Source organism: Chelonoidis abingdonii, chromosome 3 (genome assembly GCF_003597395.2).
Source record: "Chelonoidis abingdonii isolate Lonesome George chromosome 3, CheloAbing_2.0, whole genome shotgun sequence".
Lineage (NCBI taxonomy): Eukaryota > Metazoa > Chordata > Testudines > Testudinidae > Chelonoidis > Chelonoidis abingdonii.
Genome location: NC_133771.1, coordinates 48,463,133 through 48,607,311, shown reverse-complemented (window position 1 = coordinate 48,607,311; position 144,179 = coordinate 48,463,133). Strand labels below are relative to the sequence as shown.

The 144,179-nt window shown below is 41.1% G+C and overlaps 3 protein-coding genes across 5 annotated transcripts in view; 1 reads left to right on the top strand and 2 right to left on the bottom strand.

Moving 5' to 3' along the window:
* Positions 1-2,402, top strand: part of HMGCLL1 (3-hydroxy-3-methylglutaryl-CoA lyase like 1) — a 95,814-nt gene extending 93,412 nt beyond the window's left edge. For all 3 annotated transcript variants that reach the window (XM_032771110.1, XM_032771111.1, XM_032771109.1), the window contains one exon: positions 1,631-2,402. In XM_032771110.1, coding sequence (XP_032627001.1) covers positions 1,631-1,732 — 102 coding nt within the window. In that variant the 3' untranslated portion in view covers positions 1,733-2,402. The remainder of the gene's footprint in view (positions 1-1,630) is intronic.
* A 6,157-nt stretch (positions 2,403-8,559) lies between these two features.
* Positions 8,560-45,205, bottom strand: GFRAL (GDNF family receptor alpha like). The gene is made up of 10 exons (XM_075063731.1): positions 45,184-45,205; positions 39,450-39,584; positions 36,143-36,295; positions 33,033-33,446; positions 31,506-31,562; positions 29,564-29,894; positions 26,371-26,621; positions 19,789-19,884; positions 11,717-11,798; positions 8,560-10,679 (listed from the first exon to the last, which is right to left on the bottom strand). Exons 1-10 carry the CDS (start codon positions 45,203-45,205, stop codon positions 10,607-10,609), a joined length of 1,614 nt encoding a protein of 537 aa, XP_074919832.1. The 3' UTR covers positions 8,560-10,606.
* Positions 45,206-61,451: 16,246 nt separating this feature from the next.
* On the bottom strand, positions 61,452-122,299 carry HCRTR2 (hypocretin receptor 2). Its single transcript, XM_032771119.2, has 9 exons — positions 122,198-122,299; positions 117,616-117,913; positions 85,592-85,770; positions 83,821-84,064; positions 77,824-77,939; positions 71,114-71,334; positions 69,268-69,389; positions 64,565-64,765; positions 61,452-62,283 (listed from the first exon to the last, which is right to left on the bottom strand). The coding sequence occupies exons 2-9, from the start codon at positions 117,839-117,841 to the stop codon at positions 62,090-62,092; spliced, it is 1,503 nt and encodes a 500-aa protein (XP_032627010.1). The 5' UTR covers positions 117,842-117,913; positions 122,198-122,299; the 3' UTR covers positions 61,452-62,089.
* Between the last annotated feature and the right edge of the window lie 21,880 nt (positions 122,300-144,179).

Below are 144,179 nucleotides of genomic sequence, written 5' to 3'. Positions count from 1 at the left end.
GTTGTAAGAGTTTGGCTTCTGGGTGGAGATGTTTCAGTTCTTGAAGGATCAGGCTCTATGTCACTGCCCAAAGTCACACTGAGAGATCATGGAAAAGCAGCAGACTGGCTGGTACTTCATTGCTCTCAAGGTATACAGTCATCTAGTTTAGACATGTGGCCAGTCCCACAATGCTCCTGCACACATGGTGTGGTCAGCAAGCATACATATATGCATTCTTCTGTATCTGCCCTGAGCTATATTGTCCTAGCTCAGAGATCCAACACGCATCATCACTGTCCTTTCTCTCCTCTCTGACCCTCACACTCCTTTATGTGACGCATGAGAGACGCATGAGAGTAAGGTCAGAGTTTTGCCCTCTGTGTGTAAACCATCTCTCATGAAGTATTATTGTTCATGAATGTCTTACAATATAAATGTAAAATAGAAGACCATTTCAACAGCGCAGGCACTAGCCTAGATACCTCAATGCAAAATGTGTGTGTTGTTTTATTTAACACATCTAAACATGTGTTCTTGTCATCACCTACTGTACTATTAAATATTCATTACAGTGTTGTGAATTTGGTATGTTGTTGGTCTCCACAGCAACCTGCCTACCAAGTCTATCTATGATGGCATGTTTCTTATTTCTATCACCTCTAACAAAGACAGATGGTGCAGGGCTGATTGAAACTTTATTCCAGTTAAAAATGGCTTTTTGATTAAATGGAAATTTCTGAGAAAATTTCATTTTTGTTGAAAATTTTCACTCATTGACTATTTAAGACAAAGGATAATGCAAAGGATGCAAGTAAATAGGCCAAAACAGGATGTGCTGGTTTAAGGGACTGGTAATGAGGCAGGAAACATTTTACTTCTAGGTCAGTGATTCTACCCTAACTTGATAGTAACCAAAAATCACCAGTTTTTTATGGGCTCTCACTTTTTGTTTGGTTTGGGGTATTTTTGTTTGTTTGTTGGGGGTTTTCTTTAGCCTGTGTAAAATGAGTTGCTTATACAAGAAAGAATGTGTCTTAGCAAGGAGAGATTAGTCAGTAGTGATAGTAATATAAATTGTAATTTTCTATAGAAGGGACAATCTCCAGGGAAGCGTTGATAGTTATTATATATGTGTTAGAAAGTATACGTTATGTTATGGAATCCCACTTTCTCTAAGTCCATGCCATTTTCCAAATCTGTCAATGGGATACTTTTCTTACAAATTTGATGCTTCAAAGACAGAGACATGTTTATATGAATTATTCAGCAATTATTCAGCAACTTCATTGTATTACTAGAATCCCTCGCTATTCTCCATTTTTTTTTTTATTACAGGGAATTTTTTGCAAAGAAGAATTTTTCAAAATGGGAAAAATAATTTAAGTGTGACTATTGTAGTAAGCATTAGGAGGCAAAGCGTCACCTATTGTAAGTTGGCATAGCTCTACTGACCTCAGTTTATTTACTCCAACTAAAGATCTAACCTTTTTTCTTCAAAATAAAAGATTGGATTGCAATGAAGAATGAAATGGGTTTCTTCTAGAAATTACAGCCCTGGAAAGCAGATCACCAGTGACATAAGCATTATCAATATACATATTTTAATACTATAAATTAAATTAACTTCTTTTCTCCCCCCATGTTTTAGGGAGTGAATCTTTACAAGGTGATGGAAGCTGGTAACTTCATCTGCACGGCTTTGAACAAGAAAACAAATTCTAAAGTTGCACAAGCTTCCTTCAATGTTTGAACTGTAAATTAAGATGTTCTTTCTGCAATATACATTGTCAAAGAGTATTTACATAAAAAAAATCAATTGCAAAACCTTTTCAATCAAGAAAAAAAGAAAGCATGCTATAGCTGTTCTTTATGGAAAGAGTGTGCGTTAGAATAATACATTTTGCCAAATGTTATTCTGGGGAAATAATACAGCATTGCAAATAATAAATATAATGTCTATCAATACAAATTCATGTACCTGATACTTTTAAAAGTAAGCAAATCAGCAACTTACTGTCTATTTAAATGGCCTTTTAGCTTGCTTTAGAAAAAAATCATTACAGAGTTCCACAAAAAGTGAATACATTGGTAATTCTTAATCAAGTTGACTTTTGGTACAGTACAAATATTTGAAGTAGTTTATGAGATCCCATTGTGCGTGGCCTGGCTATTGTGTGTTTTATTTCTCTGAATCTCCACTTTTCATTTGCCAAGTCAATTATGTTATGAATGTGGAGCCTAATCTAAATTTACTGTAAGTAGTTTCTAGCAATAGCACTTTTGTATTTTTACAATGGTTAACATCTGTTTATGAATGACTTTATCTTGTTCCAAGAGTTTGTGATGAATAGCAGCCTGCCATATCCCCCAAATCTAGTGCAACTCTCTTATGTTACATACATTAAATTCACTGTAATTGCTTTTTTCATCAGCTGTTTTAAAAACCTAATTAATTATATCAAACAATGAAAAGAACACAGGATATAGTGTAGCACTCTGGAAGTGATTAGATTTTTGTGCAAAAGCCTCATGCACCAGTTGACATTTTATTTTATGATCCCCAGATTATCATTCTCACTCATTATCACAGAACCTGTCTTTCTGGGGATGTTGACACTCATGACTGACTAGCTTACACAGAGTGAGCCATCCACAACCTCCCTCTAAGCTCTTGTGAATTTGTTACTGTACCTGTAAATGTCTGAGTGCAACAAAATGCCAGTGAACTGCACCATCATCAGTAAATCAGCAGTGGACAATTTAAAATAACAGCCTCGTTGTTTCTGTAACCTGTTCAAATCATCCATGAAACTACTGTCATCTTCTTGCCTGAAACATCAGTTCTTTTACTGTCTGTCTACACAGCCTTCTTCAGTCTTTCATTATGTAATCTGCTCTTGATCTGAATTTGTTAGAAAGCAAGCTCTTAATGCAAAACCCAAAAACCCAGGCTCTGATTTTTTTCCCCATTGATATATACTCAGCTGTTCTTGGAAACATGAAAATTTGGAGACGGATGAGATTTTAAAAAAGTGAAAGATTTACATGAAAAGAAAGAAGAAGGTGGGCTCACAGTTGTTTTCAGCCCAACTCTGTCAGACTATAGCACGCTTACATTTGCCATTATTGCATGTTCTGGGATTGTGCCATGGTCTGAACCAACTTGATTATGAGACATCCAGGTTGTTGGCAGATGTCACATGTGGTTGAAGTTTGGTGGCTACTACTAGCCAAATTATTTTGCCCAGGAATGCAGGGGTTGGAGACAGGATAGTTATTGGAGAGGTCTTCATTGGAAAGGTCTTTCTGGCAAGTGTTGGCTTCCTGAGGACTGGGTGAACTATTGCTTTTTTCCAGGAGTGTGGTAGCTGTGCTTCTCTGAAGCAGGCATAGATTATTTCCATTAGTAGTTCACATAGTTCTTCACTATCTTTTACCAGCCTGGAGTCTCCTGGATCCATTTCACAGACTGTGGCTTTAATATTTTTCAGGGCTACCCTGCTTTGGCATCAGATACAGTTCAGTCTTTAGAGGTGGCTGGAAATTGGCCTTGAGTTGGCACATTTATGTGTCAGTTTAAAATCTACCAGACATCATTGAAAATAAGATTCAGGAAAGAGCTGTAATTTGAGTACTCAGTCCAAGGGAGCAAAACCACCACCACCACCCCACACCACCTCCCAACACATGGGCTCATGAACAGGTCTGGGGGTGGTTGTGATCATCTTTCCTTACTTTATTGCTAGATGGGAGAGGTTGATAACATTTGCTCACCATTGAAATATGGGATCATGGAATGCAGCTTGACAATCACTGAGGTAGAATTACTACCAGGGCCGGCTCCAGGACTTTTGCCACCCCAAGTGGCACCGGGGGGGAGCCTGCTTCATTCTTTGGCGGCGGGTCCTTCCCTCCACTGAATTCCCGCCAAAGAGCCAAATGTGCCACCCCTCTTCATTGGCTACCCCAGGCACCTGCTTGCTGTGCTGGTGCCTGGAACTGGCCCTGATTACTACTGTTTTGCTCCATGCTATAGAAATGAACCACTTCTATGGCAAAGGGATAGTTTATGTATAAGATATGACTGTTTTCTCAGAGGGTTATTTTAAGGGAAGAAAGCGTGGCCTAGTGATCAGATCTGTGGTCTGGGAGCTAGGATTCTGGTCCCAGCTGGGTCACTGTGTGACTTATCAGGTTGCTCAACCCTAGTGCTGTGAGGTTTTCATTAAAAAAAGTATCCAACCTGAGAACTGTCCCAGCAACATTTCCCATGCTTGACTTGTTAATTATTTTTATTTATGCATTTATTTATACTACATTTACTAAATGGAAACATTTTGTCTTCCAATCTCCTGTTTCCTGTTTCACTTAACATCTGCCATCATGATCCTAATGGCCTAGCAGGAGGGCATGATTAAAACCAATGTTAATGTAGCCCTTTGGATCATCCTCCAGAGACATGGTATATTTGCTGAAGAACTGTCACATGGTTGTACCGGTTAACTGCACCTACTGTTTTGCAGTGGATGGCATTAATCTTAAAGGTGAAATAAAACATATCTAAATGTTTGTTGAAACAGATATGCTGACGTATTACAACATGCTAGATTCAGCAACTCCAGTTAACTAAGTCACACGTAAGGCGTTAGTAAATATCAGCTGTCACTCCGTCACATACTCTAATGTTTACTCTGGTAAGATGTAATCCATTCTGAGTGCATTTGCTTGTGATTACCTTTATTATCAGTTGTTCCAATCTGCTTTAATGGAAAATGATAGGCAACTGATGAATCTCTTCTAAGTTACCATGGAAACGTATTTCTTCCCTCCATTAACTATGAGATCTTTGATAACTCAGAATATTCCTCTGTAAAGAAATATTCATGTTATGGTAATCAAAGTTGATTCAGAGTACAACTCTCAGATCATTTAAAATTTTCCTTTCAATTTTTATTTTTGAGCTTCTCTATATATCACAAATGCAGAACAAACAAACGTTTTTATATGAGCTAAAATCACCCAAATTACCATCTGAGCCTGTACCCAGTGTCATCAATGGTAAAACAATTGTACATTTCAGTGGGTGCCTGAACCCATCCTAATACTTTATACTATACACTGAGGTGGAAAATATGTTCTAGATCACATATGTAACCTTAGTGTTTTTTGTAATTATTCCAAAAACTGCATGATGAACAGCTGCACATAAGGATAGTAAGGTGCAGACACTCCATGCCCCATACACATAGAATGCCTTTCCTGAGCCGATCTGCAAAAGTCACTATCAACTTCTCTTTCAAATCCTTCCTGGAGACCCACTTTTGCTGTAATGCCTAAAAGACACTAGCCAGCTAATTATCATTAGATAAAAGAGCAGTCGGTGACAGATTACATATGCCACATATCACAACATTTAAAAATATATACAACTATGTATAAAATCAAATCTAACTATGTTTATTAGCCATCACTCTGACCGCTGTGGTGTCTAAGGGACTTTAATACCTTTAAAACTGAAATTGCTGCTGGCTGGAATTCTCAGTTGATTATCTATTACTAATGTATTTAATATAATAGATATTTAATATATTTAAACTAGAAAACATGGCATTAGGAATCAGTAGCATGGTAAATGCCTAACCAGTGTATTCTCCTGTTGATGCATTCATAATTCCCAATAAAATTAATAATGATGTTTGGCATATGTCTTTATTGTAGAAGACAATAGAAAAGTGCACATTTTAATGGCACTTGTCTCCAAGAAGCAAGTTAGCAAGGAACCCATTTTCAGGAAATCATCAAGGCCAGATGGTTTTCACCTAAGGGATTCTTAGGAAAATAATTTATGAAAAGCACAGGAAATAATTCTAAAGAAAACAAAGGACAAGAATTATATAATGTACTGAAATGCACTTCAGTCCATAGGGCTTGAACAAGGCCCTGTAGAACATGTAAAACTCATGATGGAAAAGATAAATTTTTCACATCGGATGGGCCTAAGTGGTATGTAGGGCCCCCAGCCTCGAAGACTGGAAAATCTCTAAAATGGACTATATCTTTAGAAAGCAACTAAAAGAGATCACAGGAATTACAGTTCTGTAAAAACAGACTGCATCTTGCCACCTTTGAATTCAACAGGAAGGTTTCCACTGACTTCAGTGAAAGACAGAGGAGGCTCTAATGTCCTGGAAACTAATGAGCATCTAATTAAGGAGAGAAAATAGTAGACTACTTGGATAAATAAGCTCTGCCATAGCCAAACAAATATAGTGGGCTGGATCCCCAGCGAGTGTAAATTGTCATCGTTCCATTGAATTCAACAAAGCTGTGACAGCTTACACCAACGATCTCCCTTCGCTTCTCTAGTGGAAAATCATGCTTCTCTTGCCTGTTCTTTGAAAGTGTTACTAAAACAAAATGTTAACATAGGTAACCCAATAGACATAATGTAATGCTAATTTTCAAAACACTTTTGATAATATTCCTTAAACGGGGACTATGATGGATAAAAGGAAAAAAGTCTTATTGAGTAAAAACATGCTACCTAATAGGAAATAAAAAGTCATAGTGAATGGCTAGTCCTCACAGTGGAGAGAACTTAATAGTGGGCTATGACCAATTTAATATATTTATGAATCTATCTAGGGCAGTGATACTCAGACCCCAGTGGTTCAGGAGCCAAATTAGTGTTCAACATTACCCAAAAGAGCCATAGTAGTGTGAATGCCAGGGAAAATATTTAGTTTATATATACAAACTTAGATTGGTTAATAATTAAATCACTGTATTTTAATATCATGTGCTGCAAAGAGCCTCAGGAGATGTATTAAAATGCCACTTGTGGCTTGAGAGCTACGGTCTGAGTATCACTGATCTAGGGTTTTATAAGGTCAACCATCACTGTGATATTTGAATACCTTAATAGACTTGAATTTTCAGGGAAGATATTTGAGTCATTGTTGGACAAGTTAAGAAAGACATCTACTCTGCAACAGGAGTTAAAAAACCATACAATGCCTGGTAATATTAGAAAAAGGATCCAAAGCAGTACAAAGAATATTGTACTAAGATTACATACAACAATATACCCATATTTAGAGTACTGTGTCTGGAAGTCAAACTTAAAATGCTTCTATTTGTTTGAAAGAATTTCTTGGCTGAGGGATGTTTCCTATCCGTATAAGTACTTGTAGAACGGGTAAAAATTTACAACTCAGAAGGAACAGAACTTGTTATCGGAAATGCAAATTTTGAAAAGGCCTGGAGAAAAGCAACAAATGCGTACAATATGGAAAACATGCAATATGGCCTGAAAAGCAGGAATGTTTAAAGGGATCTAACTGAGATATTTGCAGGCTATGTCTGCCTAGGTTTTATTCCAAGTTCACCATTGTGCTATCTGAACATCTATCAGAATTATGAAGGCCATAGTAAAAAATCAATCAGTCCCTGAAAGTAGTATTTGCTTGGTGTGGCTCTGCAACCACACATTTTCATTTTTGGAAAACTTGATTCTGAGCTTAAACTGCCCAGTGACAGTTTTCAGATTTAAGCTAGTCTACAGCTGCTCATGCAATGGTCTACATACCAGGATAAAAGTCTACTAATGAAGTTGCAACTTTAGCTCAGTTTTTATAGGCTCATGCTTTAAGTGCTGAAGATCAGGGATCTGATGACCAAAGTAGGGGGCACATGATAAAAAGCATATGATTATTGTTACCATGCCCTTGGAGCATTGTTTTCACTGTAATCATGACCAGCCTATCCCCTACTTACAATCAAAAGCTGACCCCAAGGGACTATTATGTGCTAGAGGATGGATTGAAATGATGATTAAGCTACTTCAATACCTGTGTATAGCGCGGACATTTGTTTATTTAATAACTTATACTACTCTTCAGAAGTTTACAACCAGAAAAGGTACAATTACCCTAACAAAGCATCACGCTAAAATACAAAGCCAAAAGAAGCATGATACAGAAATTTCATACACATCTCATGAAGATACTGTAGTCTATTATTAAGCATTTGTGATAGCATTAGTTAACATATCCAATCAAGTTATCAAAGTAACACAATATCCACAAAACTTTTGGTATCCATTCTAAATAAATTGGGGGGAAGGGAAGGCACATAAAGGAACATATTCAGGCTGCTTAAGGCCCTAAAATTAGGTGGTTTTAAATTTTTTAAAAAATTACAAACCTAAAGGTTAGCAGAAATATTTACATGGTTCTTTTGTTTGAATAAAAAGAGATTTTTAAAATCTGAATTTAAGTGTAGCCCTGCAAGTTTTTGCATACATGCTCTTCAGCATTGCACTAGTGGACAGGAGGCATACAGTCAGATTGGAAACAAAACTGAGATATGTGTCTTTCCATATGTGACTCCATTAATGCATCATTTATTTTCTAAAGTATGGAAATATTAAATATGCTAATACTAGTGGAGCATAGTTCTGAGCTTGGTCTTTTTACATCATATTTTTAAGGCAATAGTGATATTCTAATATGTAATGCCCACTTCGTAAATGCTAGTAATTGATGGATGGATCTAGAACTGCCTTTTAATTAGCAAATTGTGTTTCTGTTTGTGTATCTGTCCTAGCGTTGATTTAAGACTATGATTGTATTTAATTTCAAACTAATAAAATAGGAAGGAAATTATTCTAAATGTACAGGCCTCAAAGAGAGAGGAAAAAAAGGATGGCTAATAATTAGTGAAACTTCTACAGTTACCTACCATCGGTTTTGCATATATAATAATTTTGCAGTCTTCTGGCCAGTCATTTCACAATCCACTAAAGCCAGAAACAAAAGCATGTTTGAAAGGAAGGATTCCTGGCTTTCTAATAATGGTAGAAAGCTCCCATTCCTAGCCCTGATGGGTTGCAAGATATCGGGGATAAAATCCTGGCCACAGTGTAGTTAATGGCAAAACTTGCATTGAATTCAATGGGGCCAGTATTTCAATCCAGATGTTAAACTTGTCACTGCACATTGTTGTAGTGGGAAGCAGAGAAAGACAAAATGCATGAGAAATACAATTAAATTTACCACATGGATATCACTGCCACGTAGACTACATATGTGGTGGCAGTGTCATAGAAATACAGGAACTCCAGAAAAATTTGATTATGCAGAAACCACATTAAAAAACCCCCCACCATATTTCAACGTAAAATTACTGTTCAGCTCTATTTATCTATGTGATAAGTTATAGAGATGTGATAGACTGTATTTATCATGCAACTTTGAACACCTCACCTACACTCTCCTTACTAATCCATATTTGCAACAACTAGTTCAATTTACCTTAGCAATGTCAAGGAACTGCCATTTAAAAATAAAATTACCACCAATTATTAAACAAATTATCTTGGCCTGAGGCCTTTGCCACTATTCAGTCTACAGTCAGTGAGCGGTTTAAGGTGTGATATCTTGTTTCCTAGGTGTGCCAGAAACAGGAGTACCTGATAACGAAGATTTCCAGGTTCTACTCCTGTAGGTGGAGTAGACCTTAAAATCTTGATATTATTGTGTACAGAATAACTAATTTTAAAAGTTTAGACACTTCTAACATGTATTTTTGATTAATTTCTTTCTCAAGAGCTGGACATTTGCACTCATAGTGCTAAGGTCGTCTGGGTGTGAGGATTCAAAAAAATAGTACCAGTAACATTCATGGATTCCAAGGTCAGAAGGTACCATTGTGATCATCTAGTCCAATGTCCTGTATAACACAGACCATAAGAACATCTCCCACATATTCCTGAAGCAGATCTTTTAGAAAAAAATCCAATCTTGATTAAAAATAGTCAGTGATGGAGAACTCACCCTTGGTAAATTATTCTAATGGTTAATTACTCTCACTGTTAGAAATGTACATCTTATTTCTAGTGTGAATTTGCCTCACTTCAGTGCCCAGCCATTGGGTCATGTTACACGTTTCTGTGCAAGATTGAATAGCGCATTGGTAAATATTTGTTCTCCACTTAGGTACTTCTAGACTGCAGTCAAGTAACCCCTTAACCTTCCTTTTGCCACTCTTAGCCAAGTAGCTAGCCCAAATTCATGCTGATATAATATTTTTACCACAAACCATGGCAGATGCTCAACTGGAAATTTAAACATTAAAGATTCTCCAGTGTGCAACTGTGGTCACTCACAACAGACCACGTAACATATAATAACTCAATGCCTGAGTCACAAATACGAAGGAGGCATCACAGCAATACACTCTGCTACTCTAGATGCACTTATCTGGATTAACCATCTAAATCTAACATTATAGTTACTGTTCTAACTTTCCATCAGCCATATGAAGAAGAAGAATATTTTACAATCACATAATGACAGTCCAGAGCTATGACAAATAGACATATACCGTATAAATCAATAAGCATGCACAGGGGTGTGAGTAAGTGCAGTTTTAAAATTTTTCCATTTGGGAAAGGTTTTGTACATGTAAGTAAATATAAAACTCTTTCATACTCTCAACCACAAAATCCCATCACAAACTAGACTTTATAACTATACATTTTATGATGACATATCCACAATAAGCTGGCTACCAAGAATAGCCTCAAAGAGAGTATGCCACAAATGGTGATTATCTATGACTACTAATGGACCATAAGAATCTCAGATGAATGAACTGGTGAGGGATTTCTTGACGGATATGTTGCTCTGCAGGTTCTGAAAACAGAAAGTGTACGTTTATTTAATAGTACAGTTATACGGCTTTTGGGTGGAATCTTCGTTCCTTTGAAGTCATTAGCAAAACTCCCACTGGAGTACAATGGAACCAGGATTTCCACCCTTATATTTGCAATGAGCATTGTGGGATAAAATCATTCCTTTCACTGTAATTATTTCTTTTATAGTGTTTGTACCCGTGTTTTATTTGTACCCATTTTATTTATACTCTGATTGACAGTTTCCAGTCACTGCAAACCAAAATATGAAAAGAAATGAACTGTATTCCACATATCCTTGACTTGTCTTTTGCATCTTTCTATAAAATTCCTCTTTGATCTCTGTCTCAGAATTTAATAATGAAATGTCATGCAACACCCTACCACGATCTCTCTTGCCACCTTAATTCTGTACCCCATCCTTTGACATTGTGTCTCTTGAAATCTGGCCATTTAATCTGGCCCAATAAAATGCATCATATTTAACTTAATTTGGATTTAAACAACAAACATTTGTGCACTTGACAAAGTTAACGTGTATTTTTTGTTTTGTTGCCACTTTGTAAGATACAATGTGGTACATCCTTCACTCTGACAATTTCCCACAGAACCCCCATTAACAATAATGGGACCTGCACTGATAAAAAAAACTCCACTCATGGGTTTGTGAACACACCCCAACGTGAGTATTCAACAAGTTCATCCTGTTTGCCAGAAGAGTAGGGAAGTAATCCTGCTCTCCCCCAACATTTTGCACACAGGTGTCACCCTCACTTGAGATGGAAAAAGAAGCTGGAAAATGGAGTCCTTTTTGCTAAGCACAGTGCATTATTGATGTGCATAAAACAGCTTTCCATGCTGAGTCTCCTACCTCTGACAGGGTGGAGCAGGTGGGTACCAGAAGAACTAATTCATTCTCTTACCGGGATACACTGTACTGCATTTTAAGCACAACTACAAAGGTAGAGTCAAAATGTGAGGAAACTCTCATGAATGCCAATTTCCTAATACCAAAGATTTGCAACTTTGTCAAATTACCTGGTCTTTAGAAGAGCCACCAAGGCTGTTCCCAGGATGAGTACTATGCAAGAGGTATACGCAATAATATAGATTGTTTCACCTACAAATAAAAAAATAGAAAATTACACAAGAACTGTATTGATTTAGTAGTAAGGATTCTTCCCTCTCTTGCTGTTGCAAAAACGTTCACATTCACCCTGCAGTCAGTTGGCATATATCCACTCCAAAAGAATTTCATGTACATAGGGCTACACTTTATCCCATGTGGAAGTTTATGGTGGTGCAGCATTTGACATCCTGCTAGGTAGGTGATGTTTTTCCATGAGCACATTACACCTGGCTACCTGTTTGATTCCAGGTTGTTGTTAAGATGTTGGTTTTAACTTAAAAAACACAAATGGCCTGGGACCTACCTATCTAATAGACACCCCCCAATATACCATGGCATATTACCACAGTTTCAGGGGCACCAGAGCAGAAGCCTCATTGGTATAAAGAATTCATGGGCAGCTGGCAGGGTATTCTCTGTTCAGGCCTCGTGCCTTTGACATTCTCTCCTTCCCATGAGCCTCTATCCAACAAATCCCATAAGCATGTATTGAATGTGACTCCTTATGTGCTGAAAATTAAATACGTGCATAAGAGATTTGCTTGGATCAGGGCCTGGGTCTGTAAAAACCTATGTCCAATATTGTTAAACCCAAACATTCAAAGAGAACACATCAGACCACCCCCCAAATCATAAGATTGCTCAAAAATAATGAGATTTAAGAAAATCATCAATTTTGGGTTTTTCTTATTTGCCTTCTGCTTTCATAGACATTTTTTATTTTTTGAATGAAAACATTCAAAAAAACAAAAAAATATTTTTTTTGTCAAAGAAATCCAAAAATTAGTCATAACTGAATCATTTTCATGAAATAGTTCAATTCTGGTACAAAAAATTTTGGACAAAATTTTATTAAAAATTTTCAATTAGCTCTACTGGCAAAATGGCATAGTTGTTAACCCTGAAGTCATACTGCAAGGCCTAGCTGTTCTCCCTGGCTTCCAAGAAATGGGGGATTTGGGAGTCTGGGTAGTGGCAGGTACTCTTCAGTGGGGCAGAGGGGTGGTTGAGCGTAAACTTCATTCTATATGTTTGCTGTGGCTTGGGTGTTATACTAGATTAATTGCGGCTTTTAAAAAAAGTTGTCAAGGGTGCCCAGAGCCTGGGATAGACATTCTTTTGAAAGAATATATCTATTATATATATACACATTTGCTCCCCCATAAATATACTTTACGGAGAAGTCAGATTCGAAATATACATGCAATAAAAAAGCACAATAAGAGGGGAAAGAAATTGATATTAAAAAAATATGTGGTTAATTTTCCACATAGAGCTCTCATGCGATGTCCCCATTCACTGTCTACTAATGGGCAGACAGGTATATCATTGGAATTAAAACAAGTTATGGAACTTTTCACATCACGAACAGCAAATGAAAATGTCATAGATTATGCATACATGCTGGTTCCAGCCCCTACTCCATGAAGAAATAGTCTCAGTTTCAATAAAGATCAGGGGGAGGGATAGCTCAGTGCTTTGAGCATTAGCCTGCTAAATCCAGGTTATGAGCTCAATCCTTAAGGGGCCCACTTAGCGATCTGGGGCAAAATCAGTAGTTGGGCCTGCTAGTGAAGGCAGGAGGCTGGACTCGGTGACCTTTCAGGGTCCCTCCCAGTTCTATGAGATAGGTACATCTCCATATATTATATTATATACTGATATCTTCAACCTTGTATGTGTAGTATAGCTGGGATAAAGTTGTAAATCTTGTTTGTGTCTGTAGGTTGGTGTTGCCAACCATACTGGGAGGATGAGTGAAGTAAGTACAGGGATTTCTGTTCTGTATGTGGAAAGTGAATGGCACAGATTGCATTTACTCGTTCATAGCTGAATGGTGGACAGGGGAGAGTAAACTGTCAGCTGTTCTGATCTCAGCTATTACAGTGTTTGGAGTAATGTAAGTTATCTACATAGACCTAGCACTGAATGACCCCTTTTGGAGAAAAAATGCAGAATTCATGTCAAATTTTGTGAATTGTTTCAGCTGAAAAAGATTCTGAAAAATCTGAATGTTTCATTTCAAGGAAACGCTGCAATTTTCCGAGTCAAAACAGTTTTGTTCGACCTCAAATGATACTTTTTAGACTTTTCAGCACAGCCAGAAAACCAAAAAAATCTATTATTTGCAGAGCTTTACATAGATCGACCATTTCCTGAGTCATTACAGAAGGTAGGATTGTGACCGGCATGGGTCTGCTGCCCTGTGAAATGTTGGTATCTCTAACTAAAATAGGCTGGTGGAGTGGGAGAGAATCTGGTCTGTAGCTCCCTTACTGTGGTTGTGTGGTAATTCTCAGGGCACTTCCTGCATGGGTAGGGTGACCAGATGTTCTGATTTTATAGGGACAGTCCTGATTTTGGTGTCTTTTTCTTATAAAGGCTCCTATTACCCCCCACCCCATCCTGATTTTTCACATTTGCTGTCTGGTCATCCTAGGCATGGGCTACTGACCTTCACTAGCCATCCCCTTGCACACTTCCTGTTTGTAGTGTGGAGAGGATACTGGCAGTATGTAGACTATATAGGAAGTATAGGAAGAGTTAGTTGTATACATATAAGAAGACATCTGACTGCAGAAAGAGGAAATGAGTTTTTCCAGTGCATGGAACCAATCCTCAGTGGTATTATTAGTGTGTGTAAAGCTGCTTATATTTGCGTACGTGAGAGGATGATCTCGAGTATTCATTGGACAGATTAGTGTTTATGAGGGTTCCTCACAACAAGTTGTCTCACGGTTACCCCCTCGCCCATTTATAAAGAATGAAGTTTACAACATTTTATAATTTACAGATTAAAGTCAGTGAAGCTGAACTAATCTCAGTTCCCACAATATTTACTCCACTTATAAACCATGTCTATTGCTTGTTTATCTGGACACTCACTACTGCAGAACTACATATTAGGAAAAAACTGATATCTTTGTACACTAATACAAAATAATGTTAATTTGTCAAGCACAGTTTTTATGGTTTCCCAAAGAAATAGATCAAATTTCTGCATTCCCCTCTTTACAAAACATCCTTTGCACCCGAAGCTCTGGATCGAGCAAAGTAAAATTTTATCTTCACACATGAATATTTTTTCAGATTAAACAGTAATCACTAAATATCTTAAATGATCTGGATCTACAAAACTGTGGAGGACAATTTGCATAGGTTAATGTATCAGCAATGCCAGTGAACTGTATTTCAACTGTGTGTGTCTGCTGGTGACAGTAACAACCTTCTATAAATTGTTTTTTTGGTGGAATGTTTTAAATTCCGATACAATGGGTGAATTCCTGGCTCCACTGAGATTGATAGAAAAAGTCCCATTGACTTCAGTGGGGCAATGATTTCACCCAGTATGTAACATGATAGTGGGGTACAGACTCATTCTGAAGTTTTGTTGACTGTATATAGTATACATAATGTTGTAATTGCTTTTAAGGAAGTACGTTTTAATAATAACGTGTAGTAGATATGGAGCAAGAAAACTTGCCTTCTTTTATCACCACAGAAAAGTTAAAAATTCAGTACAAGACAGGTAAGAAAATTAATAAGGTTCCAGTACCATGAAGTTAAATGTGAAATTACTGCAACTCATATGGCATGAAAGAATTTTCTTTACACCTGCACACATAAGTGTCCCCTCAGTGTCAGGTGCAAACAGCAGTACAAGCCTAGAGCTTTCCAGACCTTGCATTGTCTAGCAACAGTATTTAAGGATGGTAATGTCTCAAACATAGTTGCCCACTTGTGGAGTCACTGTAGGGGAACAGTCTCCAAATTGCACAGTATGGTTGAAATGCTGGTAAATTAAAAATTGCCCATGCTGGTGATAAGCATTGTGTGGTGGCTGATGAGGACCACTTCTAATATGGACCCAGGGAGTATTATTTAATTGGACTATGTTCTGTTTCACCCCTAAATTTCCTGTGGTTATAAATGGAGATTTTTATATTTTGTACTAGTTTTTTTATGTAATTAAAATAAAACCAAAGTTAAAAATTACCAAAGGATGCTTTAAAGGTAGAGAAGTCTTATAATGTGAAATTACACCCTGCTGTGCTGTACCAAAGGAGGTCAGCTTGCATCCCCGGTTCATACTTTAAGCCTATTATTAATGGTGGTTCAGATGATTACTGTGATCTTGGGAATGTGTTGCTGGATAGCAAACTTAAAAAAGGAAGCCCAGAAAAATAATGCAAATGAAACAGATGCTAATAAAAAAAAGTAAAACAAAAGCAGTGAAATGCAGGCCTTGTTTGACATAAATTATTGGATATGGGAGAGGCTTATTTTTGGGGACACAGGATTAGGGAGGTAAATGGATCAACAGGCGGGAAGCAGAATAAAGGGGAACACCCAAGGAACCATTTACAATGGACAAGATCAGCCAGGAATGTGAGATAAAACATATAAAGTAAGTCCTGCACTTAATACAGAAATTCCTGCAGAGTAACCAAGCTAATCCCAAAACATGTGATGCAATGTAATGTGGAAATGTATATGAAGGAAGAGGTCTGCTGTGTAACTATGTATGTGTGGTATGCCTTATGCCTACCCCCTACATTTGAGTGTGATCAACAAAGTGTAGCTTTGCTGTATGCCAAATAAATGAACCTGAGTGACAAGACTGGAGTTGAACTAAGCTCTTGGGGAAGTGAGTGAAAACAACAACATCTACATAGCAAACCCCCTGCTCAAAGCAGTGAGTCTAGTGTAGAAATGCCCATAGATCAGGGATCGGAAACCTTTGGCACGCAGCTTGCCAGGGTAAGCACCTTGGCGGGCCGCGCCAGTTTGTTTACCTGCTGCATCTGCAGGTTCGGCTGATCGCGGCTTCCACTGGACGTGGTTCACCGCTTCAGGCCAATGGGGGCTGCGGGAAGCAGTGGCCTGCACGTCCCTTGGCCTGCGCCACTTCCTGCAGCCCCCATTGGCCTGGAGCAGCAAACTACAGCCAGAGGGACCCACAATTGGCTGAACCTGCAGACGTGGCAGGTAAACAAACCGACCCAGCCCACCAGGGGCTTACCCTGGCGAGCCACGTGCCAAAGGTTGCCAATCTCTGCCATAGAGTCTGGCTCAATTGACTTGAGCTTGTGCTGTAGGGCTAGAAATAGCAGCATAGTTGTGCCCGATGGGCTAGAGTCCGGGCTCTGAAACCCAGCAAGAGGGGAGGGTCTCAGAGCCCAGGCTCCAGGCTGAGCCCAACCACTTACACACTTATTTTCAGCCCGTCAGCGTGAGTTCAAGTCAATTGACCCAGGTTCTGAGGGTACCGCTACACTGCAATAAAAGACCCGTGGCATGGCCTCGCCTGGTCTGGGTCAGCTGATTCAGGCTCGCAGGCTCAAGCTGCGGGACTAAAGATTGTAGTATATATGTAATGCTGACAGACCCTGGTCGTCATCTGGCGGAACTGAACCTGGGACTTTTGGAGTTTAGTGCATGAGCCTCCACTGCATGAGCTAAAATCCATATGGCTGCTAGCTAAGGCCATAGAGCAGACTCATTACTCTCTCTCTTTAAGTGGTCTCCGTGCCACTTGATGGGAAAGAACACCACACCCAGGAGGTGTGTGGGTTACATAGACATTCAGGCTTGGGCTGAAGCTGGGGCTCTAGAATCTAATGAGGGTTTGGGTCTCAGAGCCCAGGCTCCAGTCCAAGCTTGAGCATCTATGCTGCAATTTTTAGCCCCTCAGTCTCAGTCCTGTGAGCCCAGGTCAATTGACCTGACTTCTGCTGCAGTGTAGCTGTACCTTGAGACTCACTGTCATGGTTGGGTTTGGGGTTTTTTTTTTCTGTATCGATGTACCTTTGGTCAACCATAAGGGTTTTGGCACTTGACTATTGCCTGCCCAGGCACTCCCACTGCATCTTCCGTTATTTTCACTCAGTTTTCAGAGATCTCAGCAGAGTTGCTGTGGCAGGGGAGAACAACTCAGGCCACCTAACTCTTTCCTATTCTGGCTCGAAGGAAGCCAGAATGTATTAATTTTAAAGTGCAGTCTGTTGGGACTGTAGACGCTAGGTCAGTAGTTAAAATCCCAGGGAAGTCCCAACATAACCAGAACCATTGGCAGCTGTGCCCAGACAGTCCAAGAGTAGCTTTCAAATTTATTCAGCCTAACTCAGGCTGTGTCTACACTGTGCACCTTACAGTGGCACAGCTGTGCCAGAAGTTAAGTAGTGTAGCTGCTCTTTGTTGGTGGGAGAGGGCTCTCCAACTGACAAAATAAAACCACCCCAACGAGGGTTTTACCAATGAAAGTGCAGCGTAGACAGCCTCAGATGAGATTCTTCCTCTTCCTGGATCCTTTCCTGATCTCCCTCTCATATTCTGTGTACATAGGGCATTTGCTGCTCAGTTAGCATTAGAACCAACATCATCACTGGAGGGTGAAAACTGAAGCAGCGTCAAGCAGTCTGCAGGAATTCCAGTCATCCCAATGGATGGATGGGGAAAGGCAAAAGCTGCCAAACTGGGGGATTCTATGGGCAGGAGCGGTCCCAGCCTTATTTATAAAGTCCTATAACAAAGCTGTTCATCTGATTGTCACCAGAGTCATTGACTAGATATGTTATTGGGAAGCAGCTGAGGTATGTTCTCACTTAATTTCTCACTTACTTAGGGGATTAGGTTAAAAGAAACTTGTTCCTTGAATTCAGCAGGATAAATCCTGGCAATATGGAAGTATTTTAATAACAATAGTTTTAAAAGACATCCTGTGATTTTAAAGTCCATCTCTTACTTCATAGGGAAAACATTCACTGATTTCCTCTCTCTAGACTGAATCACCTTTCCATATTACACTTTGTAGTGAAACAGAGATGAATGAGCTAAGTGTTACTATTCAGCATCTCATACAGAGCCCCTTGAAGTCAATTGCAAGACTTCCATTGACTTCAGTCAGCTTTTGATCAGGCCTTTGGTTGGTTACTGATTGCCTTCTCTCCTTGCTGTACCACAGAAAGGAGAAGGGACCAGCTCACACCTGCCAGGGCAGATCTCTTGCAGTGGTAAAGGTCTGTGTCCGTTTTTATCAGCAGAAGGAGCAGGGTTCTTGTCTCTTCTCCAAAGATGTGTTTATTATTTATATAGCAATTGTGTCTAGTCTCTACCAGACATGGATTCATGACCCATATTCCATTGTAATCAGATTTTCTTATTTTCTTATTTCAGTCCACATAGTTGTTTGAACTCACATTTAGAATCTAGAGTAGCAGTCATTTGTCATTACCACTAGTCTACACAAAATAAATACAAGCTTATGCAGTGATGTTTGATTAATATTTCTGACAGCATCAAAGGTGTTCATGGTGCTTTCCAGATGTTGAAATAGGACCAGATCCCTGGCCAAAAGAACTTGCAAGAATTGGCTACCTATTCCACCCTATGAGCTATTTTTTTTAAAAATACAACCTTTAATTTATACTTATCTCATCTCCTGGAACCTCTGACAACACCACCACCTAGTTATTATAGAGTTCTTTTCATCCATGAATCTTTAAAGACTTAACAGAGTAGTTGAGTATTAGGGCTTCTCTCACTATTGGGGTAAGTTGAGCTACGTTATGCTACTTCAGCTACATGAATAATGCAGGAGATGCTCTCCAGTCGACTTACCTTACTCTTCTCAGGGAGCTGGAGTACTGGAGTCAACTGGAGAGCACTTGCCATCAATTTAGTGGGTCTTCACTAGACCCTCTAAATCTACACCCGCTGCATCAATTGCAGCAGCATTGATCTCCCCAGTAGTGAAGACAAGCCCTGAGGTCCATTTTATAGAGGGGCAAATTGAGGGTTAGAAAAGTGTAGTTACTTAACCAAGGATACATAGCAACCCAGTGCCAGAACCAGAAATAAAGCTCAGGTCTCCTGATACCATTCCAGGGCACCATCCATTGGACCATACTGCACAGTGTTTCATGAATGAAATTTCAAAGACTATTTCTGTGAAAATCATGCAGTTATTGGCCAAACTCACCATTAAATAAAGAATGCAACCTTGTTATGGGAAGCTTTTCTCCTGGCATATCAGTATGTATCCTCTGAAGGTCTGTCTTTCCTTTTGAAATCTGACCTGAAAACAGGAGAAAATATTTTGATACAAGTATACTTTTTTGTACAGTAGATCAAACTGAAAGTAGCCACTATTTATAAGAGATAGCTGTTAAATAATATTGTCCCTGCAGTGAAAACATGAACTAAATAGTTTGGTAAATATAAATTATTGATTTTTTAGGTCTCAGAAATAGATTAATAAAGATGACTTACAGGGTTTTATGGAAAGAGAAATAGAAGAGTTCTCTGCCTCCAAGGTGCTTACATTCCATTTGGAAAGAAACAAGACAAACAATTTTAGGGTTATGCAGTGAGTGGGAGCATACCATCAGAGGAGATCAGGAATGGGAGTGGGTTTTAAGTAGCTTCCCAAGGCCAAATTCTGCTCTCCAAACCCATCTCCAGAGTCTTGCACCTGCTCAAAACTCGCAGTCTTGGAAGTAGCAATCTCACAAATAGATTAGAAAATATATATATCAGAGTCAATGGGCTCAGTACAAGCACAGAGGTGTACCAGAGTGCATCAGTTTACAGAGTCAGAGGCTAAGGTATCAACAGTCTCTAAAGGAGGCTGAGGAGCCAAACTAATTGTCCTGGGAGGAATGCAAAGAGTATGAATGGCATGAGGAAGAGTCTGCTTGTCACAGTCTAGAAAATCGTTCAAAATCATTTAAATGAATCCAGCACTGGCATATTATCTCCCTCAGGTGTCATTAATAAGAAACATACAAATTTAAAGTTTAGAATGTTTATGATACTTTTCTAATTTGTCAATTGTGGCATTGAGATATGCACTCTCTCAGATCAGTTTGCGATACTGATTCTGTACTGCTACTGATTGATGTGGTTCCTATAAGACTGAAGAGGTCATTTTCAGCCCCTTTCCTCCCAGTCCTGATCCTGATGCTTACAGAGGCTATAATCCTGTAGATGGATCCCATGGACACATATGTATGGCCATGAACAGTCTCAAACCAGTAGGACACCATGTGGGCTGCTTAGCCATCTGTGCAGGTCCCTTTTACAGCAATAGGGCCATGCTAGCATCTACCTTCTCCTCCATTTACCTTCTCCTTCTTATGTTCTTATGTCTTCCAGCTTATGTTCTTATATTCATTCTCACTAACTCTAAAGCCAGAGATTTCTTTTGTTGCCCTATGCATGTGTTTATTTAAAAAATCCTCATTGTAAATAAACAACAACAACGAAAGTTGTTTAAAATCCGCACACTGATCTGACTCCGAACAGATAGCAACATGAGCTTTAACAATCAATATCTCCGTAATTCCCCCACCACTGAGGGCTTAACATGGTTGCCTAACAATTTAAAATATAATCGTAAAAATATCCCTCTGATTTAATATTACAACTGCCAGAGGTATAGAAAAATGAAAAAGTGAGATATCAATCAGCAACAATACCAAATCAAATCCCAAAGAAGCCATTTCGGCCTAGTTAACATGAAAGTATTGTTATAATATAGCGCCAAGGTGGTGACTCTTCATGTCCTATCAATTTGGTTAATCAAGTTTCCATGGAGGTTTTATCCTGATTCTAAAGGAAATGCTGCAGGGAATGGCAAAAGCTGAAGTGTTATTTGATTATTACTGTGAGCCAGGGAATGTCTTTTTGATGTGTGTGTGCATGCACGCATGCAAAGTGGCTAGCGCAACGTGGCTATGATCATTGCCTGGAGCCTTTGTGTGCCACCACAAAACAAATGGTCAGTAATTATTATTATTATACTCAGAACCACTGCTATAATTATGAATTTGTTAGCGTTATCAGCACTTCTTTTCCAGGGGGCATATAACTCATTGTAAAATCTTGCTACAGTCTGAAACTTAGCACTGAAAGTCTACGCCTTGGGGCAACGTTTTCACAATTTTATTTTATTAGGTAGCCTGTAAGTCATATGAGTGCAAATGAAAAACAAAAGTTTTTGTAGTTTTCAGCATTATAATCTCTGCTGATAACTCAATATCAACCAATCAGTTTAAATTAAATTTTGTATCTAACTAGTCAATTTTTTAAAAATTACCTTCTTTTCCATTAGAAAAGAAGCCCCGTCAGTTCAAAATGCAGAAGAGTCACTACTTCTCATTAAATATGTTATAAATATTTTATTTTACAAGGTCTGTTAGTACATGGGGCTAGACTATATGCATGTATGTACCAAAGCTGGGCCAACGGATTTTGGTTCAGTGTATCTTAATTCTCCAGTTAAAGTAGCAATAATTTGTGTGTTTAGAAATATATAAATAGCTGGTCACATGGCAGAGTCTTATGGCTCCGAGGGAATTAATACAGCACATTGAGCTAAATCCTGAAATTCTTTCTTACAACCAGATTCTGATGCCTCCCTCATGTTGTGTGGGATCTTACTCTTCTAGAAGTCTCATTTGAAACAATGAATTTTCTTCTTATGGAATGAATTTACTTCACTGTTCAATGTGAGAAAGGGTATCAGAATCTGGCCCTTCATTTTTACTCATCCAGTACTAGGCTAAATTGCCACTGAACCAAATTCTGACCAATCCAGGCCCCTTGCTATCACACATAGTGGCACTCAGGCCAGTGAACAGAGTGCAGAGTGGCTCCCCAGCTAAACTGTGGGGATCCTCTTAGCCCCAGATGGTGATGCTCATCAACCCCTCTACAGATTGTACCCTTCTGTCTTCCCACTCTGAATTCCATGGAGCCTACTCCTGACTTCGGTTGCAGTGGCCCTTTCCCAGTAACCAGCAGGTACTTAAATACAGAGAGGATAATACCTTGGAAATACCAGATTAGATAGTGATATAAATAAAGTTCAATAAGATACATACATCCAAATTCAATGAGGTTATATGGTCTACAACATTTTGAATATAAGGTTGGCGTTTAACATATTAATCATAACATATCACAGAGCTATACTGAGCCATTTTTTGTGGAAATTTGCTGTATATAGTGCAAATTAAAAGTTCATATAACTTTTGTAGTAAAAAAATGGAAGTTAGTGTACATCCCTATGTGTGTTGCTTTCTTTCTAAAGGAGACGATAGTGGAATGATGATAATCAATAGGACGCAGTCATAACAGGGTACAAAATATATAGGAATGAAAGAGTAGACTCTGTTGGGGCAGTGGTTCTATATATGAAAAGAAAGCATAGAGCCAAATATTGTAAAAATCTTAAATGAATCACACTGTATTACAGAATCTCTATGGATGGAAATTCCATGCTTAAATAATAAGAATACAGCAGCAGGAATAAACTACCAACCACATGACCAGGATGGTGACTGTGCCTTTGATATTCTCAGGAAGATTAGAGAGATTACAAAAACAAAAGCTCCATTAATAATGGGGGATTTCAGCTATCCCCAGATTGAATGGCTACATGTCACCTCAGGCAGGTTGCAGAGATAACATTTGTAGATACCATTTGACTGATTCTTGGAGCAACTCATCCTGGAACTCACAATGGGAGAGGCTATTTTGAGTTAATCCTAAGTGGAGCACAGAATCTCGTATACGAGGTGCATATAGCTGAACCCTTAGGCAATAATGACCATAATATAATTAAATTTAACATCATCAGGGGTGGGGGGAGTACCAGAGACCCACCACAGCATTTCACTTCCAACAGGGGAACTGCACAAAAATGAGGAAGCTAGTTAAATGAAAATTACAAGGAACAGTGACAAGAGTGAAATGCCTGCAATTTGCATGGAAACTTTTAAAAAACACCATAATAGAGGCTCAAACTAAAAGCAAACCCCAAATTAAAAAAAAAAAAAAAAAAAAAAAAAAATGAGGACCAAAAAAAATGCCACCGTGTCAAAATATCAGAGTAGAAGATGTGGTTAGAGGTAGAAAGACATCTTTTAAAAATTAGAAGTCAAGTCCTACTAAGGAAAACAGAAAGGGGCATAAACTCTTGCAAGTGAAGTGTAAAAGTATATTTAGGCAGGCCAAAAAGGAATTTGAAGAGCAACTAGCAAAAGACACAAATTAACAGCAAACTTTTTTTTAAGTACAGTAGAATCAGAAAGTCTGCCATACAATCAGGGAGGCCACTGGATGATTGAGATGTAAAAAGAGCACTCAAAGAAGAGAAGGCTGTTGTGGATAAGCTGAATTAATTCTTTGTATTGGTTTTCACTGCAGAGGATGTGAAGGAGACTCCCACACCCAAGTCATTCTTTTTAGGTGACAAATCTGAGGAACTGTCCCAGAGCAAAGTGTCAGTAGAGGTGGTTTTGGAATTTGCAGAACTACTAACTGTCGTATGTAACCCATCACTTAAATTAGCCTCTGTACCAGATGACTAGAGGATAGATAATGTAATGTCATTTTTTTAAAAAAGGCTTCAGAAGTGATCCTGGAACTTACAGACCCATAAGCCTAATTTCAGTACCAGGGAAATGGATTGAAACTCTAGTAAAGAACAGAATTATCAGACACATAGATGAACACAACATGTTAGAGAAGAGTCAATATGTCTTTTGTAAAGGGAAATCATGCCTCACCAATCTATGAGAATTCAAGCTTTCATGTGAACAAGGGTTATCCAGTTGACACAGTGTACTTGCGCTTCCAGAAAGCCTTTGACAAGGTCCCACACCAAAGGCTCTTAATCACAGTAAGCAGTCATGGCATAAGAGGAAAGATCCTCTCATGGATCAGAAAGTGATTAAAAGATAGGCATAAATGCTCAGTTTTCACAATGAAGAGAGAAGTAAATAGCGAGATCCCCCAGGTTCTGTACTGGGACTTGTGCTGTTCGATATATTCATAACTGATCTGGAAAAGGGGGTAAACAGTGAGGTGGCAAAGTTTGCAAATGATACAAAATTACTCAAGATAGTTAAGTCCAAAGCAGATTGCAAAGAGTTACAAAGGGATCTCACTAAACTGGGTGACTGGGTGATGAAACGGCAGATGAAATGCTGATAAGTGAAAAATAATGCACATTGGAAAAATAATCCCAACTACACATACAAAATGATGCGGTCTAAATTAGCTGCTGTCACCCAGGAAAGAGATCTTGGCGTCATTGTGGATAGTTCTTTGGAAACATCTAATCAATGTGCAGTGGCAGTCAAAAAAGCCAACAGAATATTGGGAATCATTAGGAAAGGGAAGATGGAAAATATATTGCCTCTATATAAATCCATAGCATGCTCACACCTTGAATATTGCACGCAGATGTATTAAAATTGGAAAAAGTACAGAGAAGAACAATAAAACTGAGTAGGGGTATGAAACAGCTTCCATATGAGGAGAGATCAAAAAGACTAGGACAGATGACTAAGGGGGGATACAACAGAGGTCTATAAAATCATGAATGTTGTGGAAAAAATGAATAAGGAAGTATTATTTACCCCTTCACATAACAATAGAATCAGGGTTCACTCAATGAAATTAATAAGCAGTAGGTTGAAAACAAACAAAAGGAAGCACTTCCTCACAGAACACACAGTCAACCTGAGGAACTCATTGGCAGGGGATGTTGTGAAGGCCTAAAGTATAACTGGATTCAGAAAAGAATTAGATAAATTCATGTAGGACTGGTCCATCAATGGCTAATAGCCAAGACAGTCAGGGATGCAACTCCATGGTCTTGGTGTCCCTAAACTTCTGACTGCCAGAAGCTGATAGTGGACAACAGAGGATGGATCACTTGGCCCTGTTCTGTTCATTTCTTCTGAAGTATCTGGCACTGGTCACAATCAGAAGTCAAGGTAGTGGGCTAGACACACCGCTGGTCTGACTCAGTATGGCCATTTTTTTGTTCTTAGATCTCTGCTCAGAAATGAAATAAGAAGAAATTTTTTAAAGGTCCTGATTCAAAAACATCACATATTGGACTCTTCCTTCATTTCTGTTGAGAAACTATTTGAAGGTAGATGGTGATTGATAGAAGACCATAGAAGCTCTCTGTGGAACACTATAGTTTCATGGGCTACTTGAATTATACTTAAAATCCCCCTCTAGATTCCCATAAGTAAATGTTTTTAACAATGCATTTCTAGCCAATCTGAAGCTATCCCTAGCATTTTCACAAAAGTCTGTAAACTCTGGTGAAACAGCAGAAGGAGAAAAGTTTGTCTACCATAGTACTGAAAAGCATGCACAGAAACATACTGACTGACTGCCAGCAGAAATGCTTTAGAACCCTGCTGATATTTAGAATGTCACGTATGATTAGAAACTATTGCCTTTGCGGTGATTCCACTGACTTCATTTAACCATTTCAATTGACAACTTAACTAATGATGCTTCATAGGAATATAAAATGTTTGCAGACACCAAAGATCACCACATTGCATATGCAGTTCATCTGGACAAATGTATCCTGGGTATAACTTTACTGAAGCCAACAGTGTTACACTAGAGATAAATTTGGCACAGTGAAATATTTTATTGATCTCACAATCTAATTCACGTAATAGATTTTGTTGTATAAAACAAGCTTGCTAATATTTTACAGTGCATTTTTTCATACATAACTTACTGAAGCAGGACTTGCTGTGAAGCAGGTGATGGAAGAGCTTGCACAAGGACTGTTCAGCTAGTGGGACAGTATTACAAGTGCATTCCACCCGAAGCATGGTGCCCCAGTTGTCAATGTAAGCTGCTCTGCAGTCAGCACTTCCAGAGCAATTCAGATCATCCTCAATTAAAGTTTCAAGGCAAGCTTTATCATCATAACATCTTTTCGTCACATGTCTCCAGCACTTTGACTGAAACACTTCATATTTTTTCCTGGAGGAAACATAGGAAACAAAGAAAAGCTTTGCTATATTATGATTAAGACAACTTGACATAGAGAGACACAAAAAACAAGAGAACCTAACTTAACGATTACTAGAAATATGTTGGTAAAAGAAATTTTTAATCAGAAATTTCTCTGTGAATGCTGACTATGGGTCCTGTAGGGCAGAAGCATTCTATACAAAATCAAAAGGAGAGGAGAATAAAGGAAAGAGTGTTTTCATGCCATGAAAGGCTCTCCCAGAGAAGACATCTCTCATTCATTGGGGCAGTCTTCAGGATTTGATGTCTCCCAAAGTCCCTTTCCTGTCTGATCCTGTAAAATTTCAAATGGTAGGAGTAGGCTGAAAGTGGGTACAAAAGTCCTCCTGGTCATCTGACTCCGTTCTTGGGATGCCATGGTATCAGTAAGCTTGGTAGGGCACAATAGTCCCCCATCTCTATTGAGAGTAAAAAAAAAAATCTATCACGTCATAAAGGTATAATGATAGATAGATGTCTCAATAGGTCCAAATTCTGCCCTCCTTAAACCTGTCCAATTTCATTGACATCAGTGGTGTTGCGCAATTGTAACTGAGGGCAGAATCTGGGCTTCAGAAATTAATTTCTTTGAAGAAAATAAATTTTGATCAATTTATAAACAGCAGAGATTTTCCAGGATTCAGCAATAAGTGGTGAAAGTAACAATCATCTAAGGAGACACCCAGAGAGGACAGCTTGCAGTAAAGTAGAATAATCAGGCTGGACATCATAATGAAACCAAAGCAAGTAAATTTCTAATGGATGTGTCAGGGGTGTAAAATCATACGTCTGGGCAGAACTCTGAATTGGAGTGATATAAAATAAAGATTATCTAATCCACACAGCAAAACATTTTACAGGCTAAAAAAGAAAAACTAAAAACAAGTTAACCATAACTATAAAACTAGATTAGAAGAGGATCAGTGGTGATCAAATTAAATGAGGAATAAATAGGACTAACTTGGTTCCTCTTTCTCACTTCAGTGATCCCATATGACAGTTTATTTACTATGTTGGGTAGAATAAAAATAGCCCTTGATGTGCCAATGTTTAATAATTATAGTTTATCTATTTTCTTAACAGGACTGTTGCAAAACCTTTGATAAATATCTCTCTAATCAATTTCTATTATATTAAATATTGGCAATGGGTTATTGGATCAGGCTCTAAAGAGTTGGGCATCTACCCATTAAAATATGGCATTCCATCCAGCTGGAGACTATTGTATGAATTAAGTACTGATTTCACAGGGCTGTTAAAAAATAGCATGTCTGGAAGATGATACCTTATAAGGGTCAGTGCAGGACCCAATTACACAGCACTTACATTACACAATTCAAGGTTTCAGTCAAAGGAGCTGTTATTTCTGTGCTAATGGCACAATTTTTTGTTCAGGCTCATAATTTATAGGAACAGCTAAATATAATTCACAGTGCAATTCTGATATTTATCTCTACTGATTGTTAATGTTAGCAAACATTAATGTTCAAGAGTAATGGATAATTCAACAAGTCTCTGCTAAATATGGTTTCCAGTTAGACTCCTACACACACACAATTCAACCTGGCATAAAAAAGTGCAACCCCCAGTGACGTCAATTTGAATTGAACTTGCTTATGGCAGAGCTGAATGTGATCCTTGTTCTCTTTATTGAAGGTTAATTTATGGCATGCTTAATTTATTAGATGAATTTCAGGTCTTGTCCCATAGTGCTAGAATGACCACATTGAAACCTAAAGCAAGCCAGTTGTCCAACAAATTATGGTCATATTTAAGTGCTGTATGTACAGGCCAATCCTACAGCTGTTTCTCACTTAGCTATTTTGTAAAATAATGTGAAATAAAATCAAAAAGCTGGCTCACTCTGCTGATTAATAAAAACCCGCTGTGTCCATAAACAATCACACACGGGGGTTATCACCACATAGTCTGTTTGAAGGAGAAAAGGACAAAAATAAATAAGTGAAAATGCTTTCTTATTTAGACCATTTTCCTTATGCAACAATTGGGTGCAAAGGGTCAGCTGACTGGGTTAATGGATAATTAATTTCACCAAACAAACTTTGCCCAGTCAGCTGCATGCTTCGTGCAAACCATTTGGAGGCAAAGGAGCATTCCCCGGGACAAAAACTGAAGCAAGTGGGGTTGAAAATCTCTGAGCGCATAATTTGTCTGCCGGAAACTTTGTTATGAGTGTTGATAGACAAGAAATATAAAACCTAGACTGAGTTTTCAGGGCTCACAGTTAGAAAGAACCCTGCATTTTACTTGCAAAATGAATGCAGCTGATATGGAAGTCTCTGAGAATCAAAAGGAATAGAACCTGCAATGCCATTTTTAGAATCACTTTTCAGAACAGATCCATGTTTTCAGGAATTGCTAAAGTCTGTGCCATGTCATAAAGAACATATTAATATTCCTTTTTAGGGTAGAAAGTGAAAACAAGCCACATAAATATTGTGGTGAACTGGTTAATCTATATGCTTTGCACTTTCCTTTCCTGGCCAGAATCAGAACTGCTCAGCTGTGTGTCATAGTCCCTATTATTAGCAACTGAGATTTCCCTTAAGCTGCTTTTTAGTAGGATGATCTGAGTTCTAAGCCTACTGTAATTGTGAAGTTTTGAGTGTCCATTGTGTATAGTGACACTCAGGAAGTGCCCAGATGGCCAAGGATTTATTTTAATAGGAAAGTTAAAAGATTGTTGTTGCTTATATGGTTTAGAGAAAGATTTCTTTGCAGGCATACTCGTTCTCAGATACCATCAACGCCATCAAGTAAATATAATGAAGAAAATCATTCTGTGGTGTGCGTGTGTAAAGGAGTTGTTATATCTATCACCTTTCTTCATTGTTATTGACACACACGTTACCAGACAAAAAGTTAAATAAAGTAATAATTCTTTCACTTACCTGCACAATTCATTGTCTTTGCACCTGTGAATTACATTTAGACACGAAGGAGGGGGAACTATGTTGACTGCACATGGCTTGCCATGAAGAAGTTCTTTGGCTTGCTGACAAGATTCATCAGGCTGGGTGCAGTCACAAAAAGTCAACATCTGGGCAACATTAAAAGGCATATTTTGATAGAAGAACCTTATGGCTGCTTGGCATTGTTCCATGTTGCACTGATTTCTAGTTACTGAACAAACTTTAAGGTACAGAGATAACTGTTTATTACATACTTCATCTTCAATACACTCCTTGTTTACATCAAAACAGGTTCCATTCTCTGTGTATTCTAAAAGGAATAATACAAGATAAATATAAAGACCAATCTAGAGGTTGTTTTTTGTGCTTCTGGATTCTGAAAGCAGTTGCAGGATCAGGTCTTAACTATACAAGAAAGATTTATAAAAATTAGAGCTTGTCCAAAAATTGGTACACCTTAGTGCAATATTTCTCCTCTCTGTACCCCATTTTTATTTGTAGTTTTTTGTGGGGAGGACTAAAACTTCTCTACCAGCTGTAGAGACAACTGATTAGGACATAAATCCAATTTATCTCAATATTTGTTAATAATAAAATGCTGGAAATGTGTAATGGGGGCATAAAGATTGGGAAGGTGAGATCCAGAGGGCCTTGTAAGGTTTCTCTACAGAAACGTCCATTTCAGCCTAAGGGTCAAATGCCCATCCTTTTGCGATCAAGGCAAGTTTTGCCATTGAATTCTTCAGGGTAGAATTTGACACTGGAAGCATTCTTTTCCTAATTTAGCACTGCTCTTAGGCAGGATCCATCAGAGTTAAGGTTACTTTATAGAGCTGAATAATTAAAAATCCCAACCCATCAAAAAGTCTGAAGCACATATGGAACTTTCACTAATTATTGATGTGTACTGTAACTGTTTTTCAGAAATTTAAGTTTGAATGACCTCATCTCTTTATTTCCCTGTTTTCAGAGATCTGAGCTTTGCTGACCTCAACCTTCTGGAAGAGCATGAGACACTGCCAGGCAACCTTAACTCTGCCTTAATAAAAATTTTTGTTATCTGAAACATTGAGGGTGAAATCCTGTCTCCATTAAGTTAATAGATACTTTGCTGTTGACTTCAACGGAGCCAGAATTGCAGCCATAGAAAGTAAGCTCTTCGTTTCAGAGCCTTTGTTTACGTATTCATCTGTGAATGCCCAGTGCTCTTCTTGTACTATCTTTATAAATCATAATATCACAGTTAGGGTCCAATCTGGCATGATCCTGACTGTCTCCTGTTGAGTTTCATATTATTTCAGAGCCCCCAGCACCTCATAAAGGGCACCCAGGACTTTACAGGATTTGATCTTTATTTGCAATGCAAAGTATAGGGACATACCATAGTGTTGTGACTGTTGAGAAATAAATATTAGTAATGCATTTTTATTACAATAGTCCAGAATGTTGTCATTTTAATGGTGACTTCTGTAAGAGTGAGAAATCTATCTTAACTATTACTTATGCACCTTGTTCTAACCATGATATTTAATGGACGCGGAAGCTAATTCAGATAAAATTAGAACAATCTCCTGTTATTGGAACTTGCATCTATTCTTCGACAGATCTGAAACTAAACCTTTATGTTCTGAAATGTTCAGATCATTTTTTTTTATTTTAAAATTTCTGAATGGGACAAAATCAGAAGAATTGCCATTGGCTTAAATGGGATCAGGATATTTTATTATGAACTTCTGTATCCTTATCTGAACAGAAATCTATCTGCAAATCTTTGGGGTTCACTAAATTTCAAATTTTAAGTATGTTTGTTAAATGTGGTTGTTGTTATTTAATCTATATGTGGCTACGTTGCCCACTATCACAGACTGAAAGAAAAACAATAAATACGATTTATAAATTAATAAAATAAATTCAAATTTACCATGTTTGGAAAGAGCAGATAAGTTCCATTGTAACTTAGTTTCCATGTTAATATTATCTAGAAGAAAAAGATACATACATAGAATATATGTAACATTGATAAATTACATATCAGCTTTGTTGTGAGCTTTAATGTAAAACTTTATTGACTCTAATGCTAGCAAAACCTTTCAAATAAAAATAAAGCAAAAAAAAAATAAATTAGGTTAGTCAAATAGACTTGCCAATTTGCTATAAAAGCTCTAGAAGATTCATTATGTTTGTTTAGAGATAAAAGCAAATCTGCACATGATCTTTCTTCATTGCTATTGAGAACATCACTCTTCTCTCTGAATATGTGGCCTACAAGTGTGGGACCTCAATGAGAACTGTTGGGTGCTTAGCACCTCTGAAAACCAGGACCCTTATGGCTAAATATAAATATGGTAGCCAAAATTTATGTATACATACAGCAATTGTTAAAAATATTGCCCATTAATAATACATGTATTTCCATACAAAACTATATTAACAATTAATTTATTATTATTATGTATTAGTAGTTAGAAGATGGTTGTTACAGGTTCACAAGGAAATGCTGATTCTCTGAACTGAAATATTTCACTGAGTCTGTTGCAGATTTGATGAAACTTTTACTGAAACACAGTGTTCCAGGGTGCACAGCTCCACGAAAGAGGGCCTGCAAGCTGAGACAGCCCTGAGTGTTTTGGAGCTGATCAACTCTGTGACTTCAGAGCAGATCTCCCAGGTGGACTGCCCAGGGCTGAGGACACTGTTGATACCAGGGTCCATGGCTCCAGGACAGCTTCCCCCATGCCAGGGCTTCCAGGAACCCTGTTGCATACCTGAAGCCCTGAAACCCCTGACTCCCAGGGCAGTCCTTACTGATGGGGCTTCCTTGGAGCTACAGGCTCTGGAAACCCAGCAGTTGCTGAGTGAAATTGACTTTCTTGTGAGTTTCACTGCAGCTATTGCAAGAATGTAAATTTCACTCAGCCAGGATTGATCAGGGGAGCAAATTTTGTTTGGAAACATGAAGAAGGGTTTCTGAAATGATGTTTTAGGTTTCTCATTTCAGTGACCAAAAAAAAAAAAATCAGTTTCAGGCTGACCTGAACTGACTATTTTTTCCTCAGTTTTTGGTCCAGACTCCCAGCCAAAAAAACAATTACTCACCTAGTTCTGGTACTATCAGTGGCTCTGAAAGGCACCACTCAGGACCAGAATTCCCCTGTGCTAAGTGCCGTACAAACATGTATTAGGAAATTATTCCAATCATTCAAACTACGATTTCACCTACCACTTGATTAAGCTGTTTAAATTATTCACATGCATATAATCAGCTTCCTAAAATTCTCCTGTTCCCAACATTCATTTGCAAATAAGTAATAAAATATACAAACAAACAGTCCCATAGATGTGATAATACTGGAGTCAAGTACACATACAAAGATACAGTTTTACACAGTTTTTGAATTGTAATAAAACATAATTTTAACTTTTAAAGGTATCCCTGAATAGCACTAACCTGGATGAATGCCCTGATTTCTCTCATCATCATAGTCTTCTTCCCTCATAGTAAAAGCTTGATTCTCCTGCATGTACTGTAAACAAGTGTTGTTAAAGATACTCTTCCATATTTTAGCACATCTTTTTTGAATTGGTTCTGAACACTTGCAGTTCCCCAGCACTGTTTTCCTCAGCTCCTTCCATGCTGACAAACATTGTTGCCCAACCATTTGGAGGCTGCATTTTGCCACCTCTGTTCTGCAAACTCTTTGAAAGTTCTTATACATCATAAAGCAGTTATGGTCTTCTCGACAGTTTTGCTTTGCAATACTGCAGTCATTTTCTGATTCCCCGGTGCGTTGAATGCCTTTGGGTTTTGAGTGCGACATGAAATTTAATTGGATAGCTGGGCTTAGTGAAGGCTCCAAATGCCCTGTACAGATAGATTTTGACAAAGACTTATGTTGGAAAGACCATATGTAAGGCTGAATCCTGCAATTTCTTTTACAGCATAGCTAAACAAATTTGGTGACAAAGTTAATTCCCCTAAGAATCAGTACAATAAACTGAATTATACAATACTGATTATGGATTAACTAATTTGGATGATTCCTATGGAAGCTGGTCAATAGCAAGTAACTATATACTCATTTCGGGTTCTTGCAGATTCCTAAGTTTTCTTTATATTTAGTATGTCCTCAAAAGTCTGTATAATATAACCTCTACTCTAGTTTAGCACATAAATGGGTTTAGGTAATATACACAGAGCTCTGACTGAAATTACTGCATATGTCATGATAGAATTATGGTATATGGGCAAAATTCAGCCAAGATGCAACTCTGCTAACTTCATTTAAATTGCACCAGGGAGCAATTTGTCCCTGTCATAAACAGATAGTTAAGGGTTAATGTCTCTTTCACCTGTAAAGGGTTAACAAACAGTGAACTGGAACACATGACCAAAGGACCAATCAGGAGACAAGATACTTTCAAATCTGGGTGGAAGGAAGCTTTTGTTTGTGTTCTTTGTTCTCTGTCCGTGTTTTCTCTGGGGTCTGAGAGGGACCAGACGTAAGCAGATTCCTCCAATCTTTCTAAAAAAATCTCTTCTGTTCTAATTCTAGTAAGTATCAGGATAAAGGCAGCTTTAGTCTTTTTAATTGTTTTCTTTATTTGCAAATGTGTAGTTTGCTGGAAGTAGTTTAATTTGTATTGTGCTGGGGGAGGTTCTCTTTCTAGTGTCTATAAGCTAAAGACCCTGTAATATTACGCTTGAATTGTACAGGATTTCTTATTTTTTCTTTTATTAAAAGCTTTTTCTTTTAAAAGACCTAAACTGATTTTTTCCCCCTTGTTAAAGGCTAAGGTATTGAGTCTGTACTCACCAGGGACTTAGTGGGGAGAAGGAGATGAGAGCAGGGAGGGGGGAAGGTAAATTTCCGTCTTTGTTTAGATTCACGGAGCTTGAATCTGTATTGCCTCTGGGTGAGGGGAAAGGGACATTCCTCCCTTTTAAGAATTCAAGAGTTTGAATCACAGTGATCTTCCAGGGTAACCCAGGGAGGGAAAGTCTGGGAGAGGCAAGGTGGGGGAAGGGTTTACTTTCCTTGTGTCAAGATCCAGGGGATCTGGGCCTGGGGTCCCCAGGGAAGGTTTGGGGAGACCAGAGTTTATCAGGCACCAAGTCCTGATTGGTGGCAGCTATTAGATCTAAGCGTTAATTAAGCTTAGAGGAATTCATGTGGTACCATCTCTTTGGACGCTAAAGTAGATACCATGACAGTCCCCTTTGGCCCCAAATAATTAATCAAGAGGGAACAATCATCCCCCATTTGACTGAGGCAAAACAATCATCAGTTTCAAAGACTAAACAAAGACCGTGAATGGCTTCCAACTTCAAAAGCAGTTTCCTCCCTTGGTTTTCACCCCTCAACTGCTAGAACAGGGCCTCATCCTCCCTGACTGAACAACTCGTTACTCCAGACTGATTCTGGCCTGCATATAACACTGCTCTGGAAATTTCCATTACATGCATCTGACGAAGTGGGTCACCCACGAAAGCTAACGCTTCCAATACATCTGTTAGTCTATAAGGTGCACAGGACTCTTTGGTTGCTTTTTACAGACCCAGATTAACACGGCTACCCCTCTGATAGTTTCCAAGTAGTCAGTTTCAGGCCTTAGGTTTCCAATCCTGCCATCTTGAGTAAGGAATGCAAGATCAGGTCCTTAGCATTTACTTTATTATCTGATTTGATTTGACACGCTCAAATCCTGTAGTCTTTATTTAAGGAGACTTCTCCTTGGGCCAGAGTCTCCAAATCTTACTCATATTGAATAGTACTTACTCACACAAGCAGTCCAGTTGAAGTTTAAGGGGTTAGTCATCACAAACAAGGATTGCTGAATTGAGCCCATTGACTTCAATGGGAGTTCAACAAAGACTGCAGGATCTGATTCTATATATTGTTATATGTTCTACAATGTTTAGTCATATCAGAACAGGTTAAATGAAGAGTTAGCAGTCTTAAATTTGATTTGCCTGGTTTTTCTCTGACTTTCCTTAGTATTATTGATTCTAAAATAGCTATTTAACATAATCTGCATATATACTTAGGGATGTGAATAAACTAGAACTGCAGCATTACAAACACCTCAGGAAAGGATGTTTGTAACTCTGAAGCATTTGTAACTCCGAACAAAACATTATGGTTGTTCTTTCAAAAGTTTACAACTGAATATTGACTTAATACAGCTTTGAAACATTATTCTGCAGAAGAAAAAGGCTCCTCTTCATTTTTTTTTGTAGTTTGCATTTAACACGGTACTGTACTATATTTTCTTGTGTCCCTGCAGCTGGCTGATTGTGCACTTCCAGTTCCCAATGAGGTGTGTTGTTGACTGGTCAGTTCATAACTCTGGTGCTCATAACTCTGAGGTTCTATTGTATTTTAGAAAAGGCAAAATAACATTAAAAAGTCTGTTGGGAGATTTTTAGATCTGAGACTCATACAGGAATTAGAAACTATAAGATTTCCTTCTGATGAGGGATTACGTTCTATTTTCAGACATAGTTAAAATTCCATTTCCATTATTTTGTATTATTAAGGCATTAGATACATTATTTACCTTTTTTAATGGCACATTGTTTCCCAAGCAACAGTTTGAAGCTACAAAAATCATCTTTGGTGCAGATACAGTTTTTAAATTGTGGATACTGGTCAACCAGGAATTGAATGGTTGTATTACAGCCAACTGAATCTTTTGCCTTGCAGCTGTTACCTAGGTTTGTCATCAAGAACATAATTTTATTAATACTTATTCAACAAGTCAATTGCAGTACAGTAAGAGAGAAGATGGTCTGGTTTCTAAATATATCATAATCCACAAATTTAACATCATCTTTGGGATGACATGATGAAGCTGTGGGTACAATTCTGTCTTCATTTATTGATGCATATTTTTGACCCATTGCCAAAATGTCTATTTTAAGTTCTCATTTTGAGGGCATATAATCTGTTTGTAACAATTACTTTTGACAAGAATTGTACATACTTTACTATATTCTTGGCTTATAAATGTAGTACACTTCTTGGGTCAGTTTCACTGGTGGCTTAGCCTGCCAATTGTGCTTATCAGGAACAACTGAAGAGTGAGTGACAAAGGTGGATTTGCAGGAGCAGAAGGCACAGCCTTCTCACTAGCTGACCCTCAACTATAAAATTCCCTACTACAAGTATTATGCATGTTGATATGTCATTGCCACATTTAGGAATAAATGTGAAATCCATATAGCCTTTCTAGAATGATGATGATGAAGATAAAATAGCTCCAAAATCTGTGGTCTTGGGAAGCAGAGAGAGAGTTAAATCATGATTGGTGTGGAGAAAGTAAATAAAGAAGTGTTATTTACTCCTTCTCATAACACAAGAACTAGGGCCACCAAATGAAATTAATAGGCAGCAGGTTTAAACAAACAAAAGGAAGTATTTTTTCATACAACGTATAGTCAACCTGTGGAACTCCTTACCAGAGCATGTTGTGAAGGCCGAGACTATAACAGGGTACAAAAAAGAACTAGACAAACTCACGGAGGATAGGTCCATCAATGGCTATTAGCCAGGATGGGCAGGGATGGCGTCTCTAGCCTCTGTTGGCCAGAAGCTGGTAATGGGCGACAGGGGATGGATCACTTGATGATTTCCTGTTCTGTTCATTCCTTCTGGGACACTTGGCATTGGCCTTTGTCGGTAGACAGGATACTGGGCTAGATGAACCTTTGGTCTGACCCAGGACGGCCATTCTTACGTTCTTATTAGAGCACTTGGGACATTTTTGCCCAAGGGTAATTTCTGTAAGGCATTCAGCTACCATGACATAGATAGAAATATCAGATACCCAGGTGAAACCCTGGCTCCAATGAAGTCAAAAATCACGTGGCACAAAAGGATTAAGCAGGCTTTTTATAACAAGTTAGACCATGTACTAAACAAGTAAGTTTCTACTATCAGTACTGTTGTGTTTATACACAGTATTGATTCAGCTGTGTGATGAGTATGCAAACATATTTTTGATGCTGTTTTTTAATTCTTGTTCCTTTTATTACTGATTAGCAGAAGATAACACATTCCAACTATCAACTATGTATATAACAACTATATATATATTATATATCAAGGGCACTTACAAAAATGCCCTCTGATTTAAAATCTAGTCATAATTTCAGCTTTGGAACCTACTAATGATTTTTATTATATATACACACACACACACACACACACACACACACACACACTTTGTGTAAATATGACTGCAAAATTTCTCACAAATAGCTGAGGCTGACACTTCTTAGGCCATAATCTGTCCCCCAGCCACAAGAAGAAGATCATTGTCAATGAGAGTTAAATCTGAAGATGAAGGACAAAATATGGCCTTAAATCTAGTTCACAGAGAAATCCCCTGACGTGTGATGTGCTACTCCACTGGTAGGGCAAGTGTTTGCACTCACTCATGGCTTTACCAATCAGCAGCAATGAAGGTCACTCCACACTCAATAAAGCCTTTATAGACGACCACCCCATCATTTAGTCTCTCTTTTCCCATATCCACTATATTTGCTGAGCTAACACTGAATGTCCACGCAGAAGAAGTGAGTTTTTAGGATAGATTTAAAAAGAAATGGGTTGTTGACTGACTCAGAAGGAATTTTATGTGGTAGGTTCAAGAAGACAATAAGCAGCAAGAGAGAAGAACTTTTTGATCTGAGCCATTAAAAAGTTTCATATTTGCTTTGCAACAGAGATTAGGCTGAGTTTCAGGCCAGTTGTTTTACTGGTAGTAGTCAGACACATATTACCTGATTCATCCCCAATTACAAATTAATCATATTTTATTGAGATAAGATGCACCTAGAACAAAGCTCCATGAGCCTTGGGATGCACTTATCGTATATATTAGAATTAGTCAAAAATTGTGATTGTTTTGCATCAAAATGTTTCTCCCTAATTTTTTTAAAATGAAAGTTGTTTGTCTTTTTATTGAAAACCAAAGATTCTCAACATCATTCTTCATTGAAAATGTTTTCAAATAATCTTGTGACTGGCACTAATATGAGTGTTTTATGTATATAAACAATTCTGTAGAAAGTATTAAACTGTTTATAAAAGTGATTTTCCTATTCCTCAAGGTAATACGCAGAGACAATGAGACTGATTTCCTGCTCTCGTGTAGGTGAAAATCTGTGTTAAGCATTAAACAATTGAAGGGAGATCAGTCATATTCAGCACCTGCAATTTAATGTATTATCATTCCCTAGAAATGATTCATTCTGACATGTTGGTGCAAGTTAACTGAACAGCATTAATATGACACTTCTGCATATTTCTTTCAGGCATGTCAGAATTTACTCATGTCATATTCTAATATTACTTCAAAATTATTCTAAGTAACAATCACATTGCCTGAAGTATACTACTGTATTATTGCTGAATTACAGAAGATGGTATTTTATTGGAAAATGATTCTCAAGTTTAGAACGTTGAGGGCTAAAGTCTGGAATCGCTACTTAGTTTTTACTCAGCTCTTATACGGTATCAAAATTCCCTTTGGATTGAACTTGTTGACTGGGGTTCACATTCTAATCTCTGAAACCTCATTCACTGCACTGAAAATGAGTTTGCTTGAGTGAAACTGAGGGCAGAATTTGATCCCTACTAAGGATTTCACAATTGTAGGCCTGGTCCTGAAATCCCTAGGCATGTAATTATGTTTGATTTTGTTGTCACATGCACAGGTTTTACACCTGTGGTGTCCCTCCAGTTCTACACTCACGTGAGACCAGAATGTGATATAAAATAAACTGATATAATATGGGCAAATAATTTTGTTGTATTTATATCAATCAAAAAATCATTGCAGTATACACTGTAACTGTTACCTGAAATATTACAGGCATCTTCAATTACATTCCAGACACTTTCACATCCATTTGCAGCACGAATGCATTGCTCTCTCAGGTGCAGACAGTCAGTGGTCTGGGAAGCAGATGTGTATTTGAAGTATACAACTAATACTGTAAAAGTAGATAATAATGATTAGTTAGTATTACAGGTAAACATCTGCCTCCTTGCATTCATACTATGAATTGTACAATGCAATTTATTGTAGATTGCATGTAATGACAAATAAATGAGCTAGCTTTTTATTACTTAGCAATATACAAAATTTCCTATTATTTTTCCAATCACAAAACAATTGTGATTAGGCAGACTTTGCACTCATACAGCTCCAGTGTCTTAAGTTTGATCCAATGGGAGCTCTCAGGGTAAATCCAGAGTAATGTCATTGTATTCAGTTGTGTCATTTCAGATTAGTGTTGGCATAAGCGAGCCCAGAATTTGACCCAGGATCTTCTGTCTGACCTAATGGAAAAAATAATGTTATACAAGCTTTCAAGAACGACTTTCTTCATCAGTTCATGGCAATACAGAAATGTAAGGGCATTGCAGCCCTTAAACAAAGGGTTCAAGTAAAAAGGAGGTATTAAAGACAGAGGAACACCAGATTTCACTTCCACTGCAAAAACAATGAGGAGTCCTTGTGGCACCTTAGAGACTAACAAATGTATTTGGGCATAAGCTTTCATGGGCTAAATCCCACTTCATCATATGCATGGAGTGAAAAATACAGTAAGCAGTATATATATCAGAGCACATGAAAAGATGGGAGTTGCCTTACCAAGTGGGGGGTCAGTGCTAACGAGGCCAATTTAATTAAGGTCAATTCAATTCTTGTCAACTGTTGAAAATGGGCGACATCCATCTTGATTGCATTGGCCTCGTTAATACTACAAAAGTAATTTCCCCTCTCTTGATATTCACCCCTTCTTGTCAACTGTTGAGATTAGGCCACTTCCATCTTAATTGAATTGGCCTTGTTAGCACTGACCCCCCACTTGGTAAGACAACTTCCATGTGCTGTATATATATACTGCTTATTGTATTTTTCACTCCTTGTAACTGTTGAAGTGGGTTTTAGCCCATGAAAGTTTATGCCCAAATAAATATATTAGTCTCTTAGGTACCACAAGGACTCCTCGTTGTTTTTGCTGATACAGACTAACACGGCTACCACTCTGAAACATCCACTGCAGTTTGCTAAAGCCAGATGCTACAGTATACTCACTCATATCAAGCAATATTAAAGTTTTTTGACAGCCGTAGAACGGAACGATGATACAGTGTGCTTCTTATTACATAAAACATTTCATTCTATTTACATTCTTTGGGGAGAAATGCATGAATTTTGGGTATGTCATGGTACAATTCCCCACTCTGAACATTAGCGTCCAAAAGATGGGGTACCAGCATGAATTCCTCTAAGCGTGATTACTAGCTTAGAACCTGTAGCGCTGCCACCAACCAGGAATTCCAGTGCCTGGTACACTCTGATCCCCCCAAAACCTTGCCCGGGGACCCCCAAGACCCAGACCCTCTGGATCTTAACACAAGGAAAGTAAACCCTTTCCCCCACTGTTGCCTCTCCCAGGCTTCCCCTCCCTGGGTTACCCTGGAAGATTACTGTGATTTAACTCCTTGAATCACAAACAGAGAAGAAATTCACCTCCCTCTCCTTCTCTCTCCCCTCTCCCAGACTCCCCTGAGAGAGACAGTAATCCTGACACAGAGAGAAATTAGCCTCTCTCTCCCCCTTCCCTCCTTCTCCCCACCAGTTCCTTGGTGGGTCCAGACCCCGTCTCCTGGGTCCTCACACCAGAATAACAAAACAATCAGTTTCTTTAATTAAAAGTTCTTGTTAAGAGAGAAACAGAAAAATTATCTTTGTAAATTAAAATGGAATAGGTCAGGGTCTTTCAGCTATAGACACTGGGAATACCCTCCCAGCCTAAGTATACAAGTACAAATTAAAATCCTTTCAGCAAAATACAAATTTGAACTCCTTCCAGCCAAATGCACAATTAAACTCCTTCCAGCCAAATGCACATTTGCAAATAAAGAAAACAAACATAAGCCTAACTCGCCGTCTACCTAGTACTTACTATCTGGAATCTATAAGAACCTGTATCAGGGAGATTGGAGAGAAACCTGGTTGCACGTCTGGTCCCTCTGAGCCCCCAAAGTGAACAATAGCCAAAAATTAACAGCACATGCAGAAACTTCCCTCCCTCAAGATTTGAAAATATCCTGTCCCCTGATTGGTTCTCTGGTCAGGTGACAGCCAGGCTTACTGGACTTGTTAACCCTTTACAATCAAAAGAGATATCAAAGTACTTCTGTTCTATTAACTCCTACTATCTGTTTATGACAGGGTAAAAAATAAAATTTCAAATTATTTTTCACCGTTACTAAATATACTGAAATTAACACCTGTTTTTGAACTGCATACCTAGCAGGAAAACTGAAGACTGAGATGTCGGTTGCGTGGTAGAGACTTATATCTAAATGTCTCCTGTTGCTTATCTTATCAGCAGGAAATTAGATTGGCCTTGCTAGAGGAGAAGAGAAAGGTCTGAGCTAACGCTTTAATCAGCATTCCTATGATAAAACTACCTTTAGTATGTTAACAGGTTATTTTAATTTTTCTGTTAAATTAACTTTCAGACATTAATTTAGGGCCTGATTGGGCAAGTAGCTGAGCACTTCATGAGAGTGGTTTCATTGGCAGTTCCTCAGAGGATCAGAGATTAGTGTTCATTCCAGGTGACATTCATGGAATTCTATGTGTGCATTCAAAGAATGCTCTGTGCTCCTTAACCCAAGACTGAAAAGGGCAATTAATGCTTTCTAGGGGCTTCCCCAGGCCCTCTGCACTGGGATGACTTTCACACATTTAACATGGTTCTATAAGAGGACAATTTTAAACAACTGCTACTGTTTAGCACTGATGTCATCTACTGTGGAAATGGTGCTGTGTTGTGAGGCAAAGTTATTACTATAGGGAATTTTGGGGTTTACAAGTGTATTAACATTTAACTTTCCATCACTGGCAGGTGCACCAATATTTAATTTCTTGTTAATGATGTCACATACATTTACCTTAAGCTAATAGAGCTGGTATTGAGAAAAGGAATTCACGTACATCCTTCCCAGCTGCTGGATCCAATCTGAGTTCATAGCCAGGACAGCTACCTCTGCTTGGTATCGCCCATTCAATCGTCTTTCTGCAGCTTGCATTCAGCCAGAAGGAACCCAAGCCTGTCCCTGGGACAAGGCAGACGATACCACCTCCCCTGAAGGATAACCCCAACTGCCATATATACCAGCTGTTGGTCAGGGACCTGTTTATGGTCTTCTGCTTGTGAAGTCATTTACACCTGTGCCTTTAGACCTACTGCTGAGTTGAAAGCATTTTGCACACACTTTGATGGAGTAAGCTAGTGGAGAATCGGTCACAGAAATTCTCTGGGAAGGGGGCCTAATTGAGTGGACAATTCAGACATTATTCTGCTCTTCCTGCAGTGGAGAGTGAGGAGACTGAAGACTCGAGCTGGGTTCCATGTCTCCAAAGCTCTGTGAATATGGCCACTGTATCTTTAACTTCTCTCCTGCTAACCTAGCCCTTCAGAACCCAGCCCTTTACCAGCCCATTCTGGTTCCTACTAAACTGAGCTGCCTTATCAAAATCTATAAAGCCATTAAACCTATCACAGGGCTTCTCCATGTCTAATGACATGACAGTGGCTCTAGATTATCTCTTGATTCCACTGTACTATGCAACATTAGAGATTCTGTGGCCTGCAGACTAGATGATCATAATGGTCCCTTCTTACCTTAAAGTCTATGAGTTAGGGCCAGTAACTGTAACTTTCTGATGTGCAATAGACTCACCTAATTTTGTTAATTTCCCTGAACATTTTCCCAGCCTGTTGTCATTGTTATAGTAAGTAGTGAACTCCAAATTTCCTGATATTCAAGGAGAAAGTCCCATCACAACCTCCTCTCTTAGTAACCTGAGTAGGAATCTATCTGGAGCTAGATTACAACTAATACACTTAATATGATTTGTATTACAGTAGCACATAAAAGCCTCAAACAAAATTCATATTTCATTGTGCCTGGTACTGTGCATGCAGGAAGTAAGAGACTGTCCATGCCCTGAAGAACTTACATTTTAAATAGACAAAGGGCAAGAGAAAGGAAATAGTATCATGTCCATCTTATAGATGGGAAACTGAGGCACAATGAAATTAAATTATTTGCCCAAGGTCACATAAGATATCTCTGGCAGAGCTAGGAATTGAACCTGGATCACCTGAATCCTGGTCAGTGCTTTAGCTATACAGACATACAAAAGTAAGGGTAGGCTACAAAAGGGAGTGATGTACCATATATTGCGGACATGAAAAAGTTAGCGGGAATCTTGAAGCTAGTAGATCTAAGGCGAGAAGTCACTACCTGGAAAGTTGTTTTAAACAGCAGAATAGAGTACTGACATGCAGAGCATAGTGGGAAAATGAAGGATAAAAATGAGCAGGAACAAAGAGTTAAATGTATAGGAACAGCATTTCATCTTATTCTCTTCAACTAGCTTCCTATATACCTGCTTTACTGATTTCTCTTTTTCCACTCAAAACCTAAGGGAAATGTCAATAACTCTTCTTATGGTCCTACCTGCACCTATGCTTTCCACTCAGCAAACAAGTGACTGTTTGTTTAGACAAGGCATCCCATTTGCAGATCTTCTTGATGGCTGAGTTTCTTATCAATGCTCATGCTAGGTCACAAAACAACACTCTTCTTCCTGTGTGGTGTTTACAGACTTGAACATATTACCAGGGACTGATTGAATAAGTTTGTCAGATGCCCTATTCAGCAAAGTACAGCCCTAGAGATCACACTTGAGTGTGAAGTGAGAACCTGTTCATCATCCACACCTTGCAGTTTTCCAGCAGCAGCAAGAATAAATAAATAGGGATCAAATCAGGCATAAGCTCCAGGAAAGAGAAATTCATCTGACACATGAAGCATCAGTAATGGTGTGTAGAGAATTAAGCTCACTTCACTGATGGCTACTAGCATAGTTCACAAATCCCATGTTCAACACGGAGAGAATCAGAACAGACTTCTCAAACTGGAGAGGATCAAATACAAATCTATACCAGCTGGGGAAAAACACATCTCTGTGTTCAGTTGGAGCCCGTGCCCCGTTTTTAAGATGCTATTTCATGCAAAGGCAGCCACAAGGTATGATGCTAGTAAATAATGGTTTGAAAAGCTACATGAAATCAGAGTGAGGACTTTGGAACACAAAGGTAAAACTATTTTTTACAAGAGAGCAAATCTTCTCCCTTCTAAAGGCAAGCCACGCACACAGGTGAGCTGTTATCATCCCAGGAGGAGGTAATGCACAAAAGGGAGATGCAGACAGAACAGATGGATACGGATTAGATGAACAGATGGGAGCTGATGCACCCAAATGAGGTGCATACACCCGTGGGTGCTTCACAGGTGAGAGGCAGGCCCACGGAGGAGGTTAATTCATGGGCTTGCCATCCACACAAGCGATCTGTGCATCCTGGCGCGATGCAGGTGAGTTCCAGATGAAACGGGGCAGGGGAGGTACCGGTAGGTACATGCAGATGAGCTGCAGAAATAAGTTGGCTGTTAGCAGGTTTTGTCTCCTCCGAGCACTTACAGCCCAGGTGAACTTACCTAGGAACAGGAGAGAGCTCATTGTGCGGCTGTCGTGGCTGAGCAGAGTCGATTGCAGGTGGACGCTAGGCACCGGCGCAGGTGTTAGGCTGTATTCAGCACCGCTGGTGGCGGAACAGAGCTCGGCTGCCAGCCCAAGGCGGCGATTGGGCAGCGGGGCGCAGCGCTCAGCCCAGCAAAGCGCATCAGGAGAACCCAGCCCCCTTTGGACTCCAGCTGCCCAGGGCAACAGGTGTGGGTGGGGGCGGATCGCTAAGCACTTTGCTGCCCCTTCCTCTGGATCTATGCGCCTCTTCCCCAGCTAGGGACACGCTGGCGGGGGCTGGGTTTTTAATCAGATCAAATCCTGTGCCAATGAGATAGCGAATGATAATGCGGGTGGCTTGATCTAGCAAAGGGAAATGACTCTTGAATGCAAAAAGCCCAAGTTACCTTCTGCTGTTGCAAACCGTGAAAACCAAAGTCAAGTCCGTTTGCCTCTTAGGAGCAAATGCTGCACGTGCCTTAGATGAGATGATGCAGCAACATAACCTGCTGTGGTGGTGTTTGAAAAAGAACCTCCTGACTCTAGTCCCTAGCTGAGACCAAGTTTTAGGAAAGAAACGTTCTGCATAGCGCTGAAAGAAATGACTGCAGGTGCTAAAGGGAAAGATTTGCAGCAATTTGAGCTCTGACATAGAAGCAGATTAGGGAATCCCCCACAGCAGCACATATTGAAAGGTGCAGGCTGTAGTTAGCGGTTGCACTGTGCTCACAGGACTTCTACACGGTGGAGGGATAAACTTTTCCAGGGTGGCTAGCATAGCACAAACCTTAGGGCTTGCCTGTAAAGATTTCATCTTTTACTTTACATTTGCTTTTTTTTTTGATATCTGCACAAAGAACATTCGACCTGGAAGGAAGGGACTCGGAAAAGAGGAAGAGGAAAAAGAATGATAATCTAGCTTGGTTAGTTTCCCCTTAAGATAGTGTGCTGTACTGATACAACTTGAAATGCACTGGATACACTTCCAGGCAACATATCAGATGTTAAGGAGACAACGTCTGGAATTATTATAAATTAACAGTGAAAAGCCAGTTATTGCACCAAATAAACTCAATCTTAAATAGAATGCAGCATAACACATGCCAGCTAGCCCCAGTGCTATTGCAGCTTTTATATCTGAGCTCTCTTGAGTTGTCCCTGGACACATACCACCAGCCCCATACCTAAAGAGGCTCTTTAATGCATGTAAGGTTCCTGATCTTCCCTTGGAACAATGGGATAGGAGAAATTGGATTAGAATGGGTAAGAAAAACTTCCATGGAACCATTTTCCATCAAAGAATGCAGTTCTGTCTCAATCAAAACTTTACGTGATTTACACACACACACACACCCCCACACACACAGACTGAATTTTCTTTCATGGAAATTTTGTTCTGAATCGGAACAAAAAACAAATTTTAAAATCCTCTGCACAAGAGAATTTCCATTCTCTGACAGCTGTAGGCTGGATACTTGCTCCCAGATCTTCCCAATAGCTGCAGCATAAGAGAGGGAGGCAATTCACAGCCTAGTTTCCTACTCTTTCCCCTGGTCAGGTAGCTCTGGGGCTCTGCAGATCCTTAGACCAGTTTACAGCTATGCACTAGAGCCTTGCTAAAGTCTTGTACCTTGCCTTAGTATTTCTATCTTCTCATTTCCCACTTTGTTAACCCGATCCATTCTTTATTCATTTTCCCATTTTTTGTTACTATTTTCCTGCTCCTTCCTTCCACAGCCCTTTAATTTGATTTTTATCCTGGAGGGGTGAAGGATTGGGGGAAGCGGTTCTTACCTGTGTTTAGTCACATTTTGGAAAATCTCTGAGTAGTTTTCCATAGCCCTTTCGTATGATATTATTAAGTCAGGGTCTTGTTTCACATCATGTAATTTGTAGAAGCCCCTCCAACCCTCCACTCCTTTTTGAATATTGTCTTTGGTAATCTTCTGTCAGCAATTTGCATATGTTAGGGAATGAAATCAGTTCTCATCATCTTGGAATATCTCTCTTGGCCTATCAACCAGGAGTGAACAGCAGGAGTTAAAGGGCAGCATTAGCAGATATGAACAAGTAAAACCAATTTGACATTAGTGTGAGGTTTGATGGAGTTACACCAGGAATGAATTTGGCCTAACAAGCAGACAATTGAGGTTTTGCTAGGGTACAAAACAAAAAGACAAACATGTTATTGACAACACATTAGCCCAGGTTGTACTTCTGTAGATGAATACAGGTGTAAAGAATGAGATCAACAAAAGATGTTTTCCTCTTCCAGTGTTGACTAGGTTCAAAACAAAAGATGTTTTCCTCGTCCCATGTTTAATGTATTCCCTGAAAAGACTAGGTCAAAGAAACATTATGACGTATACACACAGCTGCATGTTTAATTCATTCTTGTTGCTGAACCATCCTCAGACAACATAGCCATTTGGCAATGCATCACAAGGACATCAAAGTAAAATTCTAAATTTGTAAATTTATTACATAGTTGCAATCACAGTATCGATGCATGGGGCCAGTCTTATTTTCCTATACTGCTTGTTCTATGATGTTGTGATTGGATTTAGTGCTCAGATGCTATGATAAAGGATGCTCGAAAACACCTAGAGCAGATGTAGATATACAGTCCCCATCGAAATCAATGGGAATTTTCCCATTGACTTCAATGGGACCAAGAGTTCATCCATTTTGTATGTACTTGAGAACTCCAGATTACATTTAATCTCTTCAGTCTACTCATTCTGATTTATCCTTACAGAGATTTTATTACTGATTGTGTTTTAAACTCCAAGTTCAGCATATGTTTGTAAGGAAATATTCCCAGCTTTCCATCTTTTTTTTTTTTTTGGATTTATTACATTGTCACTCGTGTTTTCTATACCAAAGCAACTCTTAGAAGAGTATCCTGTATATTGCAGTTTCATGTTCCACTGCATGCATTGGTGATTACAGACCTATATACACAGTGGCATATCTGCCTGGAGCTAAATGTGATCCAATAAGCAATATGTAAATATTAACAGCTTGTTAATTACTGGGCTCCTGGTCCTGCCAGGTGCTGAGCAGCACAAGGAGATCAGCACACTTTACATCTATTGGGAGTATTCAGCACTTCCCATGATCAGGCTGTAATCTATGTGGGGGAATGAAGGGGAGAGAAAAGAGCTGGAGAGTGTATTGGCTTTAAGTTATGGTGGAGTTGCAAGTGTAAGTCAGGAGTTGCAGTGTAAATCAGGAGGAACTGCACTGAAGACAACTGATTTACACAATTGTAGCACTGATGTAAATAAGAGGATGGCCAAGCTGAATGTGATAGGTACTTTATAAATCTTCATACACACATATGTATATACTCACACACACACACACACACAGAGAAAGAGAGAGAGCACCACATTATCAGTGCCTCTGTTCAGAACCATGACTAGAAATATTGATTATCAGGAGTAGTGCTGGTTTAAAATTTCCCATTTTTCCATTGAAAAATGGGTTTTTGACAAAATGAATGTTTTTGTGAAAAGTGTCTGCTTTCTGTGTTCAGTTTTGATTTTTCACTGAAAACTTGATTGCCCCTCAAATAAAACAAAACAAAAAATCAATTTTCATCTGACAACTGAAATATTTTGATTCTGAAATGCTCCACGGTGTCTTATGGATATTGTAGTTTGGGTGTCTGATACTCCCATTCTCTCTGGGCCAGGCTCCCCAGCTAGACAAAATCTCCTGTGATGCACTTCGGGCATACAATTGTCATGATGCACTACTTTCTAGGACCAAGCAGGGAGGTATCAGACCAATGAGCCCCTCCCAGAGATGAGAATGGGAGCTCAAGGCACCTGAGCGACAATACACATGAAATACCTCATCAGCATTTCCAAACTGAAATATTTAGGTTTTGGTTTTTGATTTTTGCTGAAAACAAAATTTTCCATTATTTTTTTTCCATCCAGCTCTATTACTACTAAGACCTAAGTCCTAAACAGTAGTAAAAGACAGCAAATTGTAAAAACAAACAAACAAGCCAACCAACATTTTAAACTTAATTGTAAGATCACAGAAGACCTGATAAAGGCCAGTATTTTCAAACATTATTGACTAAAGTTAGCCACTGAAATTAAAGCAGCCTGATATTCAGAGTGCTGAGCTCTTGCAGCTTACCTGGACCTGCATGGGAGTTGTCAGCACTTCTGAAAATCAGGTCACTTTTACTGGGGTAGCCAACGTTAGGCACTCAAATTTGAAAAATCTGGCCTCAAATTCTGAATTTAGAATTACATTGCAAAAGCAAGCATCACATACTGTGCTTTGGGCTCATGACTGAGGAACTTAGCCATGCTTAGAAACATAACTGTGCATATCACAATACGAACATGTGCAAAAACGTGAAACAGAATTTATCCTGGTTTTAACAGCAGAAAATACCAGAAGGGACCACCAGATCATCTAGTCTGACCTCTTCTGTATCACAGGCTCCCAACACCGCTCAGTACCAGCACTAAAGCCAACAACCAAAACCAGACCAAAGTTTTACAGGCCACAGAAGATTAAACTATTATGAGTCACAGGTAGAAAACAAGCAGGACTAAGTTGCACGGATGCCTGAAGCTCCTGCAATGGCAGGGAACTGATTAAGTGAGATACTCCTCAAATAATCCCAGAAAGTGACCCACGCTCCCTGCTTCAGAGAAAGGCCAAACCCCTAAAGTCACTGCTAATTTGACCGGGGGGGGGGTGGGATTCCTTTCTGACCCTGCATATGCTGATCAGAAGGCTTCATAGATTTTAAGGCCAGAAGGGACCATCATAATCATCTGGTCTGACCTCCTGCAAGTTGCACACCACTTCACCTCATTAATCCAGTCCTATAATAGGCCCATAATCTGTGGCTCAGTTACTGAAGTCCTCAAATCTTGATTTAAAGACTTCAAGTTACAGAGAATCCACCATTTACTCTAGTTCAAACTTGGGGCAGCTCCAAGCACCAGCGCATGCCTGGGGCGGTAAGCCATGGGGGGCAGCCTGCTGGTTGCCATGAGGGTGGCAGTCAGACTGCTTTCGGCGGCATGCCCACGGGAGATCCTCCAGTCCCGCGGTTTCAGTGGCAATTCGGCGACGGGTACCTTGAAGGCGCGGGACCAGTGGACCTCCCGCAGGCATGCCACAGAAATTCTTGTGCCTGGGGCAGCAAAATACATAGAGTCGCCCCTGGTTCAAACCAACAAATGACCTATGCTCCATGCTGCAGAGGAAGGCTACACCCCCCATTCCCACCAGGGTCTCTGCCAACCTGAGCTGGGAGAAATTCTTTCCTGATCCCAAATATGGTGATCAGTTAGACTCTGAGCATATGGGTGAGACCCATCAGCCAGACATCTGGGAAAGAATTCTCTTGGAGTCCTCCCCATCTACTGTCTAATCTTAGGCTGTTGGAAATAGCTGCTAATTGCAGTCATGGCAGCCTAATCATGCCATCCCCTCCGTCAACTTATCAAGATCAATCTTGAAACAAGTTAGGGTTTTTGTCCCCACTACTGCCTTAGGAAGGTTGTTCCAGAGCATCACTCTTTTGATGCTAAGATGCCTTAGTCTAATTTCATGCCTAAATTTATTGATGTCCAGTTTATATCCATTTATTCTCCTGTCAGCAGTGCCCCTTATCTTAAATAACTCCTCTTCCTTCCTGCAGTTTATCTCTCCGATGTATCTGTAAAGAGCAATCATATCTTCCCTCAGTTTTGTTAAGCTAAACAAGCCAGGCTCCTTAAGTTCCCTGTCATAAGGTTTGTTCTCCTTTCCTCTGATCATCCTAGAAACCCCTCTCTGCAGCTGTTCCAGTTTGATTTCATGTTCCTTAAACATGGGAGACAAGAATTTCACACAGTATTCCAGATGATGTCTCACCAGTGCCTTGTATACTGGTAATGTCACTTCCCTATCTCTACTGAAAACACGACTCCTGATGCATTTTAAGACTGCATTAGCCCTTTTCATGACTGTGTCGCATTGGTAGCTCAGAGTCGTGCTGTGGTCGACCAGTACACCAATGTCTTTCTCCTCCTCTATCACTTCCAACTGCTATGTCCCTTCCTTATAGAAAATATTCTTGTTAGCCTGTAAAAATATTATTAAATTTCATCCCATTTTTATTACTCCAGTTTTCAAAGATGTCCAAATCTTCCAATATGATACTGAAGGCTCCTGCATATTAGCAATATCTCCCAACTATGTGAAATCTGGAAATTTTGTTAGTACAATCCCACTTTTTATGCCAAGGTCATCAATGAAAATGTTGAATAAAACTGGTCCCAAGACCAATTCTAGAGGAACTCCACTAGTAACCTCTTTCCAGCCTGACAGTTCACCTTTCAGCATGACTTACAGTAGTCTCCCCTTTAACCAGTTCCTTATCTGCCTTTTAATTCTCAAATTAATCCCCATCTTCTCCAATTTAACTAATAATTTCTAAATGTGGAACTGTATCAAATACTTTACTTAAATCTAGCTAGATTAGATTTACTGCATGTCTTCTGCATAGAAAATCAGCTAGACCCTAAGCAAGAACCAGCCAGCTAAACACAGAGAGGTAGAGTGTCTGGTGCCACCTGAGAGCACTGGCCCACCAGTCCAGTTTCCTAGCTGTGATCATCCCTGATACTTCAAATGAAGGAGACCAAAAAGATGGCAGAACACATTGGGAGTAAAATAATCTCTTCCTGACCCCTGCAGGTGCCTGACTGAAGTCCTGAAGCATGAGCTTTAGGAACACAGGACATAAATCAGAAGGGATGACCCAGTGCTGTTGAATCCTGCCCCCTACCATCACAACCAACTTGATCATACAATCCCACTCAAATTTACTGAGTTGTCTCTTAAACCTAATTAAGTTGTTTGTCCCCACAACTCCTACTGGGAGGCTGTTCCAGAACCTCACTCCTTTGATGGTTAGAAATCTTCTGATTTCCAGCCTGAATTGTTCATGGCCAGTTCATACTAATTGGCTCTTCTGCCAACATTGTCCTTTACCTTAAATAGTTCTTCTCCCTTCCTGGTGTTTTTCTGTTGATGTATTTATAAAGAACAATCATATCCCCCCTCATCCTTCTTTTTGCAAGATGAAGAGAGCCAATCTCTTCCGCTGTCCTCCATTCCCCTGATCATCCCGGTAGCTCTTCTCTGCACCTGTTCCAGTTTGAATTCATCTTTCTTGCATATGGGTGACCAGAATTGTAAACAGTATTCCAAATGCCTGGTACATTAAAGTGGCATTAACAGTTCCCTCTCTCTGTTGGAAATACCTCACCTGCTACATCTAGGATCGCATTGTCATAAGTAGATAGGTAAGGTAAGGGTTAATTTTCTTTTGCCTGTAAAGGGTGAACAAAGGGGAACCAAACACCTGACCAGAGGACCAATCAGAGAACTGGATTTTTTAAAAGTCAGGGGCGGGAATTGTGTACTCTAGGTCTTTTGTTTTTCCCAGCTATGGAGGAAACGTCTTTTCTGCTAACTCCTATTTCTTTCTAATATTTTCCTACAAAGTGTGAGTACAAAGGCCACAAGGCAAATAGGCTGTTATATGCTTTGTGTTGTATTTACACAATACTTACTATACAGAGGTTCTTTTTACTTGGAACCTAACTCCACTACTTTATAAAAAATACACTAAAATGTTTCCTAAATTTTTGTATTTTATTAATATTTAAATTGGAAGTTGCGATTCTCGCCTAAGCAATTGCACATTCTTGCCGACCCCCAACCCACAACGCACAATTTTTCTAAATATATTGTATCGACGGATTTGTCTTCATTCTTCATTTAAGTCAAAGGAAACGATAACCAAGACAAAGTGGGTCATCAGAGCCGCTTTTTTTTTCCGGTTTTTTGGTCCGGTTGATGCTTTTTATTTTTTTTGCTTCAGATCACATCACACGCAGCTCTATGGCAAGAGTGGCCATCTACCCCCGTACCCTCCCAGAATCTCTCGATGTTCTCACTTTAATAATCTACTTGTGTTTTACATTTCAACATTCTGTCACTACGGTATTCCACCTTTACACTCCTCATCGATGTATAAAAAAAAAAAAAAAAAAAAAAAAAAACAACCCCCAAATAAATAAAAAGAGCAATAAAAAAAAAAAAAAACACAAACAAAACCGGGTCCTCCTGTTTTTTTATTTTTATGCACAAGGCAAATAGCTGTATATGCTTTTGGTATTTTTTTATCTAGGTTATGTGTTGAGTTGCTGACTGGTTTAAAAGGAGTGCGCTATCTTTAAATCAGACTTTATTCTTATTTTTTTTTATTTAAGCAAGTAGCCTTTAATTGATCGTCTAATGCCAGATTAATCGTTTTGCTATTTTTCTTTTTATATAAATTTCTTTTTTAAAACCTGCTAGTTTTGGTTTCTCCGGTGAGCTACCAGGACCAGGGGGTTGAAAATCTCTTTATATTGCTTTACTAGATTATGAATTCATCGCTCAAGTGAGCTGGTTGATCATTCCTTCCTTTTGTTTTGCCTATTCCAACGGAAGATGTTTAAGGTACTGCACGCCTGCAAGTCTGATGAGTCCACACGGGAAAGACTATCAACTATCAATAAAAAAAGAAAGGGGCATAAACAAAGAAAGGAAAACAAAATAAAAGTTGTGATGGTTGGTAGTTCTAATTTCTCTTCTTCCTTATTGGCCGAATCTCGGGACGCCAAGTCAGGGACAGATCAGTACACCGCAGACTAACCGGCGTTGGGATAAGATTGTTGTTTGAGGGACACGTAAGAATAGACACCAGCTCATGGAAGAAATAACTTGTTTCACTCAGTTAGGATGAGAGGATAAGCACACAGGAGACCTCGTAAGAAAAGAAGAGAACAGGAGCATCATTGTTCATCTGGGGAGCCTTCCCCCCGATAGGGGAAGTGATTCATACGTTGACACACTGAGGAACAGCCTATAGTTACAAGGAAACAGAGGAGAAAGCGGAAAGAAGGATCAGCCCATGTGGGATTCCTGGCTACTAGAATTGCCTCACGTTTAGACAGACTGGGTTATGTTCCTGAAAAGATGCCGAGAAAAGTGAGTCAAGCCGAAATCCAAACATCCTCTTCCACATAGATAATATAAGATGAGTGGGCGGTTAGGTTCCAGGAAAAGAACAGAAGGTTATAAATAAAGTAAATCCATATAAAGTATACTACTATTATATAACGTAGAATATATATTATATATATATAGCATGATTGTGAAGCTTGGTGAGTGGTTGAATCAGAGGGTGGAAAGAGGGGGGTTATTCCCAGAATGCCTACGCTAAATGATGAAACTACAGTTGGCTACCCTCTACAAGCAACATCCCTAAAGTACTTGAAAACACACAATGGAGGAGAGGAGACGGCTACGGCAGAGCAGAGACATACCTGTTGTCGAGACGAAGAATCACATTGCCCCTTTAAGTCGGTAGACCCCCACTCGAAGAGACATGCCTTTTTAAAAGACGCAGCCAGTTGAGAGCAGCTGCTTGCAAGGATGCTCCCCCATCCTGAGCCCCGTGTGTCCCCAACCAAACACCTGTCTCGTCATGGAAAAAATTGGGTAATGTCGGCCGTGGATGCCAGAGAGCAGGAGGGCGGCCGGCCTACCTCGGCATAGCCTCCTCCTCCCCCCCTGCAACCCCCCCCCACCCGCACCCCCCCCCCCCCCCCCCCCCCCCCCCCCCCCTCCAAGCAGGAGCTCCTCGGAGCAGCCGCCAAGGCACGAGGCCAGGCAGCAGCCAGCTATTCGGCAAAGGGGAAGCGTTAGTAGCTAAACTGCCAGCGAATTTGGTAGTCCTGCTGGAAGGGGCGGCTGTCCGGTTCACAGGAGACACACGTTAGAACACACATGATTTGGAGGTGACCGGGCAGCTGGATGGGGCTGCTGTTCCAACCCTTCTTCCCACGCTAAAGCCAGAGATCGCCGACCAGACTAGCGCAAGAGCGGCTGCATCTTCTTCGCAAAGCTTGATGGCAAAGCAGGCGGCTGCCACTCAATGATATTACCTACTACGCGGGGTATTGATTGAGTACACAACAAACTCGCTTAAACAAGCATTCTACTTTTTCATTTGTTTTGCTCATCTGAGCTAATTGGCATCAGCAACGTAAACAAATCACACTTACATCGGCTTGACCTCATCAACCCCGACACCAGGTCCCATTACCTTCTCCACTTTATTTCCAATGATGAGAACCTCCCACCTTTGGGTGAAAAATTGTCTTTCATCTGTATATTAGTGCCTGTAATGTACCTTATTGCAACTTATTGATTTATCCTATTTCATATATTCCTAGCCTTCAACACTTGACTCAAGCTTTGCTTCTGTAATTGTCTGTTCCTTGCTGTGCTCTTGATATTGCCTGCCACTTGCAAAATAGCTAAACTTCATAGTACACTTCAATTTTTTTGCCAACGTCATCTAAAAAGTATTGCAATAGATTCCAACACCGATCTCTCGAATAACTCCATTAGTTATCTTCCCTCCAGTGCTCGATCATTGTCACACTTGCTTCAGCATAACTTGTCAGCCTCCTTCCCTGTTTGCATTTTATCCAGTTTAATACTTTCTATACCCATTTCCTAGTTTAATAAAAAAAAAAATTTTTCAATGTGGTCCATGCAAGATGTTACTGAAGTCTAAATATATTAGCTTCGGTATCATTTCGCCTCTAAACAAACATCAGATATATTCTTTCTCAAGACAAATAAAGCTTTAAAAGGAGTGCCCTAAAGGAGATTTAAAGATTGTAGTCTCTAAGAGTGGCCACAAGGGATTCCTTGATGTGTGTGCGTGGGGAGGTTACAGACTAACACGAAGCTAGCGCACTCTGAAAAATTCTCAGTGGTGAGCCATTTATTGCGTAAGCTGGGCACGACAGCTGGTGTAATAGGCGAGTGTAAGAAAGTGTAGGGCGTGCATTTAGTAGATCACTCCCAGACAATATTGGAGTGCGTTGAGTACAAGATATTCTGGGTCCTTTTCCAAGAAAGACACCCAGGGGAAAGCAGTACGTACTGACTTTCGTGGACTTTGCTACCCGATGGCCAGAAGCAGTTGCTCTAGGCAACACCAGGGCTAAAGCGGTGTGCCAGGCCCTAACAGACATTTTCGCCAGGGTAGGTTGGCCCTCCGATATCCTTACCGATTCAGGATCTAATTTCCTGGCAGGCACCATGAAAGACCTGTGGGAAAATCATGGGGTGAATCACTTGGTTGCCACCCCGTACCACCATCAAACCATGGCCTGGGAAAGGTTTAATGGAACTTTGGGGCCATGATCCGTAAATTCGTAAATGAATACTCCAACGACTGGACCTAGTGTTGCAGCAGTTGCTCTTTGCTTACAGGGCTGTACCACATCCCAGTTTAGGGTTTTCACCCTTTGAACTTGTGTATGGCCATGAGGTTAAGGGGCCATTACAGTTGGTGAAGCACCAATGGGAGGGGTTTACACCCTCTCCAGGAACTAACATTCTGGACTTTGTAAGCAACCTACAAAACACCCTCCGCCATTCTCTAGCCCTTGCTAGAGAAAACCTAAAGGATACTCAGGAAGAGCAAAAGGCCTGGTACGATAAACATACCAGAGACCGTTCCTTCAAGAGAGGAGACCAGGTTATGGTCTTGAAGGCGCAACAGGCCCATAAGATGGAAGCATCATGGGAGGGGCCATTCACGGTCCAAGAGCGCCTGGGAGCTGTTAACTACCTCATAGCATTTCCCAATTCCTCACTAAACCCAAAGTGTACCATGTTAATTCTCTCAAGCCCTTTTATTCCAGAGACTTACAGGTTTGTCAGTTTACAGTCCAGGGGCAGAGGACGCTGAGTGGCCTGATGGCGTCTACTATGACGGGAAAAAGGACGGGGGCGTGGAAGAGGTGAACCTCTCAACCACCCTGGAACGTCTGCAGCGGCAACAAATCCAGGAGCTGTGCACCAGCTTCGCACCATTGTTCTCAGCCACTCCAGGACGGACTGAACGGGCATACCACTCCATTGACACAGGTAATGCTCACCCAATTAGAACACCACCCTACCGGGTGTCCCCTCACGCACAAGCTGCTATAGAGCGGGAGATCCAGAACATGCTACAGATGGGTATAATCCGCTCATCTACCAGTGCATGGGCATCTCCAGTGGTTCTGGTACCCAAACCAGATGGGGAAATACGCTTTTGCGTGGACTACCGTAAGCTAAATGCGGTAACTCGTCCAGACAACTATCCAATGCCACGCACCGATGAGCTATTGGAAAAGTTGGGACACGTGCCCAGTTCATCTCTACAATAGACTTAACCAAGGGGTACTGGCAAGTACCGCTAGATGAACCTGCCAAGGAAAGGTCAGCATTCGTCACCCATGCAGGGGTGTATGAATTTAATGTACTTCCTTTCGGGCTGCGAAATGCACCCGCCACCTTCCAGAGGCTGGTAGATGGTCTACTAGCAGGACTGGGAGAATATGCAGTTGCCTACCTCGATGATGTGGCCATTTTTTCAGACTCCTGGCCCGAACACCTAGAACACCTGGAAAAGGTCTTTGACCGTATCAGGCAGGCAGGACTAACTGTTAAGGCCAAAAAGTGTCAAATAGGCCAAAACAGAGTGACTTACCTGGGACACCAGGTGGGTCGAGGAACCATAAACCCCCTACAGGCCAAGGTGGAGGCTATCCAAAAGTGGCCTGTCCCAAAGTCAAAGAAACAGGTCCAATCCTTCTTAGGCTTGGCCGGGTACTACAGGCGATTTGTACCACACTACAGCCAAATCTGCACCACTGACCGACCTGACCAAGAAGCCCCAGCCAACTACAGTTAAATGGACTGATGAGTGTCAGGAAGCCTTTACCCAACTTAAGGCGACGCTCACGTCTGACCCTGTGCTAAGGGCCCCAGACTTTGACAAACCATTCCTAGTAACCACCGATGCATCTGAGCGTGGTATAGGAGCAGTTCTTATGCAGGAAGGACCGGATCACAACTTCCATCCTGTCGTGTTTCTCAGCAAGAAACTATCTGAGAGGGAAAGCCACTGGTCAGTCAGTGAAAAGGAATGCTATGCCATTGTGTACGCCCTGGAAAAGCTACGCCCATACGTTTGGGGACGGCGGTTCCAGCTACAAACTGACCATGCTGCGCTAAAGTGGCTTCATACAGCCAAAGGGAACAACAAGAAACTTCTTCGTTGGAGTCTAGCTCTCCAAGATTTTGATTTTGAAATTCAACACATTTCAGGAGCTTCTAACAAAGTAGCTGATGCACTCTCACACTGGTTAAAACTTTTCCTTAAGATGTAGAAGTCTTGTAGTTTACATGCTTACTAGTATATGTAAAGGTGCATGTGTTGTATTACTCTGATTAGTTTAAAGTTCTAGGTAGAAATCACCTCCAGTGAAATTTTACACTGTCTGTGATTTGGGGGCGTGTCATAAGTAGATAGGTAAGGTAAGGGTTAATTTTCTTTTGCCTGTAAAGGGTGAACAAAGGGAACCAAACACCTGACCAGAGGACCAATCAGAGAACTGGATTTTTTAAAAGTCAGGGGCGGGAATTGTGTACTCTGGGTCTTTTGTTTTTCCCAGCTATGGAGGAAACAGCTTTTCTGCTAACTCCTATTTCTTTCTAATAATTTTCCTCCTACAAAGTGTGAGTACAAAGGCACAAGGCAAATAGGCTGTTATATGCTTTGTGTTGTATTTACATGTGTGTTGATTTGCTGGACTGGTTTAAAAGGGGGCTATCTTTTAAATCAGACTGTTTATTCATAGCGTATTTTCTTATAAGCAAGAGCCTGTATTGATCTCTTAATGCAGTATTATTGTTTTGTATTTTCTTTCTTTTTATATAAAGTTCTTTTTTTAAAACCTGGCTGAGTTTTTGGGGGTTTCTCCGGTGAGGCTACAAAGGGGGGTTGGAAAATCTCTTTATATTAGCTTTACTAGATTTGAATGCATCGCCTCAGGGGGAGGGTGATTTCCCTCTTTGTTTTGCCTTCAAGGAGTTAAGTACTGCATCGCCCAGGCTCATCCAGGGAAAAGGGAGGGGGAAGCGGGGGAGCAGATAACGAGGAGACAAGGGGGAAGAGCTTGTTTTCCCGTTGAGATAGGGAGACCCAAGGGATTTGGGTTCTTGGGGGTCCCCCCAGGGAAGGGTTGGAGAGACCAGAGAGAGGGAAAGGGAGTCAGGCCCTGTAGATTCCTGGCTGGTGGCAGCGAGAATAGATCCAAGCTGGGTATAAGCTTGGGGAAGGTTCACAGTAAACACACAGATTTTGTACGCTAAAGTCCAGATCTGGGACAGACGTTTAGTACACGCATTTCCTTTTTTTGCAGCTGCTATCACATCAGTGGCTTACCATCATCAACCCACACACCCAGGTCCATTTCCTTCTCTATCTATTCCAATTGATGAACCCCCACTTTGTAGTAGAAATTCTCATTAGATTAGTGCATGACCTTTTGCACTATTGACTTTCATCCTATTTCTATTATTCTAGACTTCAAGATGACTCAGTTCTTCCTGTATAATTGTCTGATCCTTCTTTGTATTGATGATGCCTGCCAGCTTTGCATAAATAGCAAATTTCATTAGTACACTTCAACTTTTTGTGCCAAGGTCATTAAAAAAGTATTGAATAAGATTGGCCCCAACACCGAGTCCTGAATAACTCCACTAGTATCTTCCCTCCAGTCTGATAGTTCACTTTTCAGCAGAACTTTTCAGCCTTCTTCCCTTTTGTCAGTTTTTTATCCAGTTTATAATTCTTGTTCTAATTCCCATTTTCTCTAGTTTAATTAATAATTTTTCATGTGGTACCATGTCAAATGTTTTACTGAAGTCTAAATATATTAGCTTGGTTGCATTTCCCTTATCTAAAAAAAATCAGTTATTTTCTCAAAGAAAGAAAGCTTAAGCTGGCATGATTTACATTTGGTAAACCCATGTTCCCTTATATCCCCTTTACCATTTACCCCCAATGAATTTTAATTGTTTTTCCTTCTGAAGTCTTGCATCCTACTGAGGTTAGGTCTGTATTTGACCAAATAACTTTCTTCCCCTTTCTTAAAAATAGGTATAAAGTTAATTATTCTCCAGTTATTACCCCAAAATAGATGGATTAATTAAAAATCCTTGCTATTGGACTAGTAATTTCATGGGCGAGTTCTTTCAATATTCTTAGATGAAAATTATCTGTTCTTCACAATTTGAATGCATTAAACTCTGAGTTTTTCATCCACCTGAGATGAGGTAATTTCATTTCTATACTCATTTCCACCAGCCATCCTGTCTTCACATGCCCATGTTCCACATTATCATGCTTATTGGAAACCAAGGCGAAGTATTCATTTAATTTTTGGGCCACACCTAAATTAGTTTGAATCTCCTCCCCAGCCTCACTCATAGCAGCCCAACCTCATCCTTCCTTATTCCCCTTTTACTTATGTAACTAAAAAACATATGATCTATCTTTAATTTCCTTGGTAAGAGCTAATACGTTTTGACTTTTAGCAATTTCTGCATTGTCTAACCTCCAAGATGTACATTTCTTTGCTCATTCGTCCTCATTAGCGTTCCTTATAGGCTCTCTGCTTACTCCTAATAACCTTCTGGAGGTGGTTAGTCATTCAGCTGGGTCTGGAGTATTTCCCTTTGATGTTTTTTTCCTTACATGGGATGCAAGTTACATAGGTTTTGTATCGCTGATTTAAAGAAATTCCAAGCCAGTCGACTTCTTTAACTAATTCCCTGGATTTCCCAAAGGTCACCCTTTTGAAATAAAAAGACATAGCTGACAACTTGGTTTTATTTATCCTTGCATTTAATTTAATCTCATGATCACTCAGTCCCCGGTAATTTCCTATGACCATCTCATCTAGGATTTCCTCACTACTTCCAAAAACAAACTTAAAGCTGCATCACCCTTTGCTGATTAAGCAATAATTTGATGAAGAAAACTGTCATTTATCATTTCCAGGAACAACTGGGCCTTACCAGTATTAAGAAGCATTTATTCTCTAATCTGTATCTGAAAAGATAAAGTCTCCTATTATGACAATTCCCAGTAGTGTTTTCTTCTCTAATATTTATTGTCATCCTCAAAAAAGGTAATATTATTAGAAATGGAAATACTACTATCCAGATCTGAGTCTGACCCTGGGAATCTATAGCAGACCCTCATTGTTGTCCCAACAGAACCTCTCTTTCAATCCTTCCCCAAAGTGATTTTGACCCAAATAACTTCTGTTTTGTCTACATTGCCACTATTTTTTCTTTATAGTTTACATTGCTGTACAATGTCTTTATTTCTAGCTCTCCTAAACAGACATTCCTTTCAATACCGGTCATGGGTGCTATTTCACCATGTTTCTGTAATCCCTATGTCTGGTTTAACCTCCTGCACCAGTATTCCAGATCCTCCATTTTATTGCCTGGACTGTGCATTTGTGTATCATGTGTAAAGGTAATTCCAAAATTCCACTAATGCATAGGAGAAGCAAGTGTTCTTTTCAATTAAATTAAAGTCATTACTGGTATCAGTACATAAAATAAATGTTAACGACTCCTTGCTTTGAAATACTCAGTTTTTTACTTGATGCATTTGAGAATGTTACATGGCATCTGGGATTATATTAAAAATAAATATATCCAGTATTTACAAAGCATGATGCAATATATTCTTTAAAAAGTCTTGCAAAGATGTGAATTCTGTATCTTTAGCTCATGATGAGGTCAGTAAGTTTCCATAAGACTGGGAATTGAAGAAGCAGTCATTTTGGAGGAATTCCTTTGTCCAGCTATTGTGTTGTCACTGGAGTGCCATTTGCAGGTTGTTTTAAATGTACAGGGCAAATCTCATCCCTGATGTAACTCCAGTAAGGTCAGTTTGGTTACACCAGGGATGAATTTGGCCCACTCTGCATTATCTGTTGTGCCACGGTCTTCCACAGAAACTCCTTCTGCTTCATCTAAACTTGAAGTCATATTCATCCCTGGCGTACGCAGGTGCAATTCCACAGACTTCAATGGACTGAGTTTGGCCATCACACCTGTAACGTATAATATGGATTTTACTCCTTATAAACAGGACCAGACTGGAGTCTTCTGTCAATAGTATAAAGGCAATCAAAGTCTATTGATATCGCCTATGACAAAAGTTTCTAAACACTACCAATGTTTTTTAAGCAGAATCCTCCACTGAAGTCTATGGGGAATTCTGCTTAAAAACTCATGTCACAATATTTCTCTCTGAATTTTTATATTTTCAAACATTTAAAACCTTTGAACGATGATATTTACAAGTAATGGCTGTTGATTTAGAGCCCTGATTTGGTCTTACAGTGTTATCTTTTTACCTGAAAAAATCCAATACTCAGATCCCTAGAAGATGGGTGCATTGTAAGAACTTTAAAAAGGTGGGATGGAATATTACCTTTGCTCAAGCCAGCCACTCTCTCAACTGTTACATGTTAGTTGCTACTTATTTAACATTCAGCCAATAAGTGGATTCATCACTAGATACACTGGCCTGGTCCTTATCAGAATTCCATAGTGTACCCAAAGCTCTTCTGACTTTTATTAAGTGTGTGGCACTCAGACACAGGCACAGAGTTGAGAATGATGAAAAATAACGAACACAGGCAGGAGCAGCATCTGCAGCGACACAGTTAGACAGGCTTCCCCAACCAGAATCCCTTCTCACTGGTGAAAATGTGTTGCATCGATGAACCCCACCTGTGCCATGTACATAGAAACAGCCACAGGACTGAAGATGGGCAAATCAAAGTTTAATAAAAGAATAAACTCTGGTAGGAGCAACAAATAAACTAGCCTTTTCCATGTCTGCTTTTCCTCAAGAATACAGCAATTTTTTTCTGGAGGACCAGCGTTAGTGTCACCATCCTACATGTTGGTTGGTACTGGGTAGGTCTTGGAAATTCATGATATACATGTGCACAATAGGTTTGGAATGCTTGCAGATGGTATGGACATACATAGCTCATCCTATGCCTATGTTTGGGATCACGGGACTATATCCCTCTTTTTGATGCTACTGCCTCATTGTGTTTGGAGCTTTGTTTTGAAATAAGAAATTAACTCTGCTCTTTCATTTTTGAGGAGGTCTCATATCAAAACCAACATGACATGGGGAACAAATGACACATGGCAGATGTTAGACACATTACTTAATGCATTACTGGAAGGTGGTCAGATACCATGAGGCGAAGCACAGTATAAAAACCTATATAGAGCAGTTTAAGATAATATCAAACAACAAAAGATATCCCAGGCAGTAAGAACTAGAGGCTTCATCCTATACCTGCTGTCTTCAACAGATGTAGTACCAGGCACTAAAAGAATTTCAGACAGTAGGTCTAATAGTTTGAGGAGTTTTTGCAGGAGCAGACATGAATCAGTATGACTCTAGAGAAAAATTCTGATTTTTTTGCAGTGAAATATCCCTTCACTGAGCAAAACTTAATCATGTGAGGCATAGATAGTTCCATTAAACTAAAATCTATAATGCAGTGTCCAAGTACGAACAATAGTAATGCCTGCCAGTAGGACTATGAGACTAGTGAACAAAAGTTCTTCCTTAAACCTCATCCCACGGACCTAGGCACCTGATTTCCCTTGCAAAGTTACAATGGGATATAAGACAGATAACAAAATATAAAGCAGAGTCCATTGTGTGAGGGAATTAGGGGGCATTTAAAAGCACCCTCTGTCTGAGAAACTGAATGATAATGACTTTGCCAGTCCTCCTCAGCACCTACGGTAATCTCAGACAATCTGAGAAAGAGAAGAAAATACCAAAAAAATATGAATTCTCTACATGACTCAGGCAGCTCAGATTCAAAGCCGTTTATGAAAAGATACTTTGAAATTTTCATTGACATTCAGGGAATGCAAAAGATTTGCATCCAAGTTTGGTGAGAATATCTGTTCTAAAAAATTTCTGCTATACCCTGGCACAGTCAGAGAATCAACACGAAGCTGAATACAGGCTGATTTCATGCATACATTCCAACTCCCAGGCAAATATTGTATACATCTCCAGATACTTGCTCTTTACTGAAATCCAATGAAAATATTTAAACATAAAACCCTCCCCTGAATTTACAATTTATACAGTTTCAAAGCAAAAGATATGAAATTATAACACTTTAAGTTTATAAATAAAGTTGTGGGTCAATTTGTCCTACACTCTTGCCCTGCAATCTTGTGGTCACTGGTTAAAAGGCTGTTGGATGCAAGATCAAATTTTAATTTACAAAGGCACCAAAAGACAGGGACAAGTATACTACCAGTTGTGAATAGGTCCAGTACCATTTGCTGGGAGTGTGCTCATGTTGGTCAGCACAACATGTTCTGAAAGTTTTGAAACATTATCAAAATTGCTGATCTGGGTGGTCAAGGATTTCCGACTTTCAGTGCTTGCACGGCCCCTGGTGAGTCGTTCAGCCTGGTGATGATGAATGTCAAGCCAGCAGCAAGAAAATGCTGCTTTAAATTCTTCTCTAAATTTTCCTGTCAATCGAAAAAGAATGCAGGAAAACATTATTATACAAGCCATGTTTCAATAAAGCTAGCATATGGAAGAGACATGATTAGCTAGTGCCAAATAATCAAGTACTCTTCTAACATGACAAAAGCAGGAAAGAACAGTTTTAGTGATTCAGGAAAAGGCAATCAAAAGTCCGCCTTTTAATAAGGATTTATAGTAGGTGCAGCAGGAATACTAAATTAATTTTTACAAGGCAGACTAGAATGGCTCTTAAGGCAATGTTCCAGTTTGTTTGAGTAAACAAAACACATTTGATGAAAACAAATAATTAAGTAGGTTGATTAGACTATTACTTGATGTGTGAAATGCAAGGACAACTAATTTTTCTTTTACCTTGCACATTTTACAAAGAAAACCAGATGTAAAAAGATAAATAAATATCTGATCTTCTGTATATTACAGTGATCATTTAATGAAGCTCCTATCATTTAAAGATGCTCCTATTCTCTCCATTTTCAGGACCTTTGAAATAATTGGGGACACACTGAAATTGTTACTACAATGAATTTCACTACAGGAAAGATGGTCTGTATTTAAAGAACAGGGCTGGAAGTCAGGAGTCCTAGCTTCTATTCCCCAGTCTGTCAGATTTCTTTGGACAAATGATTCGCATGTCCCACCAGTTTCACAGTTGCTTCAATGGCGACTTGATTTACACCCATGTAAAATGAGATCAGAATCACACCCTTAATCTCTGTGTCTCATCTGTAAAAGGGGGATATTAAAACTTACTTTCCTAACAGGCTAAATGAATGAATGCTTGCGCTCAGATACCAAAGAGATGGCACATTATAAGTAAACACCTGGCGAAACGGAACTGAGAAGCTTGGTATGAAGCCATTTGGATAGCAAAGAGTCCCCACCATTCCATGTAAAAACTTTAATTTAAACCCCAAACACATTCAGAAAAGTTTGGCTAACTCTTGTACAGCTTTTTTCTTTGATATGGCCTCTGTGTTAATAAGTTCAAGCTAGGAGAAGAAACAGATGTGTTGGAATAAGAGTGTCCCACATCCAAATACCCTGAATTTTAGTGTTCTAAGCCTCTAGATCCAAATTTTGAGTCTTGAACCCATAACTGTTAATTTAGATTGAATAAATGGCCCTAAGAGATAAGGTGTTACCATGACCCTGAAACTGTCCAACATTAAAAAGTTTAAAACAAAGGTTTTTGATTTGGTATATAGAGACCTCAGCCACCTCAGTGCATGGGCAAAGATGCCTTTTAAATGTTTTTAATCTTCTATATAAAAGATGTTGGGGGAAACAAATTAAATCATTTAAAATGTGAAGTCTTAAGTAAGGCTTTCATTTTAACAGCATCAGTTATTCCTTTTCCAGTCTGATTCTGTTTCCTAAAAGACAAAACAACACACACACAGACACACACACACACAGACACACACACACACAGACACACACACACACACACCTCCTTCATTGCTGAGAAACTGCTAGCAACCTCACTGCAGGCACAGCATAGTTTTATTAGCTACTCCAAGACCTGGCAAATTTTTACCAGCATTGAGTTGTTTAGGGCAGTGGTTCCCAAACTTGTTCCGTTGCTTATGCAGGAACAGCCCCTGGTGAGTCAGGCTGGTTTGTGTATGTGCTGCATCTGGAGCTTCAGCCAATTGTGGCTCCCAGTGGCTGCGGTTCACTGCTCCAGGCCAGTTGGTGCTGCTGGAAGCAGCACGGGCCAAGGGACATACTGGCTGCTGCTTCCAGCGTCTCCCGTTGGCATGGAGCAGTGAACCGCAGCCAGTGGGAGCTGCGATTGGCCAAACCTGCGGACTCAGCAGTAAACAAACCAGCCCAGACCGCCAGGGGCTTTCCCTGCACAAGCAGCAGAAAAAGTTTGGGAACCACTGGTTTAGGGCATTGCTTTTAGCTGCTTTGCTGGTCACAGTTATAGCAGTGCTGCAGAAAAGACAGTTTTGTCTGGCTAAGCCAGACTCTTATTAGACAGAAAGAGTAAGGAAATGGATAGGAAAGAAAAATAAGATAGAGAAGGAAAAGGACAAGTTGGGGTGTGGTGTGGGGGAAGTCTCACATCCCGGGTGGTATTTGGGATTTAGCCAAAGCCGGTGGGTGTCATTTGGGTCTCTCCCTCTGGCTTGGTCCACCTCAGAATTAGGTCCCAAGAGATGGTGGGGGTGGCAGCACGGTGGTGAAGCTCACTGCCACCCCTTCTCTCGTTTTTCTGTCAGCTAGCATTCATCTTCCCTGCTTTTGGTCAGCCACCATTGACTTTCTCTCCAAGTCTCTTGTTTTAAAGACCCCAAGTGAGTAATGGATGGAATAGCCCACCCCTTCATTATCCTGTCTACCAATTAGGCCTAAACTCTAACAAGTTTGGTTCACTGATTTCCAGTCCCACACTTCTCTAGTTTTCCAGACATGATCTTAACACTGTCCTTGAATTATATCAGCTGGTCTTTTTCATTTGTACTAATTCAGTCTGTCTCCCATTTGCACCTTTTCCCGTTAACATTTGTTATAGGTTATTGTGATATTTTATGAACTTCCATTCCCTTTTCACAGTTGAGCTCACACTTAGGGTAAATTTGTAGGCCCAACTGTCACAACACTAGCCAGAAATCTTGGTTAACAGGCCATCGTTTGCTAGATATCACTGAATTGACTGGAAATAACAAGAACAGTAAATCCTATTCTCATTAGATTTCCTGGATAGTTTTGCAGACCTTGACTACCCAGATGAGCATCCAAATGTTTATCCAAAGCTTATCTGAACCACACCTCTAAACTTCATTCATCACCAGCTGTGACCAAACCTGCAACAAACCAAACTAAATGGTAAGGGGACTGAAGAAATGTTTGATGATTTTTCTGTTACATTCTATATTTCTACTGAAAACAGTCTGATACAAATGATATGGAAGGATCAAAGGTAATAGAAGAGAGAATGGTAAATCAATGTCATTTAGGAATATTTTCAGACTATTTGTACATTATATTTATACAAAGGCACAGTATTGTTACATGAACAATTTAAAAATATAAAACTGTAATTTGTAACATTTTTCTACTGCTTCATTTATCTTTAGAGAATAGCTCTTTCACCACAGCCTTAAAAATCCCCAGCAGTAAAACAATAAGAACACATAGGTTCTTTTTCTTTCTTCTAGCTAGAGAATCTCCTGAGATTCAGTGACTTCCCCTCCTTTATCCCCCTCACCCAAGGGGGATTCCTGCCATTTGAGGCCTAGAAAGGATTAACTGAAAGTAACAGATAATTTCCACCTTAATCGTGAGGTCCTCACAGTACTTGTAGTCCTTACTCAGGGCCAGATTCTGCCACCCTTAGTCACCCTCCTCTGCTCTGAACCCAACGCCAAGCTCTCCCTCACCACTCTCCTGCTGCTTCCAGCCCCACACATCACCCACTGCTCTGCACCCTGACCTGTGCTCTCCCCTCTGCCCTCCTGATGCCCTTAGTCTTACAGTATTCCCCCACACATTGCCCCACACCCATCTTCCGGCTCTCCCCTCTGCATGGGGTCACAGCTCTGCTCAAATTTGGCCCTGCTGCTCTGACGTCCTGACAGGGAGTGGCATTGTGATGCAGTGCATGGGGTTGCAACACCACTCAAATTTGGTGTGTTTGCCTCCCATCATATTGGGGAAGCTGGGTCAAATTTCCAGCTCCAAACAGGCACCAAAGATGGGAGAGCTTGTCCCCTGCCTCCATCCCTCATCATTGCACCCCAAAATCTACACTTCAAGCTAGGGGGTTAAATTCCAGCTTGAGGAGACATACTCACCTTAGCTCTGATCAAGCTAGCATATTAAAAATAGCATGAGCATGTTAAAAATAACATGGGCAGCAGGATGGGACACTCACCCTGTATATGTGCCTAGAGTCTTGGATGGGTACATACTCAGGGTGGCAAGTCCTTCCCATTGCTCCCACTACTGTGGCTATGCTCCATTTTTAGCTTGCTAGTTTGATTAGAGCTGGTGCAGGTATGGTTCCTTGGGCTGGGAGGACACCTTCAGCTTGAAATTTAGACCCACTCTGTGGTTTCAGCATTGGCCTGCAAAACCCAGGGTTGTGAATTCAATACTTGAGGGGGCTATTTAGGGTTCTGGGGCAAAACAGACAAGCAAACAAGAACTGTTAGGGACAGTACTTGGTCCTGCTAGGGAAGGCAGGGGGCTGGACTTGATGACCTTTCAAGATCCCTTCCAGTTCTATGAGATAGGTATCTCTATTACATATATGAGCTCTCCCTATAAAATTAACGGGGATACTTGAGAAGGCAAGGTGCTACTCAACACGTGTAGCAGATTGTGAGGATAGAGGGACTTATCAGGACCTGCACCTAGAGCCCAGTTGTGCTGCTGCTCAATTTTCAGGTCAGGCTTTAACCTAATTGGTTACTATGCATTACACTTTAACTACATTTTTAATATGTAACACAGTGATCAACTGGAAACTCACCACTGAGAAAGTTATAAATGATAGGGTTCACTGCACTGTTGGCATACACAAGCCAGTGCGAGAATGTAAACCAGGCATACACAGTCTCTCTGTCATCAGCATAGTTAAACATCCCCCAAACCCTGCAAAATAAAGAGGAAAAAGCCAGTCTGAAAGACACTGCATAGTACTGAATATAAAAGCTGTACTTTTATTCTATTCGTGATATCACATAAAGCTCTCATTCAATACTTCCAGCTTTCCCAAGAAAATACAACCCCTCTTCTCACCCAACAACCAGCTTCCATGAGGGTTTTGCACAGCGCAGAAGCCACAAACAGTTTTGTCTTTAATGTACACATGTCATCCAGCTAGATAACAAAAGGGTAATTTATATCATCCAAGCTCAGTGTGGGAAAAGGTGTCTTTAAGCCAATATGACAATTTCCCAATTCTGGATCCAGCCTCTCAATTCTGAGCCCAGCTCCAAGTGCAACGGGGCTGCTGTAGAGTTAGGGTCGCATTGACTGGCTGCTTATGGATTCTCTGCTAGCCCAAAATAGGTGGACTGCAGAGGTGCCAACAGCATCCCCTCATGTCCTTGTGCAGGAGGCTGCTGCATTTAACCACTATGGATTATATAAGAAATGTCCATGTTAACTCTCTGATTACAAGCTTCCCTCCAATATATTGCAGTATGACAATATGAATACACAGAAAACAGAGAAGTGGCACCATCCATCTGACATTTGCCAGAGGACTTTCAGGTAGGCAGTGTTGTTGTAGCTGTGTTGATCCTAGGATATTAGAGAGACAAGGTAGGTGAGGTAATATCTTTTATTCGATCAGATTCTTTTGGTGAGAGAGACAAGCTTTTGAGCTTCCACAAAGCTGAAGAAGAGCTCTGTGTAAGATAGAAAACTTGTCCCTCTCACCAACAGAGGTTGGTCCCATAAAAGATATTACCTCACCCACCTTGTACGTCTATCTTTCATCAGGGCAATACAATCAGCTCTCTTTGGTTACATTTTATTTAATGTAATCCTGCCAAGAAAGTGACACTATGCTCATCATCTTTACAGCTATAAATGTCATTGGAAGTCTGATAGTATAATTTCTCCCCAGTTTTTGTGTGTGTGAGAGAGAGAGAGAACTGAAAGAATAGAGTATTTACGGAATATAATGTTTGACAGACATAATCACACATAAAATTCATTGCTTTGCCTGTTATTTACTGATTCAATGACTACTCTGATAACATAATAAGTCTTCATAAAAATTCTCCTTTGACTTTTATTATATTCTAGGATCATCTTCTGAGGTTGGAAGAATTGGAACACTTTATATTTTTGCTTTTGTTAAAGAATAAAAGCTTGCTTGCTTCCCTGATTTTGGTAAATTTCTGCATAGTTATATACAGATCAGTTATTAATATGTGAAACACCAGAACACAATCCTTTGGACTTAATTCTGCTACACATACTCACACTGAGTCATGCCATACGCCAGGGCAGTCCCACTGAACACTACCCCACCCAGTGTTCTCCATCAGATACTACACTCCTGGAGTCCAGTCACGCAAAAATATGTTTGAATATGTAGGCCAGTGAGATTTCTTGCATGAGTAAGTGACTGCCAACATGAACACGGGTTTTAACAATCTGGCCCCAAATTTCTGCCCTGATAATTGTTTAGCTAACAATTTGCTTACAGCTGCACACTGAGCTTCAGTTTCTTTACTGTAAAATATGTGGGTATCTATGTCAAACTAAAAAAAAAAAAAGAATATAGCAAAGTACGTCATAGAGAAATGCTTTTAGACAGAAAACTTTCCCCAAACTCCTTACTGCTTGTGGACAAACTTTACCTCTTTAAGACATTGAGGATACTAATTGGTAGATAGCAAAGTGCAAAAATCAAGAGAACCACCATTAGCATACGCGCTGTTTTCCTCCTGGCTTGAATCTGTTTTATTTCAGCTGCTACCCCACCAGTCCTTGACTTGGTTGACTGTCCCAGCCCCCGAGGCTGTGCTAAAGAGGGCAGAGGCTTCCATTTTCTTTGAACTACTGAGGAAGTTCCTGGGATCTAAAAGAGTAAATGGAATCTTTGTTAATGCTGTTTCTCTAAGGGAAATTCATCACCATGTAAAAAGAAGCATTGTAGGGAGTTAATACAAAAAAGAGAGACAGGCTGAAATAAAGCTCCATGATAACACAGTACAGTTTAGTAGTTTGTCAAACAAACACTGCTGTTCATTTAAGAGAAACAGGTTTTAAAAGGTATTACTAAGTCATGGCTGGGATTGTCTGTATAAGTACATAACTACGCACATAGCTGTGTGCACATAGGGCTTTGTACGCTGATAGAATTTTCAAATGTGTGTCCTAAGTGTCCATAAAGCAGCTGTGCTCTCCCTATTTATTTGGGGGGGGGGGGGAGTGAACTTATTTTTTCTGCACTGTGATCATTGCCCAGGGTATTCCTTACAGAGAGTTGCAAATGGTGTGCGTGGTGGGGGCCGTGGGGGAATCATAACAAGATGTATGACAAGTTAGGCTATGTCTAAATGGGTAGGTGCTTGCCCACTTTGCTCTCTGCAGATTGGCAAGCACAGAGAGCCTGCTGGTGGAGAAACTGCTCATGGAGGAAGGAGGACCAGTGGCAGAAAGCCCAGATGGTGTGGTGAAAAAAGGACATTTTAGCTAAGAGCAGGTTACAGAATAAAGGAAAGGGGGCACCCTTAAAGGCTTCTCAGTAAGTATAAAGTTGACCAGGGGGGCAAGAGATGCTCATTTTGGCCTCCTCAGCTCTCTGATGCCTGATGGGACTAACTGGTAGTGCATCTTTTGGGCACCTCATCATGTACAGACACCCCATGAAGACTGAATGGGAGAGCTTGGCTCTCTCACTTCCTGTGGTAGGTGGGTTGGAAAAGATTGAATTTCCTTAGTCAGAGCAGCTAGCCAGGGGTCTGTGGTCCCAACACCAGTGCAGACATGGACTCACCGAATCCCTCAGGAGTGGGTGCTGTGCCAGGTGGAACTTGGACATCTAAGTTCTGGGTAAGCAGCCGACTAACTGCAAAGGGCTCTTGCAGAGACACAGCTACACTAGCCAGAGCCTCTGTCACAGTACACTGGGTCAACTCCCCACTTCTGCCTAGCACTCATGTGGGCTCCGTTCGCTATTTCCCCAGTTCTCCTTTAGGCCAGGCAGCCCACATGTCTCATTACTTTAATTTCCTGAAGCAGGGCATCAGAAACTCCTCAGCATTTGTTAATGTCTCCTGTGGAGGAGGTGCTGGTCCCTGCCTGGAAGAAGAGTTGCCCCAAAAGTATTAAAAATCTATGAGGTGGACTCCAAAAAACCATAACACTGGGCCGATCATGAGATTAAAAAAAATATATCTTTGTTTGTGTCAGCCTTCTCCTTTCTGAGACTTAGGGCAAAGCTAGTCCCCACTCCCAATTTGTGGGTCATTCTTCTGGGTTGAAATTTCAACCTGAAAAACACACACAAAACATGGCTACTCTCCAGCTTCCAGCTGCTCAGCCCCTCTCCCATTCTTCCTCTCTGCTTCCCTACAGTGTCCTTTTCAACACCTGCTTCCATACTTCTCACTCTTCCTTTATAGCCTCCCACCTCTCACAGTCTCCCTCTCTGATCCTCCCACGACTAAAAACTGACGCTCCTGCTAGCAGGAAACAGGCTTTGGTTTTGTTTTCTGTAAGTATACATGCTGTGGGACATCACATAAGCGGACTGAGGCCAGGGTGAAAAGCAGGCGTTTTTACACTTATCTCTGAAGCAAGATCTGTTTTCTCCCCACCTCCTTCAGTGCCCCTCCCAGGAGATTTTATGCTGGCCCCGTGAACTGCAGGTGAATTTCACTCACAGAGAATCCATGAGCACAAATATAATGAAAATGTCAAACTGTGCAGGAAAAATTGTTTCTATCTTCAATATTTTGCCACTGTTTATACCTCCATTTTAAACCTGTTTAAAGCACTGATCACTTGAAAAGTTTCAACTAGTTCTGTAAAGTTCAACAAGAAAGTTTCTGGGTTTATTTCTCCCAACTAGTTAATCTGTTATAGACCAAAAGGCTTTCTTTTCCCCACCCTCACATAATTCAAACATGTAAAAGGATTTTGCTTCAACTTCCCCAAAATACTTCAGAGGCGAGACCAAGTACGAAAGGTTACACAAGAAAAGGTCGACTTCTTCTGAGAACTGGGGAAAGGAGGGGGGATGGTTTATTTCTCCTTGTTTTAAGACCCAAGGGGTTTAGGTCTTGGGTTCCCCAGGGAAGGTTTTGGGGGAACAGGAAATGTGCCAAACACTATATTTTTGGCTGGTGGCAGCGTTATCAGATCTAAGCTAGGAATTAAGCTTAGGAGGGTCCATGCAGGTCCCCACTTTTTGTACGCTAAAGTTCAAAATGGGGAAAAAACCTTAACACAGGCAAAAAAAATATAAAATTAAAATCCATACTCACAGTCAGGCTGCTAAAGTACTACAGCCTGAAGAGAATAAAGTTAGTCTTACATACATACTACTGATGCACATTTTAATCACGTACATACCAGTACAACACACACTATCCCCAATTATTACTATCAAATGAATTATAGGGACATATTTAGCTGAGAAAATTTGTAGAACACAAATAAACTCTCTAAAATCCTCAGATGCTTTACATCAGGATTTAGAATTGTCAGAACAGGCGCTAGAAGTTGTAAAACTTCTGTTTCCACCCCACATGTATCAAGCTGGAAAGTCAAGCATCATAATCTTGCTTTTAAAACTCAGACAAAAATTGAAAACAAAACCACAATGGACCCAATAAATATAAGCACATGTATGTGACTCTCTAATTATTGAATGTGTGTCAGCATGCCTAGCATGAAGTCATTCAGTTCTATGGAGATTGTTCAGCTCTTGCTTTATCTCTTCTCCATGAATCATAAAAGAACAAAATCCTTATGAACAGCAGGGGGGGCTGCCTATTAGTAAGCAATGTAACTTTTAACCACCTGAAAATTCACTTTAAAAACAGCCCTCATTTTAAAACAAACTGCTTCAAGAAGTTTTCTGTCAAGGCCTGGGAACGTCTTGGCTGTTAGTACATTGAATATTATGGATGTCTAGCAAGATTATTGATACATTGCAGTAGTCAGAATATTTAGATTGCATTCTGATAAACAGCATGATTCCTTACTTGGGGCTATTGCCAAAGATTTAGAATAGGGCTGTTGATTAATCGCAGTTAACTCACATGATTAAGTAAAAAAAAAGGAATCGCAATTAATCGCAGCTTTAAATCACACTGTTAAACAATAGAATACCACTTGAAATTTATTAAATATTTTTGGATTTTTTTCTAAGTTTCAAATATATTGATTTTAATTACAATGCAGAATACAAAGTGTACTGTGTTCACATTATAATTTTATTACAAATATTTGCACTGTAAAAGTGATAAATAAAAATAATATTTTTAATTCACCTCATACAAGTACTGTAGTGCATTCTCTTTAGCATGAAAGTGCAACTTACAAATGTCGATTTTTTTTTTGTTACATAACTACACTCAAAAACAAAACAATGCTAAACTTTAGAGCCTACAAGTCCACTCTTGTTCAGCCAATTGCTATGACAAACAATTTGTTTACATTTATGAGATATATTGCTGGCCTCTTCTTATTTACAATGTCACCTGACAGTGAGAACAGATGTTCGCATTGCACTTCTGTAATCAGCATTGCAAGGTATTTACATGCTGGATATGCTAAAGATTCATATGATCCTTCATGCTTCGACTACCATTCCAGAGGACATGCTTCTATGCTGATGATGCTCGTTAAAAAAATAATGTATTAATTACATTTGTGACTGAACTCCTTGGGGGAGAACTGTATGTTCCCTGCTCTGTTTTACCCACATTCTGCCATATACTTAATGTTATAGCAGTCTCAGATGATGACCCAGCACGTTTTTCATTTTAAGAACACTTTCACTGCAGATTTGACAAAATGCAAAGAAGGTACCAATGTGAGATTTCTAAAGACAGTGACAACACTGAGAGGGATGAGGTGTGGAACATGCTTTCAGAAGTCTTAAGAGAGCAACACACCAATGTGGAAACTATAGAACCCGAACAACACTAAAAAAGAAAAAAATCAATCAATTTTCTGCTGGTGGCATGATAAAAAATGATAAAAAAAATGATGATAAAAAAAATGACATCCGTCAGTCTGCACTGCTTTGGATCATTATCAACCTGAACCCATTATTAGCATGGGTGCAGGGCTGGCGCTTTCATTTAGGCGACTTAGGCAGTCGCCTAGGGCACCAGCATTACCGGGGAGAGGGGCGGCATTTTGCCAGGGGGCGGTAGGCAGCTCCGGTGGAGCTGCCGCAGTCGTACCTGCGGAGGGTCTACTGGTCTCGCGGCTCCGGTGGGCCTGCTGCTGCGGCCTGTTGTAGACTCTAAAGTTTTACAGTTTTATTTTTGAATCCAGTTATTATTTTGTATATAATTCTACATTTGTAGGTTCAACTTTCATGATACAGAGATTTCACTACAGTACTTGTATTAGGTGAACTGAAAAATACTATTTCTTTCGGTTTTTTACAGTGCAGATATTTGTAATAAAAATATAAGTGAGCACTGCATACTTTGCATTGGGTGTTGTAATTGAAATCAATATATTTGAAAATGTACAGAACACCCCAAAATATTTAAATAAATGGTATTCTCTTATTGTTTAATTGTGCAATTAATCATGATTTTTTTAATTACTTGACAGCCCTAATTCAGTAAAATACATTTCAATTACACTAAAAATAGATTGTGGCACACCTACCTCACTTAGAAGGATGCCTGATGTCTGCAAGCCAATTCAGTCACTAATAGGTATGAGTGGTGTTAATTTCCCTTAACATGATCCCTTGTACACTTTAACTATATCTACACTTGGAAAACTTACATCTGTAATTCTCCATCAGTAGTAGCAACAATACCTTAGTGATGCTTTCTTTTTGCTACATAATCAATTTTCAAATCAGGATCATCCTCACATGTGTTTTCAGTGTGGACAAGGTAAAAGCATCTGAAAACTGTGTTAGCCTGATTTAAAAAATAGGGCCAACTAGCAAAAAAACCTTATGTTGATAGAGTCCACATGATTCACTCTTATTCTAAAGATTAAATACCAAAATACTTGAAAAAATATTTAAAAAAAGAGTTTTAGGATCTTGAATTATGAAAACTGAACATGGCTGGACTTAAAACTACAGATAACATATTTGTAAACAGAAAGGTTAAAAAAACCAAAACCTAACAACATCCGAGTCCAGGATAATCCATGAACCAATGGCATCACAAACCCCTGTGCTGTGCTTTTGCGATTTCATCAACTCTTACAGGTAACGTATGTCCTGGGAATATGTGAAAAATCTGATTTTTATGCATTTTTTGTTTTGACATGCATACACTTGAAAATTTTAAGTCTACATGTGATAGTACATGCAGCTCCATCTGGATCTATGTCCCTGATCTGGTGGTTATTATATCTGTAACAGGACATCCCATCTCCTGATCTCATCAGAAGTAATCACAGGAGGGCAATTATTCATGGTCAAGTGGTGAAGTAAATGATAGACTCACACATGAAAGTTTGGAATATGGAGTCTCTCACCTCACACCCTACATCTTCAACATGCCCACTTTTATTGGTCTTTTATGGGGTAGCAGCAGGGGCTGGATAGGGATCTAGCAGGTCCTATGTAAATCATTGCAGCAGCAGGTGAAGAAGCCTCTGCTAATCTGCACAGAGTATTCAAGTGCTGAAAATGATGCTCCAACACAGTGTTAGATGAATGTGGTGAAAAGGTGTGAAAATTTTCAGAAACAATTATTTATGTTACCCATCCCAGATGATTTTGTTGCTGTTATTTTGTTTTCCTATCACTCCAATGCAAAATTTGAGAAAATGGCCACATTTGCAAACAGAACTTTAGATTTGTAAGGCAACCTTTCCTCAGACTGGGCCCATTATTGCTGGAAAATGGTGGCACATTTTTCAGCAACAAATACATGAGCGGGTACAAAAATTTCAGCTCAGTTTTGAGTTTGTAACAAAATGAGAAAAAATGGCAACTTTCATACACCTCTGCAGCTCAAGGAGATATAAAATATCCATGTAAAAATCAACCTCGGAGCTCAACAGCTATTCTCTCGCAGTAGGAACCTTCAGTCAGGACAACTGGGGATCCATCTTCTTCCCTTAACTGATCTTTTTGCTTCCTCTGTCCCCAAATCTTCCATATCCTAGATGGCTCTAGACTTGAGCACAAGTAGTTTTTCATTCTGCTTGGCTGCCATCATTAATAAATGAAATAGTCTGCATCCTAGTCTTCTGTAATTGCACGCCCAAAACTGCTATTGAAGTTTGTTGGGTACAAAAGGGTGTATTGATCAGGTCCTAAGTGGCATTACGGAATTTATGGAGAAAAAGGTTGTCTATTCAAATAGACAAACATAATAAGCCATATAAATCAATGACTTACCTGGCGGCACCATAGTTTTTGGAATATTTGTAAATAGGCCAACACCATAAGACACAGTGGTGCCACGTATGTCACCAGAAAAAAACAGATGTGATACATTTTGGGGTAGACCTCACCTGGAAAGAGAATCAAAATATAAAAAGAATGTACATACAAATATAGTTTAAAAATAAAGTCACATTATACCTGCAGATACTCAAGCGCAGGGTGCATTGATTATAATGACAGATATATACATGCATCTGATGGCAGAAATTAGTCCATTGCTTTTAGAGTCATTCTGTTCATATTTTTTAAATAGGCTTTTGCTGCATAGTAGTACATCACCTTGGTGTATGAAGTGCTATGTCACATTTCTTTGTTACATGTCTGTTAATTTTTAATCAATACAGGAAGCTATTATCTAAAAACTGTTATCCAAGTATTCAAACTCTGTCATGGTGTTACAATGCTCTGTCCGCAATGAATAGTGCAATTTAATATATCGTTGAGAGGAAGCATGCTCAGGTGCTAGCCTGGGCCATGGGAGACCCATGCTCAAGTCTCTGCGCTGCCACAGACATCATGTGCAACTGTGGGTATGTCACTTAGCGCTTATCTACACCCCCGATGGGCAGGTGGTTTCTAAAGTGCACTAACATGTTGTGAATTAACTGGTCTGTGTAGCCCTTGATGGTACACATCAAAGGCTCCTTTGTGCTCTTTAAAGTACCATTTTTTCAAACAGCACCATCAGTCTCCGCAGACCACTTAATGCACCAACATGTTAGCATGCTTTAGAAATCACATCCCCCTTGAGTGCAATGCTACACCACATAGTCTCTCTGCCACAGCCCTTCATCTGTAAAATGAGGATAACAGAATTTTCCTACCACACAGGCATGTTGTGAGGATAAATACATTCAAGACTGTAAGGTGTTCAGGTTCGGAGATAGCGATGAGGGCATATAAGTACTTAAGGTAGACAGACAAGGATGTCTTTCTGCTCCTGAGATAAATGGATAAGATATACAACACCTAACTGCCACCATTCAGAGTACATGATGGTGCCACTTTAATGCTGCACACCCTTTCTTGAGTATTCTTTATTACCAGCTGTTAAGTCCTGTAAGTGTACCCTGTATGTTTTGGTCTGTGGTGCTCACATCAATTATACCATCAACGCCTTTTCTCTAGTAGTTTGAACATTTATTTTATTGTTAATGATAATTTGGACTTGTTTAGCTGCCATGATCTCAAAAATGCTTTACACATGATGAATTTAAATTAATTAAGTCCCACAATACTCCTATGAGACAGGGAAATACCTTCATTCACCTTTCACAGCTGGAGAAATTAAGTTTATGCAATTTATTGAGACCACAGGATGTCAATGAGAAAGTTGAGAATAGATTCTTCTTACTCCCAAGGCATTGCCACCTGCCTCATCAGAGCTCTGCAGGCAGCAAGGTATCATCAGGAGTTTATGGTTTCCAATTTAGCAGTCTGAATAAAATGGAAACATTAAAGAAGGCCAGCTAAATACAGAGCACTGATGGGCCAGGTTGGAGGAAAAAGCCAGCATTCTCCTTTGAAGTTCAGCCACCTGCGAAGTGCTAGTGGCTGAACATCAAAGGAAACCTGTGTTCCTCGTCCACCCAGGGCAATGTGCTTTGCAGAACTTTTACTTAAGAAGCTTGAATCTGTTTAGCTTCTCAAGCCAAAATAAAGCTTTCAATCTGCCTAGTAATTACTGCAGCAGGCAGGAGGGGGGAACTGGTCTGGGATGCTGGTCATTTATCAGATGGTTTAGTGGTGACATTTCAGCTGCCTAACTGAAAACATCAATCCTTCCCACACAGGCCAGGTGTGGGGAATGGCTGGGGGAGAGAAAAATCCTTATCTTAGATGGCCCTACATGGGCTTTCAGACATGAAGGTGGGATACAGAGGTGTTGGGGTCCCCTCTCCAAGAAGCACCGGAAGATCACCATGTCTAACCCCCTTTGCTGAAAAGGATGGGAAAAACTCAAAAGCATTCATGGGGGTAGAATGAGGAGATGGTACTTGCCAACGTGTTTATCCCACACCTGAGATCCCTGACGACAGATGCAGAGTCTCACCCCACTCCACCTATCACTCAACTGGGGGGTGGGTGTGTGTGGGTGGGTGGAGGGGGTGGGTATGTGTAGGAGAAATTGAATGAAAGGTCTTTGGATTTGAGGAATGAGAGACTGACAGCCTGCTGGAAGGGAATGGAGGAAGAGTCTGAAAGGACAGATTAGAACAAAAAGTAGTGGGATAGAGATGGTGATGATCTAGTGGTGATATTACAGAGAATGTGGCTCAGCTCTCTGATTTATCAGCTTTTCCATGGACTTTTGGTAAGTTTGCCCCACACATCATCATTTCTGGAATTCAGCTTCCCCTCACCCCAAACCTGAAAGCAACTATCAGAAATTATTCAGACACAAACCAAAACCTTGTTCTATGCACAAAATACCAGTCACTGTCAAGTCGCTTCCTACCTTTCTCAAAGCCTGCGAAATGTGGCAGGCTTTGGAACATACCATGGAGGTCAGCAGTTTCTGGATATTTTGGACCAAAGGAAGGAAGTCATTACATACTATGGGGCCTTTTTTGAAGAATGCTCTCCAGGCAGCTCCCTATCATTTCTACTGAGGGGGCTCCAGCTCACGAGACTTTGGTTTACATCTGCAGCACAGCAGCCAGGCATGGGGTGAGAAGCAGTCTCTATAGTAGGCTGCTTCCGAGCCATTTAGGACCCTACACATTAATCTCAACAATTTGCATTTCTCTTGGAAACCAACAGGCTGCCAGTGCAGATCCTGGAACACTGACATCACATGCTGCTGGCAAAATACCCTATATAATTATTGAGCTGCTGCATTTTTTTGGATCATTTTCTGTTTCTGGGTTGATTTAACACGTAGATCTAAACTTGAAGAGAGAAAGTCATGGATTATGATAGTCAGATCTGCAATTATAAGCAACAATTAGGATCTCCAGGGGAGATGAATATTTCCAAAAATGTCCTGAGATGGAGAAAGCTAGTAACAAATGACAAGCGTGCTCCCTCAGCTAAAAGAGCCGCTATCATTCATGCCACATTTGCTGGACGTTTCCCTCCTCCTATGAAACTCACTGCAGTTTTACCTGGATTGAGACAGCCAGCTCTCATCTCTGCCCCTCTGGCTAAGGAATTCAAGAGGAATGGCTGAATTGGAAAAGAGAGAACTGGAGTTGGTATCATCAACATACTGAAGACACCATGACCCTGCATACATAAGAGGGGGATGGTGTATTAATTTTGATGGAATGAATGGGCCCAAAGAGTCAAAGGTGTTAACTTGACCCTGCCACTGTCCAACATTAAACAATTTCAAACAAGATGCAGGGTTTGGTGTACAGACACCTCAGCCTGCTTAGTACCATGGCAAACATTAAATGTAAAGTGTTGAATAAGCTTTTATTTTAGCAGTGCCCCTTGTTCCCTCTTCCCTTTAGCTGCAGAGAATGTTCATAAGGAACACGAAACACTTCCACCTCTATCTGAGAGTTTTTGGTGTTAAAGATGGTAATAACTGTCCTTGTGGGGGAAAGGGAAGAAGTTAGTTGAGATGCGCTGAAGCTGTCATTGCTGTTGTTGCTAAAAGTGTCATCCTGATTTCCTGAAGACAAAATGAGACAGATGCACACAGAAAGGGAGAGAAAGGAACAGCAATGACGACAAGTGCAGCTTCTGTCTTTGGCACTGACTTATTTGTAGTCTTATTGCTAGAGGAACACAGGCACAGCACATGGTTTTAGCAGCACTCCAAGACTTGGCCAACTTATAACAGCATTGGGTTATTTAGGGCATTGCTTCTAGGCATCTTTTTGGTCACAGGATCAGAGCAGCGTTGCATGATATGCAGTCTTGGCCAACTAAGCTACACACTTACCAGCCAGAATGCAGAGAGGGAAAGGAAAGAGAAGAAATATGGTGGGGAATGAAATGGACACAGAAGCGGGAAGGATGACAAAATCCAGCATTCCAGGTGGCGGCTGGGATTTAGCTGGAGCCAGTGGAGGTCATGATGTCATCTGGGTCTCTCTCTTTGGCCTGGTCTAGGTAGGACATTTTTCAGAATTAGGACAATAAAGGCTCAACTGTGTTACAAGGGTCCCAGGAGATGATGGGGGTGGCAGCCATAATGGTAAAGCTTGCTCTTCCGGTTTACTTGTACTTCAGCCAATAGTTGCTATTAAACAGCTTATAATTCTCCCACCAAAGTCTTGTTTAGGACTCCAAAGGGAGTGATGGGTAGAATAGCCCATCCGCATATTATTTTGTCCAACAGTTAGGCCGAAATTTCCTACATTGCAACGTTGGTTTATTAATTATCAGTTCTACATTTGGCTTACACTGGCATGATTTTAATACACTCTCTGGGTTATATTACAAAACTTTTCTGTCTAGACCAGTGGTGGGCAACCTGCAGCCCATCAGAATAAGCTGATTGATTGTGGGCCATGAGACATTTTGCTGACATTGACCATCTGCAGGCACAGCCCCCCCACAATGGAAGCTGTGGGAAGCGACGGCCAGCACATCCCTCTGACTCACCACTTCCCGCAGCTCCCATTGGCCACTGGGAGCTGTGGGGGGGGGCGCATGCCTGTGGATGGGCAACATCAGCAAAATGTCTCACATCCCACAATCAGCTTATTGTGATGGGCTGCAGGTTGCCCACCGGTGGTCTAGACTAATCCAGTCTTTGAGACATCCTTTTGCACCTTTTCCATTAACATCAGGTTACTGTGATATCTTATGAATTGTTACACACATTTTACAATTTGAGTTCACAATTTGGGTAAATTTGTAGTTTCAATTACTACACTAGGACCAAGATGGAATCTTCAAAACATAACATCAGAGCCCTCATCAGTTAATGCCAAACTTTGCTTAAAGTAACCAATTACAATAATACATGAAAACACAATCTGATTACAATATAACAAACTGATCACAGGGATGGACAGCTTTTTAAAAAAAATTACAATCTTGAGAGATAATCTGATTTTATTTTAGTCTGACTTGAAGCTGTTAACCAAGTTTATTTTAGCTACGTCTTGGCAATCCTGGCATTACTTTGCTGAGTGTGAATGATGATATTATGGTGATTATATACAGTGTCAGAGTCTCAGTGCACAACTCACATGCACTATAAGTGCTGGAATTATTCCAGGGCCCACCAGAGTTGAGCCCTAGTAGTTCCTGTTGCAGTTAGTCCTGGCCACTTCCTGGAAGTTAGACTACCTGAAAGTAGCCCAAATTCCAACACTGCTCAGTGCAAGAGTAATCTGGAAGGACTGATTTGTACTTTTTGGATGCAATCATTTGTAATAGATCATGTTTTCCAAATAACGTTAGTAATGCTTCCAGGCCACAGTCCAAACTGCAGAATAAACTGCTTCCTATATTGCTGGCAGGTTTATAAATTCTGTAGCTGGATGCAATTTGAATCGTAACTCTGGGAGATTTCTGAGGAATTTATATAATGCAGACAATTGCCAAAGTCAGGATCCCAGGAAAATGGACCAATGGTCTATTCTGTGATTTCTGAAGTCCTTATAAATCTCTACCTTCCTTTGATCAATAAGAGTTATGTAAAGATAAACATTACAGGATGGGAACATTTGTTCCAATTGAGAACATTAACATGGCCAAGACACAGAATGCCTCTTATTGCGCATCCATCTGAACTTGTCTTCCAATTTATTTTGAACATTAGCAAGGCAGAGTAAGATGGAATGTAACAGTTTCTAAAAAAAAACGAAAACAAAAAACAAAAAAACCCCACAACACAGTAGTTTCAAGAACCACCATATAATTAAGAAAGAGCTTAAAGCATTGTGATATGCAGATATAGCCCTACTGCATATTAACATGCCAAGCTCTTTTCATTATATCCTGGCAGTATAATTCCATTCCTATGATCAATAACACACTTACCTCCCCACTGCTCATCACAAACTGTGAATAAGATAGTTTTGTTAGCTAATCCTGGGAACATACTGCTGCACTCCATAACAATAGCCTGAGGAATCATTATAATGCAGGACACAATCCAGATAACGATAATGCTATTCCTTGCCCTCTTGGCTGTGCTTTTAAACATCAAAGGGTGACAAATTGCATACCAGCGATCCAAAGCGATGCAGCTAAGCGTTAGTACAGACACAGAGACTGACACAGTCTAAGGAAACAAGGAAACATTGTGTAAACTTTTCTGCTTTTTTACCTTGAATACAATTTATATTTTCAATACCATCAGAAATCTATTTAGAGTTGATATCCCATGATCAGGGGCTGTTGAATTGTGATTCTTTCAAGAAAAACAAATACTTTTTTATATCACTTGTCACAAAATTCACACAGGCCTGAGTCTGCCAGCCTTACTCGTTTTCAGAAGTACATTAATCTGTGTGTAATCCCATTGGAATCAACATGACAACTCACAGACCATTCAGTTTGAATAAGTATGGCAGAATCAGGCCTCATAAGAATAAAGTCATCCATCCTATACTTTGAAAGCATTATTTGTAAAAGCGTATATTTTTGCAATATGAAAATAAAGCTTTAAACCCACTAGCTACATCTTACTTTGTAGGGGACATTATCTCGTTTGATGTGCTATGAACCTGTATCATTGTGTCTTCCCAGTTTTCACAAAGGCAATGGGAAATCACAGTCACATGAAAAAGAATCCATTTGCAGTTGATAAAAATAGGATCATTGGATTTTGCCACTGGCTACAAACAAATGCTCATTTTCTTCTGCTCAATACACTGGGTGACAGTTTCACATCCTTTCTGCATTCAGTGGTGTCTTCCAAACCAGCTGCAGGCCAACAGTTAAAGTACCAACAACAATCTCATGTAGCAGTGCTGTGCACTCTGAAATAAGTTGTGCAATTTTGATTCTATGCAGTGGAGCAGAGGGTAACACATATCCACAGATCAATTCATGGTACTATTATACATGACCAATACTATGGCCCGTGCTGCGCCCTTTGGAATATTTTGTGCACGGGGGGGCTTGATTCTGACCTCAGTTACACCCCTGTAAACCCAATTTTCCATTGAGTTACTTTGGATTTACACCAGTGAAAAGGTCCAAAGGTTTACCATACTGGAATGCCCCGTTGGCCCATTTAGTCTGATAAGAGAAAAGGAAGGCATAGTTGTTAATCACTTCACTGAAAAGGGCCTCAGAACTGATTTAACCTAATAATTATGAATGGCAATAACTGATGCTTAACTGGGAGAGTATGAGCAACTTCTGCTGCCCGTGGGAACATTTGGCTATTTCTACATAGCACTTAGCAAGGCGTATGGAATTCTGAACCCCACTTTCTAAGTGCAGAGGGACAGATGGTCTGTCACCCGGCACCGTGGGCAGTCATTATATCCATGCAAAGCGGGCACGAAACATTACTGTTCTGATATTTTAATGTTTTATGTCCACTTTGCATTGATGTAAACGACTACACCAGGTGAAGAGTATCACAGATTCTGTCCCAGTGTGTTTATTGCCTAAGAGAAAAAATCCTGAAAATAATACTTATTCAGTAAATAATTTTATTTAATGTTACGTAGTTGGACATTGGAACTGAAGTAGCCCTTAAATCACAATGCCAATTCCCTCCATTAGGAAGTCCCAATTAAGCAGATTCTACTGTACTGTTCCTTTTTGACAACAACAGTAGTATGGAGAACAATACCTGTAAATAAGGGATCACCTTGCAGAGGGTCTGCCCAAAAAACCAAGTTTCTGTGATATCCACTACTAATGTGGCTGGAAGACAAGTGATTGTGACAAGAACATCAGCCAGGGAGAGGTTTACTATGAAGTAGTTGGTAACTGTCCGCATGTGATGGTTCTTCCACACTGCAATACAAACTGAATTTGCAAAGAAGGATTAGTACATTTGAAACAATATGTGGAAGGAACACTTCAATGAGACAACACTTTACAGAAGCAACTAAAGTAATCGGAGGATGAAGAAACGTTTTCTGAAGGTTTTAAAAATGTAGTATAATGTAAATATGTAGGGACAATTAATTTTCTTTTATAGTGAACAGCCTGGAAGCATGGAGAAATAGCTAGAAACAAGGAGGAGCCAAAGTCATGTGACCAATCAATTCTCCACAGACTACAGTTTAGGAATTGTTGGTTTGATGTGTAGATCAGTTTATTTTATTTATGTTATTACAGGCACAACAAAATGCAGTAAATTTTATAGAGTATAAGGTTTCCAGAAATTAGTTTGTTTTTCCTATTGATCCGAATTGTAAAGCTTTATAAACCAGGTAAAACACTCTGACTACATCTGAGTGCAGTAAATCAATAAATCAGTAAAACTAGTGAAGTAAAAATTGAGGTTGTGGAAACCAACTTGAGAAAAAACAGCTTTGTGTAATAACCTAGGACATAAAACCTTAAGACACTTGAGAGAGCAAAAATATTCAGAAACCCAGTCTTAAAAGAGGGAATGGAAATCTTTTTAAAACTGACTCCTACAGTCCCCCAATCTACCACCTCAACAATTTAACCACCACAGCAAATTAATCCTTTGTACACAGAATGTTCTTCTGTCTTGAGCAGAGATGGGTCATGTCTTCAAATCTCAAGCTGGATCCAAACTTTCCTTAATTTCAGGGATTCAGTGTTTGGCCCAATTTAGATATATTAACTAGATGAGAAGTGCAGACCTGAATCTCAACTCTCCCAATCATCAAAGTATGATTTCAGAATTTTAGTCTGAAGACAGGTCTGGTCCTGAGCTCACTAAAACACAGTCTTGAGTGAGAATATTTCTTATTCTGGTGATTTAAATTACAAAACTGTTTTTAACCCTACTATTTTTACTTGATACATACTACCAATGTATTTGTGGTATCTGTAGCTGGTAACCAGGAAAATTATGGCAGAGGAAATGCAACAGGTTACAGGGGAGATGCACACTATGCTCTCTCATGAGCCTTATTCACACTAAAGAAATGATGTAAATTTAGAAGATTGTTGCTGACACCACTTTATATTAACTGGTGTTAACACCGAGGCTCAAGGTATCTAGGTCAGTGGTTCTCAATCAGGAATCTGGGGCCTCCTGAAGAGCTGCAAGTAGGTTTCAGAGGGTCCTCCAGCATGGCCAGCATTAGATTATTGGGGCCCAGGGCAGAAAGCCAAAGTCCCATCGGATGGGGCTGAAGCCTGGGCCTCTGAGCCCTGCCACCCAGGACTGAAGCCAAACCCTGAGCAACATAGCTTCACAGGGGGCCCTGTGGCATGGGGTACTAGGCAATTGCCCTGCTTATCCCCTAATGCCGGCCCTGATTTTTATATGCAGAAAAGCCATTGTTGTGGCACAGGTGGACCATGGAGTTTTTATAGCATGTTGGGGGTTGCTCTGAAAGAAAAAGATTGTGAACCTCTGCTCCAGGCTATGTGAATTTTACTTTTGTCTTGTTATTTTCCTTAAACAAAAATAGACTTAACCCAGCAAAGTGGGGAGAAATTGTATTCTACAAGGACTGAACTTCTGACAAATTGGTTAGTAGTTGTTTGTTCGTCCATCTTGTCTTTTTAACCTGTAAGTTCTTTGGACAAAGATCCTCTTCCTTTCTATGTATGTGTGGTGTCTAGTCTGATGGGACCCTGACTGGGGCCTTCTGGTGTTACCATAATAATTAACAAGATCCCCAGCAACCTACCCTTTTAAGTGTGCAAGGGAAACTAGTATGTCTGACAGGAGGTTGTAATGAAAAGCCTCTGGAAAATATATCTCACATCTACATAGTAATACACTAAACTGGTGTCTGTCCTCCTAAATGCTGTCATTGCCCACCTGCTCAAGTGTATGATGATGTTCTCTGTTAGACGTACCTTAGAGAAAAGCAAGTCTGGACACACAAACCCTCCAGGATTTCGCTTGTGAGAGTTACATTAACTGGACCCTGCTATTTGGAGGGAAAGACACTAGACTGATCCCAGCACATTAATCTGAGCACTGGCATTCTAGATTACTTCTTACTGAATCTGACTGCTTTAATAAGTGTATCAGGTACATTGCCTCCCCACCCCCCTCCACATTCTTGGTATCTGCCATGCCCAAGGTCTTCAGGGAGTGCTGGGTAGAGTCTCCAACCATCTTGCAGCTTCAGTGGGGCTACCATGAAAGAGCCTCTGCCCTACAGCCCAACAAGTATTTGTCTGGGTATGCGAAAAGGAACATCAGTATGCCACTGAATAGGCTCTAAAAAAATAGATAGGGGAACTTCTTCCCACTTCCACTGCAGCCTGACCTACAAGGAGGCTGGGACACGTAGCACTCATATAATCCTCAAAGTAGTATACTAGGGAAGTGAAGCCCTTGGAAACTCCAAAGCTAGAATGGTATGAATTAGGTAATGCTATCTGACCTTACTGCAGTGTACAGCTGGCTGTGCAGCTGAGAAAGGATGTCTTTGTCACCCCTCCCAACTGGGGAGTGGGGTGGGGAAAGCAGTGGCTTCTGTCCCATTCTCTTCCAACTCCAGAATCCTCGGGATCTTATTCTGTAGACTAGCAACCCCAAAGTACAAGACAGGCAAAGTGGCCATCCGGCCTCCCTGAAGACCCTGGGAAAGGAATCTCTAGGTAGGGGCACAGAGCACTGAGCCACATAGTATGAAGATGAAAGGTATATGGGGCCTGTAGATGAGTGAAGATTTGGAAGGGTCCTGTTTGGGGAGACGAGGGCACCAGCTATACAATAAGAATCCATCCAACTCTACCAAACTCGTTTGGACTTTGGCTGATGATCAGGGATCATACTTGCCATGGAAAAAATGTAGAATTTGAATTTTTTCAGAGAATTTCATTTTTATATTTTGTGAAACAATAAAAAACATGTATTAACTAAATTTTACTGGAATTTACATTTATTGAATGGGCCCAACCTCCTCCTCTTGAGGTGGATTTTTGAATGTGCTTTAAATTTACAGTGGAGCTCCCTTTATTCAATCAAATTAGGACCAGGGTCAGATTGGCTAATCAAAATTGGGATAATCAGAAGAATTGGCAAAAAGATTTCTCTCTCTTATTTTAAGATGGGGAAGAGGGCTCAGGCGGTCAGCCCCAGCAGCCCGGGGCTGACTGCTGGAGCCCCAGCAACTGTGAGTATCTGCACAGCAGGTGGTTTGGTTAATATGGAAAGCAGGATAACGGAGGCTCAGATAAATGGGGTTCTACTGTATATCAATAAAACATTTTCTTCAACTTATACCTGTGCTACTTATCCTGTGGCTAGGGAAACGAAACTTAAGCATTTCATTTTAATTGCAGAAAAACATGGATTTTTATGGAATTTTTTAGTCAGAGAATTTTGGGGTTTTTTATCATGCAAAACTAGGATCCCTGATGATGATTGAAACAATAAAAGGATCCCTGAACAAACCATGATTTAATATTATATACAAGCCTTTCAAACAGCCCTAGACATATTGCAGTGCAAAAGAAAAAAGTTGGGAGAGACAGAGAAAGTGGAGAGGGAAGAGTTTCAGATGGGGAAAAAGATGAGAGAAGAGATTTAAAAAGGAGAGAAAAAAAGGTAAGGAAAGGAATAAGTGAGAGAAGTTCCCTTTGAAACCACAATCCTAGCCAATCTGTAAACATCTCACTGCTACTCCACTTAAATCTCCCGTGCAATTTTTTTTGTGCTCTGCTTTAGTTTGGATTTTACAAAAACGAAACAAGATCTAAAAGGAACTCAATTCAAAGTGACTGCTGTTCTTATCTTTGCCACATAGTGTCAGTAAAAGCTTGGAAACTAAATGAGTTACCATGCTGTGCCCTGTTTAGAACAGTGCTTCTCAAGCTACCTGATGTGGAGGACTGGCAATTTTTTCTTCCCCAATGTTTCAGGGATCGGTGCCATATTATCCTATTCGACTCTCTAACGAGGAAATTCGCTGTGGACTGGCAGCCGATGGCTCGCGGACCAGCACCGGTCCAAGGCCCACCACTTTGAGAAGCAGTGGTTTAGAAGATGTCTTGTAGCTCTATCAAATGAATCCATTGTAAGACTGTTTCTAAGAGGGTTGATTGCACTGAGTTTGAAGTTTGGTGAGGAGATACATTATGGATTCCAGGCATTATTCACACAGAATGCAAAAAACGTCACTCTCTTCAAGGAGAGCACAATGAAGGGAAATAGGTTACTTGGGAAGAATGCAAATTTTGACAGAAAATATTTATGAGTGCAGTGAAAATGGCTTACAGGGAAATCTCACGAGGGATTTGAGTAGAATTTACAAGTGTACAACAAATCCTTACCAAAGATTAAATTTAAGATAGACAGCCTGAAGTCCATATTGTGTGAGTAAAAAAGGCTTCAGATGCTTCATTACATTCTATTACAAAACCTCAGATGTAGAACACAGGATCTAAAAGCTCCACTATACTGTCACAACAAGAGATGTGCTCCCAGCAATTTTAAATGTCCTGGGATATTTTAATTATGGTTGTGCAATGCTACATACTTGATCACTGTAGCACATCGCATATGAAGTTGAATTTGAAAACAACATGAAGACTCCAGGGTAATGCAAAATGCAGCTGACTAACTCCTCCAAGGTTTAGACGGCTATCAGTACACAGAGTATAGGCTATAGTCCCTCCACTGACTTCTACGATGCTTCTGCTGTTAGCGTGTGATCTAGACACTAATCCTAAACCAGTTCAGTAACACTTCAGAAGGGTCCAGCTAACCTCTCACTCAATGTGTTTCCTTCCATTTTGACCTCTAAACCCAAATAAAACTGTTGGTGTCACTAGGCATAAATCTAGGTAGCTCGGGAGGGCGGAAGATCACGAGTGCCGATGAAGACCTCCTGCTCAGGCCTCAATGAACCATTGTTCCTCCATGTTAAACACTTTGTGTAACCTAGTGTAACCTAATGTACTAATAGCTGCAAAAATGTAGTGTTAGCAGTTAGTTTTCAGTTGTAATAGTCAGTTTTCTGCTGTAATACATTGAAGCTAGGCTAAAGCACGCTCAAGGCCGTTTTAAGATACTGTATATATGTCTCAGCAGCGGAGAGGGGGAAGGAAGGGGGAAGACAAAAAGATTGAGTGAGAAAAGATACTGCAGCTGGATGGGAAAGGAGGGGGGAATAAAAAATCAGCTAGTCAGCAAGAAAGTTTTTGTAGTAAACAACTGGGATATAAAAGGAAGAAACTGCTTGTTTTAGGTGTGCAGGATTTGAGATTGCATTCTCCCTCGCACCTTATTTGAGCTCAAATAAACTTGTGTTTTGCTTCTCCACCCTGGTGTGTTCATTGGTGCTACACATTCCGGGCCACGAACCGCTGTTGCTTAGCCTCTGGCACTTTGTGCCAGCAACAAAACCATAACTGCTTTGGCATATTTTTACCATAATTGCCACAGTTTATATAATGAAAGGTGCAATGCTAAGTTATTTTGTTGACCGATGCTATGTACAAATCTGGATACATACAAGAAAATAATAATTCTCTCTCTTTATCACATGCTTCCTTTACTTCCTCCTATCCAATTTATTCAGTGACATCACAATTCACTGGTTGAGATGTTACAATAAACTCCCATGGAAGAGATTCTGATATGGCATCTCCAGATGTATCAGTTAGGAAGAAAAGAGGAAAAGCTTCAGTTTTACACATGTACATTTTGATAATCAGCAGCAACGGGATAAATATATTCTGTCAGAGGAAAAATGCTTTTTCTGATACATTACCACCATACCACTTTGTGGTGCTCTACTCTAGGGGCCCCTCGTAAGTTTCATGGCTTAGTAATTTTCTAACTCAACCTTATTCAGCTTGTGAGATCTAACAAATCACGTCACAAGGTGGCATGGCTGCAGTCTAGGCAATGCTTAATTAAAAAACAACCACAAGCTTTAACAATGGTCACACTTACCTGGTCATCTACTGTAGTAACTAAATAACACTAAGTCAATATTTGCAGGATATAGAGAACACTGCTAATACCAAAGTAATATTACCTAGGAAAGATTATTTGGAAAGATTGTATCATTACCTAAAATGATTTTAAGTGTTCTTAGTGTGCGTCTCTCATACATATATGATTTTACCACCTTTGATAACTATAGTATGATTTTTCAGATTCTTACCCAACTCTATATAATTGTGTGCAAATATTTACATAAAAACAGCTCAGCAAAAATCAGGATACATTTTTTAAAAAGTCTATAATATTGTGCTCATTATACACTGGGGGCATAATTATAGGTGCAAATGATTGTTTTTAGACAGCACAAGTTAGTTAGCTGCCTAAATGATACTAAGTGTTTCTGAAATTGATTACAAAAACAAAATGAGATTTTGGATTGAGGCTCCTTTCTTAGTTCCACCTATGTCTATTTAACTAAAAGAGTATTCAAAAGGCAGTTAATTAGTGGGTTGTTTTAAGGAAAGAACTCTTTCCATTCATTGTAATAAGAATCAGTGACTATGAAGTGCTTCTTGCTGATACAAAAGGAAAAACTAGCATTCAATCGAGAACCATAGCTCAAAATGCAAAACAGACCAAAGCCATGTTTATTCACAAACATTTGGTGAACCATAGAAATTATAAGTGTTTGCATTTCCTGATGTGGGTTGGGATGATAGCAGAATGTCACTCTCGCAGTTTAGCAAAACAAGTTTAATCAAGAAGCACTAGAAATACCGCAAGAAAGTCTTCTTCAATGAGATTTCCATATGAAAAATTTGGTAGGTTTACTACCAAATTTTCTATGCTCAGCCAAAGTGAACATCCAGATTTTGAGGTATGGTCATCATCATCTTTAGGTTAACTTTGCAAAATGTCTCCCCCCCCCAATGAAATCAATATACAGAAAGTGCTGCAATGTAAAGAACATTCATGTTCCTGTAGTAGAATGTATTAAGATGGGCAGAGGGGAGAAGAGAGAGGAAGAAAGTGTGCACATGAGACATACCCACACATTACCCAAGCTTTAAAATGCTCTTATATTCTCTTCTAAAAATAATTTCTATGGCCTTTTCATCCCATACAGTGACACAATAGGAAAAAAACGCAGGAGAGAAAGTGTTCTTCTCAACCTCTGAAGATAGGAAAAGCAGCAATGGACTTTAATTGCAGCAAGAGAGGTTAAGGTTGGACATTAGGAAAAACTTCCTAATTGTCAGGATGGTTAAGCACTGGAATAAATTGCCTAGGGAGGTTGTGGAATCTGCATCATTGGAGATTTTTAAGAGAAAGTTAGACAAACACCTGTCAGGAATGGTCTCTATAATACTTAGTCCTGCCATGAGTGCAGGGGACTGGACTAGATGACCTCTCGAAGTCCCTTCCAGTCCTATGACTCTATGTCTTAAGATGCAAAGTGTTATGAAGTACAACAAAAATTGTGTGATGTTATGCTGCAGGGGACCATGACAACATGCAGAAGCAGTTGTATCTGGACTATAACACAACAAAAGTGGACTTGATGCTGGAAATAAGAGAGGTGTGGTCAGGGCCAAACTCCCTGTGATGCATGCTTTCATGCAAGCCAGGAAAGAGAGCAAAGGATCACAAGTCACAGGGAACCAATGAAACTCTAACCTGTCCCTTCTTTCCCAGTGCATTGTGAGGCTGTCTGCACAGATAAAATGCTGCTGTGGTAACATCTGGCTCATGTTTTAAAGGCTAGAAACTTTAAAAAAAAATGAAAATTTAGATACTAGACAATTCTATGGCAAGGGACAGACTATACAGAAAGTTTGTGGCCACAGAATTGCAATATACAGAGGGGCGTTGGTCATGGTTAAAGATATTTGGCCCAAGTCTGATCCTTAATGATAGAAAAATTTGTTGAAGTGAATTGTATTAGGTACCTGTGATGGGGTGTCCACCCCACACAAGCCCTGCACTTGGAGGAAAGCCAGAGAGTGCTAAGGCCTAATAGTTCATGAAGTCCAGCTGGGAGAGGAGCTGGACGGGGTTCATAAAGAGTGTAGGTTGGCCGTAGAGGGGACTGCAGTGAAGTGACCCTGACTTCACACTCCCTGATACAAGGAGGGAGAGTTGGAGCCTGAAAAAGACAAGACAGGAAGCAGTTAGGTCTGAGAGGGACAGACCTGAACTGCGGGTTTGGATTGGAACCCAGTGTAGAGGGTAGGATCCGGTTCCCCTAGCAGCTGCTGTGGGAGTGGCACAGTCAGCACAATGGAGATGGAGACTGCTTGAAAACTTTGAGGAAGGAGACTTTGAAGAGACCGGGAAGGGGAAGAGGATTGTGACTTGGTTGGAGGTTTAAGCCATGAAGGAGAGTTGCTGCAGCTCTGGACTAGCAGGAGAGCGGCTGCAGAACAAGTGCCTGGGGCAACAGGCTGATGACCACCAGAGAGGGCACAAAGAGTGGCAAGCTAATTCCCCAGGTGAGCCACAACGAGGCTCCATGGGGCAATGAGTAGCAGACCCCTTGACAGCTCCCCACCTTCACTTGTCAGACAAGCCACTGCTCACAATAAAAGGGAGGGTGGAGTAAGAATATACTAGGTAGCTTCACCATAGGACCAAATCTGTTGCACTGAAAATAAGCAGCCGCTGCTTTGTTCAATTTTCCTTGCCCCTCCTACACATGTGCATACACAAAGGGCAATAATAACCAGTGTACACAAGTGTTTGATATGGGATTCACCATACTAGCCAAATGAATGCACTACAGCAGGAGCCTCACCCTCTAGCACCAGGAAATCCAGTTGGATGTCTACACAGCAAAGTAAGTGCAGGCTTGAGCCTGGACTCAAGCCAATCCCCCTTGAGTCTACACTCTAATTGTGTTAACCTAAGGCTTGAACCTAGGGTTCCAGACTAGCAGGGTTCAAGACCATGTTAAGCTGGGACCTAAGGTTTGAGCCCTATTGCTTTCTTGTGTGCCACACGACCCCAGCTTGATTAAGGTCCTGAAAGTCTTGTAGCCCAGAATTCCTTGGGGCAACTTCTTTAGTCCTCACTATGCTAACAATCTGTGGTGCAGACTGTTGCACTCTATCGCAAACAGCAGCAGCTCAGCTCAGCGTTAGCCCACTGACTGCTGAACAAAGGTCTGCAAGCACACTCTCGGAGATCCTGCATGGTTTTCAACTGAGACCAATCAGAAAAAACTTTTTGGAAAGAGCTGCTTCCTGGTCACAAGAGCACAGCCTGATTTTGGTGCATGCTGTGAGGTGCCAGAGAGTAGAGCCGGAACTAAGCAGCTGCCCTGCAGGGAGGGGGAGCAGTAGGGCTCCTAGCTCAGCATGGCCATACAAGGGTGGCCCCAGGGCCTGCGCTTCCATTTAGGTGACTCAGGCAATCGCCTAGGGCGCCAGAATTATTGGGGGGCAGCATTTTGCCGAGAGGTGGGTGGCAGGAGGCTCCGGTTGACCTGCCGCAGGAACGCCTGCGGCAGGTCCACCAGAGCCACAGGAGCAGCACGCAGGACGGCGAAATGGCTGTGCGCCTAGGGCGCCAAAAACACTGGTGCCGGTCCTGGGTGGCCCCCCAGCACACCAACTGCTCCTCCTCTCTGAAAGGCAGCCACTTGGTCTCCACTCTGCTTTCTGGCCCCCCTGTCTTCCCTGGGGCTGCATGTGCAGAGGTGCCAGGGCAGCATGCAATGTCATAGCGACAAGTGGGAACCATCCCCAAAGCCTCCCCACAGCCTCCTGTGGTGTCAGCTACAGGTCCTCCTTACTGCTATACAGAGCTTCCCCAGATCATGGAATGAAGCTGACAGGCTCCCAGCTTCCAGGATGTTGGGGATCATCCCTCTCCTGGCCATGCTGAGCCAAGAGCTCTGCCACTTGCCCTCCCTTCACAGCAGCCACTTGATCCCCACTCCAATCTGTGTCCCTTGCTCCTGGGCTGCCTGGGACTGTGTATGCAGAGGTGCCTGGGCAAAACTTCCCCACAGACCCTGGGGATCCCTTATCCCTTCCTGCAACAGTGCAGGGATAAGGGTCTTTCGGGGGTGGAGTACACTGCACCCCAAGCTCTGGGGATGCACTTTACTGCTCTGCACACAGTAACAGCCAAGCTGGGGAGTGTGTGTTTTTCCTCTAAAACTTACCTCTTATGTCACACTTCAAAACAGACAACAAAAAAACCCCAGCCAAACAAAAACTCCTTCACTGAACGTCCCATTTTAAAAAAGGAGAATTGCAAAAGGTTCAAGGCTGTCAAACTATTAAAATGGAGACTAATGTCCTGAGAACATGTGCACAAGGGCATCTTTCTACCAATGCGACTAAGCCTAGAAGTGGAGAGCCCAATTCTCAGATTAGATCAGTGGCGATCAGAGCGAACAGCGAACTGTGGCCACTGGGAGCTGTGGGCAACCATGCCTGCTGATGGTCAATGTAAACACTGTCACGTGGCCTGCCAGCGGATTACCCTGGCAGGCCATGTGCGGCCCACAGGTCGCAGGTTACCTACCACTGGATTAGATGGGAGTCCAGTGTAAAGCCTTCTCAAACCACAGTCATTCCACTGAGACTGCCACCAGTAGAGCTAATCATGTTCCCCTTATGGACACCTGAGTCCCATCAATAGCACTGTCACTGTCAGGAAGCAGGTGGACAGCAGAGTTTTCCCCTCAGTGCACCATGTTCCTAGGGGTAGGGTGTAAACATTGGTGGGAGGCGCTGGGCACTTTGGGATATGTTTACTTTGACTTAGGACTGCGCACGGCAGTGTGGATGCCAGAGCCCTACATTTGAGCATGGGTCAGAAGATCCTTTACCTAGGATTAATATGCAATGTAGATACTCAAGCCCAGAGTTCCTGACACAGATCAGCTGACTCAAGTCCCACTAACCTGAGGCTGTGTAGACATACGGCTAGTCATGACTTATCCATGAACTTAAAGTTGATGAAACGTGTACTCCAATTTATGTATGCAAAGAAGTACAAATAATTAAAAAAGAAAGGCATGTTTAAGTAAAGGTACCCAAAAATACCTTGGGGCAGTAACAACAAGATTATTATATCTAGAGCTGGTGCCAGAGTCAGATATTACAAAAGCACATTTTACAAAACTTGACCATCTCATCCAAAGCAATATAAAAGAAATACTGTGTGCTAATTAAACAGGGCATCCTCACAGCCAAATGACACACAGATATTTGCAGATTCACTGATTCCAAGGCCAGAAGGTACCACTGTAATCATCTAGTGCAGGGGTAGACAACCTATGGCACACGTGCTGAAGGCGGCATGTGAGCTGATTTTCAGTTGGACTCACACTGCCCGAGTCCTGGCCACCAGTCTGGAGGGCTCTGCATTTTAATTTAATCTTAAATAAAGCTTCTTAAACATTTAAAAAACCTTATTTACTTTACATACAACAATAGTTTAGTTATATATTATAGACTTTTAGAAAGACCTTCTAAAACATTAAAATGTATTACTGGAACCCGAAACCTTAAATCAGGGTGAATAAATGAAGACTCGGCACACCACTTCTGAAAGGTTGCTGACCCTGATCTAGTGTGACCTACTGTATAACACACACCAGAGAACTTCCCCAAAATAATTCCTAGAGCAGATATTTTATAAAGTTATCCAACCTAGATTTAAAAACATTCAGTGATGGAGAATCCACAACCCATGTGTAGAGGTGCAGACTCACCCCTGCGGCGCCTCCTGCTGGTGACTTCTGGGAATTGGCTTGTTCCAGCTCCGGAGCACCGTCTGCAGGCCAGTGATCCACCTGTCCTCTGGCCCCCGTGTCCCTCCCAGACCCAGTGCCCTTGTACCCAAGGTGCTGCCCCCTGGCAGTAACTCCTACAGATCTGGGTCTCCCCCTCCCCAGGGAACCCCCAACCCATTATCTCAACCTCACCTCAGTATCAGGATACTACCAGTCATCATCTAGCCCCACACCCTGGGGTAGACTGCAGTATCAGCCTACTCATCACTGGCAAGGAAGGTTTGGACCTGCTGCCTTGGCCTATCCCTGGGCTGCCTTCTGCAACCCCCAGTACCTGTTGGCCTTTTGCTAGGCCACAGCCTAGGGTTTTCCAGGCTGGAGCTCCCCAGCGCTGCTCCACTCAGGTACCCTGTCTCCAGCTTCCTACAGGCAGAGGAAGACTCTCTCTCTGCCCCTGGCTTCTCTGCCTTTATAGGGCCAGCTGAGCCTGTTTGGGGCATGGCCCCAGCTGCAACCACTTCCTAAAAGCTGCTTTCTCCAGCTACAGCCCCCTCCCAGGGCTGTTTTTAACCCTTCAGGGCAGGAGCAGGGTAACCACCCTGCTACACCATAGTAAACTGTTTCAATGGTTAATTACTTTGTCTCTTAAAAATGTATACCTTATTTTCAGCCTGAATTTGTGTAGCTTCTACTTCAGTCATTGGATCAGGTTAGACCTTTCTCTATTAGCTTGACAAGCCCATTATTAAATATTTGTTCCCTCTGTGGGTGCTTATAGACTAATCAAGTCACTTCTTAATCTTCTCTTTGTTATGCAAAATAGATTGAGCTCCTCGAGTCTATCACAGTAAAACATGTTTTCTAATCTTTTAATCATTCCCATGACTCTTCTCTAAACCCTTTCCCGTTTGAATTGTGGAACACTAGAACTGGAAAAAGTATCCCAGTAGCTATCACACCAGTGCCAAATACAGAGGTAAATAGATCTCTCTAGTCCTCCTCAAGATTCCCCTGTTTTTGCATTCTAAGATCACATTTGCTCTTTTGGCCACAGCATCACACTGAGAGCTCATTATCCACCACAACCCTTAATTTTTTCTTTCAGAGTCCCTGCTTCCAAGGTATAGCCTCCCCAACCTGCATGTGTGGCTTATAGTCTTTGAAGTCCAGTGGCACCTTAAAGATTAACAGATTTATTTGGACATAAGCTTTGAGGGTAAAAAACCCACCACTTCAAATTACATATATAGGCAGAAATATATATTGGCACATGAAGAGAAGGGAGTTACCTTACAAGGGGAGAACGTGGGACCCCCTGGTCAGCCTCCTTCTCCTCCTGGCTAAAATGGCCATCTACGCAACCAGGGAGAGGAGGTTGGCCGATGGAGACTCCAGTGACTGTGGGGCTTGTTTCCGATCCTTAGTCCGTTCATGTATCTGGGTGGAGTTCCTCTGGGCAGCGTCCACTGGCTCCCTTGACGCCTTCGAGGAGCAGTGGGCGCTGTCCGGGGTTCTCTGCTCGGTGTCCCCATCAGGCTCCCTTCTTATGACCCTTTGACCACACGCCTGCCCTGTTCTTTTATTAGTTGTCCCCTGGAATCAGTTGGGTTTTGAGGTCCTGTAGATCCTCCTTTTAGGCTTGGGGGGGATCTGTTAGCATGGGCGGGCTTCTGCCAGCCCAGTTCCCAGAAACCCAATAGGTACAATGACAAACTTGTCATAAAATAATCCCACATAATTTAAGAAATGCTTTCTATCCCATTCAGACTGTTCAACAAAATTAACAGCCAAATGGTTCAAATTAAACATATGCTCTGAATACTCCTACTGTGCTGTACTGTACATCTCTGCAGTGAAATGTCATTACATGCCACTGGAAGGCATTGTCACAAATTTGCATTATTTTTATCTTCCCTATAAATTATAACAATACTCTCCCACTCTAAAATTAAATATTTTTAATTGCTACCTAGAATTTACGTTAATCTGTAGACAGGCCCTGATGTTTTCAAGATATTCTTCCCTGGTGAAAAGGTTAACTTGTCGTAATTTAACAGTCGTATAAAGCTCTCTCATTATGAGGTTTGGATAATTTTAATTAATAATAAACTATCACCATTTTTTAATTAAAAAAAAGTGGAGAACCAATGTTGAAGGCCAATTCAGTCAGGGTGGATGTGGTCCACTCTCAATAATTGATGAAGAGGTGTCAATACCAAGAGAGGAAAATTGCTTTTGTAGTGAAATAGCCACTCTCAGTCCCTATTCAATTCATTTGATGGTGTAAAGTTATCAAATGAATTGTAGCTCTGAAGTTTCTCTTTGAAGCCTGTTTTTGAAGGTTTTTTTGGTTGAAGAATGGCTACTTTTAAAGCTGTTATTGAATGCCCAGGGAGCCTGAAGTGTTCTCCTAATGGCTTTTGTATGTTACCATTCCTGGTGTCTGATTTGTGTCCATTTATCCTTTCATGTAAAAACCGTCCAGTTTGCTTATGCTTATGAATATGATGTAATTGGAATGTGCTTTATGTAAAAGGTCTCTTGTAAGGTATCATTACAAAGCTCATAATCTACTGAGTGTGTTCATCCTATTTGTTTGCATGTATTATTTCTATGTCTGGAGTTAGGAGAATAAGATATAAACTTGTATTACTAATGTAAACATATTATGTGGAAGCCATTAAGGGTGCTTCAGAATCAATAAACTATAAATGGCTCTGTTTGCAAACCTTCCTGTGTACATATGGGCCAGACCAGGAAGAATGGAGCCTGGGGTCTCACAGGACATGTGGCCATATCACCTGATACTGGAATCCATCTTAATTCTCATATGTTTCCATTCAGAGCAAGTGGTGGGTGCCAAGCACAGACAAAGGACTCCCACCTTGTGCAAAATCTATAAAAAGTGGGTGAAGCAGGACAAATGGTCTGCCAGTCATGAGAAAACCCCTGATTATCACCTGATATGTCTGCTGGAACTAACAAGGACAGTACCAGGGGAAAGGATTGGGCCTAGACGTGGAAGGAGTGTAGTCTGTAAAAGAAGCTTATTAGAACATTGCTGAGGGTGAGATATTACCTGTATTCAGTTTCTTAATGTATTAGGCTTAAACTTGCATATTTTTGTTTTATTTTGCTTGATGCCTTAGTTTGTTCTGTCTGTTATTACCTGAAACCACTTACATTCTACTTTTTATACTTAATAAAATCACTTGTTTATTAATAAACCCAGAGTAAATGATTAAACCTGAGGGAGCTAACAGCTGTGCATCAGTGTTATAGGGGGCAGACAGTTTATGAATTTACCCTGTATAAACTTTATACGGATAAAAAGGATTTCTTTGGGGTTTAGATACCATTGGGAACTGGGTGTCTGGGTGCTGGAGACAGGTAACCTGCTGAGCTGTTTTCAGTTTAGTCTGCAGCTTTGGAGGCGTGGACCAGACCTGGGTCTGTGTTGCAGCAGGCTAGTGTGTCTGGTTCAACAAGGCAGGGTTCTGGAAGTCCCAAGCTGGCAGGGGAAACTGGCTCAGAGGTAATTTCAGCACATCAGGTGACAGTCCCAAGGGTTTCTGTGACCGAACTCATCACAGTGTGTTTTTATGGATTTTTAAAAAGAAACAGACAATGAAAAGTACAAAAAGGTAAATATCTTACGGCCTGTATATGTCTCCAAATACTGCATGTTTCACAGGCTCTCTGACTGAATTATGCAATTACACAATTTCACAACTTGTCAAAGATGAAAAAACCAGATATTAAAAAAGCAGACCATGCTTTATAGACACAACATATTACAGTAGGGGGCAACAGTAGTAAAATAGGAGAAGAAATACATGAATAGGCAGAGGAAGTAAAGAGGGGACTGCAGGGAAGGGAAGAGGAGGGTGTAGGTAGAATTGAGGTCCAGCATCTTATGAATCATTTCAAATTTTTTTTCCAAAAAAACCCCCAAAAGCCAAAAAAAACCAAAAGCAGGGTCTGCTCTTTCTTGAGCTTGTAATGCTGCTAGTACTTCATAACCCGTTTCAACATCTCTCATTTTGTTGATGGTATTAGTGAACAATTTTTCTCCCTGAAATAATGGAATAAGAGAAGTTGAAAATGGGTTACAAAGTATCAGTAGCATGATAAGGTCACTAAAGAACATTTTTACTTTGTTTCTTTCAGGAAAGCCATCAGTGATTTTGTCAACATTATTACTAATGATATAGGAAAAAAGGATGAAAAGCACGTTAATTAAATCTGCAGAAGACAGTAAATTGGGAGGTTTTACAAACAGCACTGAGGACAAAAAAGAGATAACACAAAGAGACCTCTACTAAGGAGAAAAAGGATATCGGCTTCTGGGGCTGTCAATCTGTCACCTTTTATGAGTAATGAGAACTCAACTTTTTAAATAACTAAACTTATCTAAAATAGGAGTGTAAAGTAAAATGAGATACAACTCAGAAAAGTAATAAAAACACAGATATGCAAAAGGAATAAGATAGTTGAAAAACAATAATGCTGAAATGCACAATAGGCAGGATATGATAACCTTGTAATATGACATGCTGGCAAAAGAGGTTGATGCAATTTGGGGCTACATATACAAAAGCATCATATCATCAACCATGGAGGTGATCAATTTTTTTTTATAGTAAATATGGGCACATTCTGCTCTGGGGGTTTCAATCCTAGAAAAATGTCAACAAATTGGAGCAAATTCATAGAAGGGTGACAAAGGAATAAATAGCTAGATTATTCTCCCTTTGAACCATAGAGAACATTAAAACATTTTAATATAAGTATTCCCAAGAGTTCTCAGCCAAGTCCAGATGTGAGGGAACCACTGCCTGCTTCTGGCGCTTGATAGCTAGTTATAGGATTAATGGAATGGTAAGACTGAATTAAAATGAAGGAAGGAAAATTTAGGGATCTATTCTTGATAGCCAAGCTAACTGAAATTTATTAGTGTGGAATAGTCTCTAATGTGACACAGTGGAATTCCCACTTACATTCAAAAACATAAATGTGGGAACAATCCTGCATTGGTGGTCCTGGGCAAGATCACTCCTTCAGTGTTTTTCATCAACTAATGTGTATAACTCTGCAACTTTTAAAGAAAAATCATGATTTGAGATGTTGCTAGCTGCTCCGATGTTCTCTTATCTATCCTAGGTTCTTATATAGTGCCTCAGAAGTACGGTACGTGAAAGCTTAGAGACAAAACCAAATTCTGCATGGTGGAAGTCCTCTGTTAATTGGAAATCAGAGTAATGGGAGAATGATTCTTTCAATTCTTTCTGCATAAAACTAGTTTGTTAAAACGGTCAACTGGATAAATCTTTGGCCATGAGCGAGCCAAGGAGGCTGAATGTATCAGGGGATTGGCTAAGCAATATGGAACCTGCCAGATTCATATGATGGTCAGGTTTGTAGGAACTGAACGTTGTTACCATTTCACTGTTGTTCAGAGACTTCTGTGTAATGAATTGGTGCACTCAGATGTTGAATTTCAGCTTTCAAACAAGCTTTCAAATATGGTAAAGGCTGCCTTAAGATAAAGAAAAGGTATGGAAAAAATCTTATCAATACAATAGAGATTATCCTTGGATTTAGCAAAGGTAGGAAGGTTAATGGCAGATTAGTAATGGCATGTGGGACCTGTTGTAGAATGAAAACTGGCTAAGTTAAATCTACTCAGTTCCTTTTGGCTAAGGCTATGTTTTAGTCACGGGTATTTTTAGTAAAAGTCATGGACAGGACATGAGCAGTAACCTGTCCATGACTTTTACTATATACCCCTAACTAAAACTTGGGTAGGGGGCCGCGGGTGCTCTGGGGGAGGTAGCCCGGGCCCCCACTGGTCCAGAGAGTGGGGGTAGGCTGCAGCACATTGCCTGGGACCCTCACTGGTGCTGAGAGGGGTTGGGGGGTGGGCTGCAGCACATGGCCTGGGACCCCCACTGGTGCTGGCAGGGGAGGGTCGGCGGGGCTTACAGGGGCTCCCTACCCGACTGTGTGTGATGCTGCAGCTCCTAGGCAGTGAACGGGCAAGAGGGCTCTGTGCACTGCTTCCATCACGAACACCAGCTGCACAGATTCCATTGGCCAGGAACTGCAGCCAATGGGAACTGTGGGGGTGGGAGCAGCGGGGGCAGACAGTGCGTGGACCCCCCTGGCCCCTCTGCCTAGGAGCTGTAGGGCCATGCCAGTGGGAGCCACGGAGGCCCCCACCCCGAGGTAAGTACCCCTCACCACACACCCCAATCCCCTGCCTCTAGCCCTTAGCCCTCTCCCACACACCCAAATTGCTGTTGCTGGCCCAGGGGCTAACCAGCTCTGGCAGTCCCTAAGCCAGCACCAGCTGCTGCTGAAGTCACAAAGTCACAGAATCTGTGACTTCCGTGACAGACTCACAGTCTTACTTATGGCCAAAAGATAAACAAAAAGAGGAAAACAGGGATAAAGATGAAATGGTAAAAAAAAAATCAGCCAGAAAGGATAAAAAGAGCATATACCAATAGACAGATATTGGAAGCAGAAATGGCAACTATGATCAGGAGATGTAAACGCTCTATCAAACCACTAAATGACTTGCTGGAGATTTTAGCTGCAACTGGGAAAGTCCAATAAAGATAAACAAAGGAAAACCCTTAACTTTGCAGAGCAAAACACGGACAGAACATTTCCATGGTATCCTTAACTGACTCCCCCTTCAGGAATAATATTTCACTTTGAAAAGGGAGAGAAGAGGAAAGTGGATGAATTGAAAGTAACCATTGTAAGATTAAAGAACAATATATCACCAGGTGAAGATCAAATCACAGCAGAGCTGCTTAATGTAAGTGGAGAGGTCAACATCAAAATCCTGCTACGTCACTTCCGTTTGGAATGGGAGAAGGAACACATTCCAGAAGAATGAAGAGAGGGATTATAATCAAACTCCTCAAAGGAAGAGATAAGAGTGATTGTAACAAGTGGCAGGGGATTTCGCTGCTTTCAGTTCCAGAGAAAGCTTTCTGGGTAATCACCCTACATAGAATTAGAGTGATCATAGATGATAACAGACAGAACAACCAGTTGGTTTTTTGCCCAGATCGATCTTGTGTAAACCAGAACTTCACCTGTGCAATATTGTAAAGCAAAGTAACGTACCGTAACTGTCAGTAGTCCTGAATTTTGTGAATTTCCAAAAGGGGTTTGATAATGCAGATAGAGAATCACTGTGGCAGTTAATATAAGTCTGTGGAGTCCCTAGTAATATCATTCAAATTATTAAAAAATTCTATCAGACCACTCAGTGTACAGTTCAGATAAACTTCAGGAGCTAGTTGACTGGCTTAATGTTTACACTTGTGTCAGGGAAGCTAGTATCTTGTCCCTATCTTGTTTGGCATTGACTTTGTTATGTGACAGATCATAAGTATGGCAACAGGTATTGAACGGATAGATGTTGAGCTTGGAGACTGATTTGCAGACAGACAATATCTGTCTTATAAATAAATCAGTTGAAGACAGGCAGAAAGACAGATGGTTTTACAAATTCTGACAAGCAAACTTGTCTTATCAATAAATCAAACCTGGAAGTTATACAAGTTAGTTTACCTATCACTGATTGTATCTACCTGGAAGTTTAAAGCTTTGAAAATAATGATTAATTTTGCTTATCTCAGGTCTGTCATTCATGATACTGATGATTGTGTTTGATGTAAAGTCTAGAATAGGAAAAGTAAATGGTGTATTTAAAAAACTCAATATCTTATGGACATTCAACATGATTAGCAAAAACACCAAACTTAAGATCTTTGGAAGCAATGTCCTAAGAATCTTCCTATACAGAGTAGAGTCCTGGGAATATAGTAAGTCTATGATATGCAAACCGAATAGCCTTCAATGCAGGTGTCTGCCTAGAATAACGAAAGTAAAATGGGCTGATAAAATAAGTAATTAAGAAGTCATAGAATAGACACAACTACCTACAACAGTACAAGAAGTATGGGAAAAGAGATGGACATACCTGGGACATCTTTTAAGAATACTCAATAATAGGCTACCTAAACAAGCATTTGTTTGGTGATTCCAGGGATGGAATCAGTGATGGAGAGGCTGACCTAGAGGCATAGCATAATAAAGTGGCATTATTTCATATCAATATAAAAGACCAGAAGAAACAAGCCCAAGATAGGGATGATCAGTACCATTTGACTTCTGTGCCTGAGGCCTTGGGAAGCATGATGATGGACAACTCAGTTGTTCAGTTTTACACCTCCATGTCACACATACAAAAATAATTACAACCAGTACTAACTGACACAGTTATTGGCCATCTCTGCAGAGCTGACAAGTACAGAGTGGACACAGATTTCATAATTACATTTAATGTATTTGTTTAGATTTATATAACAATAAAACGATGCCAGTGCAAGAGCCCAATGTACCCTGAAGCACATTTGATGTTAGACCTGTAGGGATCTTTAAAAATAACATCACAGTACAGATCAAAATGTAACAAATGCATTCAAACCCTACATGCTTAAAACACTGTGTGAGGTTTTATCTGCACAACTCATAATAAAGTCAAGGAAGATTCTGGGGTTAAAATGCTGTGCACCTTTGAAACTGTATCCTTCAAAATATGTCTATGTAGAGACATAGGAGGCGGATAATGGGGCAATACTCAAATGTGCATTTAAGTGTAGCCAGATGGACCATACAAAGGAAGGTATACTTCTCCACACAAGCTGAGTGCTACTGCAGATATAGCCATACACAAAGCTTCGCATATAGCATTTCAAGCTATGAATCACAAACTACATCACTGTTCATCATTATGACGACTCCTCTGACAATGAAGATTAAACAAGCCAAAAAACATGCTCCCAGAATTAGGTTGAAAACCCTGACAGTGCACCTCCTTGGGAAGCATCACCCAGAAGACTATTCCAGATCTGAGGAACATAGAAAATGAAGAGGTGTAAATGAACATATTACTACTACCTGACAAAAGTCTTGTTTCACTTGATTTCAAAAAGTTGTATAGGCAGTAAGAACTGTACAAGGATCTAGAACCAAGGTATATTTTGAAAAACTGAGGAGTCTGGATAGAGAGGGGCATTTCTGTTCAGTTCCTGTTGGACAGGGATCCACATCACAAAGCCACCAGCATATAATTGTTTTAGCAATCTCAGCAGAGAGGCCCAATGACTGAACAGGCATGGAGAATTAGCTACCTTGTTACCGGCAGAAGTGGTTCCTCCAGAACAAGGTACGAGGTTCAGATACATCATAAAGCTGGTATAAGGGAGATTACACTGCCCCTGTCAATGCTATATCTGTTCAAGGGGTAAATGGAGGATTTGGTCATTAGAATGGTCACTCCAACACTTTTCTCAAGTACTAAATTAACTCGGAAAGGACAAGTTCTGCTTACATAACCCTCCCTAAATTTCAGAAGTATAGCTAAGCCTTTGGGGGTCTAATTAAATGTGAGCAGCAAAAAACAATCAAGCTGAAAATTTGCTATTTGCCTTCTGGGTAACCTATCAAGCAGATGAAGCTAAGGACACATGCAGTGCATTTTTCCCTATCACAGTAAGATCCTTTTTGAAGTTCTACTACAGCCGAACACCAAACACCTCTGTTCTCCAGGAACTGCTGCACAGGTAGCCAGCGGGTAAGTGCTCATTATTTGTCACTAAGAAATACTGCATCTTCAGCAGTGTTATGGGGAGGAGAGAGAGGGACTGTCAGAGAAGTCCCACATTGCTAAATATTGTTAACATGTATGTAACCCAAACTATGAGAAGAGTCAAAATGTAATTGTAGCCCATAGACTTGTAACCTTTAGGAATATGATCTTTTCCACCTGTTCAGGATTCAGTTTTCTTCTTTTGACACTGACCATATTTCTAGCAGAACTAACGACTTTCAGAATGACATTGGAGGATGACTAGCCAAATTGTTTACCATCCTACTTCTATAAAAAAGAATCCTGTTATGATATAGTCATTTTCTTTTGTATGAACTGTTCACTGCAGTAGTTGAATGCATGCATGTCTCTTCTGACATTTCACTTTCAGTTTAATAACACCAGCAACCACTGTCAAAGTTACAAAATCCACTTACTTGTTTGGGGAGACAGATGGACAGATATCATCTTCAAATGGTGTTATTTACACATGTGGGAAGTGACATGTTCTTGATTTAGAGAGATTTTCATAAATTGACATTTTTTGTGATATGATCTCACACCAAATACCCAATAAAAAGGCAGGACTGTACATTAATTAACCTTCTGGACCACTGCTTAAAGTAGCGTCCCAGAAAAAATACATCTATAGGCAGTGTCTAAATGCTGAAGTGGAAGAACTGGCTTTCTATACACAAATATTTTATTTTCCAGGTACACCAGCAGGCAGATTATACCTCACCTATTATTATGCCTTCTGCAGCACTGAAAGATGTGCTGAAATCCACATACGTTTGAATAGGTTTCAGGTGTAAACATATGAAAATACAGTAGGTTTGTTTATAATTTTATTTTCCTGGACCCTGCTTTCAAATTGGACATATCTGTTGCAGAAGTAATGGTCCAAAAAGTTAACTAATGTACAGGCTGTGACACTGGCAAACCAGCTAACCTGTGTATGACCCATGGCAACAAGAGACATTACAATTGTATCAGGACAATTCACTTGCATGTGAACATCAAAGAGATGTACTAGACCAGCAATCACTAACCCATTCACTCTAGTAATAGAAATCAAGGGTAGATGCTAAATGTGTTTGCCAGTGTATCTGTATCCTGTTAGAAATTTACCAATGTAACCAAATTGGCTTTTAGATGCTAAATCCTTTTCAGGTCTTAATTGCCTTGCATTATGTATGCAACTGTGTTCAGTTAACCTTAAGGTCAAAGATGTGAGACACTGCAGGAAACTAATAATATTATCTATGTCTTTAGTTTTTCCATCCCTGTTATCATGAATGACTGGCTGTTGCCTTCTGAGTATAACTAGATTACCTGTGTATGCATAAAAACAATGAGGAGTCTGGTGGCACCTTAAAGACTAACAGATTTATTTGGGCATAAGCTTTTGTGGATAAAAAAAACAAACCCACTTCTTCAGATTCATGGTGTGAAAATTACAGATACAGGCATAAATATACTGGCAATGCCCCTCTTCCATGTACACCTCTGCAATCTATGTACAATGTACAATGCATGTACTCTGCAATGCTCCTCTGCCATGTACATTGGCCAAACTGGACAGTCTCTATGTAAAAGAATAAATGGACACAAATCAGACATCAGGAAAGGTAACATAGAAAATCCAGTAGGAAAACACTTCAATCTTCCTTGACATTCAATAACAGATTTAAAAGTAGCCATTCTTCAACAAAAAAACTTCAAAAATAGACTTCAAAGAGAAACTGCAGAGCTACAATTCATTTGCGAACTTAACACCATTAATTTGGGCATGAATAGGGATGGGGATTGGCTGGCTCAGTACAAAAGCAATTTTCCCTCTCTTGGGATTGACACCTCCTCATCAATTATTGGGAGTGGACCACATCCACCCTGACTGAATTGGCCCTGTCAACACTGTTTCTCCACTTGTAAGGTAACTCCCTTCTCTTCATGTGTCAGTATATTTATGGCTGCAGCTGTAATTTTCACCCCATGCATCTGAAGAAGTGAGGTTTTTACCCATGAAAGCTTATGCCCAAATAAATCTGTTAGTCTTTAAGACATGTAACAGGTTGGACTCACCGCCACAGAGCCTCCTGCTGGTTTTTCCAAGAATTAGCTCTGTCCAGCACTGGAGTGCTCTTTGCAGGTGATGTTTCACCTATTGTTTGCTCTGCTGTTTCCTCTGTCTGTGGGGGTCTGCATTGCTCCCGGACCACGGCATCTTCTTTAGGGCATGGCCTCCCGGCTGTGCCCCACCTCCATTATCTCCCACCCTTCCTTCACCTGGCTTCTAGCGGCCCTCGCTCAAGGCAAGCTGCAGTCCTTTGGCTCAAGCCTGCACTCAGGTGGAGCTGCAAATAGTCAATCAGGCTAGTCTCTTGTTCAGAGTGGAGCAGTAAACAAAGTCTCTCAGCTCCACCTATACTCCAGTGGGCTGCCAATAGTTAACGAGCACAAGCTCTGGCTCAGAGCAGGGCGGGAAACAAAGTTATTCAGATCCAACCTGCACTCAGTTGGGGCTTCTTACAATTAATGAGCCTAAGCTCTGGTTCCTAGCTGGGTGGGAAACAAAATCTCTCAGCTTGGCCCTATACTCAAAGTCATTTACGTCAGGCTTTCCTTCAGCTAGCCTGCGGGAGCGAGAGACTGCCACCCACCTCTTGAGTGGCAGGGGGGACGCAGGCCCTCCCACTCCACTGCATCCTGGCCCAGGGCCCTGAGGGTGGCAGAAGGGTCTGCCACCTCATCAGTGGTGATCTAAGCCGCAACACGCTGACTCACCCTCTGCCAGCGTTGCAGGCAAACAGGGGTCTACTACCCCGGGCCACTTCCATGTTCCCCTTCATTGGTACCTGCTGGTCCAGGGACGCAAGATGCTCTGCGGGGGCCTTAGCTGCTAGCAGAAGCTCTGCTGGGGGTTGGGTCCGAGCCAGCCATCTGTCTCCTGAGGAATCGGGTCGTCCAGGGGTCCGGGTGGCCTGGGCCAGTCTTCTGCTTCTGCCGAGGTGAGGTCAGGTCAGTCCAGGGTCCAGGCGGTCCAGACAAGTCATCTGCACTCTGTGTGCCTGCTACCATCTCCCAGCGCCAGCGTTCAGGGGAAGCGTCTGTCCCCTTCCGTGGCTGGGCTCCCAATGAGCTTCTGGGTCCCACCTTTATACTTCTGACAACTTCTGCTAAAGTATCCCCAAGTATTGTCAATATTTAATACCTTGACCCGATTTTGTTTTCCACCACTGTAAGATGCAACAATTATTATAAAGTGCCCTGAATCTTCTCCTCTACTGGAAATCTTATCTAACAATACTAACCCTGTATGGCTTTGTGTCCCTTTGTAGTGCCTACACCACATATTAAGTGTTTTTGAGTCTGCTCCTTTGCTTTGCTTCTTTAGCTCAAATACTAGAAGATCATGTTTTAAATGGAGGCCCAAGGTTCATTCTTCTTCAGATAACCACCTAACTCACCATACTGAATCATCATAGAAATAAGCCTACATTCTCTATAACAATGCAGAACAGGCATTTAATAGGGTAGAATTGCCCTACTGGCTCTGCTATGCTTTCATTGGCAGTTTATAGAATTCAGGGGTTCTAACTGATTGTATCAAAATTGTTCTATTGCCTCTAAAGGGCAGCTGGTGATAAACAGTAACTGTGAAAATAAGAAAATAAGAAGTTAACACACAACATGTTAAATGATCTCATTGTGATCACAGCTTCACATACTAGGAATTCTGTGCTTTGATAGATTCAATCATTTAAATTTCATAACCAGATTTGCATTGCAACACAATGACTTGATGGCAATTTCAAATGATTTAGTATTTTCAGTATTGTGGAATGTCTTTATCATCCCTCCTTATTAGAATTAGCAATGGATGACAATGCAGACTATGTCCTGTTCTGATGTTAAAGATGGGGAGTCCAAGAACAGTGGCACAGGTCAGCAAGGAACCCAGTAGAAGTCAATCACAGTTCAAGTCTCTGACTTTACATTTGATTGGTAATGAACCATGAGGATTATTCAATCCAATCTAGTGCTACTCTGAGGGATACATTTTGCCTTCTACTTGTGCAAGTGTTGCTGAGGTAGGTACAATGAACCTCTTTGCATTCTTGAGAAAGACATGACTTTAATCCCTGCACTCCAGGGATAGCAGGGAGAGCTCTCTCATGGTACTCTAGGGAATACATGCAACCCTGAATGGGTGGAGGGAGGGGACCAAAGCGTTGATCTTCCTGCTCCACACTAGCCCAGCAACAACAGCTAGGCATGGGGTTGGGGGGGGGGCACAATACAACATCCTAATTGATGGTTCCTTTAAGATGGCATCCTAAAGCACTGCAGGATTTTGGAGCTCCCCTAGAGCTGAGTGTTTCTGCCCACCTTGAGGTTTCAGCAAAATCAATTTAAAAACCATGCAAGTCTGTAATCTGTACAGAGGCATCTTGTATATGGATGTGACATATAAAGCTGAGACAATGATTATTTAATTACTGTTAAAACTTCTGCACCTGGAGACCCAGCCAACAGCTTATTGCCTGTAAACAGCAATCAGTTCTGGTGTGTGAGGTTCCTGTTATGCTAAACACAGAGGAAGCATAAAGCAGTAAATCACATCAGCAGGAGCAGACACTCATGGTTCAAGGGTAGAAGATGGCTGGATAGTGGGAATTCCATCATGCATCCCTTGCATGCCCTGTAAAACAACAAGGAGCAACACTGGCACCAACTTAAGCTGCATTCTTAATGCAGAAAGGGGCAACGCTATTTTTGATACAGCTTTCAGAGAAAAACATCCTGCAACACAATTTGTAGGATTCCACAATGATCAGCTCTCTCTTTAAGAAGGCTATGGACAGCTTTTCTACAGAGCATGTGACAGTGAATAAGAACCATGCATCACACACAACACTACTAGTCCCTTATTGCGCAGGATCAGAGTAAATGATACTTTTCTTTTTGGTTTAATTTACTTAATCTTCTTTGAGAAGATTATATATAATTTTTGCTTCATATGCCAACTTAACAACGAGCAACAGATGAGATAACCGGACTCAGATACTGCTAAGTAATTTTAATACAAACTTTTTGGCTAAAGAATGATTGCTCATTGTTTGCATCAATATGACTGTTGAATCTTCATCAATAATTAGCACATGATAAACATATGGTATTAGAAACCAATTAAAAGCCATACCAGTCAATTAAAAAATTCAGAGCCAAATTCTGCCTTTTGATTTATCCATGTAGCCCAAGCTAGATAAATCTACATAGGATGGTATATCACAACGACAATGAACAATAGTGACACACAAATCCCTGCAAAGACAGACCTGAAAAAAGAAGCCACATGCAAAATGTGAGAAGAGTCAAAAAGATAAACTACTGCTCCACTGTTCTGATACTGCTGCTGTTGAGTAAATGAAAATCCAGATAGATATGCCTCAAAGTGAATTGATCCTCAGAGCCTAATTGGGTCTCTGGCATTCATGTTGCATCTGGTGCTCATTTATAAATATATAATTTATTAAGACTAATATATTATCAGTTGATCTAACTGTAAAGTAAAATGGAGAAGGAGCCTAACTACTGAAGAACAATTAATCAATACACAGATGCCCAAGAGAGTGTGTATAAATAATTACAATCCCTGAGAAATAATCAAATTGGTAGTGATGGTGAAACATGAATTTAATTATGTCTCTGATCTGAACTACAGTAGCAGAAGATAGAAAGTAATTATCATAGTATTGGTCAATGAAGGCCTTACTCCTTAGAAGAAAATTACGGGAAACAGTTATTAAATTATTTGAAACACAAACTTGTTAGCCTTCAAATGTAACCCCACATGGAGTTTGCCAGCTTCTGGAATTCTGGACTGCGACTCCAGGGGGCCCTACCCTATGAATGATGATAATAATGGCTACCAGGGTCCTCCAACATCATTTCCCAGCACACTTGGCATAACAGATGGCAACGGAATGGACTAGAAATTACAGCTGAGGCCAAAAGGGAGGCTTCTGCATGGGTTGATATGGACAAGGAGTATGCTAGCCCAATGATGAGCCAGGGCTTTTCGGGCTTTCAGGGTATGTTTACAGTGCACCTGAGAGTGAGCCTCCCAGCCCAGGTCCATGGATCTGTATTAGCAGGGCTCATGCTAGCGCATTAAAAATCGCAGTGTGAATGTTACTTTGTTGTTGCAACTCCAGAAAGCTTGAGAGCCTGAGTTCCAGCTAAAGCCCCCATGTGTACACAGCTATTTTCAGCACACTAGCATGAGCCCTGTGAGCACAAGTCTGTCTACCCAGGCTGGGAGGCTCACTCCCAGATACAGTGCAGACATACCCCCATGGGGTGGGGGCCAGCCTGGCTAAGAGACAGAGGCTCATTTTCATTTCAGTTTTGAATTTGAGAGCTGAGAGAGAAGCAGAACATCTCAGAGAGCCTCTGATTAACTCCCCTTCCCACAAAGAGAGTCTTTGAACTGCTGTGGGATCTGGTGCATCACAGTTCCAGCCCTGTGGAGACCAGTGTTCAGAGAGGTAGTGAACTGACGAGGCAAGGACTACCAAGAACCAGCTAAAACCTACACAGTTCTTCAGACCAGGGAGCCAGAAGAGGACACTGCCCCACCCAGGGGCAAACCCACGTAAGAGGTTTTGTTTAAGCCAGCCAGTGTTCACAGTGCTGCAGCACTCATCTTCCGACATCTCCAGTGTCCTCCCTGCCTGGCAAGGAGGCAGAGAGGGAGCTGGGAAAGAGCTGTGATAGAAGGGAGGTGGGAAATTTGTTGATGTTTTAGTACTCAGTTAACCATAACCCTTTCCTTCCTCGGATCCTATTTTCCTGCCCACAATAAAATCTCCCTTTGTTATACCGTTGGTTTTCAGTGTGTCATTTCTTTGATGGGATTTGTGTTAATGTACTTTGTTTCATGTGTACTGGTTTTATACTCCTTGCCAGCAGTGATAGCATTATTCATTTCTCCAAAGGGTAGCACCCTTTGTGTCTTGGGCAGAGTGAAGAGTCACCTGGCATGGAGCCACCAAGTGTCACAAAAAAGAGCTTTTTTAGCAGACACCACATGTGGGGGATGTGGCTATTGGGAAATGCACAGGATGCATAAAAAGGATTTATTTTATAAAGTGGACCACAGAATGAAAAAGTCAATTATCCATGATGGAATTTCCCATACTTGGAATGGAAGTTACTTAAAATTTACCATGTTATCTGAATTACCAGTGAGAAAATACACAAAAGGGACCTAGAGAAATTGAAACCATGAGGAGAAATTAAAATAAGAATCAGTACAGAAATTTTCTCCCCATTACACTACCTCTAACATATTAGTAACAATGCGAAAACCTTTCAGATTCTTAACTCCTATGTCTATCACCATTTTTTCTGTCCATATTTTTTCCCTACAACTCTTAATTATGCAGTCTTGTTTGGGTGGCTTCCTCTCCTTTCCATTCTCGTTACACTAGCTACTTCTTGTTTCTGGCAGTCTTCCTTTCTTCTCTTCCCCTACTCTCCACTTGAGAAGTTGTGCCTTTATTGCCATATGTTCAGATTGTTCTGCCTTCTTCCACAGTTATGATTTGAATAATTCCTTCCATTTCACTCTGTTCAATAGATATTTTAACTGCTTTTTTTGAAATCTAATCCCTTTGTAGTGCTAGCTTTTATTAACCCCTTTGTTACTCTGTTAAATTTAAGTAGCTTGTGTACACTCCTTATCATTCCTCTATTTCCCTCACATTTTCAATCAGTTCCTCCTGATCATTAGCAAGTCAGTCCAAGATGATTTTTCTTGTAGCTGCATTTTTTAGCTCATGGATTATAATCCTTTCCTGTGTGTAACTCAGGATACTTGCTGATGGTGTATGTTTGGTTGTAACTAACACCCAACAGACATCTGGGTATTTTAATTCTCCCCAGGAATCCAGTATCCTGTGGTTTCCAGTACTTAGAGCATCGGTCCCTGAATGCATCCTTAATTCTCCTCCAATCGTGTGGCATCATTTGCTTATACTAGCAATTAAGCCCTGGACGTAACTGCTGGCATGTTTCTTTATAAACCTATGCTTACATTACATTCTAAAGAATTATATATATATTTTTCCTTAATATTTCACCTGAGAGCTACCCTTTGGCTGGTTCTTTTAGTTTCCAAGGATGTTGGCTCCTCATAAATCCCTTCACATTCTCTCTTCAGTCACTACGAGCTCCCCCTAAGACTCCTCTTGCTCCCCAGCTTCTTCTTCTTATTCCAAAGCCATCTTCCTTCTTCCCCATCATTCTTCTCTCTCTGCTCTATCTTCAAATCTGCTAGCTGTGCACAAGCTCCTCTTCCTCCATCCTTCCAATCCCTCTCAAATTTCCTCTCTGCCTTTACTTTCCAATCACTTTCACTGTTCTCTCTACCTCCAGACTCCTGCCTGTTCTACCTTCTGCTCCCTCCACACTATGGCTCTTCACTTCCCCTACCTCCCTCTACCTCATATTTATCAGCCTGTGCTACCTCTTCCCCCAACCTCCTCATTCCCCAGGATCTCTTCACTCTCCTCTTGACACATCCAAGTCTCTGAATCTCACTTTACCCCCTTTTCAAACAGCCCCCTGCCCTACCCCACTGCTCCCCAATACCCATCTGTCTCAAACACCTTACCCGATCCTCCTCCCAATTGCTCTGCAAAACCTTCCTCCCTCTCTCTGAATATTTCCTTTACTTCCAAATCCCCAATCTCTCCTCTTTCCCAACCCCACATGATCTCAAACCTCTCACCAAACAAATCTTCCTGACCCCCATGCCCATTAGTCAGCCTTCTCCTCTTTCTACTCTTCACCTTTCCAGTCTCTTTTCCCACACTCCTCATTCTCTCTAATATCCACTTCTCTCCTCAAACCTCTCTTCTCCCCTCCCTAACTCAAAACTTCTTATTCCCATACCTCCCCCTCTGTTCACTTCCCTTCAGTCACCTCCTCCTCCCAAAGGCCATTATCTCCCACAGTTATTCCACTCCAAAATGCTCACCGTTTTTCCTCCTGCCCCAGCTTCCCCTGTCTTTACTGTTCTAAGGTCTCCATTACTCTGTCCCCTAAGGTTTACTAAAACTTCCACTTGTGATGTTGTTTTTCTCCATCCCTTTGTTCACATCCTCCTTGCCTCCTTCAGTCACTCTGTCTGGTAAAGTACCTCCAACCTCCCCCATTTGCTTTGTCTTATCTTCCTATCCTTCTAAATCCCTATATCTTCCCTCTCTTTTGTCTGCCTTCCCCTGACCTCCAGTTCACCTCTCAGAAATTACCCATGGTGCCTGCCTCCAAGTACCCACCCCCAAACAGCACCCCCTTCACCTTCACCTGCCTCCAAGTATCCACCTGATAGAAGTCTGCTGAGCAATTCTGCATGAAGCAGTAGCCACTGTTCTTTGCTTTCTGCTGTGCTACCGCCCCTCCTCCTTCACAGATGAATGAAATTTGGGTGGACATGTGTGTAGAGACAGACACAGATATTTGTCTCCTCTCCCTCCCTGGTTGAAAGTTGGGAGTGACCCACTCACCATAGTTACACCCTTGGATCCTAGCATTCATTATATGCATAGAAATTGATTCAAACTGTAGATATGAGAACAAGTTATCAATCTAATTTGTTTTCCACATTTATCAGTGCCAAGAGTAACTCCTGTCAGGTGAGTAATGACCGCCCATGCATTTAAATGTCAAAGTTAAACTCTGCCAACTCAGTTGAGAATATCTGAATAAAAAAAGCAGCATGATGACCAGGCAGAGAAGTGCTGTCAAAGAGCACCTGTCAGCACTGTATGAGGGAAAACATCTGTCTATAAAGATCTGAATAGGGTTTGAGAATTTCAGCACCCCTGCCAGCTGGACAGAGATTAGAGAATTAGCATTTCATTGACACAACCTTCCTAGCTTGGATGAGCTCTTTACTTAGGGATTCTAAGTACAACTGCAACTAATTCTTAGTAAACAGCTAAAAAACCTGGATGTCTTAATGTTTCTCTCTAAATTAAAAGACTCATAAAAGCTGCTTTTAGCAGTCTCAGATGATTATAGCACATGATGCTACCAGCCTGTTAAATACCATAAGCATGACAAAAGGCATGAAAAGTTAGCAATTTTCATTTCAAAATAAACAGTCAGATACAAACACATTCATCTCATCTGTTTGTCTAAATCTAATGTTCACTCTTAGATGCAAGAAACAGTGTTCCCAAATGCCACCACTACATTGCTGATGGTTTAACTCACCTGTTCTTTTATTCACAGTTTAAGCAGTCTGAAAATCAATCCAAACAGGTTATATTACAACTCTTCTGGGGAGGAATGCAGAGCAATACTCACCAAGGATGTTTCCAATGAGAGCCACAATGAATACAACAATATACCCTGCAATCAGGACCCATTCATATTCTTTGGGATGTAAATATTCCCTCCAAAGGTATTGCAGAAATTCCTCATCATTATAGTCAGCAGAGGGGATTGAAAAAGGTTCCTGAGTATCATTCAGTTCTGGAACAGAAGAGCAGTTCCTGCAAGAAGGGAGACCATCCAATTTGGTCTCGGACATCACTGGTAGTAGCCTGGGTCTGGATCAAAACCTCTCAGTACTTCAAGCTTCTGTGAAGCCCATCCATTTACACTTGTGATGTGCAATGAAAAACCCAGAGTGGGGAGAAAAGGAGAAAAAGAATGAAAAGTTACAGAGCCAATGATGACCAAGGCTTTTATGCTGCAACTTCTCCTACTATCTTTGCAGCACTTCCCAGCAAAGATGCACGCACAGCAGCTCTGAGAGAGGGAATGAGGTCTCGGCATCAGAGGCTGCAGTGACACGGGAGCCAGCACAGCACATGCTTACAAACGCATCATTCTGGCACAGAATCTGCAATACACAGCAAATCCTTGGGGGACAAAGAGGAGTGGGCAGTTTGCTTCCAAATGTGAGAGTATATGTGATCCAGCCTGTAAGCAAGAGCATACTTGCCTCACTGCCTGTGTATACAAGTGTGCTCATGCAACACGTGTCTCAAATTTAGGAATCGTTGGACAGGTGTAAGTGTATGTCTTTGTTACTCCAAAACTGCCCTTTCTAGCTCCACAGCCCCTTCCCTAGGCTACTGCCCCTCCCCTCAGCTTCCTCTTCTCATGCCCCTCTCTGTGACCCCAGTTTTCTTTCCTCCCAAGTTTCCCTTGCAGTCTGCTCTCCGTATCCCCACCATGTGTCCCCTGTCCTGTTACAGCTTTAAATATCACCAAATTAAACTCCAATTTTGGAGAGAAAAGAGCAGCAGCAGTGGAAGAGAGATGGAATGTGGGGAGCTATTGAAATCAGTGGCTGGTGACTTGGAAATCCCTTCAAATTCTGTTGGGTAAGTGGCTAAAGTAATGTGGAATTATTCTTTGCACAGTGTCCCAATGGGGGCTCCACTTCAACAGCACATGCATTCCTGCACCTTTAATCTGAGATTTTGATAGCAGTGCCTGTTCAACCTGTGCATGCATCCTACATATCCTTGTGCCCCATACCACCCTCAACTGCCTTCAGCCTGAGATGGAATGTCGAACATGCCTACTTCCCTTTTGCCAAGTCACAGTTTAGTTGGGATTTATTGTTTCTGCCTTTTGAGGGTTTGTTCTGGATGATTTCAGTATCTGGGATATGCTGGGATCCCTATGCTTAAAGTGTTGTCTTTCCTGATGGGAGGCTATCCCAGTTAGTGTTGGATGCTCTGGGTGTCTTGTGTTTAGGAGACACGCACATACCAGCTAAGTGTAAGGTTTGCTCCTCATTCAACAGCAGATCTCATAAACACGGAAATAAAGTCAAACCATGGATGATGGCGCAAGCTCTAGGATTGGCTTCTGATCCAGGATCCAAGGACCCCCCTGGACACCAGCATCTGAGCACATATACTGCTCTGTCTACCTCCAGATCCTGTTAACCAAGACCCTTGAGGGATACGTAGGCTGGTACCCTATTCACGTCTGGGTCTCAGTCACAAAAGCACTGGGAGATGTGGCACCTATGTCCATGCTGGAAGTACCAAGAGCCCAGTTCTCTAAGTCTATGGGTACCAACAAAAGGAGTAGTAGTGATATATCTCCTTCCAAGAAGTCTGGATTGCTGACTGTGAAGCAGGTTCTGGAGACCTCAGGTACCAAAGGGAGTAACAGTGAGGCTCCAAGTGATTCTAGTACTGGGAAAATGTCTAAGATGCTCTCTAAGAGCCTCATTTCTGCCAAATGAGACTTAATGATGAAGACCTCTTCTGCTTCAAGTGTTTATTTCCATATGAGCAGACATTCTACTTCAAAAAGGTCTACAACGCCAGACTCTCCATGGCTGTGATACCTGGAGAGATTTCAGATGACGGGGAATAGGGAAAATATAGTGCCAATCTACAAAAAGGGAAATAAGGATAACCCAGGGAATTACAGACCAGTCAGCTGAACTTCTATACCCAGAAAGATAATGGAGCAAATAATTAAGCAATCAATTTGCAAACATCTAGAAGATAAGGTGATAAGTAACAGTCAGCATAGATTTGTCAAGAACAAATCATGTCAAACCAACCTGTTAGCTTTCTTTGACAGGGTAACAAGCCTTGTGGATAGGGTGGAAGTGGTAGACATGGTTTATCTTGACTTTAGAAAAGATTTTGATACTGTCTCGCATGACCTTCTCATAATGAAACTAGGGAAATGCAATCTAGATGAAACTACTATAAGGTGGGTGCAAAACTGGTTGGAAAACCATTCCCAGAGAGTAGTTATCAGTGGTTCGCTGTCATGCTGGAAGCATTTAACGAGTGGAGTCCCACAGGAATCAGTTCTGGGTCTGGTTCTGTTCAATATCTTCATCATAGAGAGTACACATAAAGTTTGCGAATGATACCAATCTGGGAGGGGTTGAAAGTGAGCTGAAGGATAGGATTAAAATTCAAAATGATCTGGAGAAATGGTCTGAAGTAAATAGGATGAAATTCAGGGACAAATGCAAAGTACTCCAGTTAGGAAGGAACAATCAGTTGCACACATGCAAAATGGGAAATGACTGCCTATGAAGGAGTATTGTGGAAAGGGATCTGGGGTTCATAGTGGACCACAAGCTAAATAGGAGTCAACAGTATAACATTCTTGCAAAAAAAGTAAACATCATTCTGGGATGCATTAGCAGGAGTGTTCTAAGCAAGACAGAAGAAGTAATTCTTCCGCTCTGCTCTGTGCTGATTTAGGCCTCAATTGGAGTATTGTGTCCAGTTCTGGGTGCCACATTTCAGGAAGGGTGTGGACAAATTGGAGAAAGTCCAGAGAAGAGCAACAAAAATGATTAAAGGTCTAGAAAACATGACCTATGAGGGAAGACTGAAAAAATTGGGTTTGTTTAGTCTGGACAAGAGAAGTGTAGTGGTGGTGGGTGGGGGAAGAGAGATACTTGAAAACTGTTATACAGTGTGTGTAAAAGGTTATTACAAGGAGAAGGGAGAAAAATTGTTTTTCTTAACCTCAGAGGATAGGACAAGAAGCAATGGGCTTAAATAGCACCCAGGGCAATTTAGGTTGGACATTAGGAGAAACTTCCTAACTGTGAGGGTGGTTAAGCACTGGAATAAATTGCCGAGGAAGGCTATGGAATTTCCATCACTGGAAATTTTTACAAGCAGGTTAGACAAACACTTGTCAGGAATGGTCTAGATAATACTTAGTCCTGCCATGAGGCAGGGGACTGGACTAGATGACCTCTCAAGGTCCTTTCTAGTCCTATGATTCTACCTACCCCAGAGACCTGGACCATTACATTAATCCTGACAGAGTCTGGATGTACTCACTCAACTGCTGCACCAACACATTCAGGAAAGGTCCCTACCTCAGTACAGGCACGGCGCTAGAGTTTCTGGCGCCCTAGGCAGAATTTGGCATTTTGTGCGCTCCCCACGGGGCGTGCGGGAGCTTCTGGTTCCACTCCCATCGCACGGCCGAAGAAGGATCCTCCACCGAAATGCCGCAGGCAACAGTGGCAGTCATTGAGCTGCTCAATTGCCTGCCGCTGTTTTCCGCGGCACGTCGGCGGAAGGTCCTTCTTCAGTGGTGCAACGGGAGCAGAACCGGAAGCACCCGCGCACCCTGTGGGGAGCGCACAAAATGCTGCCCCCTGAATCCTGGCACCCTAGGCAACTGCCTAGGGTTGCCTAATGGAAGCGCCGGCCCTGCCTCAGTACCAATGCTTGCCTCTATAGGATTGTGTCCAACTCCCACTTATGTATCAATATCACAGAAGTTTAGATTTTCAAAGAATCTTGTGCCTATCAGCCAGAATTTCCATGACTTGTGTGCACTGAGTACTCCTGGGGGAAAATTAAAAATTCTGCACACAATATTTTAAAATACTGCAAAATGCTGCAAATTTTATTCGTCAAAATAACACTATATAATCACAGCCACAATCACACCAGTTTCAATTATTTTGGTAATTTATTTCAAAATACCTGTGTGGAAGTAGATTGCAATTGCTAGAGATAACAAAGTACCTGACTTGCTGCACCCAACCCTTGCTGCACCCAACCTGAGAGTGAGAACTCTGTTTTTCTTCTACACCTGTCAGCACAAAAATTCCCTCAGGAGTAGAGAGTTAAAGAAACTCTCTGCCCTCTTCACCTCACAGAGCTCGCTAGGGGGCCTGACACCCACAACCCCTCCTCACAAATCCAGCTATGAGGGCCCTCCTAGCACCCTCCTCCCCTCCAGATCCCAGCCGTGGCCTCCCCCAGCCCAGACACCCATGCCTTCCCTCCCCAAACCCAGGTGTGGCTTCCTCAGCCCAGACACCTGCCCCTTTACTGCCCAGTGATCCAGAAGGAGAAACAATCTGTTTCTGGGACCCCAGGCTTGTATGGAGTTTCCTGGTGCACTGCCATCTCCTTACCTCAGGGTATGCAGGGAACTGCAACTGTCTGGAACTCTCTAAACTCTCCTTCTCCCCCCAGCAGTGTCTTCTATGTGCAAGCTGGGATCTGCTTGGTCCAGTGGCCTATTGGCAGCCAGCAGCACCGCAGCTCATTTCTGTGGGGGAAAGAATATTATGCACAAAAACCATTAATTTCTGCACAATTCTGCATTGCACAGTGGCGCAGAATTCCCCCAGAAGTAACTGAGCACTTCTAGGTCCCAGACTCTCCACTTTTCTTTAAAACCTCTTTTACACCAGTGTTGACAATCCAGAGCAAACAGTTATCAACTCCTCCCCCCAGAAAAATGTTGATGAGTTTTCTGATTCTCAGATTTCAGTTCAATGGTATAGTCTTCAAGACACCATTCCTTTACCTATTCTGATGACCTCGTCCTCTGCTTCCCTTGTGTTACCAATGGTGGACGGCACCTCCTTCACCTTATGGGCTCTCCCAGTGTCTTTACTGCAACCCCTGGGCCATGCAATGCCAAAAATTCCTAAGTGTTCTGAGTCACACTTGCAGGGCAAATAGGCAGACCCATTCCCCTGAACCCTCACTCATACCCACCAATCACAGCCAGCAGAGGAAACTTTTGAGGAGCAGGAGGCAAGGGCTGACAAGGAGGTAACACCTCACACGAATATCTCCTCATCTCTGGATGTCTCTCTAATGCCTCCACCTTTCATGACAAATAACTTTAGATAATTTCAGGAGCTGATGAAGTGCATAGTGGATATATGTTTCAAATCACCATAGCGAAGGTCCGAGACTCTCATCATAAAGCTCCTGGATATTTTACATGCTTCAGCTTCGGCACCTGCAGCCCTTCTTGTGAATCTGGCTTTATTAGAAATTGCTAAGATGATCTGGCAGACTCCAGCGACAGCATCCACTACCTGTAAATGTGCCAACAAAAATATTATGTTCTAGCCAAGTACTCAGAGTTTTTACTGAATTCCCTGGTTGTGGAAAGAGTAAATAAGTGCCACAGACAGCATGAAACAAAGTCTTCTCATTACAACAAGGAGCAGAAGTGACTTCATCTCTTCAGTCACAAGAGTTACTCCTCTGTAACATTGCACTTCAAACCACCAAGTGCTCATGTCAATATATGGGTATCTGAATTACAATAAATTCAACACCTTTATTGTGCGTTTGCCAGAGGAGCACTTCAAACAATTTAAGGACATCAGTGAAGGGCAACTCTTAATGAGAACATTATTACAGTCCTCCTTACATGCAGCTGATATGGCAGCCTAGTCCATTTCCACCATGGTCATGATGTGATGACCATCTTGGTCCTAGGTGTCCAGTTTCCCTAGTATCAGAGGGGGAGCCGTGTTAGTCTAGATCTGTAAAAGCAGCAAAGAGTCCTGTGGCACTTTATAGACTAACAGACGTATTGGAGCATGAACTTTTGTGGGTGAATACCCACTTCATCGGATGCATCTGATGAGGTGGGTATTCACCCATGAAAGCTCACGCTCCAATAGGTCTGTTAGGCCACGTCTAGACTACGCGCCGTGTCGGCGCATTAAAATCGATTGCTCGGGGATCGATATATCGCGTCTAATCTAGACGGGATATATCGATCCCTGAGCATGCTTATATCGATTCCAGAACTCCACCAACCCCAACAGAGTTCCGGAATCGACATGGTGAGCCGCGGACATCGATCCCGCGCAGTGAGGATGGGTGAGTAAATCGATTTTAGATATTCGACTTCAGCTACGTTATTCACATAGCTGAAATTGTGTATCTAAAATAAATTTTACCCCGTAGTGTAGACCAGCCCTTAGTCTATAAGGCGCCACAGGACTCTTTGCTGCTTTTACAGTTTCCCTAGGGAATCACAGAATACTGATGAGGACTCCCTTTGGATGGCCACAAGTTGTTCTCCAAATCGACTGATGAGTTACCTGTAGATCCCTCAACACTTATACATCTGCAAATAAAAGAAAAGTCTCAAATATCCCATTGATCTTCCCAATTTATTTCTTGAATTTCCACAGGGCACATGAACCACCAGCCAGGAGACCAAGATACTCAAAGAAGCCAACTAACTGCGTCAGCTACCTTATCCCAGCCATCCATGTCAGCTAAATGACAATTTTGACAGCTTGGTTGAGAGCCTGAACTACCTTCTGCACTATCCTCCCCTCTTCCACTCTAGATACAGTCTTTCCCATTCCCAGCCTGCATGGGAGAGAATAACATCCAACAAATGGGCTTTGGAAGTAATAACATCCAGTTATTCATCCATTTTGCCTCCAGTTCTTCTGCCCAACCCCTTTCCCCACCCCTTGTCAGGGATTCCTCTCACAATCATTTGCTGAGATAGAAAGTCACTACTCTTCGACAGCTAGGGGTTATAAAACTAGTTCAGTCTAGCACCAGGGGGTGCCTTCCTTATTTTTTAGGCAAGGCAAGGGTCATTTTAATTGCACCTACTTGGCCAAGATAAGCTTGGAATCCTTAGCTCATTAAACTGGCTTTTCATCCACCAATGAAACTTCCAATCAGTAATATCTGTTGTCTGAGCAAGCTGGTCAGACATGTCAACCCAATCTCGCAGTTTGACTCCAGGCGCAGCTCCTAAATGGTATTCATCAGACAATGGCTCTATCAGCCTGTTGCACATCCTCAAGATGTAGCTTCAAAAGACTGGATTTTTTTCATAATTGGAATTGTAGAATTACCCTATCTCCAGGGATTCGCCAGGAAATCTATTTAATATGTATTGTCCGATTGAACTTTTCCATGGAAAAGTGTTAATTTTCATTGTTAGTTTTCATTTCAATAGTCCAAATGGGGGTGGGGGGGAGAAAGACGCTTTTTACAGCTCCAGTTATTACATTTTAGGACATTCGCAAATCATATCAGCATAATAGCTTAACCTGCTGCATTTGCATGTTTATCTATTTTATTACACCATTTCCATCAAGACTAATGTGATTTAAACCCTATTCTTCTAGTACATTCATGTGAACTGTAATGCCTGATGCATTTAACTCTCAGTTTCTTATTTATCAGTACAAAACTTCTGTAACAAGTGATATTTTCAAATTTATAAGCCTACAGAGAATATATCAAATCTGCATTAGGAAGCTTAAATTCCAATTTATATCTGTCAACCTTTTCCCACAGTGAGGCTAATGTCTGGTACTTCATTTAGGTGAAAGAAAAGACACTGATTTATGCAAACCTAACCCATAGCCATTAATTTAAATTTCCACCAAAACTGAAATATATCTATCATTCCAAGTAAAATGCTTTGTAGCTTTCATTTTATGATGTTATGCACACAATATGACATTATACCATATAAATATGAATCCAGATCAAGTTATGTTTTATAGCTTCTGATATCTCAGAGAAATTATCATTCACTGGGAGATAAGACAATCTAGCCCCACTTCAGGGTCCAGGTTTTATTGTTTTTTTCCAGTATATTTTCCCCCTCCTAATATAAATTTTATGACAGACATATTTATCACACAAATAAGCAACATCTCTTCCTACACTACAGATCAGCCTCTTCATTTTAGATCTATATGACAAAGAACTGAAAGATTTAGTTCTGTTCTAACTTGACATCATATTGAATGAGGCACCGGATTTGATTTTTCACAACAGAAAGCGAGTTTCAAGTTGTTAGAAGTCCACAAACTGCTGCTTAAAGGTCATATGAGCTCAAGGACACCAATTCAGCAAAGCATCCGAACATGGTTTTAGCTCAATCCCTATTCAGCAAAGCATTTAAGATCACGCTGCTGAATATGGATAGAGTGCTGAATTGGGACCACAGTGAAGGCAGCTACAGAAATCTGCCCCTCCCCTCCTCACCTTCTTTCCATTGCTCTAATTTTACCCTTCTCTCCTGCCCCTTTTCTTTCTCCTACTCTATGTACCTCTCAACCGCCAGGCTGCTTTGCAGTTGCCATTTAGTACCATGGCCAAGCTGCAAGGAATCACCACTGGTAGCACCTATCTTCAAGAGCTGTGTCAAACAGATCCCATGGCTTCTTTGGCAACAGTACTGAGCAGTTTCTGAGAAGCAGCTGGGCTGTCCTCAGGTAAAATATATTATGGAGAAGTGAGAAAACGGAGAGGGAAGAAGATAAATGAATTGTGAGGAAGAGAGGGAATGCAGAGGAGAAAGGCTGGCAAAAGAGACAAGCTGTAAATCCCTACAGTCATTAATATTAAATGAAGGGAGAGTAATAGCTGCAACTTCCTTTGTGTCTAGGGCACTATATTAAAAATAAAATAGCCAACACAGTGATTTTTAGAGAAAAGAATGTGATAATCTGTACACCTTAAAATGGAACAATGGACAATGCACAGGTGAATAATCCATTCAGTAGGCTGCCATTTGTTTCAGCCTCCCACTTGTTGCAGCATGAATTCATGTTGTTTTGTAATTTAAATGTAGTCTCTCTCCCAAGGCATGCCTGGAAGCCTTCTTCCCTGGTACTTGCTAATCAGAAACCTGTGGCGTCTCTCCCCTCCTCATGTGGGTTGAGTCCTTGGTTCTTTATTTCGGCACCAGGGACACAAAGGGTGCCCTCCCTTGGGAAAAATGACCAATACTACTATCCTATTCACCAGGAATATAACCTAGTACATGAACAACAGAACCAATTAATATCAGCACCAACCAATGAAATGCCATACACAGAACAATATTACACAGGGGACTCAACTGGGGACAGACACAGAGGCTGTAGGGAAGGCGTGATTAAGATTAACAAAAATTCTAAAATATCAGCAATATAACGTGCTCCTCACCTTTCTGCATTCAGCACTGCACACAACCGCCAGCACCCTTCCCTGCAGATGGGACTCTGAGGATAAGTCCTGCAAAGAGTGCTACAGGGCTGTGAATGCTGGCCAGTTTAAACAAAAAGAGAAGAGTTCCCTTATGGTGTCTTCACCCCTGCATGGGGCAGGGTCCTCTCCTGGCTCCCTGGTCTGTCCCTTACACCAAGATTGCAGTAATATTCAGTTTACTCCTTATCCCAAAGGATAAGCCTATTACCTTAGGTAAATTGCACCTTAAATCGCACTCCAAAGACAACAGTTGTAGCCAATTCTATAGGAAATTATATGAAGAGTTATTAAATAGGAAAGGGAAACGAGAGTTATTTAGAAGGTTAAAGCATGTAAACATACACTTAAGTTATAATCTTAATTCTCAAATAGTAATAGAAGCTTTTATAATAAGGAAGCTTTATATGTCCTTTAGGGCTAGCCCAGGATAAGCAGCTGGAGATCTCTTACTTATGTCTAGAAAACCCTTTTCCCCAGAGTCCAAGCAGCATAGAGATTCCTAGTTCCTTTTATTTGGGATTTTTATCCCTGTCTTGCCACATGCTCTGAGGTGCAAACTCAGCTGATGGGAGGAATCCATTTGCATGACTAATCTTCATAGTGAGGAGCACAGTACAACACTCTTCTTACTTCGGGGGGAATTCTGCACCACTTCACAATGCAAAATTTTGCAGAAATTAATGTTTTTTTTAGCATAATTTCCTTTCCCCCAGAGAAATGGTCTGCAGTGCTGAGCCCACAGAGCTCAGCTTGCACACAGAAGACACTGAGAGGTGGGTGGGGGAGAGGGAGCTAAAGGGTTCCTCATAGTTGCAGTTCCCAGCAGACCCTGAGGGAAGGAGACAGCAGCATGCAGGAAACTCCACACAAGCCTGGGATACAGAAGCAGGCTGTTTCTCCTTTTGGATCCCTGTGCAGTAGGGTGACAGGTGTATGGGCTGGGAGGGCCACGGCTGGCTTCTGGGAGGGAGGGAGCTGGTGTCTGGGCTGTGGGGGCACAGCTGGACTCTGGAGGGGAGGGAGTGCAGGTATCTCAGCTAGGGGGGCCTCCACAGCTGGACTTGGGGGGGAAGGGTTGTGGGTGTCTGGCCCCCCAGCTGGGCTCTGAGGGAGGGCAGAGAAACAGAAACTGGGTTGTCACAGGGGTTTCTTTAACTGTCTACTCCTGGGGGAATTTGTGTGTGTGTCTGTATTGTTACAGACATACTTGCTGACAGATATTTTGTAATAAATTACCAAAATAACTGAAACTGGCATGATTATGTAATATTTTGACAAATAAAATTTTCAGAATTTTGCAGAATTTAAAAAAAAATATTGTGCACAGATTCTTTTTGGGGGGCGGGGGCACAGAATTCCCCTAGGAGTAGTCTTTTGTCCTCTTTAACATCCCACATTAGTCCATCTAGTGTTGATGGGCCTTTCCTTCTGGGAGGAATGCAAGACTCTGTTGCAGGTCAGCAATTCACACTATTTAATGTCTCTTGTCTCTCTGATTATTTACACAGGTCACAGAGGCTCACAATACAACCACTCAAATACTGTATTACCTTACAATATTTGCATGCCACACTGTAAGTGACATTAATGCATGGAGCAACTCACAAGCATTAAATAAAATCTAAACACTAAAGAGACAAGGTGGGTGAGCTAATATATGAACAGAATTTGATCCAATGAAAGCTATTCCCTCACCCACATTGTCTCTCTAATATCCTGGGACAAACATGGCTACAACAACACTGCATAGATCTAAACACTACACACATTCTTACCATTTGAATACCTATTTCAACAATACTAACACACAAGTGAACTAGATTGGCTCCAGCTATGTATTTGTCAGCATTTGGTTGAGACATGGGTACATGGGCATGAGCTGGCACCTGTCTGCCAATGTCACAATCACTGCATTCCCCAGTGAATTCACACAGAAAAATGATTAAAAAGATAAAAGCACCATATCATCCACAGGCAAATTCTTTTCACAAAAAGATCACTCCATATCCTTCCTCTCAGTCGTCAGCCTCAAAGGAAACCTGCACAACACCTTCAAAAGAATGGCCCGGAGCATAAATTCATAACTGTGCTTGAAACTAAAAATCATGGACTCATTAAAGACCCTGGATTTATGGCTCATTACAGCAGTCTGTAACCCAGTAGCCCTCCTTTGTCCTACAACTGCAAAGGTGTTAACTGCCCACCACACTGTGAATGTTCTCTTGCAACATGTGTTAACTCCTTATACTTATCAATTTGTTCTGCCTTGTATTTAGCTATAACACTCTGAGTACCTTTTCCAGACCCAAAGAAGAGCTCTGTATAAGCTTGAAAGCTTTTCTCTCTCACCAAAGAAAGTTGATCCATTAAAATATATTACCTTAACCACCTCGTCATTCAGATTCCAGTATACTTAGTTATACCTCTTTAGGCCAGTTTATACCCACTTATTGATGTGTAAATGATTGTAAAGTAGTCTAAGCCAGTATAATTTAGTCTTCAAGGAACTGGAAGAAGATGCAAATGGAAGTAGCGGTGGCCTAATTTAATTTGCACATTCCCGTAACATCATTTTAGTTGCTTTTCTTTCTATACCAGTAAGAAAAGTTGAATTACGCCAGTTTAGAATCCTTCACACGCACGGGAGATCTGCATTTAAAAAGCTACACTACAAAATTATGTTGACCTAAGCTATGTCTGCATACAAGGTCTGCAGTAATTAAATCACTTTTGCATGTCCACATTACGTTCCTTCTGTCGGTGATGTGCATCCTCAACAGGAGCACTTCCATCAATTTAACTATCAGTGTGAGGCATTGTGGAACAGCTTTTGAAAACCAGTAATAGTCAATGTAAGCAATGCAGGGTTTTCATAAACAGATAGTTAAGGGTTAATGTTTCTTTTGCCTGTAAAGGGTTAACAAAGGGAACCAAACACCTGACCAGAGGACCAATCAGGAAACCGGATTTTTCAAAGCTCAGGGAGGAAGTATGGCGTGGTGTCCCTTTGTGTGTGTCTTTGTCTGTCTCTCGGCTAAGAGATTTTCTATCTTCAAGCTTCTAATCTCCAGTTCCAAGTTGTGAGTACAAAGGTAGAAAAACAATAGCTTTATTGCTTTTTGTATTTACATGTGTGTAGTTGCTGGATGTTAAATGTATTTCTTTGAATAAGGCGTTAGTCAATTTTTTAAAGCAATTAACCCTTGTATATTGTTATCTGATACAGAGAGCATTTTTATGTCTTTCCTCTTTTTATATAAGCTTTTCTTTTTTAAAATCTGTTGGATTTTCTTTTTCTAAGGGAGGCTCTAGGGAGTAGAAACCCTGTGCCAGGATTATGGTCTCTCTCAGGGAAAGACTGGAGGGGGAAAAAGAAGGAGGGGGGAAGGTAAATTGCCCTCTCTGTTTGTAATTCAAGGAGTTTAAGTACAGTAATCTCCAGGATACCACGGAGGGGAAGCCTGGGAGGAAGTAAAGAGACAGAACAGAGGGAGGCGGGGATATTTCCCTTGTGTAAGACTCAGGGCATCTGAGTCTTGGGGTCCCCCCAGGGAAGGTTTTGGGGAGACCAGAGTGAGCCAAACACTGGAAATTTTTGGCTGGTGGCAGCGTTATCAGATCCAAGCTGGTAATTAAGCTTGGAGATTTCAGGCAGGCACCCACATTTTGAACTCTAAGGTTCAGAATTGGGATTTATGCTTATGATAAGGGTCTACACTGACACTGCATTGACCTAACTTCTTCGACCGAGTGCTATTGTCAGTGTAGTGGGAGAATTACATCAGTGGGAGCTACAGTTTAGTGTAAACACTTAGAGTTTGGTTGATGTCAGCTGCCTTTTATCAACCTAACTCTGTAGTGTAGATCAGGTCTTAGTGAAGATGCTACTACACCAATGGGAGAGCTTCTCCTATTGGCATAATCCACCTCTGTGAAAGGTAGTAGCTATGTTGGCGGGAGAAACTCTCCTATTGGCATAGCACTGTCTACACCGGAGTTTACATCAGTATAACTGCATCGCTCAGGGGTGATGGCAAAGAGTGGGTGCGAGTTTCTTGTTGGTAAGATCAAGTGAGTCTAACTCAGTTCATCTAAGGCAGCCCAGAGAGATTCTAATGGCTGGTCTATACTAGAAACTTACATCAGTACAGGTTCAACTCTCAGGGGTGTGAAAAATTCACGCCCCTGAGAGAAACTTAGCTATACCACCCTAACCTTGGATATAGACCAGGGGAGGGCAAACTACGGCCCGTGGGCCGGATCTGGCCCATCAGGTCTTTCAATCCAGCCCACATGATTGCCAGCCCCATGGAGCAGTGGGGCTAAGACAGACTCCCTGCCTACTCTGGCCCCACGCTGCATCTGGAACTGAACAGCACCATGTCCCTGCAGCCCCTGGGGGAGGGGAGGGCAGAAGGTTCTGCACTGCCCTAGCCTACAGGCACCACCTCCTGTAGCTCCCATTGGCCAGGGACCGGGAACCGTGGCCAATGGGAGCTTTGGGGGTAGTACCTGCAGGCGAGGGCAGTGCACAGTAGAGTTGCCTGCCCCACTCTATCCCCAGAAGCCACTGCTGGACATGCTGGCCACTTCTGGGAGCGGTGCAGTGCCAGGGAAGGCAGGGATCCTGACTTAGTTCCACTGTGTGCTGCTGCCACCTCAAAGCCGCTCGAGGTGAGCAGCGCCGTGCCAGTGCCCACACCCCAAACCCTTTCTGCAGCCCTGCCCTGAGCCCCTTAACCTCCTGCCTTGAATCCCCTGCTGCACCTCAACCCCCTTCACTGAGGCCCCTCCCACACTCCACGCCCCTCCCACCCCAATCCCCTGCCCCAGCCCAACATTCATGGCCCTGCATACAAATTTCCCCACCCAGATGTGGCTCTTGGGCCAAAAAGTTTGCCCACCATTGATGCAGACAGTGCTTGGTTGTTGACCTAGCTGCTGCCTCTCGGGGAAATGAATTACGTACACCAGTGGGAGACCCCCTCCTCCTGGGGTAGGTATTGTCTACACTGAAGTGCTACAGCAGCACAGTTACAGCACTGTAGCTATGCTGCTGTAGCATTTTCAGGCCTGCTTTATAGTGGGAAGTTAGGTCAGTACAACTAGGTCACTCAAAGGTGTGAAAAATCCATCCCCCAAGCAATGCAGTTAAACTGACCTTACTCTAGGCGAATGGGAGAATTCTCCTGTCTACATAGCTGCTGCCTCTCAGGGAGATGGAGTACCTACACTGATGGGAAATCCCCACCTGTTGGCATAACCTCTTCACTGAAGAGCAATAGAGTTTTAAGTAGTCACAAGCATGAAATGTAGATGTACTCTAAGGTTATGTCTCCACTATGGACCTTACAGCAGCACAGTTGTATTGCAACAGCTATGCCATTCTAAGGTCTCCTATGTAGCTGCTCTTTGTGGGTGGGAGAGAGCTCTTCTGCAGGCATAATTAAACCACCCACAATGAGCGGCATTAGCTATGTTGGCAGGAGAGCCTCTCCTGCCAACATAGCACTGTTCACACCAGCACTTTTGGTTTTTTCACACCCCTAACAACTTTTGCCAACAAAAGTGCTAGTGTAGACAAAGCTTTAGTTGGTTTAACATGTGTACTCAGGCAGCCAGAAGGTGGTGTATGTCACACTAACATTAACACTCTCTAAATTGCTTAGATTCATTCTGCCTTATACTTAAGGAAGAGGGCAATGCTGATGAGAAATAAAGAAAGTACAAAAATAATTACATTATAATGATGGATTATCCTCTATTCAAAATTCAAAAAAGCAAAATTAATAATATTTATATATTGATATAACAGGCTGTGAACAGTGCCGGAGAGAAACTGTAAGAATGTTTTGTAAAAGCAAATTGAGAGAAAGTTTTTTTCTTTCATTTAAAAAATGAAAATGTTCACAGAATATTTTAATTTAAAAAAATATTTTTGTGCCGGTCTCAACTGGCTGTAGTTAGCCAGCACTGGGCTGGTTCTCTGCCTCCCTGATCTCTGGCACTCCCTGATTACAAACTAAATCGCACAGTAGTTTAAAATCTCTCTTTGTGTGAAGAGTGGGAGTTGATTAGAGACACCCCAGACTTCACTGCTCCTGTCTCAGCTCGGAACTGGGTCAATAGTCAAACAGCTCCAAAGTGAAACCAAAACTAACCCCTTTGTCTCTGAGGATGTCCGTCCCCTGCCACTGAAGGACTGAGCAGTCCTAGCTCCTCATTGGCTCAGCAAACTGTCTGTATAAATCACTCCATCCAAAGTTCCCCACTGGCTTTTGCAGAAGTTTCCACTCTATAATGGCCCTACTCTGGACCATAAGCAGGGTAAGAAATGGTGTCTGGAGACTCTGGAGCCATTGTTGCTATAGTCCACAGGTTAGGATCTCTAGAAGTACTTGCCTAAACACATTTGGGGATAAATGTGAGTTTAACGAACAGGATATAGCAAATTAAGGTACACCTTTCCTAAGAGTATCTCTACAGTTCCTTTGAGGGGTACCCACTAAGAAGGTATGTGTCACAGTTTCAGGTTAACTGCACCCAGGGCCAGCTTTAGGCTGATTCCCGGGAATTGGGCCCTGCGCCTAAGAGGACCCCGTGCCTTAGGCACCTTTTTAATTTTTTAATTTTTTTTTTAAATCACCTTGCACCCGCAGGGAAGGGGTACGGGTCTTCGGCGGCATTTTGGCGGTGGGGAGGGTGTCTGATCCGGGTCTTCGGCAGCATTTCGGCGGCGAGAGGTCCTTTGGTGCTGCGGAAGACCCGGAGCATTGTGAGGTATCATATGAAAGCTAATAACATGCTGGGTATCAATATCATTGTAAAATGCACATGTGAACCTTGCATGTGAAGTTATGAATTCCCTTTGGATAATGTTACTAGAACATGTTTAAGAGAAAGACAGCCTAGCCTAGGTAAAGGTGGTAAACAGGTCTGTCCAAGACAATTTACATACAGTATTAGTTGTAAAACTAAACCAGCAGGGGCTATCTTCAGCCTAAACTTGAGAGACAGAGAATTAACCTGGAGTGACACACAATCTTGGGGAAAAAAAAAAAAGGACTGTATCTTGCTAGATTAAGGTTTAGACTATTAGATATGCATGTTCGCTTTTATTTGTTTGTAACCGTTTCTACCTTTATCTTTTACTTGGTGTCACTTAATCCAAGTTCTTCTGTTAACAAACTGGTTTTACTCTTACTGTAAACCTATTCAGTGCAGTGTTTGAAGGGAAGGGTGTTTTTACCCAGGGGCGGATTTACACCTTACGCTTCCTGAGGTTCAGCATCTTCAGCGCTCCCCCACCCTATAGCTGGCCTTCGTCTTTTTCATTAAAAAATGAAACTGAACCCATTTTTAAGTTTAGGTGCCCCCTAGAACACCAGCACCCCTAAGCACATGTGTACTGTGCCTAATTGGAAATCTGGCCCTGTATTTGCCCCCGGTACATTAGTAAACTATGATGCACTGACTCTTTAACAGAGCAGTAACTTACTATCTTCTGTGAATGTCCAGAAGTGAGGGCTCTGTTCACTGATTATTATCTTTTGGCCAAAGTCTGCACCAGGAGAGCTTTCGGGAGTTTGCTGGTGAGGAAGACAGATTGGCATGGCAGGGAGCTGACACACAGCCTTGTTGCCAGCAAAACTCACTCTTATTGAGGTAGTGAGGCATCACAATGGCTAACTGCTTTAGATATTCCCAGCGGCGTGTTATAGTTGTACAGAATGCCTAGAGCCCTATGGTGCTAGACACTGTACAAACACAGAGAAAAAGACAATCCCTGCCTAGAATAGCTTACACTCTAAACAAACAGGGCAGATCAAGGGTGGGAAGAAAAAAAGAAGTACAGAAGGTGAAGTGACATGCTCAAGGTCATACAATAGGTCAGAGGCAGAACCAAAACTAGAACCCATGTCTCCTGAGTCCTAGTCTTGTGTTCTGCCTACAGGACCATGCTGCCTCTTTGTTTTTATGACATTCCTGGAAAGACCTTATACAAGATTTTTCCTAGAGTCTTAAAACTAATCTCTCATTTTATACTCCAGTCTCTCACTGCATTTGTATTATGATACTTCCCCACCTATTCTCTTGTTGATGGCACTCTTTGATTTCCATTTTGGGCAACGTAGAGTTCATCACAGGAAAATATATGAAACAATTTTGTCATGTGCTTGCCACACCAAGCATCTAAATCTGGCACCACGGTTTAAGTACACTGCTATTTTATTTTGTTGCATGTGACGTTATATTTTTATATGTGCGCTTGTATTTTCAGATGACAGTTAAAAGCATTAATACTACGTAGATAGTATATTTCCAGACTTGTTTACATCTTTTCCCGACTAGTAAAAAAAAGTTAAGTCACCTAATGCAATAGAGTTGCTCTATCTTGCTTTCTCCCTATTTTTAATGTAGTGCTGTATGCACATTTTTCACAGATTAATAGTCATAAAATCACTCCATGAAATATGGATGAGAAGCATTTAAGCTGCCAGAAACTGCTTGTCTCTGTAATAAACAAAACTTTTCAAACAATTTGCATAACTGTTCTTTTGCTTCTTGTGATGGAAGAAGGTTCTGCCAACTACATTAGAATTTGAAAAGATGCTCAAACAATCCCCAAGGAAAGCCAAAGATATCCATTTTTCACATTATTTGGTTGCAGTCCTCATGGATTGGATAGCATCCAGGAGAATTGCTCTGCCTGTCCCCACTCCATCAATTTCAGTGGCAGACTGCTGATCACACACAAATTCCCGCTGAACTCTCAGTTGCAGAAACAGGGCCTTAGAGGGTTTATGCTGACTTTCTAAGGGTGTGTTTATTAAAGAAAATCACTGGCTGGAGGTCAGAAAGCCATGCCTAGGTGGGTATCTAGTTGCTCAGACTCTAAAGTGGTAGAAGAAAAAACTGCCCTCTTCTAAATAACCTACTCCAAAGCTTGAGTCTTTACTAATCCTCTCCAGCTCCTAAAATATTGAAAATTATATTTTGTATTCATCTGTAACCATTAGTAACACATTTCAATAAACCTTTAACTGGCACGGTTGTGCATCAGATAATATTGTCATTGCTATTCGTAATCACAACCCAATTAGAGAGCTGCCGGCTTAGATATTTATTCTGCCTGCCTACATTGTGAATCGAGGATTCAAGCTCACAAAAAGAGAAGAGGAAAAAGATGATCAAACAAAAGAAGGCAACAATACTCCAAATAAATAGACACTGTAACAGAATGGAGAAAAAACTATGGAACCTGAATACAGGTCATTCCTCTGATCTAGAAATTAGCCCAACTTGAATACCAGAGAAGACTTTAATTTAATGAATTAATGCCAAATTGTTCTCTTTCATTCAAGTCACCTTGCATTTTATGAATCAAATCTGGTTACTACTCTCATGCCCAAATACCAGTCCTTAGCATTAGGGACAGATTTTTCTCTCTGCTTTCTCAGTGGAAAGTCTTTGAGCCCTAAATAATTAAATTTCTGTCCAATTTTTAAATCTTCTTATATCAATGATGTAAAATAAAAAAGCCATGCAAAATATTAATCTGAGATTTCCCAGACATTTTGTAGGAAAAACCTCGTCAGGTCCATCTAATACTATTACGCTGTAAAAAGCGATTTAAGGATCAGCTTTATTCCCACAGAAATCACTGGTGAAAGATCAAGCCCCTGGGCCCCAAATCCTGCAACCAGACGTGCGTGGACTGACCCTGTGCTGTCCAGAATCCCACTGAAGTCAATGGGATGCTGGTTGGTCTTAGGGGTCCACCATTGCAGACATGATTACAAGATTTTAAGTTTTTCCAAACAGCAACCATACCTTTCTACATGATCATACAGCACCTAGAAAGGATAAATAAATCAGTGTAATTCTTCTCACTGTTATTACATTTTGGGACACCAACATGACAAACACTTAAATTGCATGATTTGATCATCTGTCTGTGGAATTCAGTGGTTTGCCTCATTTAATAATGAATTCTCATATGGAAACAATACTAGTGGGTACATAAACCCTGCAAATAGAGAAGTACATTCCAAATTGAGAGTTAATGTAGAAGTGAATTATAAATGTTTTTCTATGCACATGGCATCTTACTAGCCTTGTCTAAGCCTGTGTGACCCTCTAGGTAATTTGTGAAGATTAATGATCAGTTTTTCAGCACTCTTGGGTTGCAGAATAAATTAGAACGACAGCCGGATGCCACCAGTATCTTCTCATTCTTCCATGAAGCCCTATGAAAATGAAGGCTGAGATTTTTAAAGGCACCTAAGGCAGTTAATTTCAATTGGATTTGGGGGCCTAAGTGCTCATGCACTAAGCTCCAGAGACCCCAGGTTTGATCCCACCTGCTGACGACCGGGGTCTTTTTGCGTTACAAGTGGGAGCTCGTCCAGGATTTCAACTCATAAGTCTCTGAAGCTCAGGACATGCTTCCTCAGCTAGGGGAAGTATGTAACCCACACACCTCCTGGGTGCAGTGTTCTGTCCCATCTAGTGGCACCGAGACCACTTAGAGAGAAAGAGAGAGATTGTGTGTGCTCTACAGCCTTAGCTAGCAGCCAGTTGACTTTTAGCTCATGCACTAAGCTTCAGAGGCCCCAGGTCCGATCCCGCCCAACAACCACCGGGGTCTGTCGGTGTTATATTTATACCTCACTGTCTTTCGGGCATCATCACCACAAACTACTTCCCACACTTTCCTGGGAACCAAAAACCTCACCTGCTCCCTATGCAGGTCTTAAAACCTCCAGCAATTTCTACAATGCAGCTCTCTACTTTCAGAATAAAAAGCTGTGGTCCATTGAAAATTGAAAATGTGGGGCCAGGTTAAAAATAAATGGAATTTCAGCACAAGTTTAACAAACAAACGGTTGTTATACTTCATATTGAATTCACTAAGCCCCTCAAATTTTAAAATTATAGCTAAGTCTGCTGCAGATTTTTCAGATTACTGCACCAAAATGTAATGGAAACAAAGGGGTCCTGACAACATTTAGGTCCAAAAGCTAGTTACTGAATATACTTAGGGCTTTGCACCAACTCTGTTCAAAGATGAATTCAGAGATTGGGTTATAATCTGGGCCTTAGAGCAGAGTACTCTCACTCCCTTCCGACTCTGACTCCTGGCTTGGCTCTTCTAAATGCTTCATTCCCCTTAGCCAGCCAGCCTTTGTTCCTTCAGTGGCTTCCTTCTTCTACCGCTCTTAATTCATGATGGAGCGCAGTTCAGGAGAAACTCAGCTAACCTATCACCACCTCTGAGAGGAGGTACTGGTGGCCAGGTCAGATTGTGTTTAAGGCACTGAACTGCAACTCAGAATATTTAGATGCAGTTTCCAATCATGCTAACCTGCCTCTGTGAGCTTGAACTAAACACTACAGTGACTGTGTTGCTGTGGCACTGTAGTGTAGATGCTTCCTGCAGTGATGGAAGGGTTTTTTCCATCACTACTGGTAATCCATTTCTCTGAGCAGTGGTAGCTAGGCAGATGGCAGAATTCTTCCATTGACCTAGCCACGTGTACTCTAGGGGTAATGCCCCTAGTCTTCCTATATGTCTCTAACTCTATGTATGGAGTACAAACCAAATGGCAGGAGAAAGGGGCTTCCACTCCTTTAAGAACATAAAAACGGCCATACTGGGTCTGACCAAAGGTACATCTAGTATCCCGTCTTCCAACAGTGGCCAATGCCAGGTGCCCCAGAGGGAATGAACAGAACAGGTAATCATCAAGTGATCCATCCCCTGTTGCCCCTTTCCAGCTTCTGGCAAACAGAGGCTACAGGCACCATCGCTGCCCACCCTGGCTAATAGCCATTGATGGACCTATCCGTCATGAGCTTACCTAGTTCTATTTTGAAACTTTCAGTATTACAGGGCCTAATTCACTAACAATATTCTGAGGAAATCATGATATTTTTCTTTTAACTATGCTTGAAGTTGTTCGCTTTATATGTGGCTCAGAATAAAAAGAAAAATGAAAAAAGTCTAGGTGAATGCAGAGTAGGATATGGGCAGGTTTAAACGTACAGTAAAATGTTCACACTTATGAAACTATTACTGTTTTCCTCGCTAAGACAGGCTCACTCAGATGCTATTAGGCATTCCATTAGATCAGGGGTTCTCAAACTTCAGAGCTTCATGACCCCCTACTGATAACAAAAATTACTACATGACCCCCGGTTGGGAGACCAAAGCCTAAGATTGCCCGAGCTCCACCACCCCCTGTGGGGGGACTGAAGCCAAATCTCGAGCCTCGCTGCCCTGGCCAGTGGGGTTTGGGCTTGGGACCTAGGCAGCAGGCTTGGGCTTCAGCAAGTCTAATGCCAGCCCTGATGACCCCATTAAAATGGGGTCATGAATCACTTTGGGGTCATGACCCACAGTTTGAGAACTGCTGCTTGTTACTGCACTCAGGTGCCCAACAAAGTGCAACATGTTGTAGCCTAGGGGCTTAAACAGAAACAATAAAATACTTTCAAAGATAGCTTTCTGAGGGTTGATAGTTTGTGCAATACAAGTGGAGGATTGTAAAGTTCATAGAATCACAGGGTTGGAAGGAACCTCAGGAGGTCATCTAGTCCAACCCCCTGCTCCAAGGAGGACCAATCCCCAGAGAGATTTTTACCCCAGTTCCCTAAATAGCCCCCTCAAGGGCTGAACTTACAACACGAGGTTTAGCAAGCCAATGCTGAAACCACTGAGCTATCCCTCCCCCCACTTGGAACTGGGACGAAGAAAACACAGTCCAGGTAAAACCTCAAGTGCAAAATGATCTGCATTTTGTTATTAGTTTCATACCATGATAGCTGTGCACAGTGTTTTAAAATAAATAAAATGTCAGATTCTGCCCTACAAACATATAGCTGAATTTAGACTTAGCCTAGCAGGGGATGACAATACATGAAGAGAAGGAATAAGGCTAGGTCAATGGAACCTTGATCCATCACTAGGGCTTGTCGGACCTACATGAAGACAATAATAAATAGAACTATCACCACTTCTGGCAATAGTTATTAAATATGCCAGTTGTTATGCATGTATCTTGTTTGGTGCCTTTAGATCCTTTTTAGAACATTAATTAACTTAATACGTGGCTGGTGCCTCAAGTGAAGGGAGTAAGGATGCTTGTTAAGATCTACATTCCTTATAACATCCTGTACATGGAAATCCTGGCAGTTGCTTCAGTGCTTTCAGTCAAAAGTAAATGGTGGCACTTGAAAGAATTGTCACATCAGAAATCCCTGGCACGACAAATCCTTTCTCCTATTGTATGTATTGTCACCTTTTCCAGTAACTGATTTAGTAAATAGGTTTTATCAAAAGTAAACAGAGATGGGCCAGAGCTTAAAATACTTATTAACATCCACACGGAACTCAACATGGCTGGTCTTAACTTATTGGAAGTGAGGATCTTGCTATTAGTTGCCTTTGAAGAATAAGAGAACGGTAAAAAAGAATTACTTCTTCCCCTTCTAGTCCCTAGGCCAGAAAGTAAGAGTAGTTTAGACAGTGAGATTAAAAATTTGTATGAGATGAAGGGTTTAAAAAAATACATGTCCCAAACTGTCACTTGCTTTGTGCTTAAAGTCCTATGAAGACCTTGATTGAGTATGCAGCTGCAGTCAGAAAAACAGAGGAATTCAGGATACATAGGGAATGAGATGGAAAATAATACAGAAAATATTATAATGCCTTTATATAAATCAGTGGTGCTGCCTCATCTGGAATTTATTGTGTGCAATACTGGTTGACCCATTTCAAAAAGGATACTGTACAATGATAGGGGTTCAGAGAAGGGTGATGAGAATACTGATTAAGGTCAATGAAAGTCTCACATGAAGAAAGACTTCAAAAAAACTGTGATTGTTTATCTTAGAAAGGAAGCAAATAAGAGGGGACCTCATAAAAGTATATAAAATAACAAATAGTAAAAAGATAGATTATATAATTAGAAGAACCCTGTTTCTGATCCACTGAGGCAATTCCTATGTTCAAAGCTAGACCTGTATGTAACTTACTCTAAGATATCTTCCTACCTCGTACCCTAACAAAATCAGAACAAAATGGAAGGCTGCCGTTGAACAGTTGTCAAAGTCATGTATCGCCACTTTTAGAAGGAGAGGAGTTCAAAGGGAAGTAATAAGAACATTATGTTGGTTCTTGCATGTACTATTCAGTGTTTCCCCTGTGGCTCCCCAAGAAAGCATCTGGCATCTGGTTTGTTTTTCTGTTGAATTGATAGCTGCCTATAACGTTCCAGAGCATTAATTCACAGGATGTTCAAGTCGCATTTGCCTGGTATGCAGCAAACAAATTTTGTGTGTGTTGAGTGGGCAAAGGGACCCCCAGAGTCTGTCACAGTTATCCACTAATGCTCAATTTGTTCTTATTCAGCCTGGCCCTCTGCAGACTACATTAGAGGCAGAGCTGTATTACCTAGGAACTTTTCCAAGTTAGCTTATAAGACACCAAGCTATTAATTGGATGCACAACAGAGTGTTCCTTACTCTTTCACCATCCCACTCAAAGCCCTTAGTGTGGTACTTTGAGTACACATTGGATAGTAAGCAGATCTTACAAAGAACAGGACTGAATTTAATACCCAGTACATTTAGCTACAAGGAAACCTGTAGGTTGTTCATCCTGATATTATTCTTAACTAATGACAAGCTTGTGTGATAATATTTCTACACTCTAGGTGAACAAAAGAAGCTATGGTTATCCACAATCTACACAACTCAAATGCTTCCCTTTGCTGTTGATGTTAATATGTCTGTACCACAGTGTCATAACCCCTTAGTACGTCTTATTTAAGGGGGACTTTCTGTATCATAAGCTACATATATAGATATATCTCCTAGTCAGGGAAGCCATGAAGTTAAAAAAGGAAAACTAAATGCCTTTTACACTTCTTTGAAAAATGTCCTGGCTTCCAGTAGTTTTGGCTTGTATGAGCAGTAAAAAGACAGATACAGCCTTCCTAACTGTTTAGCTTGTGAGACCATGATGTTTCATGTACTAAAACTGAGTTTGACCAGTTAGAGGTAGAACTAAATGCTGACACTTTGCTGCTAAATTTTTAACTTGGTAATTTTACTTTGCCTTTGAAAGCATTGCGCTAGCTAGCAATTATAAGTACTATCAATTGCTCAATTTCTAGAGCCTTTTCCTATATAAGTGATTTGTTGGTTCCATATCCTCCTCAAATATAATCCCTGTCAGAACCTATAGCAAAAGAAACTGAGCTTTGCCATTACACTCCCCTTGTCCATGGAATTCAGTCATTACACGCTATATTATGTACATGCTAAGTTACATTTTGGTGAGTCATTGCTTTTTTACCTCAGTTTTTGGATCTGCTCTGTGACTAATACAGTAAGTCCTTTGCTAGCCACTAAAGTCAGGTCTACACTACAATGTTCATCAAAATCACACCCTAATCAACATAGCTATGCTGGCAACATCCAGACTGTAGAAGCAGCTAATACTGGCAAGAATCCTTTTGACAGTAAAGCATGTGTTATTTGGGGAGGTGGTTTAATTATACACGCAAAATAACTCCTTTTGCCACTATAAGATGAGCCTCCATTAGGGACCTCTGCTATAGTTGTAGTGGCAAAGCCTTTGTACGGTAAATTAGCCCTTAGCTGTGCTCCTTTTTTTTTTAAACTGTGACTCCTATGCTACAGAGAGGAGTCAAACCGCTACATTGAATCCGGACTCTGGGGAGGTTTCACTTTGGATTAGAATATTTTCTGCATTTTGAGACTCAGGGTATGTCACACTGCAATCAGAGCTGTGACTGCAGCATGTGTAGACATACCCAACCTAGCTTTGTTCTAGCTATGTCAACTAATAGCAGTGAAGGTCTGGGGCAGGCTTGTTGCTGCTGCAGCTTCTTGGATATTGTTATTTGAGCCTGCTAGATCAAACCTGGCTCAAACAACAACAGTAGTGAAGCTGCACCTTTGACATAATAGTTGGGACTCATAATACTTTAGATAGTGATCCCGAAGCAGTAGTATAATTTTCTCTTTCAATTGTTCAGGTATGAATTATGTGGTCTATTGAATAACCACTGGTTAGGTTCAGAGAAGTGTTGTAGTTTAAGGAGGGTAGCTGGAGCTCAATGGCTCCAGATGATCAGAATGTTTAGAACTTGCTTAAAACCATTCCCTTTGTAGCCAATGGGACTTAACATGTGTTTAAGTGCCCTCCTGAAAAGGACAGATGGTGAATCACAGCCACCATCAAGGAAGGAGTTCCAAATGCAAGGAGAGGAATGGAAACAGGAATGAAACCAAGATACAAAGTCATTTTTAATCACACAAATGCTCAGAATAGGCAAAATAAAAAGCTAGCTTCCCTCACACTGAGAAGTGCCTGAAGCACTAAGTTCCCTCCCTACTCCTAGTGCCATGATGTCACTAGCCAATCAGAGCTTCAAGCCAAGGGTGAAGGCACAGGACTCATCCCTGTGGCACCTCCTGCTGGTCATCTCAGGGAATTAGCATTTCCAGCCTCCGGAGCCCCTCTGCAGGCTGATGTCCTGCTGCCACTAGCCCCCCGAGTCCCTCCCAGGACCCAGTGCCCCTTGTCTTTGGGGTGCTGCCCCTGGGGTCTCAGGGTCTCCCCATCCAGGGGAACCGCCAACCCTCTATCCCCACCTTGCCTCAGCCTATGGGCTACTGCCAGTCACCATCTAGCCCCCCAGACTGGGGCCGACTGCAGTCTGTATAAGCCAGTCATCACAGGCAAGCAAGGTTTTGGCCTGCTGCCTTTCCCTGCAACCCAGTACCTCCAGGGGCCTTGTACAAGGCCCTGCATCTGGAGAGTTGCTGGCCCAGAGCTCCCCAGCTCCTCTGGCCTTTCCCCAGCCCTGTTTCACTCCAGTATCCTTTAGCACTCAGGCAGCTAGGTCCATCGCCCTCCTCAGCTAGAGGGAGACTGCTTGCTCCTGGCCCACTGCCCTCTTATAAGGGCCAGCTATGGCCTGAACGGGGCGTGGCCCCAGCTGTGTCTGCTTCCCTCAATCAGCCTAGCTTTTCCTTCCCTGCCATAGCCCTTTCCCCAGGCTGTTTTAAGCATTTCAAGGCAGGAGA

Excerpts from the sequence above, each read along its gene's own strand:
- GFRAL (XM_075063731.1), bottom strand. The coding sequence starts at position 45,205 with ATGAGCTCTCTCCTGTTCCTAG. Across the intron at positions 31,563-33,032 it reads AAATCAGGGCATTCATCCAG|ATAATATTAACATGGAAACT; the intron begins GTTAGTGCTATT and ends TTTTTCTTCTAG. Across the intron at positions 10,680-11,716 it reads GTGGCTCTTCTAAAGACCAG|AACCTGCAGAGCAACATATC; the intron begins GTAATTTGACAA and ends TTCTGTTTTCAG.
- HCRTR2 (XM_032771119.2), bottom strand. The coding sequence starts at position 117,841 with ATGTCCGAGACCAAATTGGATGGTCTCCCTTCTTGCAGGAACTGCTCT. Across the intron at positions 85,771-117,615 it reads TCTCATTGGAAACATCCTTG|TTTGTATTGCAGTGTGGAAG; the intron begins GTGAGTATTGCT and ends TTGCAAATTCAG. Across the intron at positions 64,766-69,267 it reads CATTTATAACTTTCTCAGTG|GAAAATTTAGAGAAGAATTT; the intron begins GTGAGTTTCCAG and ends TTCGATTGACAG.